This window comes from Notamacropus eugenii, chromosome 5 (assembly GCF_028372415.1).
Source record: "Notamacropus eugenii isolate mMacEug1 chromosome 5, mMacEug1.pri_v2, whole genome shotgun sequence".
NCBI lineage: Eukaryota > Metazoa > Chordata > Mammalia > Diprotodontia > Macropodidae > Notamacropus > Notamacropus eugenii.
The window spans coordinates 118,724,077-118,826,786 of record NC_092876.1 but is presented as its reverse complement, the minus strand read 5'-3'; the positions used below and the strand labels follow the sequence as shown (position 1 = coordinate 118,826,786).

General features: G+C 39.3%; 3 protein-coding genes across 11 annotated transcripts; all 3 read right to left on the bottom strand.

The window, feature by feature from the left end:
* Positions 1–16,303: 16,303 nt before the first annotated feature.
* Positions 16,304–37,625, bottom strand: LOC140505083 (coiled-coil domain-containing protein 90B, mitochondrial-like). Of its 5 annotated transcripts, none has more exons than XM_072610699.1 (9): positions 37,077–37,625; positions 31,120–31,239; positions 30,826–30,929; positions 23,751–23,852; positions 22,798–22,839; positions 22,628–22,699; positions 22,487–22,540; positions 19,475–19,589; positions 16,304–16,828 (listed from the first exon to the last, which is right to left on the bottom strand). In XM_072610699.1, exons 1-9 carry the CDS (start codon positions 37,195–37,197, stop codon positions 16,773–16,775), a joined length of 786 nt encoding a protein of 261 aa, XP_072466800.1. In that variant the 5' UTR covers positions 37,198–37,625; the 3' UTR covers positions 16,304–16,772. The 5 variants fall into 5 exon arrangements, with proteins under 5 accessions (XP_072466800.1, XP_072466802.1, XP_072466801.1 ...); XM_072610701.1 differs by having other exon boundaries at positions 37,371–37,624; XM_072610700.1 differs by having other exon boundaries at positions 37,411–37,624.
* LOC140505084 (large ribosomal subunit protein uL29-like) lies at positions 23,753–25,868 on the bottom strand. The gene is given in 1 exon segment (XM_072610704.1): positions 23,753–25,868. A coding segment is annotated over 1 exon segment (372 nt). The 5' UTR covers positions 25,639–25,868; the 3' UTR covers positions 23,753–25,266.
* Positions 37,626–52,863: 15,238 nt separating the features above from the next.
* Positions 52,864–66,591, bottom strand: LOC140505082 (coiled-coil domain-containing protein 90B, mitochondrial). 5 transcript variants are annotated; one of them, XM_072610695.1, is made up of 10 exons: positions 65,838–66,589; positions 63,168–63,287; positions 62,851–62,954; positions 59,115–59,216; positions 58,399–58,440; positions 58,227–58,298; positions 58,086–58,139; positions 57,338–57,452; positions 55,513–55,575; positions 52,864–53,386 (listed from the first exon to the last, which is right to left on the bottom strand). In XM_072610695.1, exons 1-9 carry the CDS (start codon positions 65,956–65,958, stop codon positions 55,553–55,555), a joined length of 753 nt encoding a protein of 250 aa, XP_072466796.1. In that variant the 5' UTR covers positions 65,959–66,589; the 3' UTR covers positions 52,864–53,386; positions 55,513–55,552. The 5 variants fall into 5 exon arrangements, with proteins under 5 accessions (XP_072466796.1, XP_072466798.1, XP_072466795.1 ...); XM_072610697.1 differs by lacking the exon at positions 55,513–55,575 and having other exon boundaries at positions 66,208–66,591; XM_072610694.1 differs by lacking the exon at positions 55,513–55,575.
* Between the last annotated feature and the right edge of the window lie 36,119 nt (positions 66,592–102,710).

The following is a 102,710-nucleotide window of genomic DNA, read 5'->3' as shown; positions in this document are numbered from 1 at the left end:
GGGTGGGTGTGTAAAAGGTGAATTTCTGCTGAGTCTTGAAGGAGGTCTGGGAAGCCAGGAGGCAGACATGAAGAGAAGAGAAAGCATTCTGGTCACTGAAAAGGCATGGAGTTGGGAGATGTGGATTGTCTTATGTGAGGAGCAGCAAGGAGGCCGGTGTCAATGGATCCTAGATTATGAGGAGAGGGGTAAATTCTTTTTTTTTTTTACTTCAAATTTGTTAACTTTTTTTTATTATTTTATTTTCAATGTTCTACAATCACTTCCATATATCTTAGATTTTTTCCCCTCCCTCCCCCTCTTTCCCACCTACCTTCCCACTCCCTTCCTGAGACAGCATATAATTTTATACTATACATACATTCCTATTAAATACATTTTCATCTTAGTCATGTTGCATAGAAGAATTAATATGAATGGGAGAAATCATAAAACAAACCAAAACATAATACAAAAGAAAATGATTTGCTTCATTCTGCGATCAAATTCCATAGTTCTTTCTCTGGATGTGGAAGGAATTTTGCCTTAAGAGACAATTGGGGAATTTTTTAAGTCCTTGCATTGCAATGAAGTACTAGGTCTACCAGAAAAATTCCTCATACACTGAGGTTGTTGCTGTGTACAAAGTTTTCCTGGTTCTGCTTCTTTCAGTCAGTATGAGTTCATATAAGTCTTTCCAGGCCTCTCTGAAGTCTTTCTGTTCATCATTTCTTATAGCACAATAGTATTCCATTACATTCATATACGACAATTTCTTCAGCCATTCCCAATTGATGGGCACCAAGAGGGGTAAAAGAATGGAAAAGTAGGAAGGGGCCAGATTGTGCAGAACTTTAAAAACCAAACATTTGGGAAGTTTGAAAACAGGGAGGGCCAGGAAGCATGGAGCGCAGCCCAATGTGGCAGGGACAGGACCCTGAACAGACTTCATGGAGCCACCAGCAGCAGCAGTTCCCAGACTGCGCAACTCATAAATGCCATAGATAGCTTCAAAGGTCAATGGGCAGGCTCAGTTACCCAGGAGACGGGAGCACAGTCTGGACCCCTGCAGAAGCCACTGCAGCTGCAGCTTCCATTTTTGGAGCCCTCCTCCTAGAACCCCTGGGGGAATTGAGCAACTGATCAGAATCTCAGCCCTGAGTTCTGTCCTGACAAAGAACTCAAAAGTCAAGTAACTGGCTGGGAAAATGCCCCCAAAAGAGAAAAAGAATAAGACAATAGAAAGTTACTTTCTTGATGAGCAGGTATTTTCTTCCATCTTTTTGGATGATGAGGAACAATTTAGGTCTTCAGAGGAAGACCTAAAAGTTAAGGCTTCTGCATGCAAAACCTCCAAAATAAATATGCAGTGGTCTCAGGCCATGTAAGAGCTCAAAAAGGATTTTGAAAATCAAGTAAGAGAGGTGGAGGAAAAATTGGGAAGAGAAATGAGAGAGATCCAAGAAAATCATGAAAAGTAAGTCAACAGCTTGCTAAAGGAGACCCAAAAAAAAGCTGCAAAAATGAACACCTTTAAAAATAGGCTAAATCAATTGGCAAAAGAGGTCCAAAAAGCCAATGAGGAGAAGAATGCTTTAAAAAGCAGAATTAGTTCCCCAATTGATAAATGGTCAAAGGATATGAACAGGTAATTTTCAGAGGAAGAAATTAAAGATATCTATAATCATATGAGAGATGCAAATCAAAACAACTCTGAGGTACACATCACACCTATAAGATTGGCAAACATGACAGAACAAGAAAATGATAAATGTTGGAGAGGATGTGGGAGAGTTGGAACACATTCATTGTTGGTGGAGCCGTGAGCTCATCCAACCATTCTGGAGATCGGTTGGGAACTATGCCCAAAGGGCTACAAAAATGTGCATACTCTTTGACCCAGCAATATTGCTACTAGGACTGTATCCCCAAGAGATCATAAAAATGGGAAAGGGTCCCACATGTACAAAAATATTTATAGCAGCACTCTTTGTAGTTGCCCAAATCTGGAAGTCAAGGGGATGCCCATCAATTGGGGAATGGCTGAATAAATTATGGTATATGAATGTAATGGAGTACTATTATGCCATAAGAAATGATGAACAAGAAGACTTCAGGGAGGCCTGGAAGGACTTATATGATCTGATGCTGAGTGAAAGGAGCAGAACCAGAAGAACTGTGCACAGCAATGACCACAGTGTGGAAGAGTTTTTTCTGGTAGACTTGGAACTTCGTAATAACGTAAGAACTTAAAAAAAAAAAATCCCAATTGTTTTCTAAGGCAAAATGCCTTCCACACTCAGAGAAAGAACTATGGAATTCATTCACAGAATGTAGCAGATCATGTCTGTGTGTGTGTGTGTTTGTGTGTGTGTGTGTGTTTGTGTATTATGTTTTGATTTGTTATATGATTTCTTCCATTTATTTTAGTTCATCTACATAGCATGACTATAGTGAAAATGTATTCAATAGGAAAGTATATGTAGATCCTATATAGAATTGTATGCCATCTTGGGGAGGGAGAGGGGAGGAGGGAGGTAGGTGTGTGTGTGGGGTTAAAATATAAGTTTTATGGTAGTGATTGTAGAACATTAAAAAATAAATTAATTAAATTAAATAAAAAAAATAAAAAGCAGAATTAGCCAAATGGAAAAGGAGGTTCAAAAGCTCACTGAAGAAAATAGTTCTTTAAAAATTAGAACAGAGCAGATGGAAGCTAATGACTTTATGAGAAACCAAGAAATTACAAAACAAAACCAAAAGAATGAAAAAATAGAAGATAATGTGACATACCTCACTGGAAAAACAACTGACCTGGAAAATAGATCCAGGAGAGAAAATTTAAAAATTATGGGACTACCTGAAAGCCATGATCAAAAAAAGAGCCTACACATCATTTTTCATGAAATTATCAAGGAAAAGTGCCCTGATAGTCTAGAACCAGAGCATAAAATATATATTGAAAGAATCCACCTGAAAGAGATCCAAAAAGAGAAACTCCTAGGAATATTGTAGCCAAATTTCAGGGTTCCCAGTTCAAGGAGAAAATATTTTAAGCAGCTAGAAAGAAATAATTCGAGTGTTGTGGAAATACAATCAGGATAACACAGGATCTAGCAGCTTCTACATTAAGGGATTGAAGGGTTTGGAATATGATATTCCAGAAGTCAAAGGAACTAGGATTAAAACCAAGAATCACCTACCCATCAAAACTGAGTATAATACTTCGGGAGAAAAAATGGTCATACAATGATATAGACGTTCAAGCATTCTTGATGAAAAGATCAGACCTGAAAAGAAAATCTGATTTTCATACAGAAGAATCAAGAAAAGCATGAAAAGGTAAAAAGGAAAGAGAAATTATAAAGGACTTTCCAAAGCTGAACTGTTTACATTCCTACATGGAAAGATAATATTTATAACTCTTGAGACTTTTTTCAGTATTTGAGTAGTTGGAGGGATTATACACACACACACACACACACACACACACACACACATAAACAGAGAGCACAGGGTGAATTGAATAAGAAGGGATGACATCTAAAAAAAAATAAAATTAAGAGATGAGAAGAATATATTGGGAGGAGAAAGGGAGAAATGGAATGGGGCAAATTATCACTCATAAAAGAGGCAAGAATAAGCTTATTCAGTGGAGGAGAAAAGGGAGGAAGTGAGAGGGAAAAAGTGAAGCTTAATCTCTTTACATTTGGCTAAAGGAGGGAATGACATGCTCACTCAATTTGGTATAAAAATCTATTTTACACTACAGGAAAGTAGGAGAGAAGGGGACAAGTGGGGTGAGGGGGATGATAGAAGGGAGGGCAAATGGGAGAAGTGAGTAATTAGAAGTAAACACCTATGGAGAGGGACAAGGTGAAAACAGAGAATAGAATAAACAGGGAGCAGGATAGGATGGAAGGAAATATAGTCTTACGCAACATGACCATTATGGAAATCTTTTGAATTGCTTGCCTTCTCAGTGGGGATGGGTGGGGAGGGAGGAAGGGAAAGAAGTTGGAATTCAAAGTATTAGGAACAAATGTTGAGAAACGTTTTTGCATACAACTGGGAAATAAGAAATACAGGTAATGGGGTATAGAAATCTATCTTGCCCTACAAGAAAAGAGAGAAGATGGGGATAAGGGAAGGGAGAGGTGTGATAGAAGGGAGGGCATACTGAGGAGAAGGGTAATCAGAATGCATGGTGTGTAGGGGTGGGGGGAGGGAAGAGATGGGGAGAAAATATGGAAGTCAAAATTTTGTGAAAATGAATGTTAAAAATTAAAAATAAACATTTAAAAAAAAGAAAAAGGGGAGGGTTTGGAGGAAAAGATGAGTTCTGTTTTTAACATGTTGAGTTTGAAATGTCTGTAGCATATCCAGGTCAATGTGCAGTTGAAAGTGTGAAACTGGAGCTCAGGAGAGAGACCAGATACAGAATCACCTGTATAAAAATAATCATTGAAACAGTTGGAGTTGTTGAAATCACCAAGTGAGATGGCATAAAGGGAGAAGAAAAGATAGGAGTTATATACATATGACACCCACAATTATTAGGCCTGACCTAGATGGAGATCTGAGGAGTAGTTAGGCAGGTAAGAAAAGAACCAGGAGAGAGCAGTGTTATGAAAACCTAGATCAGAGAGAACATATAGGAGAAGACAGTGACTACTAATAGGTTAGAAAGATGAGGACTGAGAAAAGGCAATTTGGTTAACTTTGGAGATCTTCAGTCTGGCATCTCCATTTGGTTGCCTTTTGGACATCTAGAACTGGCTGTCCATAGATAGCTTACCATGGACAGCTTAAACTCAGCATGTCCAAGAGCACCCATTAACTTTCCCCCCAAGCCCTCCCCTCTTCCTATTACTGTCCAGGGCACCACCATCTTCCCAGTAACCCAGGATCACAACCTAGGTGTCATCCTCAACTCCCCACTCACTCTACATAGGCAAACTTTTAATAATTCCTGTTCTTTTTACTGTTGCAATGGTTTTGTTTTTTTATGTCCTCTTCTCACTCTGACACAACTTCCACATTGATTCAGGCTCTCATCACCTCACTCTTAGATTATTTTTATAGTCTTCTGGTTGGTCTCCCTGCCTCAAATCTCTGCCTACTCGGTCCATTCTCCACTCAGCTGTTAATCTTTCTAAGGCACAGATCTGACAAGGTCAACCCTTTACTCAATAAATTCTAGTCACTTCCTATTATCTCCAGGATCAAATATAAAATCCTTTGTCATTCAAAGCCCTTGATAGCCTTGTTTCTATCTACTTTCCATTCTTGTACTTTATTCCCTTCCTCATATTCCAGGATCCAATGACATTGGCCTTCTCACACACAAGAAACTGCATTTTCCATCTCTGCACTTTTTCACTGACTATTGTGCATCATGCCTAGTATGCTTTCCTTCTTTATCTCTGCCTCCTTCAAGACTCAGCTCAGATCCTCTTTCTGAAAAGGGATTTTCAGGTTCTTATCCCATCTAACCCCCAAATGTCCATATATCTATATCTATCTATCTGTCTGTCTGTCATCTATCTTCTGTGTGTGCATAGTTGTTTGCATAGTGTTTCCTCCATTAGAATGTGAACTCCTTGAGGGTAGGGTCTGTTTTCTGCCTTTCTGTCCCAAGTACTTAGCACAGTACCTGGCACATGGTAAGCACTTAATAAAGGTTTGTTGACTCCTTGAATGATGAAGTGAAAAAGTCAGATTTCAAGGAGTTTGGAAGAAGGTGAAAGGAGAATTAGAGAAACCGAGTGCAGTTAGCTTTTTCAGAGGTTAGCAGAGAAAGGACAGGGGTACTTAGATCAGGTGAGGGTTGTGTGTTTAAGCTGGAAGAGAATTGGATGTGTTTATAGGAGGCAGGTTAGGGTTCGGTAGAAAGGAGAGCTTGGAGATTGGTAAGAGAGTCGAGATGATAGAGAAGGGGCAGTTTACCAAAGAAGATGGGATGGTACATGTAGAAGGATTTGCTTTGGGGAGAAGGGTCACCTCTTCACAAGAGATGGGTGAAGGAGGAGATGTTGGGGGAGCTCTTGACAAACAGTCTCCATCTTCTCACTGAATTATGAGTTGAGGTCTTCAGATGAGAGGGTTGGGGAATGGGTCCTGTGAATGGCTTGAGAAGAGAGAATATTTGGAAGAGACATTTACAGTGGAACAACAAATTGATTAGGGAAGTGTAAAAGTATTGCTTTGAAGCAGTGAGGGACAGGCTGAGAATATGTAACAAATCTGTAGGAGCCCCAGTCAGAAGGATTTTATGATTTTTTTCCTACTCCATCCAGCAGCACTCAATAAATAGGAATGAAGGATATTGATGGTGGAATTAATCCAAGGTTGGAACTTCGTAAGCTGTGATTGCAAGGGAATCTAGTCTAGAACTCATTAACCAAGGGGTGAAGATAGTGAAGGGAAGACAGTTTAGCCTTTTAAGGGGTGATGGCCTGGTAAAGAATAAAACACTGGAAGTCACTATGAACACAAAGAACAGTGTTAGAAGTAGTAAGGCAATGGCAAGATAAAAGATTTCTAGAAATTCAAGCCACAAGGGAACTAGGGAATTAAGCTGGACAATAGGCTCTGCCATATAGCTAGCTAGAACACAAAGGTTTTTTGATTTAAGGATAGTATAACAGAAGGCTTTATGTACCAGTGACCTAGTGCTTGGCAGTCACCCCAGCATATGAAGGTGGCTCAGGCCCTCCTCACACTTGGCAGGTTCCTCACCCTGACACTAAAACACACTAGGAGAGCACATCTCAAAGGGGATTAGGGGAGCCACAGGAAACCTGGCGCTCACCACATCCAGAATTATCCTTGTATGTGACGATTGTATCCATTCTAAAAAAACCTACTGAATAACCCTTCTGTTAGGCCAGTCATTTGTGCCACTCTAATATCAGAGTTTAGGACTTCTAATACAGCAAAGAAGAAAATATATTTAATACATACCAAGCACTGGGTACAAATCTGAAAATAGCCTCAAGGGAGGAATTTACATTCTAACTGGAAAGGGACAACCCATGTAGGAAAGTAGAGGCCAAGGAAGGGTACCTCAAGGATGCAGATTGGACCTAGGGAAGTAAATTGACAGTCTTCATTTGTCATAGGAAAATACTATGTACAGAGGAAGTGGACCAAGCGCTTTATTGATAGTGAAGTACTACACATCATGATTAGGCTACTCAATGGCTCTTTGATAAAGTAATTTAAATTATGTGTGTGTTTGTAAATATATACTGGCATCAGGAAATTAAAACAGGCAGTCATACATATGAAAAGTTCTTTCTTTGGTTCACTGCCATTTCTTACCGTAAAACTGACCTCAGGTTGGGAAACCCAGAACTTGGGGCACAAGGGGCACCTGCCTCCTAAACCCCAGAGGATAGAAGAGGTAAAATAATGAACCACCATAATGATTCTCATTTTTTTTCAGATACATTTAATGATATTCAGACAAGACCTACTTCAACTAAACAATATTTAAGGGTACAGCCCCTATTATTTTTAATCAATGCCTTTGTTTTCCTGATGACATTTTTTACTGCAGGTACTCAAGAGTTCCTCACTAGTCATACTTGCAATCTGCTCACACCCAGCATGTACCTCTTCACTGCCCTCTGTGAAAATGATTTTCAGTTTTTCAATGCCTTCCAGCCACAAACAACTGTAGATTCCAGGGAGGGTTATAATAAAATGGAATTTAACTTGATTTTCAAAAAAATACAAGAGCAAGACATTATCATGTCTTGTCATCATCTTATTTTACTAGCAATGTAACTCTGCAGCTGCTGTTCAGCAGCAAATACGATCTCTCATCAGATTTGCCTGTGAAGCATCAGGGTGGGCTTGCTTTCACACCTTCATGTCCCAACATCTCCCTCATCCTACTTCCTTCATGGATTTTGCTGTCAATATGTAAGGGGGACAGGCACTTAGTAACTGGTAAGTGAATTTTTTTATATGCCAGTGGGTTGTTGGAGACCAGCCATTCCCCTAGAGCAGTTCCTACTGTCTGAGGGCTCCCCAGGACTTGCATCATATAGGTGTTGTTACATCAGTGCTCCAGTTTAGCCTTGTTCCTCGTCCTTCAGAGAGGGAGGGAACCCCATGTGAGGTTAGCAGTGCCCACGTTAATTGAAGATGCCTGGTAGCAGCAGTCATGCTCTGTTCTTAGTTTCCATTTGGCTGTATTCCAATGGGCCTTTCTTGTCTGTGCTTGTGATGATTGTAGTAGCTTTGCTGGTGACCCAGGGTCTCCTTTGACCTCCCCTATCTTCCATATGGTCTCCCTGAAATTTTTGGCAGGTACTGAAGTCTATCCAGCACTGGTCTTTTCTGGGTTTCCCTACCGCATTTCCTTTCATGTTTTCTGAGACAATAGCTCATCTTTTCCCCCCCTTTCACTGGCACTCTCACTGTTGGGCTCCCTTCCCCATGTCAGGTCTGTAGGCAAGAGCACCAGCTACTATGATAATTCCTTCAGGTCTTTGCTGCTCACCTCAGTTTTCCATATGAAGGCCATCTAGGTTTATTTTGGCTGCTAATGATTACTCAGTGAACTCATTTCCATAACTCGAATATTAGGGGATTATAGCTTTACAGCTAGACTGACCTTAGAGGTCAGTAAGTGCAAACTCATCATTTTCTGATGAAGAATGAAGAGTCAGAGAGGTTATGACTTGTCTGGAGTCATATAGCCCTTAAATGCTTGAGGCAAGATCTGAATCTAGGTGTTCCATTCCGGGCAGTGGATAGAGTGCTGGGCCTAGAGTCAGGAAGATTCATCTTCCCGAGTTCAAAAATATACTCAGATATGTATTAGCTGTGACACCCTGGGCAAGTCACTTTACCCTGTTGACCTCAGTTTCCTCATCTGTAAAACGAGCTGGAGAAGGAAATGGCTAACTCCTCCAGTATCTTTGCTAAGAAAACCCCAAATGGGATCATGAAGAGCTGGATATGACTGAAACAACTGAGCAACAACTTCCTGACTCAAAATCCTGAATTCTATCCACTAGGCTATTATTATTTCTTTATTGCTATCTTTTGCTTTCACATCACCTTCATTTCCCAGAATATCTCTCTCATTTCCCTCAAGGGAGTTATCCCTTATAACAATCAAGATGAAATTTTAAAAGTTCTCAATACTAACGAGCCCGTACTAAGTCTGACTATTTTCAACATCCACAGTTTCCATCTCTGCAAAGAAAGGCGAGAAGCTCATTGTCTTATTTCTTTTTCTGGACCAAGCTGGGTTATTAATAGTGTTCAGTTTAGATTTCTTCTGTCTGGTTTTTCCATTTACATAGTTATTGCATATACTGTTTTCCTTGTTCTGTTTATTTCACTTTGCATCATTTTATATTTTCTCACCCTCCTTTGAACTCTTGTACTGTTTTTTATGGTAACAGTCCACACATTAATTTATCATAATTTGTTGAGCAGCTCCCTAATTGATGGGCATCTTTGGTTCTAGTTTTTTGCTATTACACAAAGGGCTACTAAAAATATTTTGGTGTATATTGAAACCTTTCTATTTTGAATTCTTTGGAGTATATATGCCTAATAATGGGATCACTGGTCAGAGGGCAACATGCAGGTTTATACCTTCTCCAACTCTTTGTAGGAATTCTATTGTTTTCATTTTCCTACTTAAGATAAAAGACAGAAAAAAGTTTTAGTAGCCTTATTGCTATCTTGTGGTAACTTTTATGTTTACAAAGTACAAAAAAGTTACTATATTTATGTTTCTCTACAAAGCAAACTCTAATCTGATAGTCTACCATCAGAACTTTATTCTTTTTAGTAATTCCAAGTAGCATTCCTCAATATCTGCAAAAGTGAAACCTGGAGGAAAACAGTAGAGAGTATTTCCTGATGTGGTAAATCTTCTAGACTTCAAAACGACATGTTCATTCCTCTGTCTCCAATATACAGATACCATCTCTAAATAGCACAGGATTTAAAAGTCTTTACAAAGCATTTTGAGGTAGGCAGGATAGGTGTTATTTCAGAAGAGAAGAAACCAAGTCACAGAGGTTAAGTGACTTGCCTAACTAAAGTAAGACAGTAAATAATAGCTGTGACTAGAATTGGTCTCCAGAGACCACATTTTTTTCTTTTGTTTTATAAGTTAATTTATTTATTTTTAGTTTGCAACATTCACTTCCTTAAGTTTTAAATTTTCTTCCCTTCCCTCTCCTCCCTAAGACAGCATTGTAATCTGATATAAGCTCTACCTATAAATTCCTATTAAACATATTTTCACATTAGTCATGTTGCATAGAAGAATTAGAAGGAATTGGAGGAACCATGAAAAAGAAAACAAAACAAAAAGAAAATAGTCTGCTTCGCTCTGCATTCCAACTTCATAGTTCCTTCTCTGGATGAGGATGGCATTTTGCATCATGAGTCTTGGAATCGTTTTAGGTCCTTGCATTGCTGAGAAGGACTAAGTCATAGCACACTATGGCTGTTACTGTGTACAATGTTCTCCTTCTTCTGCTCACTTCATTCAGCATCAGTTCATATAAGTCTTTCCAGGTCTCCCTGAAGTCTTCCTGTTCATCATTTCTTATAGCACAATAGTATTCCATTACATTCATATTCCACAACTTGTTCAGCCATTCCCCAATTGATGGGCATCCCCTCAATTTCTCATTCGTAGGCACTACCAAAAGAGCTGCTACAAACATTTTTGTACAGTAGGTCCTTTCCCCATCTTTACAATCTCTTTGGGATACAGCCCTAGAAGAGGTATTGCTGGGTCAAAGGGTACGCACAGTTTTATAGCCCTTTCGACATAGTGCCAAATTGCTCTCCAGAATGGTTGGATCAGTTCACAGCTCCACCAACAATGAATTAGTGTTCCAATTTTCCCACATCTTCTCCATCATTTATCATTTTCCTGTTTTATCATGTTAGTCAATCTGATAGGTGTGGTGTGGTACCTCAGAGATGTTTTATTTGCATTTCTCTAATCAACAGTGATTTAGAGCATTTTCTCATGACTATAGATAGCTTTAATTTCTGTCTCTGAAAACTGCCTGTTCATGTCCTTTGACCATTTATCACCTGGGGAAGACCACACTTTTTAAAACTTTTTCTCCAGTTCTCAAACAGCAAATACCTTCCAATCTTCATATCTTCTAGTTTCAAACACCCTAGATTTTCAAAGCCCACTAAAACAAGACCTTAAATAAAATGAATCAAAATTAGAAGTACAGACGTGGTGCTGAGAAATTATGGCATTTTCCTCCCATTATTGCTTCAAGATACTTTTTATCTGCTGAGTCTGAGCATAAATATGGGCTAATTTTAAATTACTTCAGCATGGAAATGATTTCTAATAATGAATTCATTTTTAGCAAAATTCTGCGATAAAATTAGGTGTCCATTTGTCTGTGTTACAATGAAATAGAGAAACAGGTTTTACAGGAGAAAACAAGGTTATATAACACCCTCTCCCTCCTTTAAAACAGGGTTACATAACACAATTAGTCTGAACAAGCGCAAGTTTTCCATTTTGGCCCTTTCAACTGATCAAGGGGGCAAGTTGCTTTGTCTTTCTCTTCTTGACTTCCTCGGTTGTAGTAACATACCAAGTGACCATCAAGATTACTGGAAAGATTAATAAAAATTGTTCTAGACTTAAAATAACACAGACTGCTACAGCAAAGTATATTAGTTTCCCAACCCCCACCGCAACAGATAGCTTGCTACTTAATGACAAATACATCTTATTATTGAGGTAACATTGGGCTCTTAAGGCTGGTAGGTGCCACCAAGGTGGACAGGCTTCAGTTATGGGCTTGAGAGCCAATGCAACTAACTTCAGAGAAGCTCATGTCTAGAATGCTATGTGCCACCAGCTGATTAATTCTATCAGTGACAATTGATGGAGACAGGTTTCAATATACTTTTGTCAGGTGTGCCCACATCAATGAAACAATGAATCCTTAAAGTATTATTCTTTACTAAATGTGAAAAGTTAAAAGAAGTTTAAGATTTTTGAAATTTTTCTTAGGTATTAAATCTGAAGTTCATGGGGTTGATCTGAGAATAGGTATTTGCAATCTGCTTAAAGTTAACATATGGTACTAAAGGAATAAAAAGTAATAATTGTAGAATTATTAAAAATTAATTTTCCATAAATACATAGCCATATATCTCTTTGCAGACCTATTAAGTTCACAAATATACTATATATACAAATATACAAATATACGTTTTATACTAGATATTAAGCTGACTTCCAAAAAGGCAAATATGGTTTATTACCCAAACATTTAAAAATACCTGAGGGCCAGGCTAATAGTTAAGAAAAACTTGAAATTTTTAATTAAAAAATGGTGCAGAGGGGATTTTGAAAAGATGGAAAATTCCAGGCTCTTCAAACTTCATCCACAAAATGACAACATCACCTCAAAGTGAAAGTGAAGCCACAGAAATAAACAAAAGTCAAAAGCAGTTATCCTCCAAAGATAACTAGAGAGGACCTCAGGAAAGACCCTCAGGAGGTTTGGCCTGAATGAAGTACAAACACCTCCAAGCAACTCTGCTGAAGCAACAAACAAGCCCTGAGGGCAGTTGGGTCTGGCTAGCCTAGGCCTAAGGAACTTTCACCTCATGGAGTGTGGTGGTTGGAGCTAGGTAGGGGGGATTGAAGGATCCTCTGCAGAGCTGGACACTGAGCCAGCTGTGCTTACTAGACACAGTCCTGAGCTGTGGCTGGGGTTGAGAAGGAGCAGAGTGCAAAAGCAGAGGCAGAGACCTTGCTGGCTGTGGGTACTTGCAGGATAGTGGAATCCCTGGTTTGGGTTCCAGGGCAGAGAGGACCCATCCTTTGTGGGTCAGTGTGGCTGGGAGCCCTGGCTTAGGGGTGAAGAGGAGTGTCTGAGGTTGGGCCCCCTGGCAAGAGCTCAGAAAATAACAGTAAGGAAAACCTGGGGCATTATTCCCACCTCAGAACTAGAACTGGATTATGAAACAAAATTAAAATGAGTAAGCAAAGGGGAAAGAACCCAATCACAGACATCTTCTATGGAGACAGAGAAGATCTGGGTTTCAAATTCAGCAGAAGATAGTGAAATTTAAAAAGCCACTCCTTTTTCAAAGAGAAAGGTCAAGTGGTCACAAGCCCAAAAAGAGTTCTTGGAAGAATTTGAAAAGGACTTCAAAAAATCAAATAAGAGAGATCAAGGAAAAGTCAGGAAAAAAATAAGAGTAGTCCAAGAAAATTATAAAAAGTCACCCAACTTGAGATAGAGATCCAAAACTTAAGGAGAAGAATAACTCCTTGCAAACTAGAACTGGGCAAGAGAAAACTAATGTCACCATAAGACACCAAGACATAAACAAACAAAATCAAAAGAATGAAAAAATTCAAGAGAATGTGAAACATCTTATTAGAACAACAATTAGAAAACAGATCGAGGAGAGACAAATAAGAATTGTTGGACTATCTAAAAGTTATGATCAAAAAAATAATCTTTACTACAATATAAGAAATTAAGGAAAATTGCTGTGAAGTTCTAGAACGTGCACAACATACAGCCCTCTGTTGGTTCACAAAAGGATTTCAAGTGGCTGTCACCTGACCTTCAGCAACCAGACACTGTCAGTCTGTCTCTAGTCTAACCTATCTGTGACCTGAAGAAATTTAGCCTATTTTAATTTTGGCCCTTACCTACTAAGTTGTGCAGGGCTGTTCTACAACCAGAAGGTAAAGCAGAAATAGAAAAAATCCACTTACGAGAGATCCCAGGAGGAAAATGTAAGAGGAATATCATAGCCAAGTTTCAAAGCTCCCAGGCGAAGGAGAAAATATAGCGACAATAATAAAAACCAATCCTGCAGAAGCACAATCAGGATCACACAAGATCTGTCATCTTCTACATTAAAAGACTTGGTACGCTACATTTTGAAGAGCAAAACAGTTGGGGTTGTGACCAAAAATAACTTACTCAGCAAGGTTAAAAAAAAAAGACATTTAATGAACTGAAAGACTTTCAGGTATTTGTGACAAAAACACCAGAACTTAATGGAAAATCTGACATATATGATCCAGGAAAAATACAAGATCTGTGAAAATGTCATCAGTACCCTTATGACTGTCATTACTTGGGTAGTTTGAAAGGAAGGCTTGGGCTAAGCTGATTATTATGGGATGATTCTAAAAAATAACACTGGGTATGGAGAGGTTAAAAAAAGAGCAAGGCATGAAAGGAAGAACTGATACAGAAGAAGCAAGGAGGGGTGGAGGACTGGCTGGAGACTTACTCTCAACAGAAAGGGTTAAGGAGGAAACATCATCTACATCTAGAAGGGTATAAAAGTCTTCTAAATTTATAAAGAAATGAGGGTTAGGGGATAGGATAAGAGAGGGGATCTTATGAGGATGTGCAAATTAAGAATTAGGGGGATGGATAAGAGGATAAGGGAGGGACTTGTAGAGGGGTGAATAGATTAATTACAGACTTAGGAGGGCAAGGTAATGGTTAGAAGTTAATTAGCTGTGTGAGGAGAGATAGGGTAATAAGGAGGATAAATAGTGAAAAAAATAGAATGGAGGGAAATATAAAACTAGTAATTATAACTGAATGTCAACGGGATGAATTTACCCATAAAACAAATGGATTGCAGAATGGATTGAAATTGAGTTACAAAAAAACATAATAAAATATGAGATACACAGAGTTAAAATAAAAGTCTAAGATAGAATTTATTATGCTTCAGCTTATGTAAAAAAAAGCAGGGGTAGCAATCATGATCTCAGACGAAGTTAAAGCTAAAATAGATTTAATGAAAAGTGATAAATAGGGAAACTACACTGTGTCAACAATATTATTCAATATTGTTTTAGACCATTTAAAATAACTTTAAAATACCTGAGAGTGTAGTATACCTGCCAAAACAGATCCAGGAACAATACAAACATAGTTATAAAACGCTCTTTATACAAATAAATAGATTTAAATAATTGGATAAATATTAATTGTTCATGGGTAGGCAATGCCAGTAAATAAAAATGCAATTTTGCCTAATCTATTCAATGTAATCCCAATTAAATTGTTAAAATATTATTACTGAGTTAGAAAAAAATAATAAAATTTATTTAGAACAAAAGGTCAAGAATTTCAAAGAAACTAATGAAACAAAGTAAAAAAAAAAGCATTTCAGCAGTATGAGACCTCAAACTATATAATAAGGCAGTAATTAAGCCTGAGAAAGGTAGATCAGTGGAACAGAGTAGACACAACACACAGAAGTTATAATAATCTTGTGTTTGACAAATGTAAACATTTAAGTTTGAGGGATAAAAATTCATTATTTGGTTAAAAAAAAAGACTGTTGGAAAATCTAGAAAGTAGTCTGGCAAAAACTCGGCATAGACCAATATCTTAATCCATTTATCAAAATGGATATATGACCTAGATATAAAGAGAGATTTGGTAAGAAAATCAGAACATGGAACATATTACCTATCAGATTTGGGGGTAGGAGAACAATCTAAAGAAACAAGAGAGTACTATAAGGTGTAAAATGGGTAATTTTGATTATATTAAATTAATAAGTTCTTATACAAATAAAACCACTGTAGCCAAGATTAGAAGTAAAGGAGACAATTGGAAAAAAAAAAAACAAAACAACAGTTTCTCAGATAAGATCTCATTTCTCAAATATATAAGGAACTTGGTCAAATTTATAAGCATACAAGTAATTCCCCAACTGATAAATGGTCAAACATGATCAGGCAGTTTTTTGATGAAGAACTCAAAACTGTAGTTATAGTCATATTTACAGTTTATGTTTAGTTATATTAAAAATGCTCTAAATCATTATTGATTAGAGTAATGCAAATTAAAATAATTTTGAGATATCATCTTACAGCTATCATCAGATTGGCTAAAATGATAGATGCCCTTCAATTTGGAATAGCTAGACAAATTGTGCTGATTGTGATGGAATACTACTGTGATGTAAGAAATATTGAGCTGGTTGATTTTAGAAAAAAATGGAAAGACTTGGACCTATAAAAGAAGATGTTATCTACCTCCAGAAAAAGAACCGACAGAGAAATATGTATATTGTGGTCTTACATACATATATGTGTCTCTATATGTATATACATATATATGCATGTATACAGATATGTGTGTATGTGTTGTAGCCTACTCTAGGGTGGGGAAGGAAGGAACATTTTTTTTACAGTGGTACAAACACATAATATTAGAACATACATTAAAAATCACTTTGTCACAGAGTAAATTTTAGACTCAAGTGTTAAGGCTTAAAATTCAATAAGTGAAGTTATAATCTTTTATTTTAATTAAATATGTAACCATGAAAACAAGAATTTTTCTTACTACTTAGTAAAAAAACAAAAACAAGAACCCGACAAATAGGATGCACTAAGTATTTCAGTTTAGGACGTAGTTCACTCCAATGTAGCCAAAGCTGAGCAGTCAGAGATGAAACCATGCCCAGACTGTGTAAGTGCACAACTTGTGCAAGGACACAGTGAGCAAACTATATGATTCCAATTCTGTAAACTTTACCTGCAAGTATAAACTGTAAAATACCTTTCCAGTGCACTTTCATTAAGTTCTGAATGGCACCTTTTTGGCATCAGGGAATAAAGGCAAATAGATTTTATTTAGGAACTGAGACAGGCCACACTGGATCTGTCCCCAGAGTGTACTACAAAAGCAAAATCTTCAAATGTACCAAAAAGGAGCCGTGCTCCTGCTGGTGGTGATACTGAAGAGCTGCTATTATTTCCAGAAGCGGTAAAATCCCAGTGCTATTGCCAGGCAAGTAAAAACAGATGCTGTAGAAAAGAACAAATTATTACTGTAGTATGTAAAGCAATCAAGGCCATTTTTCCAAGGGTGCAGCAAAAGCAATTTTGTCCTATATCTAAATGGGAAGCAAAATCCCAAGAAGTCAACAAACTAACCTTCTAATCCATATTCCACATACTTATCTGAGCAGCAGGAAGGACCATATGGGTGATGTGCAGGCCTGACAACAGTCCCTGTCATTAAGTTGCTGAAAGATTTGGTTTGAGTACAGACTGGATAAGATGACCTCTGAGGTGCTTTTCAACAATAAGATTCTTTATAGAAAGCACTTTGAAACATATAAGATGTTTTGCAAATGAAAGGTATGTTAACATCCCCTTTAGGGTAATTGTTTTTGATAGATATTTCTGAAATGTACTCTTTGTACCAAATGTACAGCTTCCTTTCCTTCTTAAATAGAGGTTATAAAATCTAACTTGGCTTCTTGGTAATGCACTACCATTATAACACACAGTAGTTAGTGTTATCTGAATTTTCCATTTTCACCATTACCTTCACATCAAAGGGGCATCAAGAATGCCTGCTCTAAATACTCCTCCCATCTCTCTTTTTAATTGGCCATTTCCCAACTTCTAGGAGGTAGAAAATGAGCCTTTTAGGAGACCCTTATAAAATAAACACAAAATGACTGAATGAGAGTCTAAGAACTCTTCAGAATTAAGTAGATGAGCTTTAGAGTTCATGCTTTTAAAAAGATAATTTAGGACTATGTTCAGAAAGAATGAGGTTGCTAAATAATGCCCTCCAAATACTTACTTATTTAAGTAAGTAAGATTAAACAAAAATACTGATTAGTCATTGCCACCAATCTTAGGAACTCCTGATCTGACCTCTCTGAGCCTCAGTTTCCTCCTGTATTAAAGAAAAGGGCATAATAATATACCTACTACCTATTTAAAGGGTTGTTGTGATAAAAGCACACTATAAATCCTGATCAAAGACTCACTCATAACAACTCTCCTGAGTACCCAAGGGAATGGGAAGGGAGTAGAGGGTATTCCCAAGGGATTATGTTACCCTTTAACTGTAAGTCTTTTAAAAAATCCTGTCAATCTGAGGGATGACAACATTTGGATGGTGAGGAAACAGAAGAGTCCTTGGTACTGCTTCAAACAAATCTACCTAGGCAAAAGGAAAGGAAAAGATAGGAAAGGGTGCCCAAAGAAAATATGTAATGTCTGGAAGAATTTATATATATATATATATATATATATATATATATATATAAAACATATTATAATAGCATATATATTATATATATATATAAAATTCACAAATATTTACAAATGTTTTAAATGTTATCTATCTCAGGGTGGTTTAGTTCTTTTATGCTTCAAAATTCTCAATATTAGGTAAAATATTTCAGAGGCTATGCCAAAGAGTGAAAACAGATCACTCTTATAAGGGATTGTCATACAATCCAAACACCAAATCACCCCAAAATGTCAAAAGCTTATGCTACACCACAGATGTAGAGTTCTGTTCTTATACAAAAATATTCTTGTTCAGAGCTCAAGTATGGTCCCCTAACATGCATGTTCTAGCAGCATTTTTCAATGGTATATATCAGTATAGGCACTAGTACCTATCATTTCTTTGCTTTAAGACTCCATTTATTTCTAGAAGAATGAACTCAGAGAACTCAGACTCAGAGAACTTTTTAATTCCACCATTTATGACTCTTTAATTCTCAGGGTGAGCCACATACAATACCCTTGGGATGGAGAAACAAAATAACCCACCTGGAGGACAGAATAAACTTAAAAGGGTTTTGATTTTAGAAGCAGAAATTCTTTTAATAAAGAAAAAGGAGTCACATTACATAGCAAAATTTAAAGAATCCATCTTTGCCCTCTCTGCCAAATGTGTTAAAAATCACATGTCCCCTCTACTAACCATTACTCTTTGCTTCTACCTGTAACCTTGACCAATTCTTATCAGAATGTTAGGGGGAGCCTCTCAATGGAAGAAACTCTTTTGTCCAAAGAAAAACCTTGCCAGAAAAATCCCCAAACCTCGCCCCCGCCAAACCCAAACCTTTCCTGTCCAGGCTGGCAGTCTTTTTACATTAGTGAGAAATGGAGTCACTCTGTCTTCCATATTGCCAGTTATATGGTTGGCAATGTGTAATGTAAGAACTACAGAAGCTGCTGGAAAAGGGAAATGTATGGAGTCTGTAGCTCCAGTCTGTACTTTGTTTCTCTGAACATGGGCTATAATGGCTGGTGTGAATCTACCAGCTGCATTAAGCATGAATGTGCCAGAGGAGCTACAAGAAAGTGTCAAGACTGTTGCACATGAGGGCCACATGCACATCACTGGTGATTCTCTTCTGGATTGGAAAGCTGCCCCCTCACAGGCCACATCTGGACCTTTATGTGCTTTGTACAGAGGAAGCACTGGATGGAGAAAGCCAGGCTTGGCATCAGGAGGGATGAAGTTGAATCCTTGTTCCACTCCTTATGAGCTAAAATGCCCTGAACAAGTCATCTGACCTCTCTGAGCCTCAGTTTCCTCCAGTATTAAAGAAAAGGGTATAATAATATACCTACTACCTACTTAAAGGGTTGTTGTGATAAAAGCACACTATAAATCTTAAAAGCAATACTTACCTGCAAGATAACGAATTGTCTCAAGTTTGTCTGACTCAATCAGTGTTTTTAAGGAAGCAATTTCAATGTCAATCTTATTATTAGTCTCAGAAATAATGCTTTTTATATAGGTATCCTGAAAAAGAAAACATCATTTTTATTAATTTAGTCTCTTTATGCTGTTTGAAAATAAATTGTCATAATCCACAATGAGCTCTGACAAAGAAAAAAAAATTTTTAAGGCTAATGTACATTAACAGCATAGCCTAGAGAAAGCTAAGTATTGGGAAAGGTTAGAGTCACACTGCAAAAAGAATATTTGGTAAATAATGCAGAACATATTTAGGAAGTGCCTGCTTTGTGCAGTTCACCATGCTAAATGTCAGGGGAAATGCAAATATTAGGTAATAAAGTCCTTCCCCTGACTCCCCTGAATCAGCAGGTATAATGATACAAATCCTCCAATGAAAGTCATGAAATCTGGGCCTTTTCTGCCACTAAGCAGTTGTGTGTCTTCTAATGCCAATGAATAAGTGTCTCCTAAATGCAAAGCAATGTGATAGGAGAGATTAAAAAGATTAAATAAAACATAGTACCTACTCTCAGGATCACAAAACCTAGTACATCTGGACAAACCCCTTCATAGAATCACAGAGTTTAAAAATTCAAGTCATACCTGACTAAGAATCTGCTCTATGACATGGCTAACAAGGTTATACAGCCTTCTCTTGAAAGCCTCCAGTGAGGGAAAATTTATTACCTCCTGAAGCAGCCCATTCCAGTTTGGGGAGAGTTTTGAACTGTGAAGAACTTCCTGCTTGAACAGATGCTAAATCTGCCTCCTCATCACTTCTGCCTATTTAAGCCTATTCCTGCCCTTTGAAGCTACACAGAAAAATCTAATCCCTCAGGTAGCTGAAGACTGCAATCAAGTCTCCTCTCATTCTTTCACCTTAAGTTTGTTCTCTTCTAGGTTAAAAATCCTTCTTTGAACCCATTTTTTGGGGGGGCATGTTCTCCAGTCCCCTTGCCAGTCTTATTCAACACTCCTGGATGTGCGGCAGGTTGTCAATGTCCTTCTAAAAACGTGGCACCAAGAACAATGCAGCATTCCAGATGTGGTCTGAGCAGGACAGAATAAAACAGGAGCAACATCTCACTCAGCCTTGCACACTAGCTTTTCAGGAGATGGTCAGCAGACAGCTGATAAGCAATAGCTGGTATTCAGGGAAGAGATTAGGGTTAAATGCTGATTTCTAGTAGAGATGACACTTGAACCCTGGGGAGGGGAAGAGATCCCCACAGAATACTCCAAGGCAAGAGACAGATGATGATTCAGCAAAGGAGAATGAGAAGGAATGATCAGACAAGTAAAAAGAGAATCTGAAGAGGTCAGTGGTATTAAATGTTACAGAGAAGTCAAGGAAGATGAAGAGTGAGAAAAGGACCAAGGACTAGTAGTAGCAATTTCCTTATTGAAGTAGGAGGCTCAGCCACCTGCTGCAAAGGTGTACAGACTTTGGAGCTGAAGAAAAGAGAAAGTTTTTTACAGACCACTAGCAACTCTTTGTCATTAAATGTATCAAGAAACTGAGTGATAAAAAGAGAACTCAGAAGGGCAAATGAGCCCCTTCTCCTCAGAAGTCACAAGGAAGAGGCAGTCAGGTCTTTCTTGCTGGAGTGAAAATGAAAAGGCAAAAAAAACAAGTGTAAAAATACCCTAAAAATGGCTTAAAAGTGTAAAAAGTGAAAATGAAAAGGTAAAAGAAAAAAGTATAAAAATACTCTAAAAATAGCCTTTAAAAGTATAATAATACCCAGTATTGGAGGCACAAATACTGTGAAAGGCTTTTGTTTCTTAAGGTTCAGGGTGAGTTCAAATGTACTCAGATCAAAGGAAGAGGAAAAGGACCCGTATGTACAAAACTATTCATGGCAGCTCTCTTGGTGGAAGTAAGGAACTGGAAAGTGAAGGATGTCCGTCCATTGAGGAATGCCTAAATCAACCAACAAACCAATCAATAAATATTTGTTAAGCACCTACTATGTGCCAGGTACTGTGCTAAGTGCTTGTGATACAAAATGAGGCAAAGGAGAGTCCCTGCCCTCAATGAACTTATAATCTAATAGGCCAGACAACATACAAAAAAATATACACAAAGCAAGTTATATAAAAGATAAATAGAAAATAATAATGGGAAGACATTAGAATTAAGAGAAGCTGTAGATGGTGGGATTTTAGTTAGGACTTAAAGGAAGCCATGGAGGTGAATAGTCAGAACAGAGGAGGGAGCATGTTCTAGACATGGAGGACAGCCAGAGAAAATGCCTGGAACTGAGAGATGGATGGTCTTGTTTGTAGAACAGGCAGGAGGCCAGTGTCACTGGATGGAAGAATACTTGCTGGGTGTAAGGTGTATGAAGATTGGAAAAGTAGAAGGGGGCTAGGTTATAAAGGGCTGTGAATGCTCAACAGAGCACTTTGTATTTTTCCCTGGAGGCAACAGGAAGTCACTGGAGTTTATGGAGTAGGAGGTGACATAATCCAGCCTATGTTCTTGCAAAATTACTATAGTGGCTGAATGGAGGGTAGATTGGAGTGGGGAAAGACTTGAGGCAGGCAGACTCACCAGTGATTTACGGGAATAGTCCAGGCACGAGGTGATGAGGGCCTGCACCAGAATGGTGGCAGTGTCAGAGGAGAGAAAGGGGTGTATTGGAGAGATGTTGCAACAGTGAAATCAACAGACCTTGGTGACAGTTTGGATATGAGAGGTTGAGAGACAGTGAAAAATCCAGGATGACTCGTAGGTTATAAGCCTGAGGAACAGGGAGGACGGTATTGCCCTCTACAGTAATAAGGAATACAGAAGGGAGAAAGGGTTTAGAGGGAAAGGTAATTAGCCCCATTTTGGATACAGAATTTTACATAATTAAGTTTAAGAAATCCTAACCCCGGAAGGGAACAACAAATAGCTAATGGATCCAAGAAAGCAGTATTCATAATTAATAAGGAAACACACCCTAACTTACCCTTTTGCTCAATTCAGTGGTTGCTTCCATAAGTTTCTTTTCTTGATCTGTAAACTGAAAATTTTAAGGCAGAAAGTGACTAAAAACTGAAGAAATGAAAAAGAACAAGTAACTAAGAAAGAAATCTCAAATGAATATTACCAGATCTGTCACTCTGCTCCTCTCTAGGTTTATATCCAATTTATTATTTGCTCTGATTCGAACAGTTTCATTCTGTAAAGAAAATGAAAAATATATTTTAAAAAGATATCTTGCTCCTTTTGGAATTTAAAATTTGTTTATATATGGCAAAAAGAAAATGCTTTACTTACTATTAGCTGTTGTTTAAGTTGGTTCAACTCAATTTTCATTTTCTAGGTATAAAAGGGACCACTGAACATTAGTAATAAACAAAAGACCATCTTCCAACTGACCTAGAAGTTCTGAACCATAAGATTATTAAAAATCTGTGCAGTCTGTGAATTTCCACAATAGATTTGCCTCATGATTAAAACAGAAACCACAGACATTCTCTGAAGATTGTGGTTGTGGTTTGTCCTTCCTTCTCAGAGGACTATGACCTCAGGAGATGATGCCATGATTTGCAGTTGACTTTGATTTGAGTGAGGGAGGGCTGTGCAAAGAAGCCAACCTCACTTTCTCCTCCAAAGCCATCTGGGTCCAGTGGCCAGACAGAGATCAGGAACACTGGAGATGGCCCAGCTCTCTGAAGACAGCTCATTCTTAGAACCCCAAATTAGATTTACCTCAAAAGCTAGATTTACATCTGAACACTTGCCCCTTTAAGTTAATGTGATCTTCTTTTAAATGAGAATTTGTATCATCTTTTATTTGAAATGAAATTCTCAACTGGTAAGCAAAAGAAATCCTTCTTCTCTTTCAGGGAACAGAGAAAAGTAATGGAAAACTAAAACATCACAGGAATAAAATTCAAATGAATTTGAAATAGGATCTTGACAAGATTTTTTTGGTATTGGTTTAGAAAGAAATGTACACAGGGCAGGAGAAAGTTAATTAATTGCAACTATAGATGTGTGTGTGTGTGTGTGTGTGTGTGTGTGTGTGTGTGTCTATCTCCCAACAACTATGAATGAAACATAAAGGCTCAGGTGTTCTCATAAAATATTCTTGTGAATTTTTTTTTTAATAATTGAGAAGCATCAAATATAATTTTGCCATCTATCTTGTTACAATATTTTAAAACAGAAAATTTTGTGATAATGAATTCAGTATAATGTGTTTATTATTTAAAAGCTTCTATTACCTCATTCTCTGCTTTCAGATATGCAAATTCACTTTTCTCTAGGATGACCATATCTTTCCGGATTGAGTCCAAATGTGTCATTACTTGCTGGACAGTAATTTCCTAAGAAATAATACAGTATTTAGATACTGAATTAAGAAATTCTAGGCCCTATGGCATTCATGGAAATTAAGATAATATATCAACATATATTGAAGTCATAATGTTGTTTTGCTATTTGGAAGAAGAGTAACAAATATGAAAACTGTTGTATGTTTGGAGAACAAATGTCAAAGGTAAGAATATTTTCCCAGAAACTGAGAAAAATGGCTAGGTTTTAACAGAATATAAGAGAAAAATTTTGAAACGCCATTCTTTAGCTTTAAGTACCATCCTATCAGAGGCAAGAAAGGCAATAAAGGTAAAAAACAATAAGCCTGGATTCAGAAGCCCTGGGTTTGAATCCTTACTAGCTGTCCATGCACAAGTCACAAACTCTCTGAACTCTACTCTCCTTATCTATAAAATAATAGTAATGCTTGTACTGCTTACTTCTCATAGGGTTGTGAAGTTAAGCACTATGTCAAGCTTAAAGTACTACAGAAACATTAGTTATTATGTAATAGTGTTAAGAGGCCCCATGAACTTGTCTTCTTGACGTATTTTCCAGACACAGTGGACTCTGAGAATTCAGGAGGCTCTAGAATGTCAAGAATAAAGACACCCCTAAACTCACATAATTTGTTGTTTGCATGCCAAAGTGGACTCCCTGCGTGTCCTTGGGAGTCAGGACAGGCGCCAGTCAGGTTACATTAGACTGAGAAACTGTTTGTGCACCTGGGATCCTTGAAGATATGCAGATCATCATATTTAAAAGTTCTCAAGAGAAAATAATGTGGCTTTTGCCATACAACTTTGTTAAATTCCTCCTCCCTTTCTTTGCTCTTTCTCCTTCCTTACAGGAAGGGATTAATCCTTTCCCCACCACTACGGCTGGATTCTTCCTCTCATGTTCCTCCTATTTGGGAGGGGATTGCTGTCCACTGCTCACTCTTGGTTGCAATTTCATTAATATGCAAGCTTCTGTTTGGATTATGAACTCCCTGCATCTATATAGGAGTTCCATATGCAAGTTCATTTCTCTTGTAATAAATCAAGTTGCAACACATCTCATGGACTTGTGATATTTTTTCAGTTAACATAATAAGCAATCCCAAGTTACTCTATGGGCTTTAGAAGCTGGTAATTAAACAAAATTGGTTGGAATGTGTTTGCCTAATCACCCTAGGCATCACTTCAGCAGGACAGTTTGTGGTCATTCATTAAGCATCTTTATACTATGCTTTGTATTGGAGAGAACATATTTTAAAATGGGGTTCCAAATCCACCTTCAAGGAAGTCACATGGCATTTATAAGGTTTCACCCAGCTAGAGATACCACTTACAAAGAGTAGTAAAGATAATAGTTTAAAACATAAAACTGTTTTGTTTTGTTTTTTTTAAAACAATTTGTCTCTTTATTGAGCACCTTAACAAATTATGGCTTAACAGCAAATTTCCGGAGAGGGTACAGGCATTCCTTCCTCTGCTGTTTTTTGGTCTTCAGGCTTTCCTCGTGCTTGTTAAGCCTGTGGCGCATGGCATGAGTCTTCTCGGGCCACAGGTCCAGAGGCTTACATTTCTTGCCCTTACAGAATTTCCTGAGGTTCTCTTTCTGTGTCTGGTTGATGACAGTCAGGACTCAGGCAATAGATTTTCAGACTACTGGGATCTTAGATAACTTGGATGCTGCTCCTCCAGTGACCTTGGCCACTCTCAATTGGGAAAGTTCCACCTTTAAATCATCTAACTGTTTGAGTAGCTCCTCCTCCTTCTTCCCATGAAGATCCCTGGCCTTGATTTTTGCCATGATCACAGATCAGATGCACAGCCACTGGCTCGAAGGAGCATAAAACTGGTTTAAAGAAACCTTGCTAATAAAACATTACCATTCTACTATTCAACTTCCTTAAAATTCAGCAGTCCTGTGGCCTCTTACAAGAATTCATTCATTTTTCTCAATCAAAGAAAAAGCAGGTGGTGACATAACTTTTTTTAAAATTAATTTTATTTATTTTCAGTGTTCTACAATCACTACTATATAACTTAAATTATTTCTTTTCCCTCCCTTCCCCCTACTTCCCCCTTCCCTCCCCAAGACAGCATACCATTTTGTATAGGTTCTTTACATACATTTCTATTAAATACATTTTCACTATACTCATGCTGTCTTGAAGAATCAAAATGAATGGGAGAAATCATCTAACAAACCAAAACGCAAAACACACAAAAACAAACAAAATGATCTGCTACATTCTGTGATTGAATTTCATAGCTCTTTTTCTGGATGTGGAACGCATTTTGCCTTAGAAGACCACTGGGAATTTTTTTAAGTCCTTGCACTGCAATGAAGTTCCAAGTCTACCAGAAAAAACTCTCACACACTGTGATCACTGCTATGCACAAAGTTCTCCTGGTACTGTTCCTTTGCTCAGCATCAGTTCATATAAGTCTTTCCAGGTTTCTCTGAAGTCTTCCTGTTCATCATTTCTTATAGCACAATACTATTCCATTACATACATACATATACATTCAGCCATTCCTCAACTGATGGGCATCCCCTTGATTTCCAGTTTTTGGCTACCACAAAGACTGCTGCTATAAATATTTTTGTACATGTGGGACCTTTTCCCATTTTTATGATCTCTTGGGGGATACAGTCCTAGAAGCTATATTGCTGGGTCAAAGGGTATGCATATTTTTGTAGCCCTTTGGGCATAGTTCCAAATTGCTCTCCAGAATGGTTGGATCAGCTCACAGCTCCACCAACAGTGCATTAGTGTTCCAACTCTCCCACATCCTCTCCAACATTTATCATCTTGTTCTCTCATGTTTGCCAATCTGACAGGTGTGATGTGGTACCTCAGAGTTGTTTTGATTTGCATCTCTCTAATCAAAAGTGATTTAGAACATTTTTTCATATGACTATAGATATCTTTAATTTCTTCCTCTTAAAATTCCCTGTTCATATCCTTTGACCATTTATCAATTGGGGAATGACTTGTATTTTTGTACATTTGACTCAGTTTTCTATATATTCTAGAAATGAGGCTTTTATCACCAACCTTAGCTGTAAAAATTCTTTCCCAGTTTCTACATCCCTCCAAATTTTGGTTGCATTGGGTTTGGTTGTGCAAAACCTTTTCAGTTTAATGTAGTCAAAATTATCCATCTTGCACTTCATAATGCTTTCTATCTCTTCTTTGTCAAAAATTCTTCCCTTCTCCATAAATCTGATAAATACACTATTCCTGGCTCCACCAATTTGTCCATAGTGTCAATCTTTATACCTAGATCATGTACCCATGTGGATTTTGTTCTTGTGTACGGTGTCAGGCACTGGTCTATGCCTAGTTTCCACTACACTTTTATCCAGTTTTCCCAGCAATTTTTGTGGAACAGTGAGTTCTTATCCCAGAAGCTGGGGTCCTTGGGTTTATCAAATAGTAGATTGCTATATTCATTGTCTACTGGGTGTTGAGTACCTAGCCTATTCCACTTGTCTACCCCTCTGTTCCTAGTCAAGTGGCTTTGATAATTGCTGCTTTATAATACGATTTGAGATCTGGTAGCGGTAGGCCATCTTCCCTAGCATTTCTTTTCATTAGTACCCCTGATATTCTGGACCTTTGTTCTTTCAGATGAATTTTCATACTATTTTTTCCAGCTCTTGAAAATAATTATCTGATACTTTAATTGGTATGGTACTAAATAAGTAAATTAATTTAGGTAGAATTGTCATTTTTATTATATTGGGTTGGCCTACCCATGAACAACTGATGTTTTTCCACTTACTTAGATCTGACTTTATTTGTGTGAAAACTGTCTTGTAGTTGTGTTCATATGGTCCCTGGGTTTGTTTTGGCATGTAAATTCCCAAATACTTTATAGTGTCTACTCTAGCTTTAAATGGAATTTCTCTATCTCTTGCTGTTGGGCTTTGTTACTAATATATAGAAATGCAGAAGATTTGTGTGGGTTTATTTTGTAACATGCAACTTTGCCAAAGTTCTTTATTATTTCAAGTAGTTTTTCACTTGAATCTCTGGGATTTTCTAAGTATATCATCATATCATCTGCAAAGAGTGATAACTTAGTTTCTTCTTTGGCTATTCTAATTCCTTCAATTTCTTTATATTGTCTAAGTGACATAACTTTTTGAAAAGAGACAGCTAGAGGAGGATTCTGTTAGTATGGCTAAGGAATGTTAAGGGTATTCTTACATATTCTCAGTATAAAGGAACTGTCTATGTCATTCATTCAGCAAGGAGAGAGGATAGCAACTACCAGCAGCCCTAATCCTCTAGGAAAAGGCTGTGGTCACTGTTTAAAGTCAGGAAAGTTATATACGATGGCTGCTTTGTCAGGCACACGGCTGAGCAGCCCTAATGGAATGACCTCCAACCTGACACAACTCATGAGATCTAGGCATATGCAACAGTTCCAGGGAGGAATCCTAAAATGTCTCTGACAATTCTGAATTAGGACTGTTCATCTTAATCCCTCCTCTACCTCTGATCTAACATGCTTATGGGGGAGAGAGACAAGGGGAAAAGAGTGTGACTTGTTTGAACTAAACCACTTTAAAGATTCAAATTGTGCCTACACAGTAACACAACTGTTAATTAAATCCCAGAAACTGTAGCCTCTTAGTATAGGGCAGTCTCTTGCACATACAAAGTTAAGGGAATTTTCATTCATTTAACAACCATTCGAATGGCACCTGTGCATGAGCTCTGTATGAAGCTGTTTTAAGTCCCTGCTGATGTTGTAAGGAAGTTTCTAGAAGATAGCAATAGTTCCTCACAGTTCCTCCCAAACTTCTCAGCACTACAGGGAACTAAGTTTCCTCTACATTGATGATGATGATGATGAGGTTCTCATTTGATTTCAGATTCTTGCAGTTGGAAGGCCCCTCAGAGGCTGACTAGTCCAACCCATAGCTGAACAAGAATCTCCTCAACAATATGAGACAAATGGCCACACATTCTTTGCCTGAAGAAAGCTCTGCAGTGGAGAAGAGCCCACTTCCCACAGAGGCTGCCAGCAATTCTGCTTCTGGGGGCCTCTGTTAGGAAGTATTCATTATATCAAACCTTAGTCTGCCTTTCTGCAGCTTCTACCCAATATTCCTCCCAGTTCTAGTATCTGAGGCAAGCATAACCACTCTAACCTCTTTCCCATTTAATACTTGAAATTGGATCTCATGACTCCCCAAGTGAGCCACCTTCTCCTCTCCCAGGCAAACTACCTCAGTTCCTTATTCATCCTCATGACATCTCTGTGAGATAGGTACTATCAGTGTTACCTTCATTCTAGAGATGAGTAAAGTGAGGTTGAGAGGTCGGGATATGCCCATAATCACAGGTCCTGTATGAGGGAGGATTCAGACCTTCATGCCTTCTTTATACTAAGGTCAATACTATTCTCTTATTACATTTCTTCACTCAGTGGAAAATTGTGGAGAAAAAAATCTGCTAAACTAAAATAACACATTTATATATTCAAAAGCAACTTAAATCCAGGGTGTGAATGCTTTGAATTTTGAGTGTACTTAGCCAGAAAAGAAACATGAAAATTTCCCAAAGCAGGGTACTCCTATGGTCCATGAAAGCACTGAAATGTCACTTAGTTTGACCTGAAACTGCATGCTATAGGGACAGCTAAGGGGTATGGATGGAGCATCAGCCCTGCAGTCAGAAGGACCTGAGTTCAAATCCAGCCTCAGACACTTGACACTTATTAACTGTGTGATCCTGACCAAATCACTTAACCCTGACTGCCTGATGTGCTGCCTGCTCCCCTCACCCCCCAAAAACCAGAAAAACAAAAACAAAACAAAACAAAACAAAAAAAACAACTGCATGATATAGCTTAAGAATAAAACTTCCCTATCTCTGCTATGGATTACTGCTCTGAGGAGGGAAGAATTCTTGTAAAATGATTTTTGAAATATAACTGTAAGTGAAGATAGATTCTATTCTTAAGAAAATTCTGCATAGCACTGAGTCAGAACAAATTAACTCATGGCTAAATAAACAGATCATGCCATAGATGACACCATCAGTTACTTTGGTGATTAGCTCAGCTAATCAGCCTGTATAAGATTCACTGCTACTGGGTCAGATGCCTATTTTAATCTGGATATATCAATGGGCATTTGTTATGATGAGTACTTATGAAATAATTAAATGTATGCCATTTACATACATTTAGCCTCCAGATATTTGAACTAGATGATCTCTAGATTTCCTTCCAGCTCTAAAGTCCTATGAAAAGCAGGTAGAAAGATTCCAGTGATGGGAAACATGTAGTGGGAAAGATCTCTTGAAATACGAAGGACTTACTGAGTAGAAAGATTAGCTGTGTGATCTTTAAAAGAACAAAAAAGTGATCCCTTATTAAGTGCCCTCCTCTATTCAATAAGCCATTCCTTTTAACAAAAAATCAAGAGAGAAGAAAAGGCATTTGAACAAAATCAACTAAAATATTAACTATTTCCAAACCACAGCCTAATTTTTTACAATAACTGGAAGGAAAAAGATTTTCTCACCCCTTTTAGGGGGCTAGACTTGGTCATTATAATTACAGCAGCTATGTGATATTAAGCAAGCTTTTTAACTTCTTGGCCTTTAGTGTTGACATATATAAAATGAGAGTGTGGTAGAGGCTAGCTATCATATGATTTAAAAAATCTTTTTCAGTTAAAAATACAATTTCGTCCCCAGACAAATTTCTATGTTATCTGAACCACCTCTGAAACAGAAGAAACACTGTACTAATCATTATATACATTATTTTCTAAAAACTGAATAACTACAGGTCTGTTTTACTTCCTTAATCATCTATCTGGACATAAATGATTTGAGTTTTCTAAGAGTAGGAACTTTTCGATCTTAGGTTTTATGTGAAACAGATTCAAAAATAAGTTAAAAGGCAGCAGATGTGATCCAGTTTTTTTGGCTTAATATATTATAAGTAATACATAACCAATTACCTGTTGAGCTCCAGTGACCATCTCCTTATAGACTGTATCTAGGCTGACATTTGCCAGAATTGTTAATGCAAATACAATGGTTTCTGCTTGTGATTTTTCAAATCCTGTAGGCAGGGAATAGGCATTAATATTTTTAAATTTGTAAATCTTCATTAGAACAGAACTTTATGCCACACATAACTTTTTACAGGTATAACTGACACCCTAAATTGTAATCAGTGTGATGAGATAATGGATTATTGTACGACTATAATATTATTTCACCTTTGAAGTATGTATTCAATAAATTCTCACCATCACTTTCGAAGTCCTGAATCAGTGCCCCGGTATCAAAAGTTAACTTCCTTTGATCTAAAGAGGTTATGTCTACCCTCCTCATGTCATAATTTTTCTTGGAGCCAGTGGTCAGCAAACCTGAAAAGAGAAGGTAGGGGTCAGGTTTTTCTTATGAAACTGATTTATCAAATGCCAAAAACTTCATTTAGAGGCTATAAAACGAGGAAAGGGCAGGTAGGTGGCATAGTGGATAGACTGCCCAGTCTGGAGTCAGGAAGACTCATCCTTCTGAGCCCACATCTGGCCTTAGACATTTACTGTGTGACCCTAGGCAAGTAACTTAACCATGTCTGCCTCAGGTTCCTCATCTATAAAATGAACTGGAGAAAATCACAAACCACTCCAGTATCTTTTCCAAGCAAACCCCAAATGGGATCATGAAGGGTCAAACACAACTGAAGAACTACTGAAAAACCAAAGGAGCGGAGTTTTAGGGATGTTTGTAAACTGCTTCCATGTAGCATGTATTTCAAGCAACAGACATTTAAGTGACTATTATGTGCAGTGCAGTTCTTTCTTATGGTTCCTTTGCAAAACCATTACCCAAGGAGTCAGTCTAAAACGGAAAAACATGATAACCAATGCCTGGCTAGGAACATTTCATCAGTAATAAAAGGAGGGGAAAAGTCTGTTAAAAGATGAGTATTTTTTATTTTGAAACCATGCCATGATTATACTAGACCGTGAATAAATCTACCTTGAATAAATTTCCTTATATTTCCTGCAATAGTTTTTTGTCTTTCACTTCTTAACCTCAAAATTTTTTTGCTGAAAGCAAAAGTTTGTTATTATTACCTGTGCTGTCACCTTATATCTAATCAACAGTGAAAGACTGTGAGAGGCATAAAGTACAGAACTGGACTCAAAACCAGGCAGACCAAGGTTCAAACGCCATCTCTGACACAGAATGGCTGTTGGAGCCTAGCCAAGTCACTGCTCTAGGTTGCTCTCTAAGGCTCTTCTGTGGAGCAGGCCATGATCTATGATAGTGGAGAGAATTCCCTCATTTGAGAGTACCCTGCATTAAAAAATCAAGAGGTCCAGTCTATTTTACCATCCCTATTCAATTAAATTAAATCTATTTTGATCTATTAAACCAAATTACTGATGACAAAAAAATGACATATGGATAGAAGTGCAGATATCAACTAAAATCATTTTATCCACAAGTTTAATGTAAATCACTTGCCCTAACAAGGAAGAAAAGAAGTTAAACAATGCCTTGCTGAACAAAAACTTAACTTGCCAATAGGAGAGCTATGGAAGCTAAAGTCAGTATCACTTTAGAATAGAAACTTGTAAAATGTTGGAAAATTTGGATAATTATAAGCACTATCATCTGCCAAAGCAAAGAGAGGCAGTAGAGAGTGAAGTCAGTTTAAAGAAAGACTGGAGAGAGGTAACTAAGCAATGTCAACCTGAGGACACTGAAGGATGAAAATGGAAGGGTAGATGACAAACAGCAGAAAAATGGAGAAAATAAAAGATTTTTAACTTATTTTCCCTGAAAGCAGAGCTGCGACGCTAAAGATCCAAACATTACTGTCCAAAATATGCTTAGAATGTAGACAGAAACTAAAGAGAACAGGAAAATTTTCTGATAGGAAAATCAGCTAGTTTAGCCCACATCTTTATTATCACACAATTGACTAAAGAATATAAAACCATACTGCACTTATTATTTGTGGATTATTTTAAAAAATTTAAATTTAGAAGGCAAAAAATATAAATGAACTTCCCATATATTCATCAAAATTATTCGGGAGGGGGAAAACTGGATAAAAGTGTGGCAGAAACTAGGCACAGACCAATGCCTGATACCATACACAAGAATAAAATCCAAATGGGTACATGATCTAGGTATAAAGATTGACACTATGGACACACTGGTGGAGCCAGGAATAGTGTATTTATCAGATTTATGGAGAAGGGAAGAATTTTTGACTAAAGAAGAGATAGAAAGCATTATGAAGTGCAAGATGGATAATTTTGACTACATTAAACTGAAAAGGTTTTGCACAACCAAACCCAATGCAACCAAAATTTGGAGGGATGTAGAAAACTGGGAAAGAATTTTTACAGCTAAGGTTGGTGATAAAGGCCTCATTTCCAGAATATATAGAAAACTGAGTCAAATGTACAAAAACACAAGTCATTCTCCAATTGATAAATGGTCAAAGGATATGAACAGGGAATTTTAAGAGGAAGAAATTAAAGATATCTATAGTCATATGAAAAAATGTTCTAAATCACTTTTGATTAGAGAGATGCAAATCAAAACAACTCTGAGATACCATATCACACCTATCAGATTGGCAAACATGAGAGAACAAGATGATAAATGTTGGAGAGGATGTGGGAGAGTTGGAACACTAATGCACTGCTGGTGGAGCTGTGAGCTGATCCAACCATTCTGGAGAGCAATTTGGAACTATGCCCAAAGGGCTACAAAAATATGCATACCCTTTGACTCAGCAATATCACTTCTAGGACTGTATCCCCAAGAGATCATAAAAATGGGAAAAGGTCCCATATGTACAAAAATATTCATAGCAGCAGTCTTTGTGGTGGCCAAAAACTGGAAATCAAGGGGATATCCATCAATTGGGGAATGGCTGAATGTACATGTATGTATGTAATGGACTAGTATTGTGCTATAAGAAATGATGAACAGGAAGACTTCAGAGAGGGCTGTAAAGACTTATATGAACTGATGCTGAGCAAAAGGAACAGAACCAGGAGAACTTTGTGCACAGCAATGATCACAGTGTGTGAGAGTTTTTTCTGGTAGACTTGGAACATCATTGCAATTCAAGGACTTAAAAAAATTCTCAATGGTCTTGTAAGGCAAAATGCCTTCCACATCCAGAGAAAGAGCTATGGAATTCAACTACAGAATGCAGCAGATCATTTTTTGTGTGTGTATTGTGTTTTGGTTTGATAGATGATTTCTCCCATTCATTTTAATTCTTCTACACTATAGCATGACTATAGTGAAAGTGTATTTAATAGGAATGTATGTGTAGAACCTATATAAGATTTTATGCCCTCTCAGGGAGGGAGGGAGGAGGTAGCGGGGAGAGAGGGAAAAATAATAAAAATAATCTAAGTTGTATGATTGTGATTGTGGAACACGGAAAATAAATAAATTTGTAAAAAACCCAAAAACTTTATAACCGGCATATCCAGAAAAAGAACTATGGAGTCTAAATGCTCTTTTTGTTTGTTTTTTCTTTCTTGTGGTTTCTCCCATTGGTTCTAATTCTTTTTTACAATACGACTAATATTTATTTAGAGCCTGTACCAGATTGCACACTGTTTTGGGGTAGGGGAAAGATGGGGAGAAAATTTGGAACTCAAAATCTTATGGAAGTGAATAGTGAAAACTAAAAATAAATTAATTAAAATTGTTTTTGAAAAGTAAAAAAATTTATTTGGGATTCCTTTTTTTTAAAAAAAAATTTATTTGTTCCATTTAAAATTCTGAACTGTTTCCTTCCCTTTCCATCCCACATCCTTTAACACTCACATATGTATGTTTGTTTATATAGATATATGTAAAACCATACTATGCACACTTTTATATATCTGTTCTTTTTCTGGAGGTGGATCGTATTTTTCTACATAGGTCCTTTACAGCTGATTTCAATATTTATACTACTCAGAATCACTCAGTTGTTCTTAGAACAATATTGCTATTATGGTATAAAATGTTCCCTTAGGTCTGCTCCTCTCATCACTTCACAAGTTCATGCAAGTCTTTCCATTCCTAACTCTTTCTAAAATCAATGTGCTGATCATTTCTTGCAGCACAGTTGTACATCCCAATCACATACCACACTTGTTTAACAGCCTATTCTCCTGCTGATGGGCATCTCCTTAATTTTCAGTTCTTTGTTGCTAAAAATATTTTAGGTCATGTAGGTTCTTTTCCTGTCGTTGATCACCTTGGAAAACAGACCTAATAGTGATATTGCTCAATTAAAAGGTATAAAGTTTTGTAACTTTTGGGGTATAATTCCAGATTGCTCTCTAAAATGGTTGGTTGGATCACTTCACAGTTCCACCAACAATGTATTATTATCCCAATTTTTCCATACCCCCCTCTAGTATCTGTCATTTCTTCCTTCTATCATTTTAGCCCATCTGATAGGTAAGGTGACATATCAAAATTGTTTTTATTTGCTTTTTTCTAATTAATGATTTTTTCATGACTTTACATAGCTTTGATTTTTTCAGTGAAAAACTTCCTGTTCATTTCCTTTGAACACTTATCAACTGGGGTATGTCTCATATTCTTATAAATTTGAGGTATTTGTTATATATATTTCAGATGAGATCCCTATCCAAGAAACTGTCTATAATATTTTTTCTCCAATTTTCTGCTTTTTTCCGAATCTTGGCTATAATGGTCTTATTTTTACAGTGTATATTGTACAAGCATTATTTACATATACGGTGAGCTGGGCCAGAATTAAATAGGAGTGGTCTGTATCGCCTGTGAATTGTGAAGCTCCTTTAACAAATCTCCCAGTTCTCCCAGAATGTTTTTAATATCATTATCATTCTGGCTGTTATATAGCTTTGAGTAATAAAACATTAGTCTCAGATGCATTAAAAACGTGTTTCAAAGAACAAGGATCTGCTACTCACGACAGAAGGAGAGTAAAGGATGTTATCTGGAAATGTAGGAGCAAAAAGGAGACAGAGCGCGGGGCAGGGGGCACATGGGGGGAGCAGGAGATAGCTGATGGACGTCCCGCGTGTTGCACCGGTATCCTTGTGATATCCGGCCAAGGCAAGGAAGGCTCTCAGCACACTGGGAAAGCCCGACCTGGCAAGGATGAAGGCTGCGCAGGCGCGTACAGCTGTGAGCCGGATCCCTTTCTTGAGATCACAGATCCATTAGATTATTTCAGTGTGGTTCTGAGAATACATTCATTAGTAATACAGAGAAAGCAGTGGTTGGCACACTCAGGGAAAGCCATAAGAGAGTCAAGGGACTGAGCGCACTCGGGCAGGTGGAAAGCAGGCTTTCTAGGGCTGCGGGAATCAGACTCGCACATGGCACAAACACAAACAGGTCCTAGGCTGGATGACAGGATTCAAAGAGGGATCAAAGCTGATGTTAAGGACGGGAGAAAATGACATTTAACGGGGATAAATTTACTTGCATTGAAATCACCTTCACTACGACGGGATTAAGGAAGTGCTGCTAAGGAACAGTCCATGTACAAGAGATCTGGGGGTCCTGTCGCCAAACTGACCACTCAGGTCTGACCTAAGGTACAGTACTAGGAGAACCGGGACAGAACCTCAGGCGGCACCCGGTCTAATCTGTAACCGAACAGAAACCCCCAGGTCCAGTCACCCAGCGTTTATCAGTGCCGCGCACACCCCCGACAAGCCGGCGCCCGGCTCGCCAGGGCTCTGGACCCCCTGGGGGGCAGGCTCCCTTACACCGAGCAGAAGCTAACCCTGGTAAGCCGCCGACACCTACACCTATAAAGCTTGAGCAGCTCCTTCCGCGGGAGCAACAAGCCCAGCCCAGGTCGGTGCCTGGGCCCGCGGGCACCCGACCTCCCCCGGCCTCATTTTCTCATCTACAGAATGGGTACACCGGGCAGGACGATACTCCATCCCCGGGCCTTCTCTCCTCCATCGCCCGGTCGATGCCCCCTCAACCCCGGCTGGGCGGAGGTGACAGAGCCGGCTCCAACCGGGAACGGAGGGGGCGGCGCCAGAGGGGGGACGGCGGCCGACGAGGTTCAAGAAGGGGGCGCTCCAGGGAGGGGCGAGGATGGCGTCCGCGCACGCCCGGGCCTGGCTTCCCCTCACCCTTAACGTGCTCAGCAGCCCCGGGCCGGTCTGACCAAATGAGGAGAGCCAGAAGGGAGCGGGAAGGCTCCTCTCACCTCTCCACGGGGCCAACGGGCCACCTGCTACGCCGACGGGGCTCCCGTGAGGGGAAAGAGGCCCCGAGAGGATCCTGCTACGGCCGGGGCGAAGAAACCGCAAAGGCCAACAGCCCCACATGTTTTTCAGAGTTTAGAGCTTGGCGGGGCGGGGTGGCAGGGGGCGGGCCCGGAAGGGTAGTTCGGTTACGCAAGGGTTTTGGGAAGAGTAAGCTCGTGGTTCGCATAGCTTCCTGGGAAATGTAGTCTTCGATGTCTTATAGCCCACTACCGGAACCGTCGTTTGGCCGCTACCTCAGGGTACGGGGAATGTATAACAGTGAAATTTGCTTGCTTTATGCGAAGTCCGTTCATAGATTCCCCTCCATCCTTTCCATTCTCGCTTTCCCGATCTTGCGCGCTGCTGACCCTAACCTAGCAGGGATCTTCCAGGCGGAAAGATTTGACCCTCCAGGCAGTTTCTTGGTGATGTTTTTTCCAGCTGATACTAGTTCTTCTTCATGACGTATATAGGCCTCTCGGATTGTGGCCCTTCCTTGGCCCCGGTGCATCTCGGGAGGTGTGGAAGCCCTGTAAACCTGGAGCCCTATGGGAAATGTAGTCTTCCGGGATTTGTTCATTGTCGTACCCCCTTGATCTTCATAATTTTGTTAGATTTGCTTTCGATTTTATGCTGTGTTGTTCTTCCCATATCCTCGGTTACTGTGTATATTTTTTCTTGGCTCTACTTACTTCACTCTGCATAAATTTATATAGATCTTTTCATGCTTCCCTGTATTTATCTCATAAATCATTTCTTATAGCACAATAACATTCGATTATATCAATATGCCCCTCTTTCTTTAGACATTCCCCTCCTGATAGATTCCAATTCTTAGTGTATTACTAAAAAAAATGCTCCTATAAATATTTTGGAGTATGTGAGGAATTTTTTCCTTGTGTAGAATCCCACTAATAGAGTCTCTGGTGCCAAGGTATGGCTGTTTTAACCACTTTATTCGCATAATTTCAAATTGCTTTCCAAAATGGCCAGGTCATCACCAACTCCAACAATGTATGTTAATGTGCCAATCTTCACGTGGCCTCCCTGACGGTGACTTTCCATTTTTTAAGTCATTTTTTGACCTCAGGGTGTCTTTGATTTTCATTTCTGTTATGGGAGCATTTTTTCCTGGTGGTTGTGAATAATTTGCAGTTTTTTTGAGGATTGTTTTTATCTTAGCCATTGGCCATTTATCTGGCAGAGAATGTCTATTAGTCCTATATTTCCAGAGATTTTTATCCTTTTAGGTGTCAAGGACCATTTGTGATGGGGTTCAGACTCTGGGAACCTCCTTGAACTCCCCTTGAATCTTCCTACTTAATCTGGCCTTTCATACTCAGATCTGTTACCCTTAACCTAGACTGGCCCTCCATTGTCTGTTAATGCTGGATGGGCCCACCTACCAACGTCCAACCCAAACCCTCCTTTGTCTGATACCTCCCAGTTGTCTCTAGTTTTTCCCACTTTGGATTACATCACTGGTTACCCGAGTCCCATCAAGATGCTACTTACACCCTCCTTCCAGACTACTGGACCACCTGTAGATCTTTCCCATGGTCTTTCTGTATATAAATTCCATCTCACCTCCATGAAGATGCTCAGATTCAGTCTAGCTCTGACTCTGTCTAGCTGAGATTCTCTCTGGCCTGCTTGTCAATACAAGCATCCCAAATTGTTAGATTCCTTGAAAGTCAACCCAATATGCTGAACCTTTAATAAACTTTGTTTTACTTGGGCTGAAAGAAGTCTTGAGTTGAATTCATTTGGCAGGACCTGACATGTTGATATTTTGGGGTCCCCAGCACTCCAAACCTCATTATTATAGTTACTAAACCTCAACATATGGACAGTCTGGGAAAGGCACTGGTCCCCTTCTCAGCCTCCTGATGTTTTGTTTGGTTGGTTTTTTTCCCTTCACAAATTCCTAATTCAAGAAATGCTAGGATAGTTTATCTGTCAGATTTATGGAGAATTGACTAATTTATGACAAAACAAGAGCTAGAGAACATTATGAAATGCAAAATAGATAATTTTGATTACATTAAATTGAAAGGTTTTTGCACAAACAAAGCCAATGCTGCCAAGATTAGGAAGGAAGCAGAAAACTGGGGAAAAATTTTTACAACTAGTGTTTCTGATAAACACCTCATTTCTAAAATATATAGAGAACTGAGTCAAACTTACAAGCATACAAGTCATTCCCAAATTGATAAATGGTCAAAGGATATAAGCATGCAGTTTTCAGAGACAGAAATTAAAGCTATCTATAGTCATATGAAAAAATGCTCTAAATCACTATTGATTAGAAAGATGCAAATAAAACAACTCTGAGGTACCATATCACACCTATCAGATTGGCTAACATGATAAATCAAGAAAATGATAAATGGTGGAGAAGATGTGGGAAAATTGGAACACTAACTCATTTTTGGTGGAGTTGTGAACTGATTCAACTATTCTGGAGAGCAGTTTGGCACTGTGCCCAATGGGCTATAAAAATGTGCATACCCTTTGACCCAACAATACCTCTTCTAGGGCTGTATGCCAAAGAGATCGTAAAGATGGGGAAAGGACCTACATGTACAAAAATGTTTGTAGCAGCTCTTTTGGTAGTGCCTACAAATGGGAAATTGAGGGGATGCCCATAAGTTAAGGAATGGCTGAACAAGTTGGGGTATATGAATGTAATGGAATACTATTGTGCTATAAGAAATGATGAGCAGACAGACTTCAGAAAAACCTGGAAAGACTTATATGATCTGATGCTGAGTGAAGTGAGCAGAACCAGGAGAACATTGTACACAGTAACAGCCACACTATGCTATGTCTGACTTTGATAGACTTAGCTTCTCATCATTGCAAGGTCCTAAAACAATTCCAAAGGACTCATGATGGAATATGCTGGGCTACGCATATGGATATGCCTTCCGTTCCTTGATACTCCATAATCCCTTTTAACTGCCCTTTCGTGGGCTCTCCGACCACCTAACTCCTTTCATTGTCTATACCTGGACCATCCAGACTATTTACCAGTCCTAAATCCCATGCAGATCTTCTCACTGTCTTTTCTTGTGTATAAGTAGCAACCTTACCCTCTTTAAATTTCAAAGATTCACTACAAGTTCTGCCCACTCCTATTGGCGTTGTAATACTGAAGATTTATTAGGAATCTCCACCATACTGGTGTTACAATAAACTGCCCCTTGACTGAAAGAAAGTTTGAGTGGTCTAATTCCTTTGAGGCAGACACCCAGTACCCTTACATTTTGGGGTTTCCAGCACCCCAAACCACAATAAAAGGAGTATTAAGTAGTCTAGGCTGGGCCAGGTGAAGTAGTGAAAGGAATATTATATAGTCTAGTGTGGGCCAAGAGTGACAGTGAAAGAACTGTCAAGTAGGTGGGTTGGGATGGGCTAGTTGCCTTGAGCAGAGGCCAGTGATCTGGGTTGCTGAAATGTATGTGAAAATTCGGGCACTGGGTTGCTTTCAAAGACGTGGTCTCTTCCTTTGAGAGGTCCGGGTCCCATCACTAAACCGTTTGAATTGTTATTTTTCTTCTTCGATGTTTTAGATTAGGAAAAAAGCATCAAATATAACTGGTTTTCTTGCTGATAAACTGTATGCAGTAGTTTGTTGATCGTACTGCAGTGAGGCCATTATGTCACTACAAAACTCAGAATATGGGTTGGTTCAAAGTGTTATGTTATCCTTTTATCAATGTGTTGAGGCATGTTTTCCTTTGATGGTGTAGACACTGACCTATTAGGTTATCTTTTCTTTAAAAAATTCCATTCGCCCTTCTCTCCAAGGCCAAGATACAGGCATTTTTAGAACCTCCCTTTTATTCTTTCGATAAGTAAGATTTCTTTACCTTGAATCTATCCCTTTTGACTTCTGGCTGTCTCTTTAATTATCAGTCTCTTCCCTCCCTAATTTGGTTCCCCTTTAGCTCTGCCCTTGGAAAAAGGCTCTGTTAGTCAGCTGTGTCCCGAGTTCCTGCACCTTGGACCATTTCATCCAGGATGTTCCGCGTTCCTCTTTACTCAGTGCAGTTATCTTTAAAAGTCATGATTATAATGACAATTCACATTTTTATAATTCTTTAAGATTCACAAATCACTTTATTCAACAATAATATTATTGTTGAAGACAGAGATATGGGACAGCTGGTTCAAATTTGAAAGAGTTCACTTAGACCTTCTCTTTAGCCAAAGAGAGCTTTTTTGATGCAAAAGCATCGGGCTAGCCCAGGAAGAAGGACTAGCAATTTACAGAGGGGCCATGTTTTTATAAGGACCAGGTAAGGGAGATAAGGGAATATTATGACCCAGAATGGGGGAGGGGAGTCAAGGAATTCTATGGTCCAGGATAAGGGGGAAGTTTTATGGTGTTTCAAGATAAGGGGGATAGAAAATAAATCAGGGGCTTCACAAAGTACTGGAAAAGCAGCCCTATTAGTTTTAACCTTTAGGGCACTGTTTCTATCCACATCATTTTGAGGTAGGTAATACAAGTATTAGATTAAAACTCTGAGTCTCCATGAGACTAACTTGTCTGTCTTTGGTCACGATAGGGATGGGAATTGAGGTGGACCTCTAAAAGGACACCAAAGCCCCTGAATCAAGTCTCTTGCTTTTGTCTGAAGTACCTGGCCCATCCCAGTATAATCTTTTTAACTGCCCTTTCATTGTGGCCCCATAGTCTGCACTTGGCCCCACCTTGGGCTACTTGGCCATTTCTTGATTCCATCCAATCCTTTCGCATTCAGTCTTTTTGTGCATAAGGGCCATCCTGCCTCCATTCAATTGCACAGATCCCTTAGGAGTCTGGCTTGCTGGTCAATAAAAGTGTCACAAATGCTCAGATTCTTAAAATCTGGCCAGTGGTGCAGACTCACTAGTAATCTCACCCACCCCAGCCAGTGTTTTAGTAAGCCTTGTCTCTGACTGAAAGAAGGCTTGAGTCTAATTCTTTTGAGGCAGAACCCAAGCATTTTGCCCTTGAAGGTTTCCAGAACCCCTAGACCCAAACAGTCACAGGCCTAATGTGGGATGCCAGCCCAATTCTTCTGATTGCAAGCCCAGCACTGTGTACCCTGCACCATCAGTGGGATTTGAACCTCTTAATTCTGAGGTTATTGCCATTGTTATTTTCCTTTTAAAGTACCCCTATTTAGGAACTAATAATCCTCTTTTGGCATGTAGGAGTGGTGGTGGGTGGTTGCTCCATTGTCTCTCATGACAAAATACCCTTTATTTATACAGGAAATTTCCTTCCTTTTTCCCCCTTTTTGTTTTTGAGCATGAGTTTCCCTGTCTCATCTAGGCTATAAGTGCATCTGCTACTGTGGTCTGATCACATTGGCATGATCTGTGATATATTATGATCTGTGCTGTATTTACCCTAGGCAGCCTGCTACCTCTCCACTTGAGCACAGCACGTGCCCCCTCCACCCTCCTCCCCAGGGCCTTACCATATTGGTGCTGAACTTAGTTTGGGTACTTGATTAACTTAGCCCACAGTAGCTCAGACTGAGGTGATCCATTAGCTCCAGCCTCTGGGGCATCAGGGATCATGGATGTTTAAAACTTCTCCTTTTGTGCCACTCCCTGCCCCCCCTCAAAAATTTCCTTCCTAACTAGAATGGCTGTATAGGAAGTGTAGTTTCTCTCATAACACAGGGGGGATAGGAATGAGGTTCTTAATAAGTCAAGGCTTTATTTTGGTGTCCAAGTAAATAGTCTCAAATTAATGTAAAGTGTTACCAATTTTATATACATATTCTGGTCCACCAACCCTGTATCTATAAAATGGCACCACCAGAGTATATATATGTATATGTTTGCGTATGTGTATGTGTATGTATATATGTGTGTGTATATATGTATATGTATATATGTGTGGGTGTAGGGTATGTTCAGGGAGGACCAGTACCTTTGGTGTGATGGCTACCGAGCCCTTTTTGGGACTCTTTCCACCTTTTGTGTCTACCTGTTCCACCCAACTCTCACCTGTGGCTCCAAGAAGCAGTGGCATGTGCAGCATCCACACCCCAGTAAACTGTTTTGGCAGACGGACCAAACCAGGTTGAGGGTAACCAAGGGTTCTCAAACCCATTGGTGAGTTGGGGGGTGTCTACCCCAAGCATGTGAAGACTTCATCTGGTGGAATGGGTGGATGAGAACAATTGTTCCAACGGCCATGAAAGCAGCTGAGGCAGGTGATGTGGAACACTTAGAGCTTGGTTAAACATCGAAGATACCAAGCTCATCCACTGCATCCTGAGCCATTGCCATGCATCTTGACTCTGTCCTGCCACTGATGATGACTCTGGAGCAGAGTGAGGTTGACGACTTCATGCAACTCTTACTTAAATTCAATTTATGCACGAATCAAATGACATCACCTCCTGTGGTAGAACATTCTGAGCTTGTGTTGATCTGATCAGCCATTTTCACCAATAAAGTGAAATTTCACTTCATCATGGTGATGTCATTTTGGTCCCCTTTGAGAACAAAGGACAGCAACAACCCACCAATATATGCGTATGTATATACATACATGCATATATGTATATACATGCATATGTGTACACACACGCATGTGCGTACACACGCATATACATGTATATACATATATGTACATACATACATGCATGCATGCACACATATATGCATGTATATTTATATGTTTCTGTCTCTCTCTCTTCCCTCTACTCCTCCCAACCTCCCCCTCTCTCTAACCCTCTCTCCCCCTCCAGTGGCTCCGTGTATAGAGCACTGGGCCTGGAATAAGACACTTGTATAACGCATAGCACAGTGCCTGGCATAGATCTGGTCATTAAATGATTTTTCCCTTCCTTCGTACCTTCGTACCTTCGTTTTATAGCGACTGTTTCACTTTCAGAGCTATTGTGTTTTGTACCTCTTTTATGTAATATTATATGTTATAATTATCTGTATTAGTAGCTTATATTTCTTTTTTGAACTATGAGCTTCATGAGAACTGGGAACTAGACCGTATTTCCCTCATTGCCTAATGCTGTTCACCTTAAGTGGCTTACTAAATGTTTGTTGAATGAATGTGTTAGGATTTAAGGCTGTGAAGTTGTTGGTCCTCTTACTGCCACCTTCTGGCCAGGACTGAAGAACGGCATGTACTAAAGGCCTCAAGACTCATACCCTTAAAAAAAAATAGGCACCATTATTAATATAAAATTCAAAAAGACAGAAATTAAGAACTTTTGTGTATATACATACATATATACATATATACACATACATATACACATGCATGTGTACACACACATGCACATGTGTACACACACACACACACAGAGATTGAGAGAGCGTATTTGTGAGAATATTTTTATGGACTCCCCCTGGTCCCACCCTCCCCATATCATAGCGAACTAGAAGGCACAGCATGTAGAGCTATGGACCTGGCATTAAGAAGGCCTGAGTTCAAATGCAGTCTTTGACACTTGTTGGCTGTGTGACCTGGGGCAAGTTATCTAAGCTGTCTGCTTCAGTTTCTTTATCTGTAAAATGGGGATAGTAATAGCACATACCTTCCAGGGTCCTTTTGAGGATCGAATGAGATGGTCATTATAAAGTGCTTGGCATAGAGCCTAGCACCTAGGGAGCAATAATAAATACCTGTTCCTTTCCTTTCTCCTTTCCAGCCAATCTGAACTCTTAAGATTCAAACTCATTTCCTGTTCTCCACTTCCTGAGCCTTTATTCTCATTCCCTTCCCCACTCTAAAGCTACCTATCCCTTCCACGGTGCTCTCTAGAATGCCTGCTCCACAGGCAAAATACTTTTCATCTTAAATTTCTTCCGTTCCCACTCTTTCCATCTTCTGCTTCTCACTGAGACTTGCCTTGATGATACAGATTCTATGGTCACCCTTTCCAGAACTGGTTGCATTTTCCTCATTTCACTTTACTTCTTGCTGGTTAAAATGGGGGAGTTGGAATACTCTTTGCTCCCCATGGACACTTTCAAAGTTTCTTTCTACCATCACTCCCCTCCTTTAAGGTTGACTTAATTCCTATCTACCACTCAATCAAAATTCTGGTAACTATTGTCCACCAACCTCCAAGACACTCTCCTTTCCTCAATGAGTTCACTGCTTGGCTTGCAGTTTTTCCCTCACAGCTCATATCCTTCATCCTAGGGTACTTCAGTATATATACTGATAATCCCTCAAATATTCTTACCTCCCAGTTCCTCAATTTAATCATTTCCTGTGGCCTACTCTTCCATCACAGTCCTCAGCTCTTGTGAATGGTCATATCCTTGATCTTACCGTTATAAATATTCCATTTCCATGTTTACGAGCTCTAAAATTCCCTCTCATTGTTCTCTTGAGCCCTTCTCTCACTAATCATATCATTGATCTTGTCTTGCCATGGCTCTGCTTCATATTTCTTCCACTACCTACACACGTGAATGAAGGTGGAACAAACCATGATACTGTGCTGATAGGGTCCACTACACATGTATGGTCAATAAACTGAAATGGGCTTCTATTTAACACCCTCAGCAACTCTTCTAAACCTTGTCTATCCTCATCAAATCTCCATGCTTCTCCTTTCCCTCACACCTTCAGCTGAGAGCTTTCCCTCATATTAGGCCATTTGGTGAAAACTCCCTTTCTCTCCTCCTCATCTCATTTGTCTCCTTCTCACCCTCCTTATCCCTGTCTCAAATGAAGAAGAGGCCCTTCTTGTCAAGAAGAACTTTTCCACCTGCCCAAGTGATCCCATTCAGTCTTCTTGAGAGGTTTCCCTTTCACCCCCACTTGCTTACTTATCTGGATTCCCTGTTTACTGGCTGCTTCCCTAATGCCTACAGATGTGTCTTTGCCTACTCCATCTTCAAAAAACCCTCACTCGGTCCACTCATCTCTGCTAACTCTTCTCTCATATTTCTGCTCTCTTTCATGGCTAAATTCCTTGAGATAACTATCTCTAAAAGGTGTCTCCTCCACTTCCTCCCCTCTCACTCTCTTTTTAATTCTCTGAAGGCTGGCTTCTCATCCTCCTCATCCAATCAAAACTGCCCTATCCAAAGTTACTAACAATTTCTTAATTGCCAAATCTTACTGGCCTTTTCTCAGTCCTCATCCCTTTTGACCTCTTGGCTACCTTTGACATTGTTAATGATTCCTTCTCCTTGATAACTCTCTCTCTCTCCTCTCTCTCTCTCTCTCTCTCTCTCTCTCTCTCTCTCTCTCTCTCTCTCTCTCTCTCTCTCTCTCTCTCTCTCTCTCTCTCTCCCCCCCTCTATCTGACTGTTCTTTTTCAATCTCCTTTACTCTATTTTCATTCAGGTCATTCCCACTAAGGGAAGCTGGGAAGAGGGAAACTGGGGGGTGGAGACTGGGGGATGGACAGAGATATATCAATATAAACATGAAAGAGAAAGGGCACCATCATCTTCCTAATAACCCAGGATCACAACCTAAGTGTCATCTGCAACTCCCCACTCACTCCACATATCTAATCTAATCAATTCCTGTCCTATTTACCTTTGAAATATTTTTCGTATGTCCTCTTCTCACCTCTGACACAACTTCCACCTTGGTGCAGACTCTCATTGCTTCATTCTTAGATTATTGTAATTGTAATATGTAATTTGGTTGGTCTCCTTGCCCCAAGTCTCTGCCTACTCCAGTCCATTCTCCACTCAGCTATAAGTTAATCTTTCTAAAGCACAAGTCTAACTATATCATTCTCCTACTCAATAACTTTTAGTGACTTTTTTTATCACTTCCATGATCAAATATAAAGTTCTTTGGCATTTAAAGCCTTTTATAGCCTAGTACCTATCTACTTTCCATTCTTCTTATATTCCCTTCCTCATGTTCTATGATATACACACAAGAAACTGCATTTCCCACCTCCACACCTTTTCACTGGCTGTTGTCCCTCATGCCTAGAATGCTCTCCTTTTTTATCTCTGCCTCCTTCAAAACTCAACTCAAATCCTCTCTTCTGAAAAGGGATTTCCTGGTTCTCATCTCACTGTACCCCCAAATTTCCACATATCAATATGTATATATATAATATATGTATCTATTTATCTTTTATGTGTGCATAGTTGCTTGCATAGTGTCTCCCCCATTAGAATGCCTGCCTCTGGAAGGCAGCATCTATTTTCTGCCTTTCTATCTTGTGCTTAGCACAAGTGCCTGGCACATGATAAGCACTTAAAGGTTTATTGACTTCTTGAATGATGAAGTCAAAAAGCTAGACTGCAAGAGGTTTGAAAGAGAATTGGAGAAACTGAGTGCAGTTAGCTTTCTCAAAGAGTTTGCCAAAGAAAGGGAGGAAAGATTTAAGTCTATAAGTGGCAGGAATAATTAGATAATTGAAATCCAACAAAGCATATCCCAGAGGGGAGATATTCGAACACTCAAATGGAGTGTAATCTTATTCATTTAGTTGTTTCCACCAATAAAGCATATTGCAACCTCTCCATGCTTGCCCATTCAGTATGACTGTTGGCTTTGGCCTCCCGGACTCCCATAAGTTTTCTGGAATCCTTTCTCATTTTCTCTTGACACCACAGAGATAGCTGTGGGGCTTTGGGCTATTATCCTTCACCACAGCTAGAAGATCAGCTGTGATGATAGCCTATGGCTAGATCCTACCTTACGGGTAGGTAGAACACAAACATTTCTTAGATTTAAGTATGGTATGATGGAAGGCTTTATGTACCAGTGACCTAGCACTTAGCACTTACCCCAGCGTCTATCTGAGAGTAACTAGTGTAGGACTCTCAGGCCCTTCTCAAACCTGGCAGGTTCCCCACCCTGTATAAAAACCACTACCAGATCACATCCCAAAGGGGAAAATGGAAGCCATAGGAGACCTGGTGCTTGTCACAACCAGAATTATCCTTGTGTCTGACAACTGTATCCTTGCATACTAAGGAAACCTACTTGATAATCCTTATGTTAGGTAATTCATTTGTGCCAGGCTGTAGGCTCTTGGAAACCATCTGTGTGGGCAAGGTCCTCAGCCCTGGGAAAAGAGTTTTTTGGGTTACAAAGTTCCTAAACAATGAAACTGGTTTACTAATAATTTACCAGTGTGTGTATGATATAGAAATGATTTCTAAATGATTTCTTTACAGCAGGAAAAATTTAGTCTTGAGAAGAAAAGAAAAACAAACGAAAGATGTTAAGTGAAACCTCTTGTATATGTTTGAGTCCTGGTAAACTTTGTTTGCTTGTTTTAACTCCATGAAGGGAAAAAATAACTATCTATCCCTATATTGTGATTAGTGAAACTTGCTGTTTGAGGTAAAAGCTCTTGGGACTGTAACTGATTTTGTTTTGAGGTTTAATCTGACGAGTGTTTAAGTCAGTAATTCACCACTCAAGAGAAATGTCACAAGTTGCTCAGAGGGAATATAATACTGAGCTGTTACAAATGGAGGTTTGTACCTGGGGGAAAGATGGAAGAACAACATTGGCATTAGCCTAAGGTGGGATCCTCCTGACTCAGTTCCCTATTGTGTTCCTTTGAACAGGAAGGTTTCCCCTCTGCCTTTTCCTGAGTCTAGCTATGAGGTGAGATTATTACTTGCATGGTTGGTTGTCAAACTGTGACTCCTACGTAAAATCAAACAGCTAAAGATGCTTTATACAGACATTTATATGTTGAGTTGTCAAGGACCAGTTTGATGGTGTTATAATAATATCCTGCTTTTTCCTTTTAAAGTAAATTTCTATAATCTGATCAAGTGGTCAATACAAAACATGGGAACAATGCAAGTATGTAAAATCTTGCTGTTTTCAGTTTGAATGTGTAGTCATTCCATATTCCAAACAACTAGGTAAATTGGTACTTGGGCTTGTTATCTGCCTGTTAATGTTTATGCATGTAAAATCAAATCCCTGAAATAGCTCATCCTTTCTGAAAAAAAAAAAGGGAATAATTAGGCAAAGAGAATGTTTGTGAAACAAAGATGCAAACATGGTGTTATATCATTATCCCATGGACTACACCTGGGATACATCTGAGCTACTATAATAAAATGGAGGTATGTAAGATCTGAACTATTCATTACAGAATTATAGTCCTTTTGTATCCTAAACAACTTAGTAAATGAGCATCTGGCTTAGTCATCTGCCTGTTACTCTGTGTGTGTGTATGTGTGTATATGTATGTGCGCACATGAATATATGTATATATCCACAGAGGTATATATCTGTGTGTGCGTGTGTGTGTATGTGTATCTATGTCTGTAGGAAAATAAGGTCCTTAAATGTTTCAAAATGATATAAGAATAATCAGATATTGATACAACTGGTTGTGGGACCTAGCTGTTATTCTATTAATTATTGAAACTAAATTAGAAACATCTTAGTGTAGTCAGTTTCTTAGAGTGATGCTATTCATGGAATATTTTATATTACATTAATGGAAAAGTTGGTTTCATTCAAGTATATTACTAATGTGGAATTAACACCTGTTTGTACTGTGTGTCCTGTAGTACAAACATGTTTTATTATAAACAACTTATTTCATATGCACTGTTTTGGAATTAATTACATGAGTATCCTCCCAAGTCCTTTTATTATAAATGGAGTAAAGTCAGCTTTTTATAAATAAATTCATTTGTGTAACTATTGAACCTAGGGGTAGAAAGCCTCTACCTGCAAGAGTGTTGTTACTTATGTTTTCATCTATAGGACTGAATTCTTAATAGCATCTGATCCTCCTAAAAGAATTAGAATTAGAGAAGGAAAATTTGAGAGGCTGTGCCAACTTGTATTGAGATCTGTTTTGTAAGAGATTTTTAGCAGGAACATTTGAGGAGTCTCTCCAAGTAATTTGGAACCAGAAGAACAAGTCTCCTGAAGAGCAGCCTCCGAGAAGATATTTTCCAGATTTCCCTAAGAAAAGACACTCCAGAGACCAGACAGCTACAGGATGTCTGAATTCCAAGACGAAATTTGCTGATTAAGCCGATATTGGGAAGGAGTAGATGGTCATTATTGTACTACTTGTGGTGGTTGTAGTTTTTGAATACTGAGTTCACTCAGTTGGCTTGAGGTGATGTGAACTTTGACGCTAAAATTAGTCCGCGACTTTAAATATTCTTGCTATGGATTGGCCAAGCTCATTGTCCTTACGTTAACTTGTCAGGAAAAATTATAAGTCTCCCATTGACAGAAAGGGAGAAATTCAAATTGTTTTGATCCCATTTTGTAATTGATGGTATTCTTTATCACCTCCATATGTTGTAAAATTGCCCACGTCATGTTTATTTCTCTCAGGCTAGTTCAGAAACTCAGCATGGCGTGCCTACACCGACCAAGGGGCTGTACTCTATGAGCAAAGCTCCAAAGAAACATGAGATGTGCACATTTGGAGACATCTCCAAGACGTTCATATGGACTATTTGTGTATGACCTGTGGTAGAGTATTCCCAGTTTGTACTGGTCTGATCAGCCATAGTCAGACTGCACCTTGACTTCAACAGTGATGTCATTTTGGTCCTCTTTGAGAAGGAAGTACAACCGTATCATACCGTTTGTGCCAATCTGATATCTGAGTTTAGGACTTCTAATACAGCAAAGAATGGATGAAAAAAAGTATTTACTAAGCATTTAATATGTGCCAAGCACTGGAGATATACATCTGCAAAGTCGCTCCCCTCAAGGGAAGAATTTATATTCCAACTGGAGAGGGATAACCCTTGTAGGGAAGTGGAGGCCAAGAAAAGATACCTCAAGGATGCTGACTGGACATAGGGAAGTAAAGTGACATAGCCTTCATTGCCACAGGAAAATATTAGGTACAGAGGAAACAAACTGGGTGCTGCTGATTGCTCTATTGACGGTCAGTGACAGATCATGATTAGGCTAAACACTGGCTCTTAGATAAAGACATTTAAATTGTGTGTATGTTTGTAAATAGATACTGTCTTGTCATCATCTTATTTTAGTAGCAATGTCACTCTGCAGCTGCTGTTCAGCAGCAAACAGGATCTCTCATCAGATTTGCCTGTGAAGCATCGGGGTGGGCTTGCTTTCACACCTTCATGTCCCAACATCCCCCCACATCCCCCACATCCTACTTCCTTCATGGATTTTGCTGTCAGTATGTAAGGGGAACAGACACTTAGCAACTGGTAAAGAGTTTTTTTTTATGTGCCTGTGAATTGTGGATGGAGACCAGCCATTCCCCTAGAGCAGTTTCTACTGTCTGAGGGCTCCCCAGGACTTGCATTATATAGGTGTTGCTAGTTAGAGTGCTCCAGTTTAGCCTTGTTCCTTGTCCTTCAAAGAGGGAGGCGAAGGGTTAAGGGAATCTAAGATCTTCCCTGTACATTTATAGGCACTCTAAGTTTTCCATATGAAGGCCATCTAGGTTTATTTTGGCTGCTCATGATTGCTAGGTGACCTCATTTTCATAACTCAAATATTAGGGGATTATAGCTTTAGAGCTAGAAGGGACCTTAGAGGTCAGTAAGTGCAAACTCATCATTTTCTGATGAAGAATGAAGAGACAGAGAGGTTGTGACTTGTCCTGAGTCAGAGACTTCAAATGCCTGAGGAAGATTTGAATCCAGATCTTACACTCTGGGCAGCTAGGTTGCACAGTGGATAATCGAGTCCTGGGCCTGCAGTCAGGATGTCATCTTTCTGATTTCAAAAATGGCTTCTGACACATATTAGTTATGGTGACCCTGGGCAAGTCACTTCACCCTGTTGGCCTCAGTTTCCTCATCTGTAAAATGAGCTGGAGAAGGAAATGGAAAACTATTCCAGCATTTTTGCCAAGAAAACCTCAAATGGGGTCATGACTGAAATTGGAGTGTGCCTTCTCCAACTTCTTGTAGGAATTCTATTATTTTCATTTTCCTACTTAAGAGAAAAGGCCATAAAAAGAAAAGTACTAGCAGTCTTATTGCTATCCTGTGGTAACTTTAAGTTTACAAAGTATCAAAAACTTATATTTATGTCTCTCTACAAAACAAACTCTAATCTGGCAGTCTACCATCAGAACTTTATTATTCTTAGTAATTCAAAGTAGCATTCCTCAATATTTGCAAAAATGAAACCTGGAGGAAAATAGCAGAGATCTCCAGGTCTCGCCTGCTGTTTCCCTGAGACCACATTTAACTTTTTTCTTCTGGCTCCAAATAGCAAATACTTTCCAATGTTCATATCTTCTGACTTCAGATATCCTGGCTCTTCAAAGTCCACTAAAACTCAAACAAGTTCTGAAATAAAATAAATCAAAAAGTAGAAGCACAGAGGAAGTGATGGGAAATTATGGCATTTCCCTCCATTTAATGTTTCAAGGCGTGTTTCATCTGCTGAGCTGTCGGAGTCTAAGCATGAATATGGGCTAATTCTGAACTACTTCAGGCTGGAAATGTGATGTCTAATAATGAACTAATTTTTAGCAAAATTCCATGACCTTAGTGTTTGCTGTAATGGTTTACATGCACATACTAAATGGAGAAAGGTTTTCCAGTAGAAAGAAGGGTTATATAACACAGAAAGCCTGAAGAAGCACCAGTTTTCTATTATGACCCTGCTGGCTGTTCAAGCAGGCCAAGCTGCTTGGCCTTTCTCTGCTTAATTTCCTTAGCTGTAGTAACTTATACCAGATGACACATATCAATTAGAACATACGTTAAAAATCACTGGTTTTGGTCACAAAGTAAGTAAATTTCAGATTCAGATAATAAAACTTAAAATTCAATGAGTGAAGTTATAATAGTCTTTTATTCTCCTTAAATATGTAAATACGAATATAAGAATTTTTCTTACTACTTAGTAAAAAAAACCATAAAAAATCCCACAAACAGGATCAAGTCATGTTGAAAAATGAATATTGATACACCGAGTACTTAAGTATGGGCAACAGCTTACTCATATGTAGACAAAACTGTCCAAGATGAATCCACGCCCAAACTGCGTAGGTTAGGTTTTATAGTTTTATGTGCATATGCAAGGACACAATAAGCAAACGATGTTTTCAACTGTAAAATACCTTTCTATCACACTTTAATTAGCAGTTTTTTGGCATCAGGGAATAAAGGCAAATAGATTTATTCAGGAACTGAGACAGGCCAAACTGGATCTGTACCCAGAGTGTTCTACAAAAACAAAATCTTCAAATGTACCAAAGAGTAGCCTTGCTCCTGCTGGTGGTGATACTGAAGAGCTGCTATTATTTCCAGAAGCGGTAAAATCCCAGTGCTATTGCCAGGCAAGTAAAAACAGATGCTGTAGAAAGGAACAAATTATTACTACAGTATGTAGAGCAGTCATGGCCGCTTTTCCAAAGGTGTAGCAAAAGCAATTTTATCCTATATATCTAAGCATGAAGTAAAACCTTAAGAAGTCAACAAACTAGCCTCCTTCTAGTTCATAGTCTACATACTTGTCCGAGTATCACTAAGGACCACGTGAGTAAAGTGCAGGCCTGACAATGGTCCTCATATGACAATTTTCAGCTCTAGTCATTTAGATTGTAGACATGTTACAAATAATCTCTAATTAACAGGGAAACAACATTTTAAAGAACATGATTATACAATTATAAAGTGTGGTAGATTAAAAGAAAACTGTTGTATGGCCAATGTAAATTGAGAGGAGAAATTATGATTTGCCCTTAAAATGGATTTTACAGATGAAATTTATTTTATTTTAATGGACAGGAAATATCTATTTACTGATGTGAGAGTCACTGCTGAACCCATCAATTACCTAAATAACCAGACTACTGACTTGTTAGGAAAAATATCAAAGTTAACGGAAATCTAGAAGCACAAAAAATGAGACAAAGATCTGGCATACAATTAAAATAACTTAAACTTGACCTATTTAGATAAATCATTACTGCTGAAACATGGTATATGGATGGAAGAAAGGGCATCAGCACAATTAAAGTAATTCCTATCTGATGCAAACCAATTGCTAGACACAAGAGACCAAAATGGCCTAGAAATACCTTCGTCAGCAATACTTGACTTCCTTGTCAAATGAAGAGATATGGTAAGCAAGATCAATCCTGCTTAATTACATAAACTTATTTGTAAAATCTTATGGGGAATGATAGCAAAAGATTGGGAGCGTTAATGTTTCATAAAACAGTGAGGCAATGGAGAAAAAACACAATCTTAAGGAAACCTGGTTAAGAGACCTAACTAAATAGTCATTCCAAGGTCACTTAAGGATGAATCTGACAGTGTAGCACAGGACTGATTTTATGACAAATTCTTTTCCTCATAAATCAATCTATTACAAAATTTCCAATGGAAAAGTACACAGTGAGTGTAAGCTAGCTGCAACACATTAAAAACAAATAATTATATAGAAAATTACATGTGAAGAATTCCATATAAAAAATCTAGGAGTAAAATGTGTGGGTCACATTGCAAAATGTGTGGGATGACCAATGGGTCCCAAAGCACAATGGGAGGAACCTTTGTAGTGAACTTAAAGAAGAAAATGGCAAAGTAATGTATCAGGTGGGCAGCCTGGATGGCTTGTAATATCTGCCGGCAGGAGTCCTTAGATCAATGAGATCACAGATCTATTCTGAGTATCCTGTGTTATGCAAGTGAAGAAGGCTGTGAACTACCAAATAAGAAGTAGTACAATAAATAATGTTGGCTTCAGATGTCAGAACTTTGAGACCTGGGGGAAAAATTGTAGAGTCTTGTTTAGGCTGGATGTAACAAAAACCTCCAAAAATGGAATTGGCTACTTCAGGGGGTCGTGTGATTTCCCCATCATCAGAAGTTGCCAAGCAGTGGATGAATCCTGTCATCAAGTTGTTGAAAAGATGTATGTTTGAGTACAGGTTGGAAAAGATAACTTCTGGCATGCTTTTCAACAATAAGATTCTTTATGGAAAAGCACTTTGAAACAAATACAATGTTAAACAAATCTAAGGCATATTAACATCTCACTTAGGGTAGTTGTTTTTGATAGTTATTTCTAAAATGTACTATTTGTACCAAAATATACAGTTCTTCTCCTTCTTAAACAGAGGATATAAAATCTAACTTGGCTTCTTGGTAATGCATGGTCACCATTATTATAATACACAGCAGTTAAGTGTTATTTGAATTTTCCATCTCCTTCACCATTACCTCTCACATCTGAGGGTTGTCAAGAATGTCTACCCTGAACATTCCTCCTATCTCCCTTTTTAACTTGCTAGTTCTCATCTTCTAGGATCAATGAGATTCTAAGAATTCTTCTTCAGAATTAAGCAGATGAGCTATAGAGTTCATACATTAAAAAAAATAATTTGGTGCTGTATTCAGAAGGAATGAAGTGGCTAAGTGATGCCCTCCAAATAAGTAAGTAGAAAGAATTATTGTTTAATTATTGATACCAACCTTAGGAACTTCTGGTCTTACCAAATTCAAAAACTCATCCTTAACAATTCTCCTTCTGAGTACCTGAGGGAAGGGAAAATGAGTGCAGGGTATTCCCAAGGGAATATATTACCCTTTAACTGTAAAAGTCTTTTCAATCTGAGGGATGAGAACATTTGGATGGTAAGGAAAGAGAAAAGTTCTTAGTACTGCTTCAAACAAATGTTTCTAAATAAAATGAAAGGAGAAAATAGCAAAAGGTACCCAAAGAAAATATGTGAAGTGTGGAAGAATTATCTACCCATGGTTAATAAATGTTTATTAATAATTCAAATTTCTCCATTTTTAACAAGTAAAATATTTCAGAGGCAATGCCAAAGAGTAAATCTTCTGAAGTAAAGCTGCCACTTTTAGTCCACACATAAAAATTTAATTAAAATAAAAATGTACCTAACTCTACAACCCAAGGGCTACAGCTTAGATGGCAGGTTGAGGGAAAATAGATCACTCCAACAAGGGACTGTCATATAGTCCAAACATCAAATCACCCTAAAATGTCAAGAGCTTATGCTACACCAGGGATGTAGAGTTCTGTTCTTATACAAAAATACTCTTGTTTAGCACCCAAGTACAGTCCCCTAACATGCATGTTCTAGTGGCATTTTTCACTGGTGTATCAGTTACAGGCACTAATACCTATCATTCCTTTGCTTTAAGATGCCATTTATTTCTAGAGGAATGTTAACTCCCATCTCAGACAACTTTTTAACTCCTACCATTTATGATTCTAATTCTCAGGTTGAGCCCCATACAATACCCTTGGGATGAAGCAACTAAAAAATCCTCTTGGAGGAGAGAACAAACTTGAGAGGATTTTGATTTTACAAGCAGGAATTCTTTTAATAAAGAAAAAGGAGTAACATTACATAGCAAAATTTAAAGAATCCATCTTTGCCCTCTCTGCCAAATGTGTTGTTAAAAATCACATGTCCCCCTCTACTAACATCTCTCTTTGCTTCTACCCTGTTACCTTGACCAATTCTTATCACAATATTATGGGGAGCCTCTCAATGGAAGAAACTCATTGGTTCAAGGAAAAAACCTTGCCAGAAAAAAAAACCAAAAAGCCCCCAAAACCCAAACCTCTCCTGTCCAGGCTGGCAGTCTTTTTACATTAATGAGAAATGGAGTTACTTTATCTTCCATATTGCCAGTTATATGGTTGGCAATGTGTAATGTAAGAACTACAGAAGCTGCTGGAAAAGGGAAATGTATGGAGTCTGTAGCTCCAGTCTGTACTTTGTTTCTCTGAACAAGGGCTGTAATGGCTGGTGTGAATCTACCAGTTGCATTAAGCATGAATGTGCCAGAGGAGCTACAAGAAAGTGTCAAGACTGTTGCACATGAGGGCCACATGCACATCACTGGTGATTCTTTTCTGGATTGGAAAGCTGCCCCCTCACATACCACATCTGGACCTTTATGTGCTTTGTACAGAGGAAGCACTGGATGGAGAAAGCCAGGCTTGGCATCAGGAGGTATGAAGTTGAATCCTTGTTCCACTCTTTATGAGCTAAAATCCCTGAACAAGTCATCTGACCTCTCTGAGCCTCAGTTTCCTCCGGTATTAAAGAAAAGGGTATAATAATATACCTACTCCCTATTTAAAGGGTTCTTGTGATAAAAACACTCATAAACCTTAAAAGTATTTTAGAAATATAACCTAAAAACACTAGTTCTTACATCCTATCACAAACCGATACATTGTAGCAGTTCTTAGATTAAGCACTAAATTGTTCAAATCTGAACACACACTATCGAATTCCCTTCCTCCAATAGTACTTACCTGCAAGATAACGAATTGTCTCAAGTTTGTTTGATTCCATCAGTGTTTTTAGTGAAGCAATTTCAATGTCAATTTTATTACTGGTCTGCGAAATAACATTTTTGATATGGGTATCCTGAAATTTGTAATACAAATTTTATTATTTCAGTCTCTTTATGCTATTTTAAAATAATGTCAAAATGCACAATTCTTTTAGCTCTTTTAAACTCTCAAAGGCAGCTGGGTATGTGAGAGGTAGATTTGAGAATCATTAGTATAAGAGATGGTAGTTAAATCCATGGGAACTGATGAGATTACTAAGTGAAGTAGTCTGGAGGGAGAAAAGAAGGCCCAGGACAGAACCCTGAGGACACCTTTGGTTGGGGGAATGATCTTGAGAAGGATCCAGCAAAAGAGACAGAGAAGGAGAGGTCTGATAGGTAGGATGAAAAACAGGAGAGAATGGTGTTCATAAAACCTATAGAAAAGTAAGCGTTCAAGGTATTCAGAGAGGCCATGGAGAATGAGCACTGAGGAATTTGGTAACTAATTTTGTCTGAATTTGGCAACTAAGAGATCACTAGTAGCTTTGGAGAGAGTAATTTTCAGTGTAATGGTAAAGTCAGAAGTAGCAGTAAGTTGGAAGGTAGGTAGCAAGAAAGAAAAAGCAGTTTCTAGAGTATTAAGCTTTATAAATCTCAACAAGAAGTAGTTAATGGATCCAAGAAAGGTATGCTGATAATTATTAAGGAAACATATCCTAACTTACTCTTTTGTTAAATTCAGTGGTTGCTTCCATAAGTTTCTTTTCCTGATCTGTAAACTGAAAATTTTAAGGCAGAAAGTGATTAAAAACTGAAAAAATGAAAAAGAATCAATAACTAAGAAGGAAATCTTAAATGAATACTACCAGATCTGTCACTCTGCTCCTTTCTAGATTTATATCCAGTTTATTATTTGCTCTGCTTCGAGCAGTTTCAAGCTGTAAAAAAATTTGAAAAGTATATTTTGAAGTGACATCTTGCTCTTTTTGGAATTTAGAATTTATTCTTATGTGACAAAAAAGAAAATGCTTTACTTACCATTAGCTGTTGTTTAATTTGGTCTAATTCAATTTTCATTTTCTAGGTATAAAAGGGACCACTGAACATTAGTAATAATCAAAAGATCATCTTCCAACTGACCTAGAAATTCTGAAACATAAGATTACTAAAAATTTGTGCAATCTGTGGATTTCTACAATAGATTTTCTCCCTGATTAAAACATAAACCACAGAAATTCTGTGAAGATAGCTCATTCTTAGACCCCCAAATCAGATTTACCTCAAAAGCTAGATTTATATACAATGTTATATCTTTAAATTACTGTGATTTTCTTTTAAATGAGAAAGAATTCATATTATCTTTTACTTAACATGAAATTCTCAAACTGTTAAGTAAAAGAAATCCTTTTTCTCTTTCAGGGACAGAAAAAATTAGGGGAAAACTAAAATGTCTCATTATACATAAAATCAAATGAAATTTGAAATAGGATTTTGATGGGTTTTAATTCCAACTACAGATGTGTGTGTGTGTGTGTGTGTGTGTGTGTGTGTGTGTGTGTGTGTGTGTGTGTGTGTGTGTGTGTGTATCTCCCAACAACTCTGATTTAAACATAAAGGTCTGGGTGTTGTTATGGAATGTTCTTATAAAAAATTTTTAGTAACTGTGAAGCATCCAATACAATTTTACCATCTGTTTTGTTAAAATACTTTTAAAAAGCAAAATAATGTGTTCATCATTTAAAAGTTAATATTACCGCATTCTCTGCTCTCAGATTTGCAAATTCACTTTTCTCTAGGATGACCATATCTTTCCGGATTGAGTCCAAATGTGCCATTAATTGCTGGACTGTAATTTCCTAAGATATAATACAATATTTATACACTGAATTAAGAAATGCTAGGCCCTTTAGTATTCATGGGAATTAAGACAGTGTAAAATTAAGACAACATATAATAATAATTTTGTTATGTTTTTGGCAGTCTAAAGAATAGTAATAAATATGAAAACTGTTATATATTTGGGGAATAAATGTCAAAGCCGGCTAGAGTATTTCCTAGAGAGAAACATGGCTAGGTTTTTACCAGAGTATAAGAGAAAAAATTTGGAATTTAGCTTTAAAAGCAATGCTACATAGGAGAGAAAAGCAATAAAAGTAAAGATTGCTGGACTTGGATTCAGAAGTCCTGGATATGAATCCTGACTCAGATACTTACTAGCTGACCATACACAAGTCACAAATTCTCAGAGTCTCCTTATCTATAAAATAAGGATAGGGATGCTTGTACTACTTACTTTTCATGGGGTTGTGAAGCACTTTGTCAAGCTTACAGCAATATAAAAATATGAGCTATTATGTAAAAGGAAGTCCAGCTTCTACGGGTGTCAGAAGCTGGTAATTAAACAAAACTGGTTGGAATGTGTTTGCCTAATCACCCTAGGCATCATTTCAGCAGGATAGTTTCTGGGTCATTCATTAAGCATCCTTATACTAGGCTTTGTATTGGAGAGAACATATTTTAAAAGGGGGTTCCAAATCCACCTTCAGGGAAGTCACATGGCATTTATAAGGTTTCACTCAGCTAGAGATATCACTTACAAAAGAGTAGTATAAAAGATAATAGTTTAAAACATAAAACTGGTTTAAATAAACCTTGCTAATAAAACATTACCATTCTACTATTCAACTTCCTTAAAATTCAGCAGGCTGGTGGCCTATTATAAGAATTCACTCATTTTTCTCAATCAAAGGAAAAGCAGGTGGTGACATAGCTTTGAAAAGAGACAGCTAGAGGAGGATTCTGTTAGTATGGTTAAGGAATGTTAAAGGTATTCTTACATATTCTCAGTCTAAAGGAACTGTCTATGTTATTCACTCAACAAGGAGAAAGGAAAGCAACTACCAGCAGCCCTAATCCTCTAGGAAAAGGCTGTGGTCACTGTTTAAAGTCAGGAAAGTCATATATGATGGCTGCTTTGTCAAGCACAGGGCTAAGCAGCCCTAATGAACGACTTCCAATGTGCCACAACTCATGAGATCTAAGCACATGCAACAGTTTCTGAGAGGAATCCTAAAATGTCTGACAATTCTGGATTAGGACTGTTCATCTTAATCCTTCCTCTACCTCTGATCTAACATGATTATGGGGGAAGAGAGACAAGGGGAAAGAAACCACTTTAAAGATTCAAATTGTGCCTACACAGCAACGCAACTGTTACTAAATCCCAGAAACTGTATCCTATTAGTATAGGACCAGTCTCTTGCACATACAAAGTTAAGGGAATTTTCATTCATTTAACAACCATTCGAATGGCACCTGTGCATAAGCTCTGTATGAAGCTGTTTTAAATCCCTGCTGATGTTGTAAGGAAGTTTCTAGAAGATAGCAATAGCTCCTCACAGTTCCTCCCAAACTTCTCAGCACTACAGGGAACTAAGTTTCCTCTATAATGACTATTATTGATGATGATGATGAGGAGGAGGAGGAGGTTCTCATTTGATTTCAGACTTGCAGCTGGAAGGCCCCTCAGAGGCTGACTAGTCCAACCCATAGCTGAACAAGAATCTCCTCAACAATATGAGACAAATGGCCACACATTCTTTGCCTGAAGAAAGCTCTGTAGTGGAGAAGAGCCCACTTCCCACAGAAGCAGCCAGCACATTCTGTTTCTGGGGGCCTCTGTTAGGAAGTATTCATTATATCAAACCTTAGTCTGCCTTTCTGCAGCTTCTATCCATTATTCCTCCCAGTTCTAGTATCTGAGCCAAGCATAACCACTCTAACCTCTTTCCAATTTAATACTTGAAATTGGATCTCATGACTCCCCAAGTGAGCCACCTTCTCCTCTCCCAGGGTAAACTACCTCAGTTCCTTATTCATCCTCATGACATCTCTGTGAGATAGGAACTTTCATTCTACAGATGAATAAAATGAGGTTGAGAGGTGGGGATATGCCCATAATCACAGGTCCTGTATGAGGGAGGATTCAGACCTTCATGCCTTCTTTATACTAAGGTCAATACTATTCTCTTATTACATTTCCTCACTCAGTGGAAAATTGTGGGGAAAAAAATCTGCTAAACTAAAATAACGCATTTATATATTCAAAACCAACTTAAATCCAGGGTGTGAATGCTTTGTATTTTGAGTCTACTTAGCCAGAAAAGAAACATGAAAATTTCCCAAAGCAGGGTACTCCTATGGTCCATGAAAGCACTGAAATGTCACTTAGTTTGACCAGAAACTGCATGCTATAGGGACAGCTAAGGGGTATGGATGGAGCATCAGCCCTGCAGTCAGAAGGACCTGAGTTCAAATCCAGCCTCAGACACTTGACACTTATTAACTGTGTGATCCTGACCAAATCACTTAACCCTGACTGCTTGATGTGCTGCCTGCTCCCCTCACTCCCCAAAAAACCAGAAAAACAAAAAACAAACAAAAAAAACCCCAATTGCATGATATAGCTTAAGAATAAAATTTCCCTATCTCTGCTATGGATTACTGCTCTAAGGAGGGAAGAATTCATGTAAAATGATTTTTGAAATATAACTATAAGTGAAGACAGATTCTTAAGAAAATTCTGCATAGCACTGAGTCAGAACAAATTAACTCATGGCTAACTAAACATGATGACACCATCAGTTAGTTTGGTGATTAGCTAAGCTAATCAACCTGTTTAAGATTCACTACTACTGGGTCAGATGCCTACTGTAATCTAGATATATCAATAGGCATTTGTTATGATGAGTACTTATGAAATAATTAAATCAGATGTGTATGCCATTTACCTTCATTCAGCCTCTAGACATTTGAACTAGATGATCTCTAAATTTCCTTCTAGCTCTAAAGTCCTATGAAAAGCTGGTAGAAAGATTCCAGTGATGGGAAACATGTACTGGGAAAGATCTCTTGAAATACGAAAGACTTACTGAGTAGAAAGATTATCTGTGTGATCTTTAAAAGAACAAAAAAGTGATCCCTTATTAAGTGCCCTCCTCTATTCAATTAGCCATTCCTTGTAACAAAGAAAGAGAAAAAACTAAATCAACTAAAATATTAACCACATCCAACCCACAGTCTACTCTTTTACAATAACTGGAAATAGATTTTCTCACCCCTTTTTGGGGGCTAGACTTGGTCATAATTCCAACAGTTATGTGACATTAAGCAAACATTTAACCTATCTGGCCTTTATTGTTGACACATATAAAATGGGAGTGAGGTAGGAACTGGCTATTATACGATTTAAAAAAATCTTTTTCCGTTTAAAATATAACATTTCTTTATGTCATCTGAACCACTTTTGAAACTGAAGAACCACTGATTATCTATAGGTCTGTTTTATTGCCTTAACTATCTGGATATGAATGATTTGCCTTTTCCAGAAAGAGGAAGTACCTTAGGTCTTACAGGAAAGACCCAAATATAAGCTAAAGGACAGAAGGTTTTTTTGTTTAAACACATTATAAATAATACATAATCAATTACCTGTTGAGCTCGAGTGACCATCTCCTTATAGACTGTGTCCAGGCTGACATTTGATAGAATTATTAATGCTAACACAATAGTTTCTGCTTGTGCTTTTTCAAATCCTATAGGCAAAGAATAAGTATTAGTATTTTTAAAGTTATAAATCCTTATGAGAAAAGAACTTTGTAAAAAAAATTAAAAAAAGAACTTTATTCCATACTATAACTTTTTGTGGCTTATAACTGCCACTCTAAATTGTAATCCATGTGATGAGATAAATAAAATAATAATACCACTTAACCTTTGAAGTATGTATTCAATAAGTGGTTTCTCACCATGACTTTCCAAGTCCTGAACCACTGAATGGGTATCAAAAGTTAACTTCCTTTGTTCTAAAGGAGTTATGTTCACACTCCTCATGTCATAATTTTTCTTGGAGCTGGTAGTCAGCAAACCTGAAAAAAGAAAGTAAGGTTCAGGCTTTTCTCAGTAAACTGATTTATCAAATGTCAAAAAATCATTAAGAGGCATGTCTTTCACCTTTTAATTTCCTAATTTTTTGTTGAAAGCAAGAAGCTTGTTATTACCTGTGCTGTCACCTTATATTTAATCAACAGTGAAAGACTGTAACAGGAATAAAGTCCACAGAACTGGCCTCAAAACCAGGCAGACCAAGGTTCAAATGCCATCTCTGACACAGAATGGCTGTTGGAGCCTAGCCAAGTCAGTGCTCTAGGTAGCTCTCTAAGGCTCTTCTGTTGAGGAGCAGGCCATGATCTGTGATAGTGGAGAGAATTCCCTCATTTGAGAGTACCCTGTATTAAAGAAATCAAGAGGTCCAATCTATTTTACCATCCCTATTCAATTAAATCAAATCTATTTTGATCTATTAAGCCAAATTACTGATGACAAAAAAATGACATATGGATAGAAGTGCAGATATCAACTAAAATCATTTTATCCACAAGTTTAATGTAAATCACTTGCCCTAACAAGGAAGAAAAGAGGTTAAACAGTGCCTTGCTGAACAAAAACTTGACTTGTCAACAGGAGAGCTATGGAAGCTAAAGGCAATACCACTTTAGGATAGAAACTTGTTTGTAAAATGTTGGAAAATTATAAGCACTATCATCTTCCAAAGCAAAGAGAGGCGGTAGAGAGTGAAGTCAGTTTAAAGAAAGAGTGGAGAGAGGTAACAAAGTGACGTCAACCTGAGGACACTGAAGGATGAAAATGGAAGGGTAGATGACAAACGGAAAAAAAATGGAGAAAATAAAAGATTTTTTAACAACTTATTTCTCCTGAAAGAAAGCAGAGCTGCGACACTAAAGACTCAAACATTACTCTCCTAAATATGCTTAGATTGGAGATAGAAACTAAAGAGAACACAGACAGGAAAATCAGCTAGTTTAGCCCACATCTTTACATCACACAATTGACTAAATAATATAATACCTTACTGCACTTATTATTTGTGGATTATTTTTAAAAAATTGAATTCAGAGGGCAAAACATTGCCTTAAGGAAACTTTCCATGTATACAAAGTTATTCAATATTCCTTTATTCAAAAAATTATTAATTTGTTCCATTTTAAGTTCTGAATTGTCTCCCTCTCTCCCCATCCTATACTCGGGATCATTTAATGCATACTCCTATTTATCAGTTCTTTCTCTGGAAGTGGATAGCATCTTCCTTCAGAATAGCTTTAGAGTACTTATAGAGAGATGATGCTTAGAATAACTTCAGTTTCAGTCATTCTTAAAACAATATAGCTGTCATCATATACAATGTTTCCTGAGGTCTTCTCATTTCATTCAAATCTTTCCATGTTTTTCTAAAACCCATCTGCTGATCATTTCTTGCAGCACAGCGGTATTCTATCACCATCATACACCACAATTGTGTAGCCACTGATGGGCGGCCCCTCAACTTCCAGTTCTTTGCCACCACAAAGAGAACTGCTATAAATAGCTCATAGATTCTGTTCCTTTTTCCCTGATCACCTTGGGAAACAGACCAAATAGTGGTATTGTGCAGTCAAAGGGTATAATGACGGTTTTACAACTTTTGGGTTTAATTCCCGCTGGCTCTCCACCAACATTAGATTTGGGCAGGTGGAAAGCAGGCTTTCTAGGGCTGCGGGAATCAGACTCGCACATGGCACAAACACAAACAGGTCCTACGCTGGATGACAGGATTCAAAGAGGGATCAAAGCTGATGTTAAGGACGGGAGAAAATGACATTTAACGGGGATAAATTTACTTGCATTGAAATCACCTTCACTACTACGGGATTAAGGAAGTGCTGCTAAGGAACAGTCCATGTACAAGAGATCTGGGGGTCCTGTCGCCAAACTGACCACTCAGGTCTGACCTAAGGTACAGTACTAGGAGAACCGGGACAGAACCTCAGGCGGCACCCGGTCTAATCTGTAACCGAACAGAAACCCCCAGGTCCAGTCACCCAGCGTTTATCAGTGCCGCGCACACCCCCGACAAGCCGGCGCCCGGCTCGCCAGGGCTCTGGACCCCCTGGGGGGCAGGCTCCCTTACACCGAGCAGAAGCTAACCCTGGTAAGCCGCCGACACCTACACCTATAAAGCTTGAGCAGCTCCTTCCGCGGGAGCAACAAGCCCAGCCCAGGTCGGTGCCTGGGCCCGCGGGCACCCGACCTCCCCCGGCCTCATTTTCTCATCTACAGAATGGGTACACCGGGCAGGACGATACTCCATCCCCGGGCCTTCTCTCCTCCATCGCCCGGTCGATGCCCCCTCAACCCCGGCTGGGCGGAGGTGACAGAGCCGGCTCCAACCGGGAAGGGAGGGGGCGGCGCCAGAGGGGGGACGGCGGCCGACGAGGTTCAAGAAGGGGGCGCTCCAGGGAGGGGCGAGGATGGCGTCCGCGCACGCCCGGGCCTGGCTTCCCCTCACCCTTAACGTGCTCAGCAGCCCTAGGCCGGACCAAATGAGGAGAGCCAGAAGGGAGCGGGAAGGCTCCTCTCACCTCTCCACGGGGCCAACGGGCCACCTGCTACGCCGACGGGGCTCCCGTGAGGGGAAAGAGGCCCCGAGAGGATCCTGCGACGGCCGGGGCGAAGAAACCGCAAAGCCCAAAGCCCCCTCATGTTTTTCAAAGTATAGAGTTTCAAGCAGAAGTGGGGCGGGCCAGGAAAAATAGTTCGGTCCCGCAGGGATTTCTGGGAAGAGTAGGCTCATTGCCGCATGGCCTTCTGGGAAATGTAGTCTCCGATCTGTCATAGCCCACCCCTGGGAACGTCGTTTGGCCGCTACCTTAGGTACGGTGGATGCACACCTGAGCCCCAGCGAAATTCGCCCGCTTTATGCGAGGTCTGTTCACATATTGGCACACTTACCCCTATCCTCCCTTCCTCCCTTGCCATTCCTTCTTTCCGGACACGTTGGCGCTGGCAGCCGCCCCTAAAGAAACAGCAATCTCCCTGGGAGAAAGACTCCGGGCAGTGTCTTGGCCGTGGTCTTTTGCGTAGATATTCTTCATCTTCACCACACCAGAGGGCTTCTGGGAAACGTAGTTCTTGCTTGGTCGTGGTGCATCTCGGGAGCTTGAGGTCCTTTATGAAATGTAGTCTAGGCGATCCGTAGGTTATTTCCGCCTGGGGGCCGTTTTGTTTCTGCCGCCCCCTTCCGTCGTGGAGGCCAAGGTCTAGGGATTGCCCCCCTTCCTGGAAGGTTCGCTGGTGCTAACAGAGACCTGTGCTGCAGTCAGTTGGGCTTTGGTTGTGTGACCCTGAGGAAGTCACTTACCCTTTGTTTGCTTCAGCATTTCCCTCTGGTGGTTGTGAGGATCCAGTGAGGCAGTGCCTGACGTAGACAAATATGTCAGCTGAGAAAACGTTTAAAAAGTACCTGGGTTAAATGAATGCTCGTTTCATCAAGAGTTTTGGGACATCTTGGGTTCCATGGGATGGAAGAAGCTTCTCTGACGTAGGACGGAACAGAAACCCCCCTAAGGCCTGCACCTGTACCAAGGGGCCGTCCAGGCTGGGTGAAGACCTCCCTCCAGGGCACCTCTCAGGACGAAGACTTCTTCCTTTCGTCCGTGCCTCAGTTGGCCTTTTTTGCCCTTCTCACCAGTTGTTCCTTGTAAGCAAGAGGGATTTTGTTATTCTCTTTACAATGTAGTGGCAGGGCTCCTGGGTATAATTTCTCAGGATTTTGGCTACCGAGCAGTGAGACACGGAGATGAACACGGAGATGACGTAATGCAGTATTTGCTACAGTTGTGCTAAGTGACACTGTTGCTAAGTTAGCCTGTGAGTTTAAAGTTGGCAAAATGCCTTCTTTGTCTGTTGCCCTATAAATCAAGTGGGCACGGGTCATTGAGTGGGGCACCTGAACGCCCAAGCCGGAATGCCCCCATCAAGGCTTGGGGGGGACTTGTCTGTGTGCTCTTGCCTGAACCACCCCTGTTGAGGTTTAGGGGACCTGTAGGAGTTGTAGCTCCTACTATATTCTCACCTGCCCCCTGTGAGGAGAGTCTGAGGGGACCTGTAGGAGTTGGTGTTCCCATTGTCAGCCATACTTATGAGAAGACTAGACTAGAATAAAGTAAGCTTATTTAACCCCTCATTAGGACTACGTCTGTATCTTCTTGTTTGCCTGGATCAAGAGTGAGCCTGTGCTAGAATGCCTGCTAGCAGCTCTCTGGTGTCTCCAGTTATCTTACATTCCTTCTTCTGTCTCAAGGCTAACCTGTCTTCTAGGTGCTTGGATTTCAAAGGCCTTACCCCAAGTCTTTTCTCCAGGCTTACCGTCCTCAGTTCCTTGGATTTACCTTAATGTGCCATCATCTTGAGATCCTTCACCATCCTGGTGGTCCTACCTTGGATACCCTCCATTTAGTTTCTGTTTGGTTCCTTAAATGTGGTGCCCAGTGTGAAAAAATGCCTAGTAATGAAGAGGGTTGTTATACTAGATAGGCAGTCATGATAATTGCCAGCTTTTATATGGCTCTTTAAAGTTTGTAAAGCACTCTACACATAGTGCCTTTTATTGTATAACAAACTGGGGACCCTAGGTGCTAATATTATGCCCTCTTTATAGATGTGGAAATTGAGGCAGACAAAAATTCAGTGATGTATCTAGAGTCAGACAGGTAGTAAGTGTCTGAAGCCAAATTTGAATGCAGCTCTTCCCTTAGTAGTGCTGTAGATAGAGGGCCAGACCTGGAGTTAGAAAGATCTGAGTTTAAATGTGACCTCAGACACTTACTAGCTGTGACTCTGAGCACGTTGCATAACCCTGTTTGCCTCAGTTTCCTCATTTGTAAAATGATCTGGAGAAGACAATGGCAAACCACTCTAGTATCTTTGCCAGGAAAACCCCAACTGGGATCGTAAAGAGTCATATAGGACTGAACAACAATAACTTCCTAATTCCAGGTTCTGAACTCCGCCATCTAGATGTCTTTTGATCCAAGGATCCAAACAATTAGGCTTTACACAGGATTTGATATCTGAAAACAGATGTAGCATGTTTGCTGCTTTTTTTAATACACAAAGTATTTTATTAAAACAGCTAGATGTGAACATTAACCAACATTGCTGCTAACCAGTATATCTAAACAGAATAGGCAATTCATGGATAATTTGAATATAGTCATTGTTTATCTTTATCCAGTGCTTCATGTCCACAAGGCATTTTTTACATATTTTTGTTTGATTCTCATGGCAATGCCATGACATAGGCAGCCCAAATATGCAAAAACAATTCTCAACATTTGTTCCTAAAACTTTGAGTTCCAACTTCTCTTTCTTTCTCACTTCCCACCCATCCCCACTGAGAAGGGAAGCAATTCAATATAGGCTATATATGTGTAGTTTTGCAAATGACTTCCATAATGGTCATGTTGTGTAAGACTATATTTCCCTCCATCTTATCCTTCCCCCCATTTCTTCTATTCTCTTTTGACCTTGTCCCTCCCCAAGAGTGTTTACTTCTAATTGCTCCCTCCTGCCATTTGCCCTCCCTTCCATCATGCCCCCAGTCTGCTTATCCCCTTCTCCCCAGATTTCCTGTAGTGTGAGATAGGTTTTCATACCAAATTGAGTGTGCATGCTATTCGTTCCTTGAGCCAAATGTGATGAGGGTAACCTTCACTTTTTCCCTCTCACCTTCCCTTTTCCCCCTCCATTGAAAAAGCTTTTTCTTGCCTCTTTTACGAGAGATAATTTGCCCCATTCCATTTCTCCCTTTCTCCTCCCAATATACAGAATCCTATTTTTAAATGTATAAAACAAAATGATGTTTATGGTATTAAAAGATAAAATATGTTGACATTATACAATACTATAGGGATATTTTATGCACTTCTGAGTTTCTAAACTTTTTCTGTGTTGTCTGCAGCTTCTATAAAACTTCCCCCAAATTCTGATTTCATTTTTATACAGACCCACAATATATCGAAACCACAATGAGGAAAGTTGCAATGTGGAAAAGATAACTATTTTGAAATATAGTTATTATAATATTAAGAAGAATATCTTTACTGACCCCAAGAACCTCTGATGTAAGTAGAGGGAGAAGATAAATTCAAACCTAGGTTGTATGAGTACTTTTGTTGTCATTTAGTCATTTGCGTTCATGTCTTACTGAAGGAATCCTAATAAAGCTGTCCCCAGCCCCAATTTTCTGACTTCCTTATGGGCCCCACTGAACAGCAGGCACCTCCTGATTTAACCAAATCAGGCCCCCAAATCAATATAGCCACTGCCCCTGGCTAACTACTGCCCTCAGATCTAATTCACATATTTGAACAGGTATGTTCTTGTACTCAACCACAATCATCCCATCATCCATTTAGCCCAAGACAGGACCACAATACCTAACTATCCATCTTGACCAGACAGGACCATAACAGGCAATTGGAGACCAGCATGACCAGAATGTTTAACCACCGAACCATAGAAGGGACCTCTCCCCTGTTACCTAATCCCTTAACAACCCCCTCCTGCTTTTTTAATATTCATAGTTTCTGTTATGTAATTGCATCTTTACCCTATAAAAATCCATCTTGCTTTCTCTGAAGTTGCTGGTTCCTCTTGGAACTTTCTTAGCCAGCTTCATGAGAAGTGTCAGTCTCAATAAATGCCTCTACTTGGATTAGAGGTGGTCTGACTAGGAATTCTTTGAGACGGTTCCACCACAACACATCATGAGACCCCAACAGTACTCTTCACAACCCCTTTTGGGGTTTTCTTGGCAAGAGTACTGGGGTGGTCTGCCGTTTCTTTCTCCTGCTTATTTTATAGATGAGGAAGCTGAGGCAAACAGGAGAAAGTGAATCGCCAGGGTAACATAGCGCTTATGTATCTGAGGCTGGATTTGAACTCAGGTCTTCTTTGACTCTAGGCCTGGGGCTCTATCCACTTCACCACGTAGCTGCTATCCCTTAACCCGTTCCCTGCCCATATTTCTATCAATACAAGGATCACAAGCTTTGCCAGTCTTAGAGAACATTTCCTTGTATGAACGTACCATCAACTTGGCTCTAGGCCCTAGCCAGTGCTTTGCTTATAGTGAGCATTCTTTTCCAAACCATCTGCACAGGAGGGTTGTGATTTACGCACTTGTTGCTGGGTGATGAGAACGTGGGAAGGCAAAATTTCATGAAGGTGGCAGCCTTGCAAATTGAAATCAGGAATAGCTGAGTAAAAGGAATTGGTTTTCTTGATCAAGAGAAAGCAATGGATGTTTTATTCACCTGTAGAGGGCAGCTGGATAACTTCCTATTGAGAAAATAATGTATCTCAGTATTCTTTTTGAGCAGATGCTAGTACCATAGGGCCTATTGCAACCTGTGCTTTCCCTCTAAAACTGGCCCTCCTGGGGTCCTTTATTGGTTTCTCACTGACTAAAGGTATCTAGGTGGTGCAGTGGATAGAGCTCTGGGTCTGAAGTTGGAAAGATCTAAGTTCAAACCCAGCCTCAGACGCTTACCAGCTATGTGACTTTGGGCAAGTCATTTAATGCATGTTTGCCTCAGTTTCCAGTACTGTAAAATGGGGATAAGAATAGTACCTGCTTCCTGGAGAGATAATATTTGTGAAGCACTTAGCATAGTGCCTGGCACATAATAGGTTCTTTATGAAATGTTATTATTATCATGCCAGTTCTCTTCTGGGCTCAAATTTCTCAGTACCCAACTTTGTCCCTAGGAGTGGATGGAGGCTTTTTCTTTCTCTTCCTACTTGCTGGGATACACACATACACACACACACACACACACACACACAAATATATGCATATATGTTTATGTATGTATACATACATGTATATCTTTTTCTTTAGGGTTTTGTTTTGTTTTTCTGCTTCCTTCTGTTTAAGTGTTGTATTACTGAGCTAGAGGGGAACATGCTGGGGATTAAAATAAAAACAAACAGGAAAGTTTACACATTTTTAAAGGAGTTTGTTAATTCACATTAGTCCTACAAACAAAAGTTTAAGGTAGTAGGTTTTAATGTTTCTTAGTTCACCTTTTCGTGCTTGACTGAAGAGTCTCTGACTTGGGATCCTGTTTCTGGAGGCAGTCAGCCCCATGCTATCTGACTGGAGACTGGATCAGGCTCTTTGTTTGTAGCAGAGATTGGCGATGCTTCTAAGGAAATGTCCCAGTCTCTTTGAATCTGTTTTCCTGCCTCAGCTCTAGTTGTGGGGATCGCTAGACTTGTGGCAGTTTTCTTCCTCATATGACCACCCGATATAGCCTATATCAGACTGGTAGCTGTGCCCTTGTGATTCAGATTTAAAAGCTACTTGCAAATGCCTCCCTTGTACTTGGTCTTTATGGTTCTGGACTTGGGGTCCTGTCCTTTGGTTCACTGGAGGAGAAAGACTCTTGTCTCTCTGCCTTTCACAAATTGCTGTCCTTGGGCTTAAGTATTCTGTCCAGATATGAAAATCCTCCTCACTTCACTGAAGATCTTGATGGCTCCTAGCTATAGAAGTTATTTCTCAACTTTGACTGGTCTTCTGCCGCAGCTGATTTACCTAAAACAAATTCTCTAGCAAGATATTATAATTGTCCAAAGAGATCATAAAAAATGGATAAAGGACCTACGTGTACAAAAATGTTGATAACAGTTCTTTTTGTGGTGGAAAAGAATTGGAAATTGAGGGACTGCCCATCATTTGGGGAATGACTGAACATGTTGTGATATATGATTGTAATGAAATACTATTGTGCTATAAGAAATGATGAGCGGGTGTTTTTCAGAAGAACCTGGAAAAACTTATATGAACTGATCCTGAATGAAAATGAGCACCAGGAAAACACTGCACACAGTAACAGCTACATAATATGGTGATCATCTTTGATAGACTTAGCTCTTTTGAGTAATACAGTGATCCAAGACAATTCCAAAAGACTCATGATGGAAAATGCTAACCATACCTTGAGAAAGAACTATGAAGACTGAATGCAGATTTATTATTTTAATTAATTATTGTTTTCTCTCTTTTTTTTAACTTTCTTATGGTTTTTTCCTTTTGTTCTACTTCTTTTTCACAACATGATTACAGTGGAAATATGTTTAATATGATTGTACATGTATAGCCTATATCAAATTGCTTACTGTTTTGGGGAAGAGGGAGGAATGGGAGAGAGGGAGAAAAAAAATTGGAACTCAAAATCCTATAAAAATGAATGTTGAAAACTATCTTTATATGTAATTGGAAAAAAAGTAAAATACTATTCAGTGGGGGAATAAAGATATTATACTTGTTTGTACCCTTTGTGGTACAATTAGCTTCTTTATTAAAATACCTTGATTGGTATCTGGATCCCCTCCTCTCTGGAAGTTGTGAGGGAAAAGCCATGTGACTCCCTACAGATTTTCTTGACATGAGTGATTCCATCTTTGAAACTATCCTCCATTGCATTCTAAAAATGGGAAGACATGCGAATGTTTTGACATGTACATGAAATGAAAAGACATTTCTTTTTCTTTGTTCTTTTCCCCTCATCTTTGCTTCTAGGCTAATATAACAGACAATCTTTGTTTTAATCTATATGATGATAAAATTCTGCAACAAGACTGAAATGCAGAATGAGCTCATTTGAAAGGCCAATGAAAATACAGACTAGCTATTGTTTCTTAGAGGTATAAATTCTTCAAGCCCAGTTAAAGGGAGTCTGCTTTCATAAGGGAATCACCCTGAGGTCATGTGTTTGTATTTTCTATGTTAAAAAAATAAAGAAGACTTCTGTTGCCCTGTCTTTGATAGTGTAAGCTGTGATTCTTTTAACAGTAAGAAAGTCACATGGCCCTGGACCACATGCCTTTTGCTGCTTTGATCCCTTTTCCTGAGTTTGGCACCTCCAGATGCAATTAAGTAACACCCTCCCCCCCCCCCATTGACTTTCAGTTTTGGGTTCAGGTGGGCATCCTATGAAGTTCTTTCTGAGACTTCCCTTATTCATTGGCAGATTTTGGAAAAGAAGCACACCCTGGGGCCCAGGAAATAACTGGCAACTTTGCTTTGCCCATCTCTTTGTAAGTGAGTGTCTCTTTCCTTTCTTAGGGGAATGGCCCTCTAAGAATCCCCTTGAGTAAAGGCTTTACTTAAAGGTTTTTAGTAATTGGAACAGGAAGAGCCCTTGCAGATCTTTTGATCCAATCTCCTTGTTTTATAGAGGAGCAAAATGAAGTCCAGAAAGTAAAAATGACTTGCCAGGCCACAAGGTTAGAACTAAAGCCCATGTTTCCTGACTTCCAGTCCAGATCTAGTACTCTTTCCATGAAACCATGCAGGACGAATCAGAGTGTCAACGGGGTTTATAACCAAAAGGAAATAAATAGACAATTCCCTCTAGTGATGAGGGTAGTATCATGGGGTCACTGAAGACAGAGATGGAAGTAGTCATGCCTGATCCCCTCCATATAAAGACCAGAAAGTAATGAACTTTTTCCTGATTTTTATGTTGGCTTGTTGAGGCAATGATTTTGAAAATCATAGAATCATGGAACTGGAAAGAACCTCTGAAGGTTATCTCATGCAACCCATAACTGAATATACTGTTTCCTCTACAGCATGCCCACTATGCTGGTAAGAAGAGGCCTATTCTTGCCCAAAGTAACTGATTTCACTCTGGCATAGCCCTACTCAGGAATTTTTTCTCTCCATTGAGCCCCTGTCTCCATTTCTGCAACTCTTCCTTTTGTACCTGGGATTTTAGGGGAGGGGAGGACAAAGAGAGTAAGTTTCTCATCAATGAAGGTCTTTAGGTGGAAGCTAGAAGATTCCTTGTTAGCAATTTTGTAGGAGGGATACATGATTTGGGGAAGAGTTGGATTTAGTGATTTCTACGATCCCATTCCATGATGGAATTTTATGATTCTTTCATTTTAAGGGAGTGTCAATGGCTATATTCCTACTTAGTTTCAGAACACATTAACTCATGCATATACTTCCTTAGGTCAGTGTCCAAACTCTAGCTAGAATTGAGACATAACCATTTGTGGAGTTAATGTGACTTCAATCCATTTGATTCCATTAATGGGGAAAGGAGGTGGCTCTATTACTAGGTGCTAATAAAACCCCAAAATTCATATAGAAATCCTTCAGTCCCTGAAACAGACCTTCTTCCCCTAGTCCTAAAATACAGGGTCTAGGACTGTTCCTCCTGTATTCCTCATATAGTCTTCAGACTTTTGTGATTTATTTTCCTGGTCAAGGTAGCCCATGGTATTCCTATGAACCTGGATTTTAACTGTGTAATAATGGTGTGTGTGTGTGTGTGTGTATGTGTTCAGGACACCCACAGTGACAATTAGCTGACAGAAGTACTCCAGATGTTCCTGACTGTAGGTCAGGTCTGTTATAAAGCTTCTTCAGGGAAATCCATGGCCACTCTGAAGAGATCCACCCAGAAAAAAGACAAGTAGATGAAGAATGTATATTGTTCAAATTATGATTAAGTTGCTTGAGCATAAAAGATAGGGAGGAGGAACTGTAGAGCCAGAAATCACCGACGTTCCATATAGACCAGGGATTTTTCTTAACCCCTGGGGTCCATGAATTTGTTGTTGTTATTGTTTTTAAATGTTGATAACTGTATTTGAACATGTTTGGTTTCTTCTGTAACCATATGCATCTTATTTTATGCATTTCAAAAATTATCCCGAGTTCAGACTGCCAAAGGGGTCCATGATGGAAAAATGATTAAGAATTCTTTCAGAGTCTATCATCCAAGTTATTTAACCTCTTAGTGCTATAAGCAGCTTTCTAGGAATAGACATTGTTGAGAAGATGCTGATCTGCAATTATAAAGGGTGATTCCTCACCAGGAGTTCACTGTACCAATGAAAACACAACAAATAGAAACCCCCTCCTCCAAACCTCATTTTACTTATTTAACCTATTGTTCTAATCTTTCAGGACCCTGATTTAGTCATTTAATATGTTATCACTCCAAGCTTAATGTCATCTGCAAATTTGATTAGCATGCTAATTGTGCCTTTATTGAGGTCAATGAGAAAAAATACAAAGTGTTTCCAACTTTTTGGTACAGTTTTTTATGCTAGTAGTATTTTATTTTTTCCAATTACATATAAAGATAGTTTTCAACATTCATTTTTTATAAAATTTTGAGTTCCAAATTTTTCTCCCTCTGTCTTCCCTTCCTCCTTCCCAAGACAGCAAGCAATCTGACAGAGATTATCCATGTGCAATGTGTTAAGCATATTTCCACATTAATTTTGTGAAAGAAGTAGAACAAAAGAAAAAAAAAACATGAAAAAACCCAAAGAAAGTGGAAAGAGTCTGCTTTGATCTGCATCCAGACTCCATTAGTTCTTTCTCTGGATGTGGATAGCATTTTCTATCATGAGTCTTTTGGAATTGTCCTGGACATTATAGTGCTGAGAAGAGCTCAGTCAGTCATAGCTGATCATTACACAATGTTGCTGTTACTGTATACAATGTTTTCCAGGTTCTGCTCACTTAACTTAGCATCAGTTCATGTAAGTCCAAGTTTTTCTGAAATCTGCCTGCTCATCATTTCTTATAGAACAATAGTATTCTGTTGCATTTATATACCACAACTGATTCAGCTACTCTCCAGTTGATGGGCATTCTCTCAGTTTCAAATTTTCTGCTACCAGAAAAAAAGCTGCTACACTATTTTTGTACATGTAGGTCCTTTCCCCCTTTTTTATGATCTCTTTGGGATATAGTTCATGCAGTTCTAAATAAGCACAGCTTAAAACTACATCAAGACTTTGGGGATACCCCATATTAAACCACATAGAGCCTTGTACAGAGTATTAAAGCTTAAGTGAGCTTTAACAGCAGTTAGATACTCTTTTACTATCTCTACTTTTCTATTAGACAGTTTTATTCTGTCGTTTTTATCCCAAAGGTCATTTTGATTGACAAAGAGAACAGAAGCAAAATAAGATCTGCTTTCCTTCTGTTGTTAGTTACCATTTTTTCATCTGCATTAAGCAGCAGTCCTTTCTCTTCTTTGATCTTTCTCTTTCTGCTTATAAAAGCAAAAATGAAAACATTTTGCTATCCTTACCTTCCTTGCCAAACTCAGCTCATTCTAAGTGTTAGCACACTTCTGACACTAATTTTATAAGACTGAAGCACGTTGTTATATCCACCCTCTCTTACCTACCCCCGATTTCATCTTCTGTTTATATCTTTTAAAAAACATAAGGCAGTTGGTGAGCTCCCTGTATATCTTCTCTGCTTTCTTTAGATTACTCGTATTTTCCTCCTCAATGGAATTGTTCTCTTATGTATCTTCAGAGTTTTACTCTTGGCAGCTACTCATTCTTTCTGGACTGACTTCCCCTGTAGAATTTTAGTCCTTTGGACTTTATTTCTTTTTCCTTTGAATCCATTAAAACCAGATCTCTCAAAATCTAGGGTACATGCCAGTCTCTAACTGACTTTCCTCTCCTTCTTTATTACTAATTCAAGTCTTGGCGATACATATGAGGTCAAATTTTTCTCCTTCCTTTAGTTTTACTTGCTTGTTGCCTAAACTTTGGACATTTACATATGAACTTCAAGTTTGTGTATTTTACTACTGGCTTTTTTTTTAGTCTTCTGTAAATCTCTTAGTTTCTTACCTGTTATTTTTTTTCTTCCTTCTTTTTCCTATTCTTTATGGTATCTAAGTTGGTCAAAAATACCTAAATAATTTTTTTCTTCTCCCCACCTCCTTTTTATTTTAAAGCCCTTTTGATTAGATTTAGAAGATGCCAGATAAATATTGTCTTGACAGCCTTTGGTAGCCTGGTCAGGAGGCTGTTATTTCTATATTTTAAGGTTCAAATCCTGATTCTGCCATTTATTACCTGTGTGACTTAGATTAAGTTCCTTAACCTCTCAAGACCTCAGAGTCCTTACTTGTATAGTGAGAAGACTGGAATAGATAGCCTTCTAATATCCCTCTCAGCTCTTAAGTCTACAATCCTATGATTATTTGCTATTCCCCAGATATAGATTATGCCTTTTCTCATGCTTAGCTCATTCATAACACTACATCAGTTTAAAATTGAAAGGGGTACTGGAAAATATCTAATCCAATCTTCATTTTATAGAAATTGAAGGTCCTTCTCTGAGGCTCAGAGAAGCTCAATGATTTTCTTTTTACTGCTGATAATTCCTCTTGCCTGGAATGCTTTAATCACACTCAGACCTGGGTATACTGGCTGCATTTTTTTGGTGCAATTTCATCTCTTGAAGCTAACTCCCTATATAGAAGTTATCTTTTCCAATATAGATCGGCAGCTAGGTTGTGTGATAGAGTGCTCTTTCTGAAGTCAGGAACATGAGTTCAAATCTGATTCAGACACTTAGCTGTGTGACCCTGGGTAACTCACTGAACTTGACTCAGCTTCAGTTTCCTCATTTGTGAAATGGGAATAATAAAGTACCAACCTTACAGGGTTGATATAGAGATCAAATGAGATAACTTATGTAAAGTTCTTTGCAAACCCACCTAACTAGAGAAGCTAGGAGGTGATACATAAATACTATCTATTGTTGTTCTGGTTATCAATAGTTTGCCCCAACTTAGAATCAAAGAAAGAGCATGGGGAAGCTGAGAGCACAAGGGCTTCCTTGCCCATGGTCATACAGCTTGTAGGCATCAGAAGCAGGAGCAGAAGACAGGTCTTTCAGATGCCAAGGTCAGTCCTTGACCAGATACCCCATGCTGCTTCTCCATGCTTGCTATGGACATTTTGGACATTTTAAAAACTTTACACTGAGGGAGACTGTACATGGCCAAATGAATTTAGTTTTCTTCCTTAGACTGGGTAAAGATCTCAACACCGGAGGGAGCATGATGAAAGATGCTGTGTAACCTGCAGCATCCATTTCCACCTCTGATTTTGTATCTTGTAATTCAGTCACACTCCATTAAGCCAGTAACCCTTCCTTCCAGCTAGTTTGGAAGAGAGTGTTCTCAATAAGCAAACCATTAGATAGGATCTGGAGTCAGGCTGACAGTGCCTTCACAGAGGGTGGCATTCTCTGGGAGTGGCAAAACCCATGAACCTTAACACAGCAGCATCAGAGGCAGAGAGCTGCACTGGAAAGAGAACTGAGTTTGATATTCCAATCTGCAATTGACTTTGGGTACTTTACTTCTCTGAGTCTCAGTTTTCCCATCTGTAAAATGACAATTGTGATCCTTGTCCTATTTACAAGTTTGCTGTCAATCAATCATTAAGTTAGCTAGCATCTACTAAATGCCTCTGTGTCAGGCACTGTGCTAAGTGCTGGGGATACAATAAAGGCAAAAAATGGTACCTGCCCTTAAGGAAGTTCCTCTAATGGAGGAAACAGCTTATGGATAGCTGTGTATAGGACCCAAGATGAAAGAGGGCAGAGAAAGGCTTATTTACAGAAGGTGAAATGGTAGCTGAGATTTGAAGGAAGCCAGGTAAGGGGGATGTGGGGATGAGGGAGGAGGGAGAGCCTTCAAGGTATGGATATCAGCCAGTGAGAATGCTTGAGTTGGCAGATGGAGAGTCCCATTCCAGGAACAGCAGGGAGCCCATTGTCTCTGGATTGCAGAGAACTATAAGATATGAGAAGACTGGAAAGGTAGGAAAGGGCTAGTTTATGAAGGACTTTAAAGGCCAAAGAGAGGATCTTATATTTGATCTTGGGGGTAATAGGGAGCCAATGAAGTTTATTGAATGAGGGAGTGATATGTCATACTTGTGCTTTAGGAAAATCAATTTGACAGGTGAATGGAGGATGAGCTGGAGTGGGGAGAGATTGGAGGGAGAGGGAGATCAATTAGTAGGCTATTGTAATAGTCAAGGCATGAGTTGACAAGGGCCTGGACCAGGGGGATGGTAATAACAGATTAGAGAAGGGACCATATATAAGAGATGTTATAAAAGTAGAAATTTTAGGACTTCACCACTGATTGGATATGGGGAGGGGTGTATACTAGTATGACAACTAGGTTGTGAGCCTGGGTGACTGGAAGGATGGTGGTATCCTCCACAGTAAAACAGAAGTTAGAAATAGGGTAGAGACTTTTTTGGGGGGTGGGGAAACATAACAAAATCAATTTTGTACATGTTAATTGAAGATGTCTATGGAATATTTGGTTCAAGATGCTCAGTAGGCAGTTGGAGACATGAAGCTGAAGATCAAGAGAGAGGGTAGATTTTGAGTCATCTGCATTTAAATTATTTTAATCATGGGACCAGATGAGATCACCAAGTGAAATAGTAGAGAGGGAGTAGAGAAGAAGCCCAGGATACAGTCTTGGGGACTTCTGAGGTTATCAGGCATGACCTAATTGAAGATTCAGCAAAATAGAAAAGGAATTAGCCATCAGATAGAGAGAAGGTGAACCAGAAGAGAGTAGTGTACTAAAAACCTATGGAGAAGCGAGAGGAAGGAAAAGAGGGTGACCAAAATGTCTGTGTACAGAGATCAAGAAGGATGAGAACCGAGAAAAGGCCCTTACATCAGGCTTAGCAATTAAGAAACCATCAGTGACTTTAGAGAGAGCAGTTTGGGTTGAATTTTGAGGTCAGGAGACAGACTGCAAAAAGTTGAGAAGAAGAAAAGTGGAGACTGCTTTCTAAAGGAGTTTGGCCACATAAGGAAAAGATATTGGTTGACAGCCAGTGGGGTTAGACAGATCAAGTGAAGTTTTCTTGAGGATGGAGGAGAGAGACACGAATGTGTTTGTAAGCAGTCAGGAAGCAGCCAGTAGGTATGGAGCAAATTTAGATTTAATAAGAGAATAGGGAGAGAAGATGGGATAGAATGGGATCACAGGCAATGTTGACTTCAGTTTAATTAAAAAACAATTATTAGGCACCTACTACTTGTTTTTAATAAATGTGCCAGCCACTTGTGTCCGATATTGGGGATACAAGACAAAAAAATAGTCATTGTCTTCAAGGAGTTTACATTCTATCAGAAAATGGTTTGTAAAATTAAAGTCCTTTGGAAACAAGAACATAATTATCTTTTTCTTCTGGGTTGCCAGCAGCCTCTTGTGCTAGCCTTGCCCCAGTCTGCTGCCTTAATCCTGAAATTTGCCCCTTCCAGGTGCCTTTATCTTCCCTATCGTGACTGATCTGGGCATGGCTCAGTGAGTACAATGAATCTCTGAGAACTCATCTAGAATTTAGGGCATTCACTTTACATTAACATAGCTTACTTGTTAAAGTGTTTCCACCTTGATTCTCTCATCACAGCCTCAAGATAAACCTGGGAAGGAGGGCAAATATTACTGTCTCCATTTTAAAGGGGAGGACTGGCAGTTTAAATGCCAGTCCAACAACTTGTCAAAGGTCCCATAGTTAGTTAGTGAGAAAATTAGAACTGGTAAATGTTTAATCTGCATAAACAAACTCTGATTTGTAGCATTTTGGAGTTTTTTAGGTGTAAAGTGGTTTGAAAGGCACATTCCAGACGAGAACCCAAGTCTCCAGACTCCTACTTAGCCTAGGACTCATTGAACTATTAACCTCGAACTGAAAATTAGCATTTCCCTCAGTTATTTAAAAACATTATTCTGAGGAGTCCAAGGAGCCTGCAACATAAAACGTGTTGTTGAGAACCCCTGGTTTATATCTTGATCTCCTGTGGCTGGGTCTTAAGATGCACATTCCTCATAAACCATTCTCAGCAACTCATTTTTGATAATTCTTTTTCTATTGAGACGTGTCATGTCTGCTCTAATCTCAACACCCTTATCTTATTTTTGCTCAGGAAGTTCTTAATGTCTAACCTAATTCACCTGTATTTTAAGTTCCCTCTGTTTGGCACTTTAGTGGAGGTGAGAATATTACAAACTTAATGAGGATACACCTGTGATTTCATTGGCATAAAGACCTCCCTTATGAGGAAACTCTCTCTACTAATACAAGGCAGCACCTCTGCAATGTTGAGAGTGGTCTGGGGTACTGAGAGGCTCAGGGTTATACAGCCAGTGTGTGTCTGGAGCAAGATTTGAAATGAAGTCTTCCTATCTCTCCCAGGCCGGTTCTCTATCCATCATGCAATACTGGTTTTATTGATGCTGATGGGAATGGCTCACATTTATGTAGAACTTTAAGATTTACAAAGTACTTTACATTTCTGATTCTTACAACAGCTCTGTTAGGTAGGTGTTATTATTATCCTCATTTTACAGATGAGGAAACTGAGGCAAATAGGGGTAAGTAACTTGCCCAGGGTCATACAACTAGTAAATATCTGAGGTCAGATTTGAACTCAAGCCTTTCTGACCTTAGGCCTAGCACTCTATCTACCATCTAGCTGCCCTTGCTCGTGATTATATAATTCCAATTTATTTAACTTTTAAAATTCTTATTTGTCACTCTTTACATTAAAATTACACGTTGCCTAGCCTTCCCTTTGGTAACAGGTGGCATGTGCAGAAGGCGAGCTTTGGAGGCAGAAGGTTCCAAAGTCTGCTTCGACTCTGTGCCTCAGTTTTCAAAATGGGGAGAGGTGGTGCATTGGATAAGTAAACAACAAAAACACTGGAGCATGTGTTATAGCAGGGAGTAGCCTAGACCAGGGGTGAGGAGCCTGTGGGCTTGGGGCCATATGTGGCCTTCCATGTCTTTGGGTGGGTCTTCTGACTGAGTCCAAGTTTCACAGAACACATCCTTTTATTAAGGGGATTTGTTCTGTGAAGATTGGATTCAGTCAAAGGGTCACACTTGAGGACCTAGAGGGCCACACTTGAGGACCTAGAGGGCCACATGTGGCCTCGAGGTCTCAGGTCCCTCACCCCTGCTCTAGTGCAAAGGCTGGATGAGATGCTCATTGAAGTTCCTTCCAACTCTCAGTTTCTGTGATTCCATGATAATATTTTTTGAACCAATTATCTCCAAGGGTTGTTGTGAGCAAAGATGTTTGTGAACTTTTACCTACCTCATGGGGGCTGCTGTGGTTTCAGTTCAACAAGCACTTCCTATGTCATGAATCTTCTCTAGCGGTATGTGATGCTTACAACACTATTGAAATGGGAAGTACTATTATCATTACTAAGTTACGAGCTCCTTGAGGACAGGGGCTGTTTTTGCTTTTCTTTGTATCCCTAGCACCAGGGTAGTACCTGGCACATAGTAAGCAGGTGCTTAACAAGTGCTTCTTGCCTTGATAATTTATCGCCATTAGCTCCTGGGAGTCCAAATTATAAGGCTTTAATGAGGAGTGTTTGCAACTAGAAATGTTAGCATGCTAATCATGGGAAATAGCACTCCTGCCATCTTGGTGAAGCAAGTATCCCACTTGAGAGTTTTACAGAATCCTTATCCTGACAAGAGCAAAATGTCCAGTTAACTCTTGGGTTGTGTCTACATGTACAAATCATATTGACAATTGAGGAAAAGGTGTCTGTTGGACCAAATCACCCAGATAATTGCTTTGACCATTTAGCTGAATTAGAATATAAGTACACAACATTGGAGGGGAACCCAATATTTTTGGAAGAAAAATTGACAGAAAGTCTTTTCAGAGCTCTGGGGTTCTTTCTCAGAGAGGTTCGGTGGGGGAGGAGTCAATCCAGCCAAAGGATCACTGTGGTTTTGTTGTTTGGTCATTTTTCAGTCATGTCCGTCTCTTTGTGACCCCAGTGTACTTTTGCTCATTTGAAGAGTATTCTAGCTATAATAGGGTAGGGGACTGGGCATCCCTTTCTTCTGCTGACCCAAATAAATCCCTTTGATTGTAGCATGAGGGATTCTGTTACTCATCTATTCTTTTAATAGCAAATTTAGGCCTGGGGAAAGGGGGCTCCATGACACAAACCCTGGCTGCCCTTTTCCATTGTCTTGTAAGCTTTCTGGAAAGGTGACCTCCTGAGACACTACAGCCTCATTTTCTTGAACCTTTCATAACCTCTATGGTCAGCAGACACCAGTGAGACAGGCATGGGATATGGCCTGAGCAGTTATCATAAATGTAAGCCATTGGTCTCAGGTAAGTGAGAGTATATGAAGAAATAAAAGCTAAGGTATTAAGTACATGTATTTTTCTTTCACATGAACAACATCCCCTCCTATAGAGCACCTTCTAGAGCCTGCCTCATTTGAGACTGGGCAAGTCACTTTCTTTACCTGCTGCTTGCCTTAGTTTCCTCAGCTGTAAAATAGGAATGATAATAGCACTTCCTTCATAGGATTGTTGCAAGAATGAAATGAGATAATATTTGTAATGTGCTTAGTGGAGTACCTAGCACATAGTACATGCTTGATAAATGCTTGCTTCTTTCCATGATGCTCTAAATGCAGCCCACAATTATATCATTTTTTTTTTTTTGCTACAGTATCACACTACTGATTCATATTGAGCTTGCAGTCCTCTAAAATCCCCAGATCTTTTCAGAACAACTATTGCCTATACCTCTCTTTCCTGTCATAACTGATTTTTTTTGTTTCCAAGCATAAGACTTTACATTTATTCCTATTGAATTTCATTTATTAGCAGTCCAGTGCTGTAACTTGTCAACATTTTTTTTTTGGATATTGCCTTTGTTATCAAGTGTGTTAGCTGTCCCTCCCAGCTTTGTGTCCTCTTTGAATTTGATGAACATACCATCAGTGCCTTTATCCATGTCATTGATAAAGATGCTACACAGCACAAGGCCACGCATAGATCTCTGGTGTCTTCCATTGGAGAGGTCCTACCATGTTGACTCTAAATCATGAAGTATTACATTCAGCCAATTCTGAATCCATTTGAATCCATGTTCATTAGCTGTTGTAACCTTGAGCAAAGCATAGGCCCATGGTTTCTCCATTTGTAAGATACAGAGGTTGGTGTATTAGTGCTAATGATGACCTCTATGGTTCCCTCTAGCTCCAAGACCTTGATTTCTGTTATTCCAGTATGTGTGTTCTTTTACTGCCTTTCTTTTTAAAAAAACTTATTTTATTTTTAATTTATGGAATAAAACAAACATTTCCATAACATAGTATAATCCAAAAGATTGTTGCACATGAAACTACAAATCTATGATATACCACTTGGTATTCATTTCAAATTTATAATAAAGTTATCATGTAAATTTATTTTTTCTTTCCTCTCTTTCCCTCCCCTAGAAATGGCTACCATTAGCCATAAATATATGTATATACACACATACATGTGTATGTATACACACATACATATAATTATTCTATTTATCAGTTCTTTCTCTGGATGCAGATAGTATCTTTTTTCATATGTCCTTTAGAGTTAATTTGGGTATTTATAATCATCAAAATGACTTATTTGATCAAAGTTGTTCTTCAAAGCAGTACTGCTATTACAGTATACCATATTTCTCATTTCGCTCTTTATTATTTTGTGCAAGTGATTCTGTATTTTTCTAAGATCATTGAGCTCATCATTTCCTATAGCATGGTAGTATCCCATCATTTATTGCCTTTCCAACATTTAGAGGATGTAGCGTTAAGAAAATTGCTCTTGATACAGTTGCTTTTGAAACAAATACTGGATTTCAGAGGGTGGAGGTTGGGAGGAAATTCACCTTGTTAAAATACCTCAGTGTCAAAAACTTAACTGCATTTCCATTGTAGGCTGCAGGAGAGGTTCAAGAAGCCTCTGCTTGCACAATCATCCTGTGCCCCCCAATCAGTCTATTTATCTGCTAAAGAGTCTAGGAAAGGAGTTCATCTGCCATGAAACAAAATTTGCCATCTTTCAAGGAGGGAGGCATCTCTATAACTCTTAGACCTTGGCTTCCTTATAATCACAGAGGTATTGTCTAGGCATCACCTAAATTTAACATAGTTTCCCACTTGATTAGATAATTCAAGATTTTTCAATTCAAATCTGAAAGTCACAGCTGGAAGTGACAGACCATCTGGTCTACCACTCCAATTCACTGAGAGGTAAAGTATGAGTTGGACAAGGGAAGTGACCTGACTAAGAACACAGAGTTAGCAAGTGACAGAGTTGATATTTAATAATAATTCTTATTTACATAGGTACTTTAAGGTTTGTAAATGTACCATTTTCTCATTTTAATCCTCCAACAGCCCCATGAAGCAGGTGTTAGGATCATAGAACCATCAAGTTAGAGCTGGAAGGGACCTTTGAGGTCATCTACTGCAACCCCCTCATTTTACTGATGAGGAAAGTGAGTCAGAGAGAAGGACAGTGATTTACCTAAGAGTGTACAAAGAATAAGTGGAAGAACTGGGATTCCAACCTAGTTTGAATCCATCATTCTTTCTAATGCACTGTATTACTTAAGTGATAGGTATTATTACCCCAAATTTAGTCAATCAACAGGCATTTATGAAGCATTTTCTATGTGCCAGGCTTTACACTAAATGATGATGATACAAAGAAGGGCAAACACACAGTCCCTGCTCTGAAGGAGCTCCCATTCCAATAGGAGAGACAACATACAAATAACTATATAACATATGTATATAGGACAGGTGTAAATTGACTGTTTTACTATTAAAACTGATACTTTGAGAGGTTATAGGACTTTCTCATGGTTATCCAGGTAGTCTTTGTCAGAGGCAAGAGTTGAACCCAGCACTCTAACACTCTATCCTAAATGTTGTCACCCCAAGTCTTTATACCACAGTATTTCCACTGATGGCTGAACTTTTGGCCCTGGAGTAGATTTTAAAGCAGACTCTGTTGGGGTGACTGGTAGGAGGTGTGTGTGTTCATCCTTTGTTGCCAAAGAAGACCATGCCATCAGAGAAATAATGACATGACTTACACTTGACTTTGTTTTGAGTGAAGGCTGACTGTGCAGGTCACCAGCCTCACTTCTCCTTCAGAGCCATCTGAATCCACTGACCAGATATTCATCAGGATGACTGGAGATGACCCAGGATGAGGCAATTGGGGTTAAGTGACTTGCCCAAGGTCACACAGCTAGTGAGTGTCAAAGTGTCTGAGGTTAGATTTGAACTCAGGTCCTCTTGACTCCTTCACTGGTGCTCTATCCACTGTACCACCTAGTTGGGGTGACTGTCATTTAGGGGCAAGACTAATAGTCATTATGGCTTGATCTGGACTCAACTAGTTTCCTGATTTCTGGAGGAAATGTAAATGAAAGCTAACAATAAGAAAAATAGGTCACATTTTCTTAGTACTATATGCTTTATAATGGATTTCCCTCCATGACAACATGGCGGGAATGGGTAGTATAAATATTATTACTTCCATTTTCACAGAGGGGAAACAAATTCAGAGAGGTTGTGATTTATACTCAAGCTACCAAATGGTGTCTTTAGATTATTTATATTCCCATGAATAAAACATGTCCTAGGGCATGTCGAATTAGGGAACCCTTTAGGAATTGCTCCTTCAGTGGGGTGGCTCTGAGGCCCTGCTGAAGAGGCACATGTACTTACATACACACAGTCCTCCATTCCTGATCTCTTCCAACATCATTAAGGCAGTGGGTGGACCCTTGTTCTCCAGGCTACGCATTTCCCCATTGTGAAACCTCCTACCCCAGAAGCTAACTCTGAGGTTCATTTTAAATTGGTTTCATCTGGGTCGCATTTTGGGCTCATTAACCGCACAGTGTGATTTTGGCTCAGTTCTGTCCTGTCCACTGAAGCAAATTATTCTTTGGAAGAACACTTCCTGAATTTGAGGTAATTCAGGGCTGCATCCCCACTGGGAGTCAGAACAAGGGAGATTAGGGATGTCAGAGAAGATTTTGTGGGAGATTTCACAAATGCTGTCTTCAAATATTAGAAGAGTTATTTTACGAAATAAGATTAGACTCATTTTGCTTAACCCCAGAGGCTAGAATGAGAAACAAAGGGCATAAGGTGAAGAAGGGCAGATTTTGGCATGACTTAAGAAGTTGCTGACAGTGAGAGCTATCCAGCAATAGAGTGTGTGTGTGTGTGTGTGTGTGTGTGTGCATGCATGCATATGTGTTTGTCCTTTGTTGCTGAAGAAGACCATGCCATCAGAGAAATAATGACATGATTTACACTTGACTTTGTTTTGAGTGAAGGCTGACTGTGCAGGTCACCAGCCTCACTTCTCCTCCAGAGCCATCTGAATCCACTGACCAGATATTCATCAGGCTGACTGGAGATGACCCAGGATGAGGCAATTGGGGTTAAGTGACTTGCCCAAGGTCACACAGTTAGTGAATGTCAAGTATCTGAGGTGAGATTTGAACTCAGGTCCTCCTGACTCCTTCACTGATGCTCTATCCACTGCACCACCTAACTGCACCCCCAGCAATAGAGTAGGTTACCACTGGAGGCAGAGAATTCCCTAATCACTGGTGACTTTAAGCCCCAGTGGCTACTTATTTAGTGGATATGTGGTGAAGATAATTGCCATTTCAGTTAGGGGTTGGACTGGATTATTTCTGACATCATCCCTTTCAGTTCAAGATGGTTCAGTGGGTACAGCAGTGGACCAAGAAGAGTCAGGAAGGTCTGAGTTTAAATCCAGCCGCAGACACTAGCTGAATGACCCTAGGCAAGTTGCTTATACTCCATTTGCCTTAGTTTTTTCAACTGTAAAATGGGAGTAATAATAGCACCTACTTCCCAAAGTTGTTATGGGATTCAGTGGGATGAAATTTTTAAAGCACAGCATAGCACCCGGCACATAGTAGGCATTTAAAAATGCTTGTTTCATTCCTTTTGTGATTTTATACCCTTCAGAGCTGAGATTGGTGTGGAGGAGCATCCTGATTTAGAATATTTCTGCCTCGAGTTGCTTTTCTGGGATTTCAAATCTACCAGGTCACCTATTAGGAAATTATTATTCTCTATGCCTAAGGCAATTTACACAATCACTGCTTTCCCCTGGAGGAACATAAACCAAGTTAGCTGGAAATGCTTTTCCTTTTTAGAGTGACTTGCACTCTGGTCAGGGGGAAAGGATGGGGTAACTGGCTACCAAGTAGATAGGTCTTATTTATCTTAATGATCTGAGGCATTGAGGAGGTATATTGAGTTACAGTAACTGGAGGGGTGGGCTTGAAGACAGATAACCTGGGTTTGAATCCTGGGTTCTTCTACTTGTGTGACAATGGGCAAGTTACCTTAATCTTACTCTGCCTCAGTTTCCTCATCTGCAAAAATGAGGGGTTGCACTTAATGCTTCCTAAATCTATGATCCGATGGACCATAATCTAGGTAGCCCCAAATATTGCTCTTGGGGATCAGTTGTGGGCTACTGGCTACTGTCATCGTGGCTTATTCCCTTGGAAGCACAGTATTATGAAATTCAAGGATTTGGAGTTAAGAGTCTTAAAGGTGATCTAGTCTAACTCTCCTTGATTTTGTAGATGAGGAAAACGAAGTCCAGAGAAAAGAGGTCACTTTTCCATGGTCATACAACTATAAGTGACAGTGTAAGATCCACTGATTTCTATTTATTCCTGTGCTCTCTTCCTAGTGTCTTGGGAGATATAAAAGCTGGATTATATCATATCTAAGTGGATTGGGGATTAGTTGAATGATATGACGCAGAGCATAGTCATTAATGAATGGATATAAACTTAAAAGAAAGTTGTTAGTGGAGTGAGTCAGGCATCTGTCTTGGGCTTTTTGGCATGATTTATCAATCCAGGCACTAGAGTACAGGGGACAAAAGCTAAGAGGAATAGTATTGTCCTTTGTACTTGAAGAGGACCAAAATGACATCATGATGTTGGGGTCAATGTTCAGCTGTGATTTATCAAACTAACATGAGCTCAGAAGGCCACCACAGATAGGGCACAAATAGTTCATCTGAACATTTTGGATGGAGATGTTTTTAAATTTGTATAACTCATGTTTCTTTTGAGCTACCATAATTCTGCTTTGATGTGGGCACACTATGCTGAGTGGTCCTGTGCCAGTGCCTCCCATGTCTCACAATCCAAAATTCTTCACAGAGACCTTGAGAGTGTCCTTGTATTGCTTCTTCTGACCACCAGGGAAGGAATAGCTATAGTTTGGGTGACAAAATTCTAAAAGGTCATAATGATAGAAATTTATTAGAAAGAAATGTAAAGTCCATACTTAGGTTAAAAAGATCCATTGTAGGATGAGACCTCAGAGATCACTTCCAACTGTCAGAGGGCTCAATGGTACGGTATATCAATGGCAACACCAGGTTTTCAAGTTGGGAGATGGGTAAGTGGTTCTCTAAATGATAGAAGAAACAGGGAAATCATAAAGAGATTTCCCCAAATCATAAAGTTTTGGGGAAAGGATAATCAGCTTAGATTTGGTCATGTGGAATTTAAGGTGCTAGTAATTAGATATCCCTGCAGAAATGTCTACTAGGCAGTTGGAAATACCTATTATTTAATATTGTCTATTAAAAAGCAAGGCATTAAACCTGGGTTATATCCATGGCATTTTTCTCCCCTTCACATTCTTCTCATTGCCTCTGTGGTTCCTGGGTTAGGTTTATCTTTCCATTATCTTCCTTTCCCCATTCCAGCATCCTTAGACCAGCCAGTTAAGACTCCAGTGAGGCCATTATGTTATGAAGTTGTTTTCATAATCAAGATTGCCTATTTGGGAGATCTTAACTGGGTCAAAAGGGACTATGTTAACTTTTCTTTTTAATGGAGAAACCAGCTGGCTCTGGGAACTAACTCAGGGAATTAAAGGCATTAAAAACAAATAAATAACAATAATACCTATTAAAGGACCACATGACTCCAAGGATTGAAAGGGGATGCAGACATACTCAGGGGTTGTGATTTTCATCTGAACTCATCCCCCAGCTGAGCTGTTTCAATCAGTCAACCTAGTCTGGAACAGGTCTTCTTAACCTCTTCCGTGTCATCGACTCTTTTGGCAATCTGGTGAAGTTTAGGAATCACTTCTCAGACTCCTGTTTTAAAGCACAGAAAATTATGCAAAGCATCACAAAGGAAACCAATTATATTGAAATAGTTATCAAAATATTAAGAAAAAGCAAGTTCACAGACCTTTAGAATATAGCTGGAGTACTGTATTCAGTTCTGGGCCCTGATTTTAAGTGGGATGTTGATCAACCATAGACTGACTAGAGAAAGACAACAAGAAATGTGAAGTGAATCCATGCTACATTGAGGTGTGCTTGAAAAAAGCTAAAGATAGAGGGGCTCAGTCCAGAGGAGGAGGTGGGGTGTGTGTGTGTGTGTGTGTGTGTGTGTGTGTGTGTGTGTACCACCTGTTAGGGAAATTGTGGATCCACACTTGTGGTAGAAATTACACTATGTGTGACATCTGATTTTTTTTCCAACTCTAAGATTCTGTGATGCTATTATAGACCCCTTGCTGTTCTAGGCTCTGTGGCCAGGGACCATTTCCGGTCTTCCTGATCTATGTCTTGCTACTGTACCCAGATGGCACCAGAAGAGAAAATGAGGCTGGTGACCTTGCACAGCCCTCCCTCACTTAAATCCAATTCACATGCAAGTCATGGCATCACCTTACTGATGTCATGGTCCTCTTTAGGAATGAAGGACAAACAAGTAGTGTGAGATGGTGTTTCTGCCTGCCAGTTTTAGCTGGTTAGGTTTTAAGTGGAGTGAGAAAAACTAACATACATACTATAATTTGAAAGCAGTAAAAGAAATAAAAAATGATAAATGGACCTGTCTTTACAGAATGATCCCAAAGGAATGATGACTATGAAATACGCAAGAGTGTAAGCCTAAGCATTATGGTGTGGTGTTGGTGATTTATATTCTAATCAGAACTGGGGTGATAGTATTCAAAGATGAAAAAGAGACAGACCCTCACTTAAGGAACTTACTTTTTTTTAAATGAACAAATATTTATTTTCTTGACGACTTTGAGGGCTGAGATATTCAAGTGGACGCATGGGTTGGGAGCATCTGGAGGCAGGAATAAAATAAACACATATATGAGTGTTGTACTGCTTGCCCCAGGTGTGAAAATTCCTAATTATGATCCTGTGTAGAGCATTATGAGACCTGTTAAAGACCTTGCCTTAAAAAGGCCAAGGTCTGCCACTGTATCCAGTCATCCTGATCTATATCTGGTCACTGAATCCAGATGGCTCCAGAGGAGAAGGTAAGGCTGATGACCTTGTACAGCGCTCCCTCACTTAAATCTAATTCACTTGTAAGTCATGGCATCACCTCCCTGATGCCATGGTCCAGAGGAAGGAACAATTGATTTCAGCCAAGTAGGGGATATTCAAAGTTGATGGAAATCCTTGTCAAAGGAAGATGATGGCTTTTCCTGAGCTTCCTAATGAACCCTAGATTCATTGTCTCTGGGTTATATTTCTTTTTTCCCTAGGGGATTGGAAAAAAAACACCCAGAGTCAAAATGTTCTGAATTTCCTCAGTTGACAGGTCCTCCTGCTCCCTTGGTAATGAGGATCAAGACAGGGTGAATAGAAGCGATGAGCAGCATCTTTCTTAAAACCTAGAAATGTGAGCTCTGACTATACATAGGCATCTTTTAACTAAAGACTGCACCTCTAAAACAAATTCTGAAGGGGAGAAATTATCTATCCATATTTATATTTAGATACACACTGAAAAATTACATAGAATTTTCTGTGACATTTTAACTATTTAAATTTTAATTAAATTTAAATAAACATTTAACTTTTATATATTTCTTTTAAGTAGAATAAAAATACCCTATTTTCATTCCATTCAACCATCATTTTTCTCTTTCTCTTCATCACTTTTGTTGCCCTCTCTCTTTCATGATTCTTTCACAAGTGGGTAATCTCTGAGGAGTCTACAATCTAGATGTGAAGGGAATTCTAAAACAAATGAAAAAATTAGAGAATACAAGAAGAGCAGAAGGCATGCTGACTTGTCATTTTAGGTTTTGTATGTATTCAAGCCAGAATTTGTAAAAGAAAATATGTATATAAGCTAGATTCAGACCAGTATGGTAATACTAAGTTTTTTTTGTGTGTGACTAGTTTACCATTTAGCTTTAATTTCTACCTAAATCAAGAATGATTATACATATCATATATGCCAGATTATCTTTGTTGTAAGGTTTATTTAATTACAACACTATGCTCTCCTTATGCAAGTTAAATCTTTATAGCTTATTGCCCATGTGGTTGTCTGCCAACAACTTAAAAAAAATTAGAGGAGTATTGGTTTCAAGGTTAAGGTCCAGATCACAAGAGGTTAAACCCAAAGAAAAAGTTCAGACCAATGTGTCTCCAAGACAACATCAGAGACTTCAATCAATGAACTAATTCTTCAAACCCTTCCTGAGGCTATGCTTTTTAGGCACTAGCTAGGAAGGCAAGAATCTTAACTCCTTAATCAGCTTGGGGATATCATCTTGCTTTTCAGCTAGAGTTTCTCAGGCTTACCTTCTCAGCCTTATCTTTTGTGACTAGTTCCACAAAATTTAAGGGGACTTACTACCCTCTGACAAAGCTTCCTCATCTTCCACTCCCTCTGACAGAAGCACTTTTCTTTTTTGAAGTCCTGGGTACACAAGTCACTTTCAGACTCCCAGTCATTATTTTTATCCTCTGAGAATTGAGTGGGGGCCCAAATGCAAGTATCTCAGTACTTTGGCTTCTGGTGGTATAGTAGATAGAGCTGGGCTTGTAGTCAGGAAAACCTGAGTTCAAATACAGTCTCCAAAACTTACTAGCTGTGTGAGCTTGGGTAAGTCACTTAGCCTCTGTCTGCCTCAGTTTCCTCATCTGTAAAATGAGGATTATATTAATACTTACCTCCCTGGGTTGTTATGAGGATAAAATAAGATATTTTAAAGGTACTTTATAAGCTTTTAAGTACCATATAATTGCTAGTTATTATTGTTATTTTCCCCCATCATCCTTATTGGTGCTCTCATTATTAATCTCTCTGATTCCACTTATTTCAATATTTCCAAACTCTGTGATATCGTAACTGTGGGAACTTTTTCCATCAATGAGCATCATAAGACTGTTCTTCACCATGAAACCATTTTCATGAGTCTGTAGCTGAAAAAAATAGTCATACTTGGTAGTCAGACTTCTGGTGATGAGCTGGTCTACACTTACATAGACTGGTCTATGGACCAGTCCATTATGGAGCCCCTACTTAAAGTCTTTTGAGCTTGGTGGGACTGGCCAGAGTTTCTGCTCTGCAGGCAGAATCTTCTTCAAGGACTCAGGACTACTTCCATGTTCTGATGAGACTAAAGAGAATTTTTAGCAGGGTGGTCTTAATATTTTTGTATCATGGGCCTCTGAGAGTCCATTGAAGCGTATAGAGTCCTTCTCAGAATAATGTTTTTAATTGCACAAAATAGAGATGATAAAGGAAACCAATTATATGAAAACACTTTTCAAAATATAAAACAAACAAATGGACTCTAGGTTAAGAATTCCTGTTGAAGGGAACTCAGAGAATCTAGTCCAACCCCCTCATCTTAGGACTCCAGTGGAAACCTGATTCTAAACTGGCAAAATAACTGAGCAACAACAATTCTTTGCGCATACAGGACACAAGAATGGAGCGGATTCTTTCTGCCTTTGGTCCTCCCAAGGGCTCTCTCCTCTCCAGTCTTTTTCTAATTTAAGCACATTCCTTTGAGGTTTCTGTCCTGTTCCTTGCTGCCGCTAAGTGAAATGTGAAGCCTGGCTGAGAAAGATCATCCTCTTGCTCTCTGACTTCCCCTGGGATGAACAAACGAAAGTGAATGCTATAATGATGAGGATGTAGTTAGGAACTGTTGCTTCATTCACGTGGTGGGCCGCTGGAATGTGAAATGTGGCATGTTGATTCTCCATCAGATGAACCATATTTCTCTTAAATGTAAAGGCAAATGACAGAGATTCTTCTTTGTTTAGGGGGACATTTGCTATTCTTTTTGATGGCTTTCTTCTCTTCCTCAGACCAATGGAAAAGTAGGATTCAAGAAGGGATCTTCTCCTTCAGTGCAGATCTGACTACGTGAATGAATCCCCTACTCAACCAACCTCGGTGGCTTCCCGTTGCCTCTAGGATAGTATAAACCCCTCTGGTTTAGTGTTTAAAGTCCTGTTGAACCTGCCACTGACATATTTTTTAGTCTCATTGAACACTCCTCCCTCTCTGGCACTCTATAATCCATGCAAACTGGCCTTCTCTCTGGTCCTAGCTCAGGAGCTCCAGCTCCCATCCTCACTCTAGTGCCCACCTCCAGAGTCTGGAATACACTTGCTTCTCATTCTTCCTTAGGAAGAGAATCTCTCTCTTCCTTAAAGTGCGGTTCAGGAACCATCTTCTACTTTGGCTTTCCTCATCCCCCAAACTAGACTTGCCTTTCTTACCAAACTAGCTTGCATTTAACTATTTTATATATATGTGTATGTTTTTTTTATGATTTTTTTCCACAAATTACATGTAAAAACAATTCTTAACATTTAAAAAAAATTTAGAGTTCCAGATTCTCTCTCTCCTTCTTCCCCACCTCATTTGAGAAGGCAAGCAACTCAATATAGGTTATACATGTGCAGTCATATGTGTGTACCTCTGTGTCTTTTGATTTCATATTGGTGCTGCATGTTTTTACATGTACTTGTTGCTTCCTTCATTAGAATGTAAAATCTCTGCAAGTAGGGATTCTTTCATTCTTTGGATTTTCATCCCCAGTGCTTAGCACAGTGCCTGGTACATAGTAAGTAGGTGCTTAATAAACACTTGTTGATTGATTGACATGTAAGCTCTTAAAGGTAGAGATTATTTCATTCTTTGGATTTGCATCCCCAGTGCCTGACACTTAGTAGGTGCTTAAAATCAGTACATCATCTATCTATTCTGAAAGGGAAATGACCTGTCCAAGGTCACACAGATAGCTCAAGGCAGAATTCAAATGAAGCACTTGAGCTCTTCTGGTCATCTCATATAAAAGCTAGCATTTTATATAGCACTTTTCACCTTTGCAAAGTACTTAAAGTATATTATCTCCTTTGATCCTCACAATACCCCTGTGAGGTAGGTGTATAATTATTCCCATTTTGCAGATGTGTTAAGCACTTATGCTTGTTTCCTTACTTCCCTCAGTTTCCTTACCTGTAAAGTTGGGCATTCTTTCCTTATTGCCATAAGGTAGGAAAATACTTTGCAAGTCATAAGGCATCATAGAAACTGGAATAATTATCATTGATGTAAAACTTTTGGGTTGCATCATATAATGAAAAACCTTAGGGTGTGAATCATTGTGGTACAGATTCCCCCAAACAATATTCAAGTGCTTTTCTCCAAAGAGGGAAAAAAAGAATGTAGGTCTTCCTAAAATTCATTGAAATCCATTTATGGTTTTTATTTCTTTCCTTTTCCCTTCCCCAAAATGAAGTTAAAAAACAACTTCCTCCTCATTTTCTGCAAGACAGTGCTCAGACAGGTCAGCTGGTTAGTTTGGAGAGCTCTGTTCCTGGGGCCAAGCCTCCCCATATGTGGCATCTGGCAATCCCAAGTGGGAAAAGATCTAGTTCCAGGAACTAATTAGGGCTTAGGGTTGACTTGCTATCATGGTCTGACAAGATAACCTTAAAGGAGAAGAGAAGCAGGTGCAGCTGAGGTGATGGCAGCACATCCTCCCCCACCTAGACCTGCCTGTCACTGACAAGGCGGAGGAGGTAGGGTGATGAGCAGCTGGAACTGGGAGAAATTGCCAACTAAGCTTCCCTTCCTTCTGAAGGCAAAGGGGGAAAAATCAGGTTAGAACAGTGAGCCAGGCCTTCTCTTCCAAAGGGGACAGAATCTCAGATTGTTGGAATGCTAGGGGACCTTAGGCATCCTCGAGTCAATTCAACTTGGTTTAGGGCAAAGAGTTGGAGAATCAAAAGACCCGGGCTCAAATCCCACCTTTTTTTCCCCCAGCCACATAATCTTGAGCAAATCAGTTCATTTCTTGGTGCAGAGAGGATGAAATTGCCCTGGACAGTGGGACAGAGACATCATCACCCCAATCTTTGATGTACTTTGTGCCAAGACAACAACCAAGGGAAACTCAGAAGCACCTAGGAATAAGAAAAAGCACAAGCCAACCCATCCTCAAAAAGGCCTCATCCGACTCTTACCTTTTCTCACCCTGCCTCAAGGGCAATTGATTCTGTAATCACAGTGGGGTGGCTGAATCTAGCAATACCAGCAAATCCGGAGTTTTCCTAGAAAAGTTGTGAAGTCCTCTGTCACAAACATGTTTTGCCTCATTTTCTCCCTCCTATAAAGACACTGACTTTGACAGGCCCCGGCTATGGAGCAGTTTATGGGGCACCAGCCCCAAGGCCAACTTTCATCTGCTGACTGAGTACAGCCTGAGAGTGGGAGAAAGGTTGGTGCCCTCATCAGGGCTGGTGGTAGCTGGTACCTTTCTGCCCACACAGCTCTACTATCCTGCCTTCCTGGCTGTGGAAAGAGTTGGTCAGACTTGTCTTGTGGGAATCAGTTGGGCTAATTTTATTTCAATTTAAGGACTAATGGAATACTATATTATTATATTTAAGACTCTTTCTCCCAGTGGAGGAATTCTTTAGTAAAGGAAAATGTCTTTGAGGGAGAAGAAAAATAGTCGTTTGACTTGGCAAGACTTCAAACTTCTGTCTCAGGAGTCATGAGTTCAAAAGACTTCTGTATTTTGAATCTTTTCTTCTCTATTTCTTACCTTTTCCTCCCTAATACCACCCTAACGCCTTCCCCCAGCTGGGGATTCAAAGATACATAGCAGCTCCAATGCTTGTACAATATAAAGTACCTATTTGCCACACCTTTATTTTCACTCTGGGCAATGGGAGCCCTTAGGGAGAGGGTCAGGGCATGCTCCCAAAACCAATTCCATTCTGTGCTTGACTAGAGAAACATCATATGCTGTGAAAAAGCTTCTCAAACCTTTTATAGATACCCTTTCCTTTTCTCTCCTTTCTGTCCTCTTCTGTAGCTTGGGCAGAAACCATTCTCCAGCCAGGTTTGTAGCATCACACTTCTCTGTAGATATCTGGCTTCCAGGCAACTTTGTGATATATCTACTGTACTCTGGGCTTCTCTTTGGGAGGGTAGCCTTCAAACTGAGACTTCCTGATAGCAGGAAGACTGGGCCAGGTAATAGAAAGTGATTATTTCCTTACTGCCTTGGTTCCCACATGCCTTCTTTGAAAATACAAACATACGCAGATCTGAACCTATGAAGGCTTGCCATATATATTCTATTCTAATACCAAAATCTGTATAAATCAAGATGTCCCTAGCCTATTCCAACATTCTAAGCTATGGAAAGGCTTTTAGTGGAATTGATTGTATTTTTTTCCCCATTTCAGTGAGATCAGTCCCTTACCATTTATTAAGCACCTACTATGTACAGGGCACTGGGCTAAACTTCAGGCATGCAAAAAAAAGGCAAAAAGCAATCCCAGCTCCCCTACACAGTTCTCCAGGTAAAGAGTCCTTTAAATCAGAGATTCTTAACTTTTTTTGTATAAAACACCTCTTTAGCAGTTGAGTAAACCCTGTTGGATCCCTTTTGAGAGTAATGTTTTTAAATGCATAAAATAAACTACATGGGATTGCATAGGAAACCAATCATATTGAAATATAATTATTAAAATACTTTAAAAATAAGTTCATGGACCCTAGGTTAAGAGTTTCTTAGAGTCAGTGGGCTTGGACCATTTCTACAAACAGGTATAAGGAGTACAAAGCTCATTCAAAGCAATTTGTCAGTCATGATTTCATGGCTCACCTCAATTTCCTATTGCCTGACCTTTGCCTTTTGCCACACTGGCTTTTTGTGACTTGTCTGTTCTTTGCTTTGTCTTGGTCTTCCTAAATGAGGAACGTGGAGCTATACTACACTGCTATCCCTCTCAGCTGTTTTTCATGTGAACTTTGCTCCTTTCTGCTACGTTATGACTTTGGATTTCATAAGCTGGATCCTAATTTGAACTCCTCTACTTTAAAGGAAACTTCTCAGGTGTCCTCTGTCCTGACAACAAGCTCCATATCACCATTCACTGTCTTTATCCTTCAGAAACCTTCCACTGAATCTTTGCAGCACAATTTTATCTGTAACTCAGGGAACTGCTTTGTGTGTTGGAAAAGGTCCTGAATAAAAAGGTATGGAGTAATTGGTGAGCTTTACCACAATTAGGAAGGCAGCATTCATCATTTTGTGAGAATAGAAAGGCACTAACAAAGGCATTCGCTGACCCTCCTTTCTGAGGCTGCCTGTATGCAGGATATAAAAGCAGGGAGAGCTTAGGCCTCTGGATTGCCATATCTAAACTGGCCCTTATGCTGTGGTTATAGGAGGCAGAGCAAGAGTCAGGTGGGACCTCCATAGATTTTGGTCCCTTAGATGACTCTCCCTGTATGTGTATATTTTGTGTTTTCCCAGGAAAAAGTCTTCTGCATTGAACTGTGCTGTGTACTGTGTAAAGTCTCAGGCAAAGGATGCATCAGAGGACTGTGTGATAATGACTCATGAGTTCAGTGACAATATTGGAATTCTTCATTCTGTGAAGGGGGCCTTACAGATATGATATGATCCCTTTCAGGAGCATTTACATTTGAAAATGTGTGAGGAAAGGGCTTGCTACCCTTTCTTTCTGCTTCTGGGACCTCAGCTGATGGGATAGCCTGGATACATTATGTTCCAAATTTTCTTGGTGGTAGCAACCTGAGGGTGATTGCTGTCCCATGCCTTCATTTGGCAACTAACTGTCTCTGGAGACTTGCTGACCTCTGGTCTAAAAGAAGTCTTATTTCAAGTGGTATTTTTATAGCCTCTAGAGGTTTTGGGAAGCCTTTACACCCATAATCTCAAATTTCTACAGTAACTCTTTATGGAAAATTTCATTTCACAAATGGAGATTTTTGCCAAAAGTTACATAGCTTTTAAATGGTAGTGCCAGGATCTGGACCACAGGTCCCCTGCCTATTCCAGGGCATTTCCCATGATACCACAGTTGCCTCTGTAAATATCATGTAGAAGGGCAGTGTGCAGACAAGGATGAAATGGGACCATCAGTTCTCTGTACTTTCTGAATACAGGAAAAGAAGGTCGGTTGTAGATTATAACAGAGATGATTTAGTTTAGACATTAAGAAGAACTTCCTGATGATTCACTTGTTTAATAAACATCTGGATAGGTGGGTGATAGAATGCCATATTTGGAGTGTTGAAGACAAGTTCAAATCTTATCTTGAACATTTTCTAGCTGTGTGATCCTGGGCAAATCATTTAACCTTTTTTAGAATCATTCTTTATTTATTCATAAAATGGGAATAGCAGCAGCTATCTCATAAAGTTTTTTTGTGTGTATGACAATATGTATAAAGTTGTTGTGCAACTAGGTGGATCAGTGGATGGAGTGCTGGGCCTGGAGACAGGAAGACTCATCTTCCTGAGTTCAAACCTTGTCTTACACACCTGCTAGCTATGCGACCTTGGGCAAGTCACCTTATCCTGTTTGCCTCAGTTTGCTCATCTGTAAAATGAGCTGGGGAAAGACATGGCAAACCACTCCAGTATCTTTGCCAAGAAAACCTCATGAAGAGTTGGACGTAAGTGAAATGACTGAACAACAACAAAATATATAAAGTGCTTTGTAAACTTTTAAGCATCATAAACATATTGGTGATTATGAACTCTTTTAAAAATAGTTACCATGTGCTACAAAACATGCTAGATGTAGCTACACTTCAGCAGGCATTGTTTATAGAAGGTAAATAAGACTTTGTTCCTGCTCTCAAGGAACTTATATGGGAGAAAAGACCTACATGCATGAGCAGAATACAAAGTAGAACCTGATTAGAGTTTAAGAGAAGTACAAAAAAAGACTAGGAGAGGCAGTGTGGTATAATGGATAGAGCACTTGAAGTCAGGATGACCTGGGTTCAACCTGTGATTTAAACATTCATTAGCTGTGTGACTCTGTGACCTCTTTGTGCCTTGGTTGCTTTATTTTTATTTTGAGAGGGGAAAGGCAAGGCAATCAGGGTTAAGTGGCATAGCTCGTAAGTGTCGTGTCAAGAGTCTGAGGCTGGATTTGAACTCAGGGTCCTTCTGACTCCAGGGCTGGTGCTTTATTCACTGTGTCACCTAGCTGCCCCTGCCTTGTTTTTTAAAAGGAAGGGCTTGGCCTCTAAGGCCTCTTTCAGCTCTAAATGTTTGATCTTATAAATTCACAGTAGAGATAAATCACTGATTATAAAGTTTAGCTGATAAAGGGACATTTTGTTAAGAAGACTGTGTACCTTTCTTTTCTGAACATTTTAAGTAAATGGTGAAAGAGTTATTTTTTGGGAAAAATTGTTAAGTGGAGTTGGGTTTGGAGGTGGGGGATGGGCTGGATGGCCTTTTGAGATTTCTGAGTTACTAGGAGTAGTTTACGTATGCTCGTTTGAGGCATCTTATACAAATTCCACTTTTATAGATGAGTTGGTTTCTGAGAACTAGGCTGGATATATCTCTTCCTCATGGCTCTAGAGATACCCTTGTGAGGGAATGTCGCTGTTTTCTTTGATGTAACTTGCTTATCCCCCAGAAGATTATTGAGAATCATTATAGTTGGTCAGATTTGACCAATGACATCATGGGTGATGTCTTGACTCGTGTATGGATTGGATGTAAGTGAGCAGAGTTGCACAAAGTCCTCCACCTCACTTTCTCTTCTAGAGGCATCAAAGTGCATTGGCAGGACAAAAGTCTAGATGTTGGTGATGCTTGGTGATGCAGTGAATGACCTCGGCATCTTTGATGTCTGAGCAAGCCTTAGTTGCCTTCATGGCCCTTGGAACAAATTGTTCTCATCTGCCCATTTAGCTATAGGGGGATGTCTTCAGCTGGGAGACCTTGGGTGAGGCTGGCCTGACTTCCCTCTCAGGGTCCTTCTAGCTCTAGCATTCTTTGATACTATGATAAATAAATAAAGAATGAGGATTGGTCCTGTATCTTGTGTGAAAGTGAGGAGAAGTTTCCATGAAATCAGAAGTCATTTGAGAATCAAGATTACATCTGAGAGCAGCCTCCAGCCTTGTCTCTGCAAAGGAAATGTTTCATTCCTGCAGAGAGGAGTGATTACTGGCTCTCAGGGTGTTGATTTTTCCAAAGGACTGTGATTTGGACTGCAGAAAAGGAGGGAGCTGCCACGTTGTGCTTTTCAAGGCTATTGCTTGAGCAGTGGGGAAGGAGCAGCAGCTGAATTTTGGTTCATCCCTGCCTGGCGTTCAGGCTTGTCCTTTCTCAAGCTGTGTTGGCGCAAGGAAAATAGAACTTTTCATCTATTCTTGCCAAGGGTGGGGCAGGAGACTGCAGCCATTAGTTTCCATCACTTGGAGAAAAGGACAAACTTTGAGCTAAGAGAAAGGGAAAAAAAAGTCACCCTCACAGCAGTTATTTTACTTTGTGCATTGGTGGATGGGCTTTAAGGGGCGGGGGCAGGGAGAAAGGAAACAGGAGACCGTGGATAAGAAGAAAGGGTGAGAAAGGAAAAAGAATATTGTGTCGTGGAAAGATCTCTGTATTTAGCCACAGAACCCCTGAATTCAGATCTTGGCTCTGACAGTCACTAACTAGGTGAGCACGCATGAGTCATGTAAACTCCGAGTCTCCTCTGTAAAATGTGGAAGAAAAAACTTGCACAACCAATCTCACAGCATTGTGGAGCACATGCCTTATATGCCTTAAATGTTATGTAAATGGGAATTATTGTTATGATGTGATGGGTGAAATCTGAGCTAACTGAAGAAACAAAGGCTCTAGCTCCTGAGCATATTGATTCATTAAGCAAGGCATGCCAATTGCGTAATGACCAGGCCTCCTCAACTTGGCACTGGACCACAATCGACAGATTTTTATATGTTATAAAAAACAAGTAACAGGATATAAACCAGAATACAAGACTAGGTCATCTGAATTTCAATTGGAGGAAAGATGTGGGGCTCTCTGAGTTGAAAAGGAGCAAAAAGGTACAATTCCCTGAAATCAGGAAAAGAGATGTCCCACTCTCCTACCCCCAAGTGTCTTTATTCAATCAGAGGACCAAGGGAATAGTCACTGATTGGCCAGTATGGGGCCAGTTTTTGAATAAGACATACATTGACATTGATTATAAGACGACAATTATACGTTGCGATGTATAACTGTGAGAAAACTCCTTGTATCATTCTTTGGATCTGACTAGGTTTCTGGTCAGCATAACTTAGATCTTTAACTGAGTGTCTTTAAACAACAGGTAGAGATGATCCAGCTTCCCAAACCTACAGGGCTAGGTTCAAACAATGTAATAAAGTTTTCTCATAATTCCCATAACTGAATAAAGTTTCCTTGCAAGATGGAAATTGGACTAGAGCCAGGGGCTGCACTTGAGGACCTGGAGGGCCATGAGGCTGCAGGTTCCCCACACCTGCATAATTGAATAGGGAGGGAAATGAGCTAGATCCAGAATTAAGTCATAAGTTG

Bases quoted from the DNA above. Each gene is read 5' to 3' on its own strand.
- LOC140505083 (XM_072610699.1), bottom strand. From the start codon at position 37,197: ATGTGGGGCTGTTGGCCTTTGCGGTTTCTTCGCCCCGGCCGTAGCAGG. The intron at 23,853-30,825 runs GTAATTGGTTAT...ATTATTTCTTAG, and splicing joins TGGTCACTGGAGCTCAACAG to GAAATTACTGTCCAGCAAGT. The intron at 19,590-22,486 runs GTAAGTTAGGGT...TTTCTTTTTCAG, and splicing joins CCACTGAATTGAGCAAAAGG to GATACCTATATAAAAAGCAT.
- LOC140505082 (XM_072610694.1), bottom strand. From the start codon at position 65,958: ATGAGGGGGCTTTGGGCTTTGCGGTTTCTTCGCCCCGGCCGTCGCAGG. The intron at 58,299-58,398 runs GTAAGTAAAGCA...ATTTTTTTACAG, and splicing joins AAATTAAACAACAGCTAATG to CTTGAAACTGCTCGAAGCAG. The intron at 58,140-58,226 runs GTAGTATTCATT...TAAAATTTTCAG, and splicing joins GGAGCAGAGTGACAGATCTG to TTTACAGATCAGGAAAAGAA.